Source organism: Ixodes scapularis, unplaced genomic scaffold (genome assembly GCF_016920785.2).
Source record: "Ixodes scapularis isolate PalLabHiFi unplaced genomic scaffold, ASM1692078v2 ptg001708l_1___fragment_2___debris__unscaffolded, whole genome shotgun sequence".
NCBI classification, from domain to species: domain Eukaryota; kingdom Metazoa; phylum Arthropoda; class Arachnida; order Ixodida; family Ixodidae; genus Ixodes; species Ixodes scapularis.
In genome coordinates, this window is record NW_024610187.1 from 1 (window position 1) to 124,999 (window position 124,999).

Below are 124,999 nucleotides of genomic sequence, written 5' to 3' on the forward strand. Positions count from 1 at the left end.
GAGAGGCACAATTCAGGCAATCGCAAGGTTGGACTGTAATGAATGGCCGGCCTTATTTCTCCTGCAGCGAAATTACTATACCGTAGAATGCTGCGCATCCGCCCATTTCGCAATAAGCGCCCATTGCCAAATTTGTATGATTTGAGAAAATATGCACAGTACATTGGTATCTAAAATTATTGACCGGAAAACCGTCCATCCCTCATTTTTCGCGATTATCTCTAAATTTTGAGTGGGTGCTTACCCGGCATTTTACGGTAGTCACTGATGGTGTGAGAACAGCACTGTGTGTCTTTTGAGCGCCCGGCCTTCAGCACATACTCCATGCTTTGGCTGTGACGGAAGCTCTTCCCTGCTGTTCTCACTTTTTCCGGCACTAAATAGTCTATGACAGGCTGAGGTCCCAGTAGAGGGTGTGCCTCAAGCGAGAGCTTTCTGCCTTTAATAACACTTAGTTGCACACAAAGCCAAAGCTTCAAGAAAGGCAACGAGCATGTGCTGAAAGTGGGGCTTCTACTGGGCTCCTAGCTTGTCACCAACTGTAGGTGCAATGAATTACTATGTAAAGGCAACTTCGGGGCCAGATACACTCTTAGCTCACAGGTGCAATTTGCATTATGGAGATGGAGTATGGTAGATTCGTTGCTGTTCAAAGCAATAGCGTTCGAGTGAGCTGATATTGTTCGGTTGTCCTTCTACACTTAGAGTTTATGAACTCTGTGATTGAATGCAGTGAGTTATGCAAATCGGGGTACCTTAGCACTTCATTTAGCGAAGCAGAGTACATTATGAGGCCACATTGAACGTTCAGCAACCAGTCAGAGTGCAAAAGCATGTTTCAGCTAGGAAGTAAAAGTAATGATGGCAACATGGCATCTGTTTTTGTGGCATTGCTCCTTGCACTCTGCGACGCAAAAGAAATGTAACCTTTTGCAGCGAACCTGTTCATGGCTAGGGTTCTGTGGATTTTTCGTGTGCGTCAACAAAAACTCAGAGACGGCTCGCACCGGCCTCTCTTTGTCGTCGTTCCAAGTGCTTGCGTGCCTAGTTTTTTTTCCTTCTGCTGGCTGCCGGTCCCGTTGCACTTGTCTAGTTTCCTCTGGCTCCCCGGGGCGGCGATAGTCCTCGACATGTGTGTGCACACTTTTTGTCACGATGACCACCGATCAAGACAATAAATGTGTTTGTAGCTTTATTCAAAATTGAAAGGTAAATGTTTCGGCAGAAATCTGCCTGGTTAGGTGAGTATTAATAAAAGAAGCTGCAGGTACTTGTTCGAAATTCATAATTGTGCAAAATTCTATGTCACGTCTATGTCGTGTGCTGAACAGCTGTCGTGTGCTGAACAGCTTCGCTGGTCATCCACCTCCGCAGAGTGGAATGGCTCATGATCTTTTTTTAGAGCGCAGCTCTTAGGGGCCCGTTCCCGGCTTGAGCGGCGTCGCCGTCGGCGTCGCCGTCGCCGTCGCCGTCGGCGTCGGCGTAACCGCAACCCTCGTAACCCTCGTGAGGGTTACGAGGGTTACTTACCCTCGTAACCCTCACGAGGGTTACGAGGGTTTTTACCCTCAGAAGGGTTACCTTCACAAGGGTTACCCTCACGAGGGTTACTTACCCTTGTAACCCTCACGAGGGTTACGAGGGTTAGTAACCCTCGTGAGGGTAACCCTCGTGAAGGTAACCCTTTTGAGGGTTACGAGGGTTAGTAACCCTCGTAAGGGTAACCTTCACGAGGGTTACTAACCCTCGTAACCCTCAAAAGGGTTACGAGGGTTAGGTTACCCTCGTGAGGGTAACTCTCATAACCCTCGTGACCCTCACGAGGGTTACTTACCCTCGTAACCCTCACGCGGGTTACGAGGGTTAGTAACCCTCGTGAGGGTAACCTTCACGAGGGTTACCCTCACGAGGGTCACGAGGGTTATGAGAGTTAACCTCACGAGGGTCACGAGAGTTACCCTCACGAGGGTCATGAGAGTTACCCTCACGAGGGTCACGAGAGTTGCCCTCACAAGGGTTACTAGGGTTACCCTCACGAGGGTCACGATGGTTACCCAGGTCAAGTGACCCCCCCTGGGGTCACGTGACCTGGGGATACCCCCCGAGGTCACGTGACCCCCCGTTGACGTCATAGCCACTGATGACGTCATCAGTGACGTCACTGATGACGTCACCGGCATCCGCATCGTCATCGTCACTGATGACGTCATCAGTGACGTCACTAATGACGTCACCGGCATCCGCATCGTCATCATCATCACTGATGGCGTCATCAGTGACGCTACTGATGACGTCATCGGTATCGTCACGTGACCCCCCGACGTCACGTGACGCCCCAAGGTCACGTGACTCCCACAAGGTCACGTGACCCCCAAGGTCACGTGACCCCCCGCCCCCCGAGGTCACTTGACCCCCCCCCCCAGTACCCTTCCCTCCTCCTCCTCAAGAGCTGCGCTCTAATTCGGCGTTACAGGGAGTTGTAAACGGCTTTCATTTTTTTTTTTACAGCGAAGCTGTATACGACTCGTTGGTCGGGTTTTTGTGTCTGTCGACGGAACAGTAGTCGACCGAAAATATAGTTGACAGAAAACCCACGCTCGCGCCTTATCACCGTTCATGGGCGCATTATCTCTTATTGTGTGGTTTTGACACTTGTTTCAATAAGAAAACCCCAAAACAAGTTTCAAAACCATGTGATAGATGATAAGCATGTAGCGCTTCCCGCATGCGTTTCTCGGTAAAGATTATGGTTGCATAAGTTGCCGCACCAAGGGTAGTGTACGAAGTCTTTCATATGTAAAAAAGTTTTGGTTCAGTGCATTTACTTTTTTTTCGTCAATCATTTGGTATATACCCCTTTGCTGTTTACAAATATGAACTGCTGCTTGCATCCCAAGCGACTTCCGGTCGCACTGTATTTGCAAACCTGTTGAGCTTGCTTGTGTCTCCACTGCTAGAAAGCATCAATGCGACACGGACAACAAAGTTGGAGATTTAAGGAAAGCCTTTGGCTGTACAATATTACATCTTGGAGGACGCATGTTTTTTTTTTACTAGAAATATTTTGACAAATCTCACACTCATTCGTTCTTTTGGCGTTTACCTGGAGAATTGGTGGTTAAACGTGTCATCTACATTTCAAGCAGCGGTGTTAAGGTAGCCTCGTTGCTATGGTAACTCGTCGTTCATCCTTTTTTATAAGCCGGAAGTTCTCTGGGACGTCGGAGACTGGAGCACCACCTGGTGGCGTTTGCCGTAAAAAGGGTCTATTGTGCAGTTGGCAATCGTTCCAGGTGATACCACAGCTTTGTTGTGAAGCCACAGCATGGATTGGAGCCTTAATTTTTTTTTGTCAAAATCCTATACAGTCTTGTTTTGTTAACATGGACCCCACCATTATGGATACCCCACTGCAGTGGTTTTCAGCCATTGATGTTTCGCAGACCCTTTGTGGATCAGTGGAGGTGATAAAAGACCCTGTTCGTGGTGAGGTGAAGGAAGACCCGTTCGTGGTGAGGGGAAGGAAAGGTATAGGTTAATTAGGATAATATAAGTGTATATAACTTGGGAGCAGTGTAAAGTAGACTTCTTTCATTGACATACACACAACAAAACTCGCAGGGAAATTGGAGCCTTTCTTTTCAACCTGTAAAAAGACAACTTTTATGGCCGGGTTCAACTGATAAGGCAGGGCTTTGCGAACCCCTAGAATGCCTTTGCGGGACCCCATTTGAGAACCACTGCCCCACTGTATAGAAAAAGGTTTTGGGAACGAACTGGGTAAACACACTCAGTTTTGTCTCTATGAATGACTCACATTGTGGATGATCTTTGGGGGGGGGGGGGGAATGGAGGCATCCACATTAATGAGACATGACCGTTTTTCATTTCTAATCTTTTCCGATTAATTCATATTAGGACATGCACCTCTGCTTTGAATGACCGAGAGTTGATTAGCCTTGGTCTGTGCTGACTGCAGGACCAGCCTGGGGAGTCTGAAGAGCTGAACCTGGGCAGTCTGGCCATGGCCCCCCAGGGGGGAGCCCAGAGGTCCTCCCCTCTAGAAGGCGGCCATTACTCGGACACCACGGCCTCTGCGGGGGCCAGCGACGACGAGGGGAGCACCGCTGCGACCGACGGCTCCACGCTGCGCACGTCGCCCGCCGAACAGGTGGGTACCTCGGGTCAAAATCGTTTCGTGCAGCGTCGCAACCTAAATTTGGTGCGAGTCTCTGGAATGACAGTGCAGTCACCGACCGATTTTTCGGATTTCGTGGGGACCGTAAAAAGCGTCCGAATAATAAAACTGGCCGAAAAATCTGCAGATTCCAAAAATTAGCTTTATTGAGCCTAAGCGGTCTTAAAAGTGTCGCTAAGGTGCGTTGTTTCGTGCTACGCTTGCAGGCGATCACGTCCGTTTGCTTTCGTGCCGGCGTCGTTTCCTCTCCCGACGGTAATGCAAGAAGAGACAGGGCCATGAGGTCCGAAGCACATATCAACGCAGGGAAAAATGATGAATCCATAAGACATTTAGGTGCGAAGTTTAGAAGCTGTTAACAACATACCGTATTTACATAATTGTAAGTTGACTCAATTGTAAATCGACTTTGCACCCCCCCCCCCCCCCCCCCCCCCCCGCCCAAAAAAAAGAAAAAAAATTTCGGGGCGCATTTTACTGCGAATTTGTGAGAACGGCATGGGCGCGGACAAAAGAGTAAAACGTTTCAACCTGTAACTAGTAAAAAAATAGAGGGGAGCTAAAACGAGAATGTGTGACGGTTAGGCTTATATCCTAAATGTCTTCCATTAGCGTGGTGACGGCAAAGTAATGTTTTCGCCCATACTGGAAGTGACGACAATTCAAGATGGCGGCGCCCTTGTGGAAAAGGTCTATACATGCGAGAAATGTGCGAGTTTTGATACACACTTGGGTGGCTTTAGGCGAAGCTTTCTTTCCGGTCACCCAAAGAGGCCAACTCACTTTCGCAGAGTTTTGTCTTCAACATCTGTCTCATTTTTTTTACCAGTTCCAAAACTGCAGGTACAGGTTCAGCACACGTCCATTTCCGAACTAAATTTTTCGGGAAAGAAGACAAAAGTGGGCACAAATGCGACGTGCCCTTCATTTCCGCAGCAGGGGGGCAGCGGAGCCGGGTCGGAGAGCGGGGGCAGCGGGGCAGACTCCATGACCGGAGAGCCGAACGTGAGCGGCCGGAGCAGCGCCTACGGGGACAACGTGCCCGAGGGCGGCCCCGGCGGCCCCCTGGGAGCGCTGCTGCTGGCCCGCTCGGAGACGAGCTCGGTGGGGCTGCCCTCGAACCCCTCGATGCCCCACGAGGCCATAGACCCCGAGGTGGCCTGGGGCCTGCACGCCCTCAGAGGGGCCCTGCTCGACCGCCTGCTCCACTTCTTGCCCCAGCTGCGCACCGTTGGGGGAGTGCGGGCCATTCCCTTTATGCAGGTGAGCTACACCTTCCTCGTGGCCGACAGTTTTGTCTTTGAGAAGCATGTAGACCGTTTTGCAGCGGTAGCTGTTATAGCGACCCCCCAGCCGCATTTGTGTCGGCGTTTTGCTAGGCAGAAAACTTAGCGATGTTGTAGCAACCAACAGGCCCACAGATTTCTCGAGCATTCAGAAATTAAGAAAATGGTCGAGACTCGAGGCACGAGCCTCAGAGAAGACGTGAGAAGAATGAGCAGAGAAGAATGCTCGGAGCCAGAATGGCAACCGGACGTTCAAATTTGGTTTTCTTTGCTCCATTTCTTTGGGTAGGACTGGGCTGTTCCCCACGACGTCGTCAAATTGTGTGATCACGTGCAATCGGAGTGCTGTCGCGCCCTATTATAATGACGCTGGGTAAAACGAAATAGCGGCTATAGCAAAGCGATTACGATTTCCCATTCTCGTTTTCATTTTTTACAGCGAAGCTGTTTATGGCTAGGGCTCCGTGGATTCTTCGTTTGCATAACCAAAATGCTTTACGTTCGCACCGCTGCACGCACCGCAGACACACGCCTTCCCCAAACAAAAGATTTAAGTAAATAACTAAAATGAGGCTTTGACGAACGAGCATGCACGATGTCATTTGTTTTAGGCTTTTGCTTTAGAAGAGTTACTGCTGCAGACGTCGTCGTGAAAACGTGCAACCTAGTGACTTCTGCCGCACTTTGCAGGTGGTCCTGATGTTGAGTTCAGACCTGGACAGCGAAGACGAGCGCGACCGAGCAACCCTGGACAGCCTGCTGAGCAGCATGGTTGGAGAGCTGGACCGCGACGTGGCCAAGGTGGTGGAGCGCAGCCCTGCCTCGGAGGAGCAGCTGATTGTGATGCGGCTGCTCAGCATCATGATGTCACGCATCAAGGGCTGTGGCAAGGGGTCCACTGCTGGGGAGGCCGGCCCGGGACCCAACTACTGCAGTACCTCCGCGGCCGTGGCACTGCACGCCAGCGGCATTGTTGACCACTGCCTTCAGGTACGGAGTCCTGCAACCTTTTATGTCGCTGCGTAGGAAAGATATAGGCTCGGCGTGCAGAAAGCGAGTCCGGTGCTTGTGAATGTTTCCACCTGGAAAGGTGTTTGGGATTGTATGCGCAAGGTATTGCGGTATAGACTGTGTGAGGTTTCTTTGCTATATTCACCTGCATATTGAGTCTTCTAAAACTTTAGCATATTCATTCAAATCTAACACTACCTTTTTATTTATCCAAAAACAATTGTCATTGTTTATGAGGCTCCTGTTTTAGAACCGAGTTCAAGGAGCTCTACATACAAAATTGGCTTCTACACTGAAAAAAGGAGAGGAGTTGAAAAGATCTAGGAATACAGTCATGTGAAAAGGACTGAAGGCCACTAAAGCCACCAAACTCAAAAATAACATAACCAAAAATATCTTCTCAAAGCAGAAAAGAGTCTTAACAAGAAAGGGATTTGTTGTGCAAGTATGGAACCAAGAATATTACATTGTTTGCCAATTCCATCATAGTTGGGCATGTCAATGATGTTTCTTTTCTGTGCCATCAACATGGAGGCAATGCAGAACGCAAGTTTGTCTGCTTCTTTTGCAGGGGTCGTGGTGACGTCAGAATGTCAAGCTCTGACTGGCTCTGATGAAGGATAGTGGGTGGAGCTCAAAGCAACCTGCCTTGAGGTCTACCTGCTATCCTTTGATCAGAGCCAATCAGTGCTCAGCAGTCTGACGTCACCCCAACCCCCGCAAAAGAAGTAGACAAACTTGCACTCTGCATACTTTTTCTCCCATCTCCTTTTTCTTTTGTTAGTGTTAAAAAAAAGGTGAAAACAAAAAATTAGCAGTCCTGTGTTAATCGACAGTACAGTCACAGCGATAGCTATGACACGTCACAACGAAGTCATTGGGCCTCGGCGTCGCGTTCACGCACCGCTGGGCAACGTTACTAGACCAAAGTCAGTTGACAAGCTTCCTAGAACGCTTGGCACCTTTTCGTGGCACGTTTGCTCCGTGGCGCTCGCTACACTATCAGCCCGCCGAATGGACAGAAGTTGCTGAATCGGTGGAACGTTGGATGAAGATTACCTGCAGTGGGAAGCAATTCTATCAGGGTTTTTATGGTTAACATAAAGTTTGTGCAAAAATCGATTCAAAGACTGCGTCATCCGAAAATGGTCCTCCTTGGTTGTCCATGGAGGCGTTAACGCCAATGACGCTAGGAACGTTCCCCGCCTGCACCTGCTCGCGTGGAGGCAACAGAGAAGAACCAATTTCGAACGCTGCTCTTTCGTGGAGCTTATCAACTGATAGATCTGAGTATGTTGCTGTGGGGTGCATGAGCAAAAGCATTCGGAGCAAAATTGACATTTGACCATTTTGTTCCGAACGACTTTGTTTCTCTTTTGTTTCAAAGCGCATAAAAGCGCATCCCTGGCACAATCTCTTGGCATTGACAGTGTTACGGCGGCATTTTGTTATTGGCTATTTCTTTGTATTTTTTTATGGTAAACATGATAAACATGTAAACAAACATGCAGTGGGAATCGCATACCACATCCGCTTTGCACACGGTAGACCCAGGCTCAATTCCCGCGGGCAGCGGGCAGTCTTTTTCAAGGATTTGGCAGCATCGACAATGGACACCCTACGCTCTACTACGCCACCTACAACATTGACAATGACAACATCATCATCATGAACAACTACCACATCATCAACTACATCATCAACCACTACAACATCAACAACGGACTTTATTTCCAGTGATGGGATGAGCCCATAACAGCTTTTGCTGTAAAATAACTTTTTTTTAAAGAGAATAGATCCCCAAGTCACCTCTTTTTAATTTTTACAGCAGTAGCTGTTATGGACTCTCCCAACCTCTGAAAATGATGTCCGTTGTAGTTTTTGATGTAGTAGTTGATGTTGTCTTAGTAGTAAGATGTAGGGTGCCCTATGTTGATTTTCCTTTAAAAAGATCTCCCGCAGCCCGCCATATTTGATTGTGGGTCCGCTGCATGTGAAGTGGGCGCGTTACCACTGAGCCATGCCACATCTTTGACTAGGTGGCCTCAATGTCTTTGTGTTTAGGGTGATGCCATTCTTTGTAGTACCCAATGCCAACTGCATACACTCTCTGAAAAAATACAAGGCAATAGCTGCTACCAAAATACCAAAATACCACCATAGCACAGTCAATGCCAAGGGCCCGTGCCGAAAGGTGCATTTTCACGTGCTCCAGAACAAAATACAAAACAAAAAAAAACTTCCAGCCTTTTTATACTGGTGAAGAAGGAAGACCAGCAAAGCTCTACTACGGTGGGAATGAAGTAATGGCTGACCGCAAGTCGGCAAGCCAGAGTGGAAAGGCTGGAAAGGTTGCCAACGTCGCTTATAGATGGCAGTAGCTGTCCGGAGTGGTGTCGACATTATTTGCTGGTGGGCACTATCCTAGGGAAATTAGCCCTTAGCTGCTCCACTGTAAAAGAGACAGAAGGGGTCAAAACAAAATGGTTAGAAGCCCATTTGGTTCTGAACACTTCTGCATGCATCCCAGGGTGTGTGAACGCGACGCTGGCACCCAATGACTTTGCCGTGACTTGATTGTTGTGACTGTACTTTGGATTAACTCGAGACTGATAATTTCTTTTATGGGCTTCAGACCCAGCTTGTTTATAGCATGTGTGCATATAACAAGACAATGCATTTAAGCGTGATTGCTTTTCTAGACATCAAAATGTAGACCGTATTTACTCGCAGAATGAACGCACTTTTTTTTCCGAAAAATTGATGCAAAGTTAGGGGGGGGCGTTCATTACGCGAAGTAAAATTTTTGCGTCCGTATTTACTCGCATAATGAACCGACCTTTTATCCTGAAAAATCGAAGCAACTTCTTATCTCTTTGCGGGCGGCGCCCGACCCCGTCTTGCCGCCTTTCGCAAGCTGTTTTGTTTGCTTAAGCGCGATCCAAACCAACGCTTCTTTTTGCGCCTGTAGGTCGTGCGGCTGCGGATGTGACGCATTTTCGTGACGTCGCGCCGCTTCTTCGCTCCCTCCGGGCGCGCACGAAGAAGTTGGATGATTTCAACTTCTCTCTGGACGCGCACAAAAACGCGCGGTGACGTAGCAGGGCGCGCCTGTGTCCCTGCCAATCGGTGGAGGGCAAGCTAGTTCCGGCTCCGCGTTTCTCGCCGTCTGCCTGCCCTCTCCTCCCCCCTTTTATTCTCTTCCAACATGACAACGCGATCTCTCTCTCTCTCTCTTTCTCTCGCCGTCTGGCCGGCCAGTCTGTCGCAGTTGCACCTTGCTTGTGCGCTCGTGCCTGCGTGCGCGCGTGCGCGCTCGCCCGAAGTTTCGCCCGTCCAAACCGAAGCGCACGGTTCTGACTCAGAAAGCGCGCCCGGAAACAGCAAAAACGCCACGAAATGCGTCACATCCGCAGCCGCACGACCTACAGGCGCAAAAAGAAGCGTTGGTTTGGATCGCGCTTTAGGCGTTGCTTAGGCGAGGGCTCTCCGCTTATCTTTCTTATCTCCTTGCGCGCGGCGCGCGACGCACGACCCCCCCACCCCCCCCCCCCCCAAACCAAACTGCGCTGTGCAAAAAAAAAAAAAAAGAAAAGAAAAAAAAAACTCCCTTTTCTTTTTTTTCTTTTTCTCAGTTCCGTGTTTTTTTTTTTTTTTTTCTTTCATTTTCGCCTTTCGCAAGCTGTTCCGTTTGCTCAGAGGGCTTCTCCGCTCCTCTTTCTTACATCGCGCGACCCCCGTAACCAAACTGCGCTGTGCAAAAAAAGAAAAAAAAAAAAGCTCCTTTTTGTTTTTGTTTTCTCTTAGTTCCGTTGTTTTTTTTTTTGTTTTGTTTTTTTGCCGCCTTTCGCAAGCTGTTTTGTTCGCTTCTCCGCTTCCCTTTCTTACCTCCTTGCGCGCGAAACCGAATCCAGACTGCGCTGAGCAAAAAAAAAAAAAAAAAAAAAAGCTCCTCTCCGTGTTTTTTTCTTGCTTCCGCTGGAACTTTGCGAATTTTTTAACGCCTTTTGCAAGGTGTTTTGTTTGCTCACGCTGCCCATGCATTCGCGACCTCGTTGCGCAAAGACAAAAAAGTGGGTTCATTTCGCACGCGTGGGGGGAGGGGTCAAAATTTTGACATCGGAGTTGGGGGTGCGTTTATTACTCGAATGAAAAAAAAAAAGTCGAAATTTTGAGAAACCGACTTGGGGGGTGCGTTCATTACGCGAGTGCGTTCATTGTGCGAGTAAATACGGTAATGTAACATTAACTTCTTTTTTTTTAATTTTGATTGTTGATACTTGGGTGGCTATCCTAGGTTCGAGAACACATTGGGTGAACAATTTATTCTGAAATTGGTCAAATACTTTTGACTGTCTCTGACCTTCTTACAACTTTACCTGCATCTTACTGTCATAGTTTCGAATCGCAATGCCTTTCCTCACCCACCACACTCGATTTCTGATGCATCTCTGGGTTGTGTCTAGGTTCTGGGTACCTTGCTGGTCCACTGGAAGTCCGTGCAGAGTACAGACTCGGACGCTTCGTCGAGCGGCACGGGCGGAGCCAGCGGGACCAGTGGCACGCCCCTGCTCAAGCCCCACCCCTCGTCCCCTCCCCCGGACATGTCCCCCTTCTTCCTGCGCCAGTACGTCAAGGGCCACGCCAACGACGTCTTTGAGGCATACCCTCAGCTGCTCACTGAGATGGCTCTGCGCCTGCCTTATCAGGTTGGTGACAGCTTCTGCACATACCGCTTGAGTCAAAGGGATCGTTGGCCACTTGAATGGAGTGCGCAAGTCGTTTTTTTAACGTGTGGAGCCTAAGATTTTGGTAAGAGCTGGCTGGAGGTGGTGTATTTTGTGTAAAAAGATTTAAATGAATGAGCTTACCCGAGTAAGGTGTTAAAAATAAATAGCTTGAATCGGCTTCCTACTGAGGCAATTTTTTAACAAAAGGTCTCTGATTGGCACAATGGCCGACAGATAGAGGTGAATGATCGGCTGAAGCTCCTCGTGAAGTCACTCCTCAAAGTGTATATTCAGCGTGCCTCATGAAGTTGAGCACTCCTTACCATTGCCAGGAAGATAGCAATAAAATCTGTCTTCCATGCAAGGTCACAGTGCAAAGTCGTACTCATAACGCGCCTTGCAAAGCCGAGTGTTCCTTGCTTTGACTACAGGTCACCAATTTTCCGCCTCTGGTGGTGCTCGAACCCACCATGAATGATCGATAGGGAAATCTAACACCAAAGGAGCATCGACACCAGAAAACTAGCGATGAAAATGTGCAAGCTTAAAGTCGAGTGCACTTTGCTCGGAACGCAGGTGAAGAAAGTGGCGATGGCGGTACCCTCCGGCTGCCCCGCGCCCAACTTCGGCCCTGCCTGGTTTTCGCACCTGTGCGAGTACATGATGGTGCAACAGACGCCCTTCATCCGGCGCCAAGTGCGCAAACTGCTCCTCTTCTTGTGCGGCTCCAAGGAGAAATACCGGCAGCTGCGGGACTTCCACGCGCTTGAGTCGCACTTGGCTGGCTCGAGGGCCGTCTGCCACGGCGGGGTGGCCCAGGTGGCGGGACTCTCGTACGACGCCCTCATCGTGATGGTGGAGCACCTCAAGGCATGCACCGAGGTGGCCACCTCCCGCACGGGCAACTGGCAGCGCTTTTGCCAAAAGGACGACACCGTGCTGCCCTTCCTCTTTCGGGTGGGTGGTGTCTCTTTCATCTGGCCCATGTTTATGCTTCAAATAAAGCAGTTGTCAGTGGGAACGACACGGACCGAGCACGGGAAAGGTAAACAGGAACGGCTTGTACGAGGGTCGCGTTTTGCGGGTTTAAGTCGCATTCGATGGAAGAAAGCCCTTGGCTCCCGTGTGAACCGGATCTTGTAGTCTTGCTTGTAGAATCTTATACGGGACGTTTTACTTGAGGACATTTAATGTGGTTTCAAATGCCAGTGTGGTATGGTTTTCAACTTTTTATATAAGTTGGTTGTTTTTTTTTCCACACGGGTGTACATACAATCGAAAATGTATGTTTGGGAACCACGTGTTCCCCGCATCCCCGCCTACTCGGGCAGGCCGTGGGGTGTCGCCACGTTGAGGCGGCGAGGCCCTATGCCCTTGTGGATGGCTTGCAATTCTGCCCGGGGAAAAACCTACTTCCGTTTCTTATAGATAACAGCAACATTTCTTCAAAGGAAGAAGAGCGGGAACAGAACGAGCGGCGATGTGCGCTTAGCGCAAATGGTTCCGCATTCGCCGCGAGGCCACTATCGCTTAAAGTTTCACTGCGTCGAGCGCTTCAGATTCCCTTGCGAACGAAGAGCAGATCGCTCGCCTGGAAAGCCACTGCCAAGAACAGAAGCTACAGCTCCGCTGCTCTTCCTTCTTCCCCAAAGTGGAAAGGCTAAAAGTTTTTTCCTTATCTATTCGGCTCGTTCGTTCGTTCACTGCAAGCACGTTTCCACTCCACAGGTGAGCTTCCTGCTGGACGAAGGAGTAGCCTCCATCATCCTGCAGCTCCTGCAGTCTGCGCTGTGCGGCGCCGCCGCCACCCAGCAGCAGCAGCCACAGCACGGCAGCAGCAAGTCGGCCCCTCATGCAACCAGCTCCCCCTCGAAGCAGCGGAAAGAGCGGGAAGCGCGCGACACCTCGGAAGAGCCGGACGAGCCGGAGAGCTCGGACGAGGCGCAGTGCGCCGCCCTGGCACAGCAGGTCCACCGGTCGGTGGATCAGGCGCTCCTGGGGCAGTTTGTGCGTGCCTTCCTGCTGGAGTGCAACTCGACGGCGGTGCGGTGGCAGGCCCACTCGCTGCTGCACCAGCTGCACCGCCACTCGCAGCCGCCCCACCGCGAGGCTCTTCTGGGGCTCATGTGGCAGCTGTGGCCCCAACTGCCCTCGCATGGACGCAAGGCGGCCCAGTTCGTGGACCTCCTGGGCTACTTCACCCTCAAGGTGCGTCGTCGGGCGTCACGTTCAACGCCGTAAATTACATAATTTTTGCTGGGGCCCGAATTTCGCAAATTTCTCAACTAAAATAGTTTTGTGAAAAGTTAATCGCGCAAACGTGTCGCCCCGCAGTAAAGACTGCGCAGTGTATCAGTCCGAATCGCGAAATTTTGTTTTGCAAAATGTTTTCCAAGCCTACTCTTCAGTGCGAAATTTGCAAAATATTGAGCTAGCAAAAATAAGGCCGCTTACGGCAGTATTCGTTTGCAAAATTTGTTTTACGAACTCGAGCGTGCGAGTCCATTTGAAGTGTTCATTTTCGATCGATAGATTGATTAGTTTCTGTTTTATTGGGCCCCCAAACAGCTGGCAGACTTTAGGGCGGGTGCACATATAAGAGACGAAATAAATATTTGACTGCTGAGTAATCACCGATACTCTTTTCTCAAACTTTTCAAAATTAGTGAAGAGGTCCGTGCGAGAGTTATTTGACTTGTCATACATAACCTGCATGCACGTCGACATTATTAGTTTAGTGCCGATTGGTTGACCGTCTGGGTGTTATATGCGAGGGTCAGCCTCGCCTAAGGTGTTTTCAAGTTGAGGTTACATTTGTGTACCACACGTGCTATAATCTTGTTTAACTTTTCTAAATAAACTAGTACAGCAGAACCCGTTTATAACAAACTTCATTAGACATGCATTTGAGTTCAATGTGTCTCGTAATTCGCTATATCGAAACCGGGCCTGCCGCAAATTTTGAGGCCGGGGCTTCATAATGAACAATTATTTCATTGACACTATGGTAAACACACGTTCATGCATTTTTCAGTGGACCGCAAAAAACATTTATGGCCCGTGAAACTAACGCTCTAGGTGGGCTAACAGCTGGAAGAGAAAGCAGCCTTCAAACTGTTTATTCTGCAAGCACGTTTACAGAATCAAAACACCCAGGCACGCGCGGAAAAAAAAAAAAAAAATCTTTTACCATTTTAGCTGATTGCGAAGCCTTTATGTCTGGGCAAAAAGGCTTTGCAAGGACACAATCCATAGTATGGCAGTCGTGTCCTTGAAAAAAAGTCTGATTTTGCTCCCGTGAAGCCAGAGTACAAATAAAGCCAGCGGAACACTACAGAGATGAAAGAGCCGCGCAGAGCAGCCGAGCCGCAGCGAGAATTGCTGGTTGAATGCGAATGCCGCCGCCTATCCAGCTGCCGATGCCCCATGATTGCTGGCAGAAGTTCAATGATCGCTAAAATCTGTATTTTGCGCCAAGGAATCATTTCTAACCTGTCAAAGAACGACGAAGACGGTGGCCATTTTCTGCGCAAACCCGATGTGGAACGCGGATGTCAAACGAAAAAGAGAGCTAACAAACAAAACATAACAAGCGGTGGTTATGAGGCAGCCGACATGGTGTCCGAAATTTCGCAATCGGAGAGCACTCGGGGAGGAGAAAAACAAACTGAGTGGAGACTGCTCCCAACAGCATGTCCTGACTTTGACTTTTTTTTTTTGTGTGTGTCTATGTGTTTCTTTGCACTTTCTGCGATCACTCTTTTTGTTTTTTCTGTTTGAGAGGCTTTAACTTTATACGAGACAGGGGCACTCGTGAAATTTCAGTTTTCTTTTTTACGAGATGGGTGCTCGTGCACTTTCGAAGTCCGCGTTTTTTCTTAGTTTAATATAGCCAATGGGTTGTACTTTTTTACATGCATTTTTGTTCTAAATATTTGGGTGTTCGTTATGTAATGCCTTTCACAGGCCCTTAAGGTGTAAATAAATGAAATAGACTATAATTAGCTGTAGTCGGGTTTTGCTATAGATAAATATCTGGCCGGCCGGTCTTGGTTTCGCTGGCACGGTGGACACTGGCCAGACAAATAAGTAGAATTCTATCAAATGCCAAAGAAATATTTATTGAAGTGGGTTCTGCAGGTTTTTGTTCAACTTAGATATTCAGTGTTGCTCATTTGATGGGTTTAGGTGTAAGTAGGGTTCCGTTTTTTCCGAGTTTATTTTTCAACAAATTCGGAGGGTGCTTTTTGGAGTTTATTTTTTTGCTGAAGCTTCGGAGTTTATCGGAGTTTGTTTTTGTTTGTTTCCCAATGCTCCGAAATTCCGAGTTTAATTTCACAGTGTTTTTTTTTATTAAAAATAAATAAATAATATCCAAGCGTAAACGTATGCTGGACAAAAAAAATGTGATTGTATCAATTAATATTTTCTTGGGTTGTATTTGGCATTGATTTTATTACTACTGGCAATACTAATTTGTCCGACGTCAAAAGTTGCGCACAAGTGGTGCTTCGTTAAATGTCGATACCTTAAAATCAATAAACTCCTGGAGGTGGTCACTGGGAAGCTTGTATTCATTTCATACCATTCCATCAACCTACCGCGCGGCCGCGCGAGACAGAGTGGTAAAGGATGTAATAGAGAAGTTACAACTGTCCCTCTTCCCCTCTTTATGCAATCTTTGTGGTCCATAGCTTTCAGTGTTGCAAAAACACAACCTCTCCTTCCTCTAAAGCACAAATTGTATGACCTCAACTGGAAACATAAACAGTGACTTTTGTCGTGACCCGAGACTACAATGACCTTTTGTCCTGACCGAAATTAGAAACAAAAATGTGATGGCATTTTCCCAGGACCATTGACACCACACACTGATTAAACCATTAATTGTAAAATACTTTTGTGTGTGTGTGTGGGGGGGGTTGGGATTGGGACATGGAAATTCTGAGTTTATCGAATAAATCCCGCATTGACCAAAATTTTACCGGCGGGTGTTTTTTTTAGTTTTGTGGATTTATCCGAAAACACTGAACCTTAGGTACAAGTCAGCCCACTTGCAGCTGGAAAAGGGAACTGGTCTAAGTTGGATATATCTGGACTGTCTCATTTCTAGCTGGATTGGACCAGTTTCATAGTCTGGCTGCGTGTGAACTGAATTTCACCTAAGTGGGCCTCTCCTGTGACAGTTTTCAACAACTGGTCTCGAGTTTGGTCGGTTGTTACCATTGCGTTTGACCTTAAGGGGAATATTGCCAAAAATAATGCTACCATTAGAAGCAATACAACCTGGCAACCAATGTAGACCAGAACAGATTTTATTATTACATCTATATTTTACGAACTTTCAGAGTTTTACGATTTTTCGTGGGCCAGACGCACCTCTTGCCTATGCACACCATCCATTGGTGTGTGTAGGCAAGACGTGCGTCTGGTCAAGGCGCGAAGCTTCCCAGGAAATCGAGGACATAAACACTTTATGCAGATCAAGTGTCTAGTAGTAACTGCTTTTAGACTCTAATTGCGTCGGAATGTAAGGATCTCGACAGGAATGCAGTCAGTGGCGAAACAACAAGATGCTCTTGACAACTACCTTCGAGTTGGCAAAGCTCCAATTACATTTCCTCTCATGTTCTCAGGCTCCACAGCCCGAAAAAGAGTTCACGGAGAAGGCTCTGGCAGTGCTGCACCAGCAGAACGAACTGCTCTCAAACCACTCCAACTCTAGCCTGTACAACTCACTGCGGGGCCTAGTGGAGCTGGACGGCTACTACCTGGAGAGTGAGCCTTGCCTGGTCTGCAACAACCCGGAGGTGGCCTACGCCAACATCAAGCTGTCCGCCATCAAGGTGGACTCCCGCTTCACCACCTCCACACAGGTGAGCTAGAGCACTTTCCTTGAGGGCACATCATGGCAACTAGAGCCATTTCCGAATTTTACAGCCTCACTAACATTTTGTGCCATTGCACTTTTCAGTGCTGTTCAGGCATGGGCCTCTTGTACCATGTACACTGTGCGCCACTTTTAGCGCAGACGTGCCAACAGCTTTTTACGACAGTGATGCTCGGACTGGACAGTCATGAACACCACATTGTACCATTTCATTTCATGCCTGGAATGGGTTATTCCATCACTCAGTACTTTTGCTCATAGTTTTTCAGTTGTGAGAGCAAATTAGGGAACACTGGCAGTGTATAGTTACTATAAATACTTGTCTGCATGTTAACTCTTATTTCACTGGCAGTGTCCTGTTCAGGCTAGCCCTGTCACACTCCGTACCTATACTTTGTTTCATCTTATTTCCGAGCGTTGCTGATGTTATGAGCCGAAGGGTCAATCAAACAGCGCAAAAAGCGCAACGTCATGGCGTGCTTTCTGCACTTGATAGGACTAGCCGACGGATGAGCACGCGCAGAGAGACGGCGAATACTGGCTGGTCCTATCAACTGCAGAGAGCACGCCATGACGTTGTGCCTCTTTCGCTGTTTGATTGGCCCTTCGGCTTATAACATCGGCCACGCTCGGACCGAAGCTGAAACGAGGTATACCATAAAGTCCCAAGGAAGCGCTTACTCTATATTTGAAGGTGATCATGTAAAACTGGGGGATGGGTGCTTCTTATGTCAACAATTTTCCGAATGTTACAAAATTGAGGGGTGGACGCTTATTGTGGAACTGGCAGATGCTCGGTATTCTGCGGTAGTACCTTGAAATTGCTGCACTGATTGTAAGGGCTAGCTACAACTGCTGGCGCACTGATTGTAAGGTCTAGCTACAACTGCTGGCTTTTTTTTCCCTATTACAGCTAAATGCATCAGATACAAATCATGGAATATGTTTCTTAGTATAATTAAATTGCCTATATGTTCTATTACTAAGTTTGGCTACAATAAGAGTACTAAATGAATTCTATGCCCTCCATTAGACCATCTATACATCATTTTATGAATAGCTGCTGCTAACTTTGTTGCTTCTTGGCAAAATTAGCTAAAGACAAGGAAGAACATAGAGACAGGATAGAGCGCTACTTACATCTTTGCACTAATTTTACCAAGATGTATAGCCAACTAGCCTACCAGATGATTTTAACTTTGTTGCTTGCTGCTTTGTGCTAATTTAATGCTGGCACTTGAGAGTGCCAGGCATTAAATTGCCCATGTTGTATTTTCTACCGACAAAATTATGTCGGCCGATTATCTCTGTAACAAACAGTGCGATGTAACCAACTAACAACTTCACCGACGTCCGCCCAGATCGTGAAGCTGGTCGGCTCGCACACGGTGTCCCGCATCGTGCTGCGCATCGGGGACCTGAAGCGCAGCAAGATGGTGCGAGCCATCAACGTGTACTACAACAACCGGTCGGTCCAGTCGGTGGTGGAGCTGAAGAACCGGCCTGCCATGTGGCATCGGGCGCGACGCTGCTCCCTGGCGGCGGGGCAGACGGAGCTCAAGATGGATTTCCCGCTGCCCATCGTCGCCTGCAATCTGATGATCGAGTACGCCGACTTCTACGAGAACGTGCAGGCGTCCTCAGAGACCCTGCAGTGCCCCCGCTGCAGTGCCTCGGTGCCTGCCAACCCCGGGGTGTGTGCCAACTGCGGCGAGAATGTGTTCCAGTGCCACAAGTGCCGCGCCATCAACTACGACGAGCGGGACCCGTTCCTGTGCAACTCGTGCGGATTCTGCAAGTACGCCAAGTTCGACTACACCCTGACGGCCAAGCCCTGCTGCGCCGTGGACCCCATCGAGGGCGAGGAGGACCGCAAGAAGGCGGTGGGCTCCATCAACGCCCTCCTCGAGAAGGCGGACAAGGTCTACAGGCAGCTCATGGCCCACAAGCCCGCGCTGGAGCTGCTCTTGCTCAAGGTCTGGCATCCTTCGGTGCTTCTCTTTTTCCGAGAACCGTTGTCGCTTGTGAACGCGAGCTGAAGAGCGTCTTCCGTAAAACAGCCGGGTCGAATTGGCAAAAAGTGCAAAAGTGTAAGGCCATATTTTTGTGATTTTCTGGAAGATTTTAAATGCGGCTAGGTAAATGCAAACTGTGCTCTGTGAAGCACGCATTGTTATCTTTTATTCTAGCGTAGTAAAGGAGGGAGATTCTGGGGAGAGAAAGGTGGGAGGAATTAAGACTTACTAGTGCATGGCTCGCAATGGTGTCACGACCGTTACAATCCTGGTGGCCTTGCTGTTAGATGCCTTTCTTTTGCAGCATATGTTTCACACCACCGAGTTTATTTTTCCAGACAAGAACAAGTAGGAATGACAACCGTCACAGTGCAACAACGTTACGTGCAAGCCATGTATTGACTTTTGCTGTGGCCCGTAATGACAATTGGTTTAGAGAATAAAGAGCGTTCTCTTATTCTTAAGACCCCGAGACTAAAGGCCGACTTACCTTTGTACGTCCTTATTGCGTCGTGCAAGATACTCGGAGGGTCTGCAACTCGACGACGACATTTTCGTGGTCTCTCCAATCCCATCTGAAGGTCCAGGAGCAGGGCATGGTAGACAGGGCCCTGGAAGAAGAAGTGGCGGCCGCCGCCGCGGGCACGGCATCCACGGGAGGGACCAGCGCGCCGGCCACCGGGTCATCTGCCGCCTCCTCCAACACGGTCAACAGGGCCATCCAGCAGCTGGCCCAGAAGTACTGCACTGACTGCAAGACCTCCTTCGACGAGCTCAGCAAGATCGTCCAGAAGGTGAGTGGGTCTTGCGCCTTTTGGGAGGGTGTGGCAAGGAGATGTCTTGTCAGCTGACAGGGTGTCCTTTCTCAAAACTCGTTGATCTCGAAGAACATTCAGTTTCCTCGTGTAGCAGCCGACGAACCTGTCCTCTTCAGTAACATTGCAACGGAAATTTTGTTAACAGTGTACATGTTTGCGAGTGCAGCCTCAGGATGCCACCATCCGCCACCGTGACATAACCTGATTACGACGCCTTAGTAAGTCGTCGTAATCGGATTATGGCTTGCCCAAGTGCACCCCAACTGAGCAAGATGGCAGCACCCTGAGGCCATACTTGCAAATGTGTGTAGCAGTGGCGGAACTGTTGCGCCAAACTGTGCCAGAATGAATACCTGCGACATGCCTCTCCAAAGGCTGTATATGTGACCAATTTGTGCCATGTCTGCAGCAAAAAAGCTGTTCTCGAAAAGGAAACTGAAAGTGTCTGGCACGTGGCATTGTTGGCGAGGCCACTAAAATTAAGAAAGCATTGTTTTTGCAGATGCCTAATTACTATGTGCGAAAAGTAGGGTTGCGCAAATATTCAAATTTTCGAATAGTAGTTTCAAAGAATACGCCATTTATAGTACACCATTTGATATTCGCTTCAATACGAACTGCATTATTCATACTTTCTGTAGTGTTGAGTGACTGCAGCGGGTTAGCCCCCTTGAGTGCAGTTCTCCTCAAGCACCGGACCACTATGGAGAAGCAATACCCGCAGAGCTGACACTGCGATTTTGCGACTCGCTTCGCCGCAGCGCAGATGCGCGCGAGGTGAAAAACACCTTTAAAGTGGTGTGGTGCATGCGTGTGCCTAATAAATAAAAAAAATTAAAAAATTAAACGTGATTGTTAATATTTACATTGCACTAAAACCTTCAAAATGTAACTGCTTCTATTATGCAAGAGTATGTGTTAAGCAGCAATGTTCCAACAACCTGTGTTCATTACTTGTGCTTTTAGAGCACAGCTCTTAGGTGCCCGTTCCTGGGTTTTGCGGCGTCGGCGTAATCGTGCTAAATTTAGTGGGAAAATTGATGTCACGTGACCTCAACACCAATTTAATTCCCCTATAAATTGAGTGGGAAAAATAACGTCATATGACTTGGCGTCACGTCACCTATGAACAAATTCAGTTTCTCCGCTAGATTAGCGGGAAAATAGACGTCACGTGGTGTCAATTCTTCAGCTAAATTTAGCGGAGAAACTGTGAGAGGAGGGGAGGGTACGGAGGACGAGGATGGGAGGGTAATAGGAGGAGGGGGGGGGAGGTGGAAAGGAGGGGAGGCATATCTTCCCCTCCTCCTCCTCAAGAGCTGCACTCTAATTTCGCGTTATAGAGGTTTGTAAACATCTTTAATTTTATGCTTTCAAATTCAAAATCAAAGAAAATATTTGCTCATAACAAAAAGATTTATAAATCCCTTCAATTAAGTATGGCTGGGTTCCTTTATGGGTTTACTTATATGTCAACATTGCCGTTTACTTGCCCTCTCAGTGTAGGTATTGGACTTTCTGAGGCCACAATCTATAAATGTAGCTAGATTAAATCTAACAGAGCTCATTTGTGGGCAATTAGAAGCTTGGGAACAACCTTCGCAAGTTCAGCTGAATTTTCATTTAAGCATAATGTAATGGTAGTGAAAGGCGTGAAGAAAGGTGCAGCAACTATGCAATATTCGACCAAAGACACTATTTATTTAGACTTTGCTTTGAACCAGAAATCCATTATTTGCACTTGCCAAACGAAGAGTTATTGTTTTTTGTGCGAATGGTGCTCACATCGATCGCAGTTAACTGCTAGTGCTATTCGTTGTGATCGGTTAGAGTAGCTATGTGTTCTGCTTAGCTGTTCTATGAACGCTAGCTGGTGAAATGCAAACAAGAGCAGCGTGAGAGACATTCAGCCCAAAAGTATCCATTTAATGTCGAACTCGCGACAATTACATCACCGTGATACAAACCCTACAAGGTAGCCAAAAACATATTTTTACGTCAAGTACAGACCGAAGACGCCATCGGTATTTGTAATAGGTTAATTGAGACATCTCTACTTGTCCTGAAAAGACAAGCAGACAGACAAACTCTACTTGTCCTGAGCGGTTTGGGGTGGCTTCACATTGACGAGGTAGGCTCATCCAAAACGGCTAAGAAGCTAAAAAAATGCCTAGGATATTGCAGGAGAGCTCTTGTTTTACTAGGAGCTTAGTTTGAGAACCTATATAGTGAATAAATTGACATGCTGCTGTCCTGCTTGCTTTTAAGTTTTTCTTGCTTTAAAGTGGTGTACAGTATATGTAGGATCAAAATTGGTATTAGTTACCTACCCAAAAATTTGTGGAAATTTGAATCCTGGTCTCTGCTTGCTGAGTGGCGATTTATGTGGAATGCAATGTGTGGGTACACAGGTTCTGGCCTCGAGAAAGGAGCTGGTGGAGTATGAGCACAAGCAGCGGGACCGCAGGAAGTCCCAAGGGACAGCCGTGCAGCCGCTCAGAAGCGAGCAGCATCTGGGCACCCTGGGAGCGCCTGCCACAAACAAGCAATCGTCCGGGAAATGCTATGGATGTGCCAGTGCAGCAGTAGACCACTGCATCACTCTTCTTCGTGCATTGGCCACCAGCGTCCCTTATAGGTAATGTGCACCTGTTGAAAATAACTACTGTCGAGAAGTCATAACGAAGTCAACGGTAATCAGAAATCAGTTGGCTATACGTATCTGCTTCTTCGTTATATCTGGCCTCTATAAAAGTAACATGCAAAGAAAAGATAATACGGGCCATCATGGGCACATGTTTATTGTGCCTACAGAAAGCAATGGAGGCTTCCCTGCACGCACTTTCTGCTAGATAGGAGCTGCTTTTCGCCAACTGCGAGAAGTTCTGATCCTGCGAGCTGTGTACGAACCGTGTTGATAGCTGCGATGGCTGCCGTGGAGGACAGTAGCGGTGGATGGCGTTCCTTACGTTTATGTGCGTTCTTCGTCAAGGATGGCACGCTTTTGTTTCAAGAAGACTGCAGCAGGGAAAACTTTTGCACAGAGAGCGACCATGTTGACCAGCAACGCTGACATGGAACACAAAGCAAACGATAAAACTCGTTTCATTTCGTTGGTGTTGAGAGAATAGATTTAATGGCGCATTCACACTGGAAGCGGATCCGTGTTTGCAAAGCAGTTGCGGATGCAGTTCGCGAGCGACCCCGTTCAGACACACCGAGACGCGGTTGGTGGTTTCTCGGCGATCACGCATGATCTTTTGAGACTTGCGTTTGGCAACCCTGTTTTAAAATCCAGAACCCACTTTAATTCATGATCCAAAGCCAAAATTTTGCTATTTTTAGAATCTCTGAAGATTTTTCTTCGGGATGTTCGCACGCATCACAAGTTGAAGCAGCGAAAAAAGAGGCATGGACGCGCAAAACTTGCTTGTCATTTCCCCGACTTCGCCTACAAGCCAAGCCTAGCGAGGCGCGCGTTGCTGACTCAGAACAGGATGCCCTCAACCTTTTCTTCGAAGTGGACCCTTCCCACGTGAATAGCTGACCTTGTTTTCGGGAAAGAGGGACAGTTTTCTTCCCTAGTTGTTCGCTCTTATCATTTTCAAAGTTGTGAGCGATGGGGTGGACCGTGGTGCGGGGAATGTGTTCGGTGCTAGCCAGTCTTGGCTTCGTTGGTGGTGGACTCTCCTCTTGTCAATCGAGACAGTCGAATCTACTGTTTGTTTTACATTAAGCTCAAATAAACGCCGTATGGATTATTTCTGCATCGTCTGGTACGTACGCTTTATTTCTTGAGTATGTTCCCTTTATTTTCTTTTGTTAGTAATAAACGTTGCAGGTCGGGCTAGCGCAGGTACCCTGCCAGCCCTATGGTAGTGCCTTGACTGCGCAATCAGGCTCACGACGTCTCTATCAGTTTTCTTGGTGGTCATGCACGGTGTCAAAAGCTTCCAGTAGTTAACATGACTGTTTTAGTGGGTACAAAAGCTGACATTTTGGCAGATCAGGGGCAGGTTCCAACGTTCTACGGGCAGAGACTAGCAAAACAGCGAGCTTCGGGCTGTGGCACCCGGAATAATAAAGAAAATTCTTACCCGAACCAAATTATTGGTGCGAAGCCTGTTAAGATTATGAGTCAATTCGTTTCGCGACAGATTCAAGCGACGGTTGTGAACATCCCATTTCTTCGTTGATTTGTCTGTTGTAACGCTAGGACTACAGCGCCTTGGACGCCTCACCAGCGACAGGTGCCAGCTTGTTTAGAAAATCACTGACGTCACGTCAGCGTCGTGTTGTGATTGGTTGCCGCTTTGCAGTTCGTGAAAGCGGTTGGGAGATACGGTCGCCGACCAATTATTCATACTTCACAGGAACCGAAAAAACGTCCAAATAATAGAGCAGTCCGAAAAACCAGCAGATTGAAAAACTTGCCTTTATTACTTCCAAGTGGGCTTAAAAAAGCCGTAAATAGTGCCTTGCTTCAGGTTACACCTCCGTTTGCGTTCGGCACCTTTCTGTTAGCTTCTGAAACGCTGCCTTCTTTACTAGCGTTACAGTCGAGTACTTTCTGCGCTTCTTAACGACACATCGCGGCGGCAGAACAGCGGATGGGGCCGTGATGTCCAAGTCAGCGTTGTTCGAACAAGATGAGAGGTGCAAATCCAGGAGCGCAAAATAGCGACTGGCGATGCTGGCGACGCGAAAGTGGGGCGGAGGCGCGAAGGGATGGAAGAATGGAAGGAAATAAAGCAAAATGATAATGATGATAAACAGCTAAATGAAAAAAAAAAAAAAAAAAGGGTTAGCATAGCGTCACCTAGCGATAGGACTCAGGAGTACTCAAGTAGCGCTGCCAAACTAAGCCAATCCATTTGAAGCCAACATAGAATTCAAAATGGCCACTTCTCGGCAGTGTTTGCTACTGACCGCTCGCGACGATTTTGTCCGACTTTCGGACTTCAAACTGTCCGAAATACTGGTCGTGAATATGCGCTATTTCTATGTGGTAAGTCGCGGTTCCTCCTTTAGGTCCAAAATATCGAACAAGTCCGAATTATCGGAGTCTGAAAAAACGATTGGCGACTGTATCTGTCCCGAAGCGGTTGGCAAAAAGTACTCCAACCGCTCGATCCCAGCCGCTTTGCGGTTGAGAATGCGCGGATCTGCCTTGCGCTTGTGGATCCGCTCCAGTGTGAACGCGCCTTTAGAGAGAGAGCAACTGCTCGGTCGTGGTCACATGGATTGTGGGCCGCGTTTTCATACCGAGCCGCATCCTGCAAGGAGTCGAAAGCTTTCATAGTCTGCAAATGCCTCCTCTCCTCTGCCCGGTTTCCTTGCCACATTGGCCACGCAACAACCCAACGCAGGCACACTTGTGCCAATCTGCCCAGGAGGCGTCTGCCATTAAATTGCAAATGCTTCTCATGATTGGAGTAGCTCCCTCTCTTAAATCTAGGCTTTCTTCGTCGGTATATTCTCGTTAGCACTCTGAGCAGACGGCGATGCAGAGGCCGCTGCCAGCGGCTTTTGCAGCATTGTCTGCTGCATGTGCTGGGTGGCTTTTCGGTTGCAGCAGCGAAGCGCAGTGGTCTGTAACTTTTTGATTATTGTATTTGCACGAATATAACGCGACCCCGAATATAACGCAAAAACAGGTTTTAATATGTTTAAAAAAAAAATACTATTATAATGCGAGTTGAGGCCGCATAAATCTTTCACATTTGGGGCATAGCAGAAGTGAAAAGGCAATGGAAATAGAAGTAATATCAGTTCATGTTTTGACTGCACTCATCCTCACTGCTCAGGTCCTTCTGTTTGCAATCCATTTGGCTGCTTTGCAAATATGCAGCAGCACAGTACCGCTTGTCTGGTAGTTCCTTTTTCTTTCATGGGAGCTCCTCGGCAGCCCACAAGCAAAGCAAGGCACGCAGCAGAAGCACCAACACACAAACACCAAACCACTCTGGAGCAGAAACTAAAAAATGCGCAGATGCCCCCTCACACTTCCACTTCTTTTCCCACCCAATCTCCTGCATTGAGCCGGAGGGATGGTATTCTCTAGACTTGCGCACCTTGTGGCTGAACTCAATTCCGAATATAACACGAGGTGCGTTTTAAAACATGTAATCTTTAAAAAAAAAAAAAAAACTTTTTATATTTTTGCAAGTTAATAATTTTTAAATTATCACAAAATATTTTTTTCACTATATCCTCTCGAGCCGCTCAATTTCCTTCGCTAAAAACAGACACAAATACATTAAAAAAGTGCAAACAGGTTGGTAAAATCGTGATCACTTTATCTTGTTATAGCCGATTTTGTTATAAGTGGGTGCAACAGTACTGCATTAAATCAATGTCTACTGTGTCTGTGCCTCCATCATAGAAATGCTGTAGTTTTGCATTGCTTTTGTTTTGAGGCTGAGAGGTGCATTCCACCAATTTTGTGCCACCAAATTTGTTGTCACTCTTGGCAGTCAATAAGTCACTCTAGCTTGTAAAGTGCAGTTAGGGTTGTGTAATAATTTGTTTTATGTTTTTTAATTTGTGAAAATATTTAAAACTTCGAACATGGTTCTAATATGCAATGTACCATTCAGTAGTGCCATTGAAAGAGACTTGGTTTTTATTCAAATCAGATATGGGATAGCCAGTCTTGAAATTAAGTTTTCCCAAAACGGACTATTCAATTCTTATTTGGTTCTATCCCACCCAGAAGTCAGTCCCCGCTCCTGTCTATAAATTACCGGCTGTCTTTCCCATCCGCAGGCAGCTGCTGTGTGAGGAAGGTCTTATTGGAGAGCTCGTGGAGCACAACCTCCGCCAGGGCTGGGTCCAGGTGGGCCACCTAGTGTGCTTGCTCACCAGGGACAACCTGGTTGCCACAAACCACCTGAACGCCCTGCTGATGGAGCGCATCTCCCTGGCGCTGCTGAGGGGTTCCTCCTCTCGACGCTCACCACGGCAGCAACAGCTTCCCTCCATTGCATCCACGTCAGCCTCCACCTCTTCCACAACCGCCCCGCCAAAGAGGCCCGAGCCACTAGCCATTGTGGGTAGCCCGGACCTACCTTCTGCAGTGCGCCACGAGGTGGCTCTTTTGGCACTGTCCCTTCAGAAAGAGGACTCCTGCTGGGAGCAGCGACTACGGTCAGTACCTGCCACGGGGTTCAAATTGCTTTAGGGCTGATTGCCATGTTGAAGGGTGTAGTTGACAGGTCTGGTAAAGATGTCCACTTGATGGGTCTGGTTGACAGGTGTGGTTGAGTGTGGCTGGGGTGTTCACTTGATGGGTCGATTGATGGATCCAGTTGGAGGGGGTTCACTTGATTGGTCGGGTAGACGAGTCCTTGATGGGTCTGCTTGGCGGGTACAGTTTATGGTCCAGTTCATGGGTACAGTTGGCGGGTTCAGTTGATGGGTTCAGTTGGGGGGTTTAGTTGACAGGTCTGATTGACACCAGTAGGTCAAGTTGAGATGATGGGTTCAGTTGACTGGTCCGGTTGACAGGTCCACTTGGCAGGATAGATGGTGGGTCTAGTGCGGTAAACAACATCTGTATGAAGGAATTTCAGGAGTTGTTGAACGTAACCTTATTTGTTACGTTTGGTGACAGCTCTGGAGGAAAAAATTTAATGAGAGGATAATTTGGGGATGAGGGCAAAGAACAGCATGAGGGCATGTTTGGTGTCTACCAGTTCCTCAAGGTGAATTTTCAGACAGGATTTAGTCTAATATACACTTAATATTTTCACTTCGTATAGGTCATATTTTTTTTTATTGTCTAAAACGATGCATGTTGTAGTCATAGACACGCAAAAACAATCGCATCGCAAAAAGATATTTTCTTGCGTGCGAGCGCCTTTTTATTCTTGGCGCTTTTCTCTCCCGCTTTTCACGTCCTCGCTTCTTTTGATTGGTGATGTCAAAAATCATGAAATTTAGAAGCTTTCTAGGCTATAACTTTTAATAACGGCAATCGTAAAACATGTTTTTTTCGCAATTGCAAACGCACTACAGCCCCTCTTTTTGAAATACCAAAAATCAGTCCAGTGTGATGTTGCTTCCTGGATTTGTACCCTCCCTCGGAAAACTTGGCGGCGCTCGAGCAGAGGATTATCAGTGAGTCGGGGTTCGGATGAAGAAACCGGTTTTTTCCCAGTCCGCCGGCGCTTCAGGTCGCGATGGCAACGGCGCTTTGCTTTGTAGCATGGAGCGGAGGTCCGAGAGAAAGTCAACTCACAGGAGACCGCAAAATTTGACGTCGCTGCACTGGCGCGGATCGTGCGGGAACTTCGAATTCTGCATTTGGACATTGTTTTTTTACTTCACAAATACGGAATTCCCAAGTTTCAAATTTTGAGGGTAATGTCCCGGCATCGTTTTCAATCGTTTTGGATAATAAAAAAAAATATAATTTTGATCTGTCAGTGCCCCTTTAACTCATGAAAGTGAAAAAACTGGCAAACTAACTTATCCGTTTTTTTTTATCTGTTCTTGTCTATTTTTTATGCAAAAGTATTAACTGTCCCATGGAGCGAGCTGACGTCATCAGTTTGAAGCTCGAAAATGGCAGGTAGTGTCCGCGATTTCGCCTTTGATTCCATTGGCTGGCGCGCGTCGACGGGGCTTCCATTGGCCGCTGCGCTTGTCAGTTTCCATGACCGCTCACCCCATGGCGCTGCGTTTCCATCAGGGTATGCATCCAAGGTCACCAGGGGAGCATGCGCGCTGACTGGCGACGAAAAGTATGCAGCAGACGACAAAGGGAGCGGAAGAGTGGCTTGCATGCTTTCACATTCACGACTCATAAGAAGTGCTTAGGTGTACATCGAGCTTTTTATAACGCGGCTCTTAGGCGCCCGTTTCCGGCTTGAGCGGCGTTGGCGTCGCCGTCGGCGTAACCGCACGTAACCCTCGTGAGGGTTACAGGAGTTATGAGGGTTACTCTTACGAGGGTCGCCCTCACGAGGATCGCCCTCGTAACCCTCGTGAGAGTAACCCTGGTAACTTTCGTAACCCTCACGAGGGCTACGAGGGTTAGTTACCCTCAAAAGGTTACTCTCACGAGGGTTTTGAGAGTTACCCTCACGAGGTTTATGAGAGTTGCCTTCATGAGGATAATGAGAGTTACCCTCACAAGGGTTACTAAGGTTATCCTCATGGGGGTTACCCTCACGAAGGTCATGAGGGTTACCCTCACAAGGGCCATGAGGGTTACCCCCTGATGTCACGCGACCACTGATGTCACCTGACCCCCCTCAGGTCACGGGACCCCCTCAGGTCACGTGACCCCCCCCCCCCCGAGGTCACGTGACGTCAGGGAGTCACCTGTCCCTCAATACCCTTCCATCCTCCTCCTCAAGAGCTGCGCTCTAATCCGGCATTACAGGGAGTTGTAAACGGCTTTCATTTTGTTAAGGAACAAACTTTTTTTATCTGTTCCCAGTCTCAGTTTTTTTTTTTTTTCATTATAAACTTAACTCAGCCTGGTTGTGGTTCTAAAACTAAAAGGGTTAGGTTTGAGTAGATTACTAAATGAGGTAGATATAAAAGTAAACTAAATGTGCATGTGATTTCAGAATGCTGCCTTGAAAGCTAGGGAAAGTTATGAGGTTCTGTTTTATATTGTAATGTTTTCAAAATTTTATGGTTAACATCTCTTGGACAGTAATGTCGGCAAGTAACAGATCGATAATTTGGATCGACATGAGGACACTTGGGTATTGGGATCTAGACAGGAGAAAAAGGTTAAGTACAAAACGAGCGTGTTGGTAACTGTAATTAGACATGAGGAAGATACATAGAAAGGGGGGACGGACAACGTCGTTGTCCGTCCCCCCTTTCCATGAGAAAAAGGTATGGAGTATAAACATTAGTTTAACATGACTGCTAATGTGGTAAGAGATTTTCTACATTCATCAAGGTAATGGAACCCATCCAAAACTTCCACACATCTGTTGCAGATGCGTGATGCGGCTCTTCCTGATGGGCGTCACTTCCCAGAGCCCCGTGGTGTTGGAGAGCATCACGCTCCCCTGCCTCAAGATCCTGCAGGCTGTGATCAAACCAGAGTCCCCGGTCACCAAACGCAACAAGGACAAATCCATCGAAGAACTCGCAAGCGTCCGCCCTTCAGGTAATCTCGGATAGCGGAGGCATTGTGTGCCAGTTCCATTCTCGACTTCCCTCGGGAAAACATAGTTCTCCTCAAAGGAAGTGCAATATTCTTTGAACTGCCACCAGGAATGTATGAACCTTTTAAAAATATATGAAGCTTGGGTTCCAGAATATGTCATGGATGTTATCAGTAGGCTACCAGTAGACCATTCACCAATTTACCCAAGCACCAAGGAGCATGCTGGGAATGTAGGTATGTGCACTGCACATGCTTGCTTTCTTTGCTTAAAAGATTCAAAGTAAGTAACCTAAATAAAGCATTACATTAGAAGTGCCGTTTGTTTTAGATTGTTGTTTTCGAACAGTTACTGCTGCAGATGCCAGCATGTGCGGTGCACATAACCACTCGCTGCACACTCTTTGGTGCTCGTGTAATTTAGCAAAAGGTCTAAGTACTTTGACCACGGTGCTAGGATGCTCTGAGTAGTTTCTACAGCAGTGATCAAATGAGACTCGTGCTTTGTTATGGGCATAACATTTTCTACTCGCCATGCAAAAGACGTTTCACACGGTCAATCTCTGGCGTCCTTGCTAGAGATTGGCCGTACGACACACTTTCTTCGAATAATCTGAAAGCCAATGAAGTATTTTGTGCTTCACCGGTTCCCACCACTCTTCGTTCCCTCCCTGTAAGGGATGTCGGTGAGCGTGGACCTGCGCGGCTGGCTGGCGGAAGACGCGAGCCAAAGCTACGCGGCGTGGAAGGGGCGCTGTTTGGGACGCCCCGCTGACACGCTGTCTCTCGGGGGTGGCAAGCGGCTGCGGCGGGAGGACGTGCGAGCCCGCTTCCTGATGGAGAAGTACGGCTTACGCTGGCGGCAGCGGGTGCGGGGCCAGCCCCTGCAGCCCCTGCTGCTGCTGCACGACCAGCAGCAGGCCCCTGGCTGGCTACGGCAGGTGCTCTTCAACCCGTCCTGCAGGCAGGCACGCACCGTCGCCTGCTCCCTCGTCGAGGCCCTCTGCCAGGTGGGTGTTGTCGGTGCCACCTGACGAGCTGCGTTTCAAAGTCACGGCCCTCGGGCCTGGCTCGACGCTTCTTGAAATTGTAGCCGGTCATGGGGGCGGGAAGCTTTTTGAGGCGACATGAGGCCACCGGATGTGAAGCTAGAAGTCTGGAGGGACACGCCCCTAACGATAACCAAAACCAAGAGATGTTATTGGACGAAAAGAAGAGCCGACTTGGTGTCAACAGCTGTTTTGGTCACCCTCGGGCGTGCCTGAGTGTGACCAAAACATTTGAAGGTGCCAAGTGGCCCCGAAACGGTACCCTAAATAGAAGTCTTCTTGAATCATATCCGATGTCCAAGATGTGACTGTCGTCGACACTAGTGCTGTTTATTTGAGATCTTTCTCTAGTAAATCCTTTTCGGATAGTGTTACACCGTGCGGTACATACAATATATTGTTTAAATGTTAACACCCGCTAAATTGTACATCCGAGTCCCGTATATCGGTACACACATTATTTGTGCGTGTGAAATATGCGTGCCTTTCGGCTATCTATTGCGTCAGCTAAGCCAGGGGTGGGATGGGATGGCTGCGCCAATTGTGCCATTTTGATACACACGGAATACTCTGCACCTGGTTGCACCAAAAGTGTTAAATTATTCAAAATTGCGCCAAACTGTGTCAAAATACCTCAAAACCTACTGAAATGCGCAAAACCACCAAATTTAGTGAAAAATAAAAATTTTGTTGGTGACCCTTAATGACTGTTTCGTCTTAGACTAAATGGCGCAAGTTGCCGCCTGTTAAAAAAAAAAGAGAAACACAGCCATTGTTTCTCTTTTTTTCCAATTGCCTCTTGCATGCCCATTCTTCTTGAGCGAATTTCCAGACTTCTGTTCTCTGCAACTACTTTCGGACTGAAGCTATGGATCTTGGCAGTCGTGGCATACTTAAGATGAGCAAACATAAGTCTTTATTTAATCCAGAATGTAAGACTCGTAAAACTGCCGTTAAATACCGCTATTTGCCAAAATGACGGCGCCATTGTTATTGAGAACTTTATTATGAAAATATGCTACAATCTTTCACAGCAAGTGAAGCGTTCGAGTTCACCACAGCATGCATGGGCTGCTCGTAACTTTTTTGCTAATACAATATTTGTTTTCCCAATTCACCCATCCAACGAGTTTTCATAGCACGCGTGTTCTACTTTGGTTTTTGTAGTGACACGTGTTTTTGTCGGGTCTACTACGGTTAATTGAACGCCACCTCATTGAAACACGTTTAAGAGAATGGGCACATGTTAACGAAGTTTTGTTTATAGAAAGCAGAGCCTTAATTTACAGAAAGGACAATTATTGAAAAGGTGACTTGCTGCTTAGAAAAAGGCGACTTGCTGCTTGTATCACCGGGGCGCGCGTTGGCTCACTTGGCCACCCCATTTATGCCACTTCGCGGTGACGGTCTGCGGCGGCTCATTACAAAAATGGTAACCGTGGATGAATTCGCTAAACGCAGGCTCATCGTCATTTCCTCTAAACTGAGCGTCTATATGAGGCAAATCAATAAACTGGAGTGAGAAAAAAAAAAAAAAATGTGTTTGCTAAGTTGAGGTTTTCTAAACCGCACGCCTCCGGTTTTTACCTAGGACTTGTGCTCCAATTTTTTTTTTTCTCTAGGTTGCTTTGAAATGTGAATTTTTCTGCTCGTAAGCTGCTCAAAAATGTGGATTTTCAGCTGGTAAGCTGCTCCAAATCACCAATTTTTCTGTTCCAAGAAATGCTACAGGACCCGTTTTAGCTGTTCCTTTTCTGCTAAGTGCTTTGTCGTTTGACATGCAGCTGAGTGGGTGGCGCCAACAGGGCTTATTGTGAAATAAAACAAACATTCCAGTTGCATTCGTCCTGTCGCGCATACCCAACAAAAATATAGTTTTGTTTGTTTCAAATGTGCTACAATGCTTTCTCAGTGTCTTCGGAAAAATACATAGACAATGAAAGGCAAAAGATGGTGGGATGGGAAAAGACAAGAATTTAGCTGCTAGCAGTGTTTGAAATTGCACCTGAAACCCAGGGTCTGGGCTCGAAAAAGGTTCTCTTGTTTTTGGGGCCGAGTTTTTCTTAAAAAGGTGTATATTTTCTAATTTTCGTACCGAAAACCAGGTTTTTGACCTTCTACCCCCCCTCCTTTTGCCCACTAAGCAAAATGTAGCCATTTTCTGTCTTCTTATCTGAACAAGACCTTTTGTACCTAAAGAGTAGAACCCCATTAACATATCTTTCACAAAACAGCCATAAAAAGAAAAAAAAAAAAAAAAACAGTTATTCGGGAAGGCATTGAAATTGTGTTACAACATGACGTTGAACAAGGACGTCGAAATCGTTGCGTAGATAGTTGAAATTCTACCCTGTCAGAGAATGTACATGAAAGTACAAGAAAAAAGAGTGTTTTTAAGAAGGTGCGCAGCACCCCTACTTTTACTTACGCTGCTCGTTTCGCTTCCTAACAGTGCTGTCCCATGTCGCGTGCAGGTTCCATCGCGCTGCAGGGAAGTGCTCGACCTCCTGACGACGTACCTGGACGACCTAGGCACTGCTGGGGAGAGCGGGGCCAAGTTCCTCTCTCTGTACCAGAGCCTGATCGGTCCCGACCACTGGAAGCACTACCTTGCCCTGAAGGGGCTGCTGCCCCACCTGGGAGAGCTCATCACGGCCGAGATCCAGCAGCTCAGCCTGCTCGAAGAGACCACACTCAATGCAGACCTCTCGCAGGGTAGGCTAGTCTTGTCTCTATAGCCTACTCGTGCTCCCCCTTAGTCGCAACATTGATTGTGCGCTTTTAGAGCGATGGCTGCTATGGGCTTTTCCCACCACTGGAAATGACGTTTGTTGTCGATGTAGTAGTTGTTGTTGATGTTGTAGTTAGCAATGTAGGGCATCCGTCGTCGATGTTGTCAAGTCCCCGAAAAAGATTGCCCGCCGCCCGCGGGAATTGAACCTGGTTCTGCTGCGTGCAAAGTGGAGGCGTTATCACCGAGCTACGCTACGGCCTTAAGAACCCGCTCTATACTTGGGGTTCTTGTGGCACCCGATGCCCACTGCATGCGCTCTCTGGAGAAAAAAAAGAAATAACAAAATGCTGTTGTAGCATTGTCAATGCCAAGAGCTCATGCCGGGAGATACGCTTTTACATGCTTTGGTACAAAAGAGAAAAGCGTTCGGAACAAAATGGTCAGATGTTTATTTTGGTCCGAACGCTTTTTTTCATGCATCCCACAATGCATGAATGCAACGCCAGCGCCTAACAACTTTGCTGTGAATTGTTGCAGCTTTCTTTGTGACTGTAAGATTAACACAGGACTGCTCAATTTTTTTAGTTCTGCCATTCCTCGGTTTTGCGCATTGCTATAGTCCGTTGCAACTCAAGAAGGTGAGGAGGAGGTTTCCCCCTCACCTCTCCAGCGTTCCGTCAGCTTCCTCCTCCCTGGCCTTCCTTTCCCTCGCCCTGCCTTCTTGAGTTGCAACGGACTATATTACTGTTCGGTGTATTACAAGTCTATTTTTTGATTCATCTTCAAACAGGCAGGTGCTCCTTGTTTGCTTTGCACCTTTATCAGTACATTTCTAGTGTTGGGCATGTTTGTTGCTTGCACTTCCATCACAGCCTAGAACACGGGTTTCCCGAGCTGGTCTCATGGGTTCTGCAAGCACCCAAATTGCGGTTCCCCCCCCCCCCCCCCCCCACAACTTAGTTTAACCATCCACAGACTGAGCCATAGATTGAGTTTGTGTTGCGGACAAAGCAGCCTCACCGTTCACACTAATATGTGTATATATTTTACATTGTGCCTCAGGTTAACCCCACTGCCTTCTTATTCTGTCTGTAGTCCTCCATTTTGTCTTATTTTGTCAGTGCAATAAACTCTTGTTCACTATCTAAAAATGGCATTATTGCCTAGTATTATCAGTTGGCAACAAGGGGGAGGGAGGGTTCCTTGGGTCTTTTTGAGGCTTGCTGGGGTTTTCTGGGATGAAAAAGTTTGAGAACCCCTGGCCTAGATGATCACTCACTGTATTTTTATAAGCGTCACAAACAATAATAGCCATGCGCTCCTTTGAGCGCACACTTTGGCCAATGACGGCTGTGCAATTGCGAGGCGAGAAAACGCCGATCGTGCCAAAACTACGCTGTGAGCAGCATTTTGAAGGGCGGCTAAAAGAAGAAAAAGACATTTAAGATGGCGGCCGTCCGCCAGCTTGAACGGGAGTGGCGATGGCTCAAAGTCCGGTTCGAGTTTGCGGCTTGAAACAGATTTAAAAGCCGCCGAGAACTCGTAAATATTTTTCTGTTAATCACAGAGGTGGTTTATGAAATATACAACCCAAAAAGTGTTTTTTTAAAGATTGACTTGTTCACAATTTTTCGGTTTTCAAGGCCTGCATTACCCCTGAACAGCCACATTGATTGTTTCTTGTTCATACTGAAACCTTATATTAATGTGCAAAAGTTTGTGCTGTTTTCTTCCTTTGTACAAGTGGGGTTTTCATTGTGGTGCATTTAGCCATTTGTTATCCTATGCAGGTGCTCAATTGTTTTTTTGATTACGTGTTTCTTTTTTTGTAGAAAGCAAGTAGGTTTCTACGTCAGACCTGGGCTGTCGGGTTTTTCTGTGACGCATCTCTTCCCCGACAGGTTTTGCCCTGAAGATGCTGACCGAACTGCTGGCCTCCTTCATCGAGGTTGACTCAATACGGCAGCACTACAAGTCTCGCCTGGTGGGCTGCGTGCTGAACGGCTACCTGTCTCTGCGCAAGTTGGTTGTGCAGAGGACAAAGCTGGTCGACGAAACACAGGAGAAGCTGCTCAACCTGCTTGAAGAGATGACCACAGGTGAGGTTGCTTGTCTGGTTTTTTAGGTTCATTGTGGGGGCCAGTGAATGCAAGCTGTTCTGAGACCATAAACCTCAAGATATTTTGCAAGCTTTTGGTACGGTGCATGTTTGCCAAAGAGATTGAAAGCCTGAGCTTGGAAGGGCTGAATATTTATTAAGCTGGTATGTAATCGTGTGACATCAAAAGAACAATGATAGGCATGCAGGTCAGTTTAATAGCAGGCCATTTGAACTTGTCAACGAGTCAGATGGATTTTATGAAACAGCATTTGGCCTGGTGATCTTGTAGCACTTCAGAGCAAGCGAGTTATTAAAGGCAGTATTAAATGTTTCTTTATTTAGCTACTAGACATTATCCTTATAGCTCCTAATAATATAGGACATGTGCACATATGTTCTTCTACATGCTAACTGTCACAGAAAGTCAAGGAGAGTTAACTTCCTCAGCTCGTCAGAATGAGCTTTTGACTGTTTTTTAGCTTGCTGATGCCCGGTAATCATTATAGTCACATGTCAATGTCTACAATTTTTACAGAGCGTGATGTGCTCTGGGCATTGTTAGAGTTTGGCAGTTTCTGTCACCACACTGATTGACCATGAACATATGTTTGTTAATGTGCAACTGTTTCTCTTTGCAGGGACGGAATCCGAGACAGAATCTTTTATGGCCGTATGTGTGGAAACGGTGGAGAAGTATGGCCTTGAGGACTTTAGGACACCAGTCTTCATTTTTGAAAGGCTGTGTTCTTTGATCTACCCTGTAAGTGCTCATCTTTCCTGACTGAACATTGATCTCTAGTGTACCTCTTCTGGTCATACACTGCTACACTCTGCTCTCACACTTGCACTGTAATACTTGTCAACTAGAGCATGTAACACTTTTACAAAATTTTATCCTTTCTACTTTAATCAGCTTTGTCAGTAAATTGTACCATCACAACTTTATTATTTTGTACATTATTACTGCAGTTATGTCCTGCTTAGCTGCTTAAAGGACCCCTGAAAAGAAAAAAAAAAGTTTTTTTTTAAACAGTCTGATTGGGGACACACATATTAAAAGGAGACAATGCCCAGAAAAAAAAAAATTTTGCAAAAAATGTTGATTTTGAAAAACGACATACTTACGTCCACCAACATCTAGAGAGTACCCCAAAAAAGTTTAATTAATTTACACTGCATAGTTAATTTTTTATAAATTATTTTCTGTCCACCAAAGCTAAAGAAAAGGTAGGGTTTGGAGTACTTTGAACGCATTTTCCTCCGTTCCACTTTTTGGTATAAATTCCATTTTAGTCAATCTATCGTCTGATAATGGCAAAACAGGGGAGGCTCATTCTTCCCTTTTCCTGACTGAAATTTAATAAGGAATGCGGCTATGGAACTTTTTTGTCACTTTGAGGATTTCTTTTATAAAAGATTTGAACATTTTGTTGAAGACACAGAAGACCAAAAAGTTGACCAATTTCGCAGAAGACAAAAGTTATAGAAATAAATGACTTTTTAGAAAAAACGTTCCATAGCCGCAGCCTTTAGGCATTCTGATACATATCTAGCAAATAAAAATATTAAATATTGTGATAGTTTTTTGACGATAGATTATCTAAACAATGTAGGCATGTTTCTAATACAAGCTACTCTAATTTCCTTCTCATATAACCGACAGACCTGAAATTTTGTTATACAGCCTCTAGCATGACCATCAGCCTTCCCTGTAAATTTCATTGATTCTAAGACAAGGGTTCAAAAGTTGACCCCCCTAGGGAGTGTGTCCCAAAAAAATTTTTTTAGAGCAATATTGACTGCACCTGACTCAATTTAGTCGTTAGTCACCTCCTTTCCACTTGTTTTCTCTCGGCATTTCGGGCGCGTGGTGGAGAGGTACTCCCCACCTCTTCGTAGTGGATTGGCTTGGCTGCTTGGCTGGCTTGGCTGCACTCCATACAAGAGCCATTGCTACTTCCTGGCCGTGTTCCAAAATTTACTCTATCTTACCCCAGGGTAAGGGTTTTGTACCCTTGGCGTTCTAAAACCTCCCCGCGTCCAGCATTTTTCAATCTGTGCTGTCATGTGATACGATCCGCCGGAGTAACTCGGATCCATTTGGGTAAGATTTGGAACACAAACCCCTGTGTCTGCCGGTCGCACGTTGTACCGCGTCGTAAAGTGGTCACCGTGGTGGAACACCATACACACAGTACGTAGTCATCGCGATGGACCCCGACCTGAAGCGTCGGTTGCTTCAACGCTGCCAGCAGCTGGGCCTTCGCCCGTACGTGGACACACCTCGCCAGCCGGAAGGCGTCCGCTCCGATCGCTGCGAGACAACCGCTCGCGAAGAGGCACTGGCGCGGCAGCAAACAAACAAAAGATGGGGTAAATGGGACACAAATCACGCAAAGAAGATCAGAAAAACAAACCTGTCACCTCATGCCACTTCCTAAATACCTATGATTACTAACTAACACAAGCAACAAGCCCTCTTCAGGAGGTCTTCACATATAAACGCGATAAAACTATAAAACCACCCGAGGTACAGAGGTGCGCGAGACGCATTACAAGACGGCGGCCATGACAAAAAAAAAAAAAACAGCGAAGCTTTTGTTTGTTGTGGCATTTGAACGGAAGTTACGATTTTGTGAAACGTTTATAATCATTTACGACGTTCATTCGATGGATTGTTTCTTATACCTAAAATTATGTAATTCAAAAGGCGATTTCAAGAGATCACAAAGATTTTATAACCAACATCTAAGCTGCCACTTATTTTATTGGCCAATGAGAAGCTGATTTGAATGACCATCGTTACCAATGGGAAGCCGAGCTGAATGACATGGAATTTGCGCGCAAAATTTCAAATAAATCTCTCACCGTCAATATTGCTCTAAAAATTCTTTTTTTTCCCCGTAAAACTCATTTCTTGACACACGTGTCCCAACCAGACTGTTTTAAAAAAAATTTTTTTTTTCTTTTCAAGGGCCTTTCAAAGGGCAATTCCGCTCAATTCCGAAAAATTTAGGCTTACATGTGATTTCATTTCACAAAGCACTACTAAACAGCTGTACGTCTTCGGATTTGCGAAATGCGGAATAATATTTGTGTAATCTTAATTTAAAACATCAGCTGATATCGAAACCGAAACTTCGGTTGCGTCAGGCAACATTGGTCTCAAGTCGTCAGAGTCATGGCCACGTCACGTCGAACCACGTGGTCTTGTGACGTTCGTGGGGGCGAGGTACAGGATACGCGATGCGGGATGGCCCGGGGGAGAGGGGGAAGGGAAGAAGACTAAAGAGGAGAGGGGGAGCGGAGAAACAGACCGATACGCGCGCAGGGCAGCGCAAACTAGCTCATCCGCGTTACGGCGATCATGTGGACGCCGTTGAGCCAACAGCGGGAGGAGAAACTCATGACGTCATCGTTCAATCTCGCTCTGAGAAGTAAAAACAAACAAAACGTGAGAATGACGTAGTCATGCCTCTGACGTAATGGTTCAACGTTGGCCGCTCCAACCCCGTCGCATTGACTGCGCTGACGGTTGCACCTCACGTCGCACGCTAGAGTTGGCAGATTTGGGCGACTTGGCTCATTTAAAAGTTTGCTGGCCAGTTTATTAAATATATAGACGGAATTAGATCGTAATATTTGACATGAGGTCTTCCTATATGATACTGAAGAGGGCTGCAAAGTTTTCTAAATATCAAAAATGAAGCATAGTTGCCCTTTAAAATAACTACCAAAATATCCTGAGTCATCGCCCACGTCCCTGCCACCTGAAATTCATAAAAAAAAGGGGGAATGGGCCATGTTTCGGTGCATGAGCACAAAACGTTTTAAAAAGCTGGAAAAAAAAACCGCCCATATTTTAGTGGGTATTTAGCGCGGCTGCAGAAGAGATACATTAAACTCAAAACTCTAATTAGTTATTGTTTTACACAAAAATGCTCATGAGAGGACGTTTTACTATCGCGAAGTCCGTAGCTTGCATACGTGCCTTGAACACCGCCGATCGGCATACAGCGCAAACGTTTCTTCAGTGAAAGCACATTACACTGCTGTGTTTTCTTCTCCTCGTTAGATTAAAAAGAAGAAAAAAAAAATGTACAAGAAAATAGAAAAATTAACCAGGCACAACAAGCAAGCGAGTGAGCGAGCGGACCAAAGAAGCGACGAAGAGCAATGTTGGGAAGGAGCAAAGGCCGGCGATCGCGTTGGCAAATACTTTGGCACTTTGGCGTTGGGCCAAGTAGGGCGCCTTGCCAATCGCAAGCTCTTGCGCAACTTTCTTGTTTGGTGCATAAATGCGTGCGTTTGTGCACGGCGTGCTATAATATGCGGGTTAAGGAGGCGTTGCTACGTAGTGTGGGCGGCACCACGAACACGGAGCTCGAAATCGGACGCTGTACAAACGTCTGTGTACGGCGTTCCAGCAAAGCTTTATTTACTTGTTGGCTTTGTCTTGAACATTGCCAAACCGTCGTCGCGATGTGCCGGGAGAAGAAGCGGGTTTGCGGCGACTTTACTTTGGCGGAGACAGGCTTTGACATTACACTTTGCGGTTACATTCCAGGATATGGAGCGTTCGCTTACTTTGCAATCCCTGAATGGGTTACTTACTGCTTGTATTATCTTTCTGACTTTTTTTTCTTAACTTTATTGTTTTCTTTTTTGCACGGATACACCACGACTTTGAGGTTGCTTGCGGAGGAAATGCGTAAACAAAGAGAAGTGTCTTTCTCTTCTTTGTTTTACTTTGTCACAGACGTCCTCCAACTATGAGGTCCGCGGCCGCGTCATTCAGGTAGGATGAATGTTTGCGGATCACGGAGTCAGCGTTGGGGTATTTAAAGGGGTGGGTGATGACTCGGTTTTTTTTTTTTTTTTGGAAATCCATATTGGCCAAAAAAGTGGGGTGGGCGATTGCTCGGGGATGGGCGAGAACTCGGGATATTATGGTGGTCCTTTTAACGTGAAACATTCTTTGGCTAGTTGCTCTGCATTTCGTGAAGCCTGGTAAGCGTGGCCTCAAAACTCGTTGCTGATTGATTAGCGGGGGAGGTCACGCGACCAGAAAGGCAGGCGAGGAGGTGCTCGGTAGGCAGCGAAGAGCTCCACCACCTGTATGCATTGAGGAAGAGGAGCTGGAGAGTATGGAAGGCTCTGGAAGGATTTACAGGTTTATCAGCGCGATTAGCGTTAGCATTGCTTCATTCTAGGAACAACGATCAAGGCAATTGTGTTGCATATGTAAAACTCGCGTAGTATCGCTAAACGTCTCTGATGCTAGAACGTTTCACGGATGCAACGCAATGGTTTTGCAATTTGCCACGCATTTTCTATCACCAAACTGTCCTGCATTAGAATGAAGGTGCTTATGACACTGAGTGATATTCTATAGCGTTGTCTCAACATTTTAAGCAGGGAACAAATTTGTTTCGATAAACTGGACAGAAGGGCAAGCAAGAGCTTACTGTTGACAATTTGTGCAGTGTCAGTTTGGCAATGCACACATTCTACATGTTTCAGTTTTTTCCTTTCCACATCTTACTACCACTACTTTGTAAGATGGGAGGAAAGAGCTCATTGTCATGAATTGTTCTGTGCTCATGTTGTTGAGGTTAAAATCAGTGTGGAGTCAAGTGACCTGACACTTTCTCGTGGTATCCTGTTGCAGGAGGAGAATGACCTCGGGGAGTTCTTTGTGACCCTGGAGAAGGACCCACAGCAGGAGGATTTCCTGCAGGGTCGGATGCTCGGCAACCCATACAGCTTGCACGAACCCGGCATGGGGCCCCTGATGCGGGACCTCAAGAACAAAGTCTGCCAGGACTGTGAGCTCGTGGCTCTGCTCGAGGACGACAACGGCATGGAGCTGCTTGTCTGCAACAAGATCATGAGCCTAGACCTCCCTGTCAAGGCGAGTGATCTCCTCTCACCTCTCATGAATCGTGGAAATGCAGAACATGAGTTTACGTTGATCACAGTCCAGAGGGGGTCCTCTGAGCATACCTGCTCTATCATATACAGTCGCCGACCGATTTTTCGCGAGCCGATAATCCGGACTTGTTCGATATTTCGGACCTAAAGGAGGAACTGTGACCTACCCAATAGAAATAGTGCATATTCACGACCAATGTTTCGGACAGCTTGAAGTCCGAAAGTTTGATTATTCGCACAAAATTGTCGCGAGCGATCAGTGGGATACACCATCGAGAAGCAGCCGTTTTAGATTCTATGTTAACTGCGCGTGGATTGGCTTGGTTTTGCAGCGCTACTTAAATACTGCTAAGTCCTACTGCTAGGTGACACTGTACGGCTTTTTTTACAACGGAGCTGTTAAGGGCTAGTTTCCCCAGTTTCGTGTCCGTCACCAAATAAATGTTGACACAAAACTCTGGATAGCTACCGCCATCTATGAGCAACGGTGGCAACCAGACAACCAGCTTGCCGGTTGTCTGGTCGCCGCCATTGCTCATAAATGGAAGCAATCTTTCCAGCTTGCCGGTTGTCTGGTCGCCGCCATTGCTCATAAATGGCAGGAATCTTTCCAGCCTTTCCAGTCTGGTTTTCACCAGAGTAGAAATGTTGAATTTCTCCTGGCGTCGTCCTAGAAGACATCCGCGAGGTCGTCCGAGAGGTTGTCCTTGAGGTCATCCTAGAAGTCATCCTTGAGGTCGTCCTAAACGTCGTCCTAGACATCGTCCCTGAGGTCGTCCTAGGCGTCGTCCTTGAGGTCATCCTAGACGTCGTCCCTGAGGTCATCCTAGGCGTCGTCCTCGAGGTCGGCCTAGGAGTCGTCCTTGAAGTCGTCCTAGACGTCGTCCTCTAAGCATCGTCCTTGAGGTCGTCCCACCATAGTACAGCTTCGCTGGTCTTCCTCCCTCACCGGAGTGGAAGGACAAAGTTTTTTTGTCTGCAGCTTCACGTCGTTATCGTGATCATTCTTGTTTCCATTTTGCTTTGTTCATTCGCCACTGCCGTCATGGACTTGCGCCTTTCATCTCGATCTCGTCTCAGTGAATCGTGTTTTTGGACTACACTGGCTTGCACGTCATTACCTCATCTGTTCTTCAGCCGCGGGATGTATCACTAAGAAGCGCAGAGTGTACTTGACCATAACGTTGGCAAAGAAGGTAGCGATTCTATAGCTAACAGAAAGTTGCTGAATCCAATTGGAGGTGTAACTTAAAACAAGGCGCGCAGGCGTAACCTGAAGCAAGGCACTATTTATGACTTTTTTAAGCCTGCTTAGACGTAATAACGGCAAGTTTTTTAATCTGATTTTTCGGACCGCTCTATTATTTGGACAACTTTCGGTCAGCGACTGTAGTCAACGAATTTTGTTTGCGATCAGTAAGTAAAAAAAAAACAAATAGTAGTGGGCACCTTACCTACATTCCTTCTGTTGATGGATCCGATTGATGCGTCGAGTTGGTGGGGTCAGCCTGACGGGTCGGTTGCCAAGTCCAGTTGACAGGCTCAAGTGACTGCTCGATTTGATGAGTCTGGTTATTGGGTATAGTTGATGTGTTCAGGTGATGGGTCTGATTGAGTGTCCAAATGCTCGATCTGGTTTATGGGTTGAGGTGATGGGCCCGATCGATGGGTCTAGTCAGGGGCGGATGCAGGAATTTTCTGAGGGGGGGTCAGGTGTACCATATGTTTAGGAGCCCCCTCCCCCTTCCTCGTTTCACACCCTAAATTTTACACATGCAGAAATCAAGAGGGGGGTCAGGACATCCGGACCCCCCCTCTAAATCCGCCTTTGGGTCTAGTTGATGGATCCAGTTGATGGGCTCGGGTGACGGATCCTTTTGGCGGGTTTAGGTTTGAGTGATGGGTTTGGGTGTGGTTGGTGGATCTGGTCCATGAGTTTATTCGGTAGACTCAGGTGATAGGGAAGTTGACGGGTGCCAGGGTTTTTGTCCAATGAGTTGTGACAGTCCTGTGTCCCATGCAGGATGTCTACCGTAAGGTGTGGTGCCCCGAGAACGGAGAGGCAGAGGCAATGCGGGTGGTGTACCGGATGCGGGGCCTTCTGGGCGATGCCACCGAGGAGTTTGTGGAGTCCCTTGAGGCCAAGGACAGCCAGCAGGTGGACGAGGAGGAGATGTACCGGCTGGCCAACGTCATGGGTTCCTGCGGGGGCCTGGAGGCCATGCTGAGACGCCTGGCCTCCGTCGAAGACCTGGTGCGCGCCAGGCCGTTGCTCGCCGTTCTGCTCAAGCTCTTTGGCCTCTGCGTCAAGGTATGGCGCGTCTGGTTTTGTCTTGGGCTACTATTATGCTCTTAATTTCTGGGAAATTTGGCTTCTCGTTCTGAGTCGTTCATGTAGTCAAATGTTGAGCACATGACAGTATGGTAAACATCTGCAGTTGCCAGTTTAGTGTGATCCTGATGGGAATATTTTTGAAGTGCCTATGTGCAGTCAGGTTGCAGAGGCACCTTTAACAGAGTGCCCCATCTCATTTCTGGGACAAAGCACTAGCAGAAATGGGGGAACCAAGTACAAGACATGCTAATGCGTGCACTGGAGAAAAAGATGGAAAAATTTCTTTCTAGCCTTGTCCAAGGTCACTCTTGCCACTGGCAAGAATCAGCGCAGGGAGGTAAAAAGGTGAAAAAGAGGAATTGCGGGGCAAAAAAGGAAGAGCAGCCTCGGTCGGACAGGTCTCTGAGTCGCGCTGGCTGCCAGTTTTTGGACAGCGGGGAAGGCAAACACGGCAAACGGGAATCGATACATATACCCCTACAAATTTATCAGGACCGGCGTTTTTGAATGGCCGGGAGATTGTGTATGAACAAGATTCTACCGAGTTTCATTTTATCTCGGAGTAGTGGGGGAGCAACAACTGTAAGTACAAGCTTCTCGCTTCGAAACGTGGACTGTGTGAGCCGGCGTTAACTGTCATTGGTGGTATGAAAATGGCAGGAAGGAGTCTCTGACCTGCCTCCGAAGCAAGCTTTCTGCCTTCGATAATATTTCAGCGATTTCGTAAGCCTTGTAGTTATGAGCAGTTTGCTCGTAGCTTTTGTTTCATCGTTTTGCCCGAAACATGGAGCGCAACTCATTTGAGTCACGGCGCACGCTTCCTCAGGTGAAGAGCAACCGTCGGCGCCTGCTGGAGCCCTCGCTGGAAGCCATGGCCTGCCTGCTGGGGGCCTTGCGGCTGACGCTGGAGGCGGAGGAGCCCCTGCTGGCGGAGCAGCTGCTGAGCACGCTGGAGGCGGTGCTGGCAGAGGGGGCGGCCCGCACACCGCCCATTGCCCCCTCGGGGGTCACCCAGGGGGACGTGACCTTCCTGCTGGCCCAGGTTGCCTCCCCCGTGGTCAAGGGCAGTCCCCGGCTGCTCCAGCTGCTCATGCGCGTCGTGCCTTTCCTCACCCTCACCGATGAGGTGGGTGCCCAACGCTCGCTGCATGGCCCCTCGACTCGTGCAGCTAGTTGAATGGTTGGAAAATGGCGCGCACAAACTTGTGCACCGTTTGTTCGCCGTTCCCCCCGTCCCGCGTTCAGTTTTCTTTAGACAGCTCTGACTCGCTGGATGTGGTAAAGTGCCAAGTTGGGCAAGTTGGCAGACATTGAAGACATTGAACAAACGGCCAGGACGAAGAAAGAGTGTGAGAAAAAATAAAGAGAACACTAGGAAAGAGTTTTCTGCCAGGCCAAAAACGATTCTCTAAGTTGGTCTTTAGGCAAGGTGCCTCATGTGGGATTTTTCTTCATCTTCTCCAAGTTGTAGGGAACTGGCTTGACAGCTTGAATGTCCTGATGTCAGCTAATTAGCATCCCTCATTTAGCTTTTTACTGTAAGGTGTGAAGGTGTCATTTTGAGGCCTCAATCACGAGTAGAGAGATAAACTTGAGGAAGTCATGGAGGCTCATATCTTTATCTGTAAGTGAGTTTTGTTCAGCTGCAGCACTAAAATATTTCACTAGGGGTGTGCGAATACCGTATAGTAGTTTTCGAATCGAATACCGAATTGAATCAAGAAAAAAAGCCGAATATTGAATCGAATATCGAATAGTGATTTTGTTTGTACGAATTTTTCAAAGTGTGCTGCGAATGAGATTATTATATGTGCAGAGTATGCGTCTGTTTCAGAATATGCATCTTTTACGGAACAAAAGCTAAAATGTAAAAAAATTCTGGTGAAAAAAAAAGCTAAAAAAACTAAAAGCAGTTGCTGTTGGATGTTGGGCACTAAAGATTCAATTTTATGGCTCAAATATAATCTGTCTACCCTAAACGTCACAAAAAAACCAAAGTTACAGCCACACAAGCCTTTTTTTGTATAAATATTTGTATACCTCAGAAAAGGGGCATTTTGCGATATTTGGTTTCCATTTTAAGGAAGAAAAAGGGCACCCGGGATTTTATTTCGCATAAATAAACAGATAGGTGTTAAATCTGAGTAAACAGGCTTAAACAATATAACCATATAAAGGAAACAAAAACGTGGGTAGGTGGCGCAAGACACCGTCCAACTGCCGCTGTGCATCCATTTTTCCATCTATGTATCCTGTTTCTAGCCTTGATTTAAAAGAGAGAGCAAGCGAAACTGAAACCACGGAGACGGTTCCAGCGCAGATTGGTCGTAAGTGCGCATGTGTTGTGTTGTCGTAGGGAAAAAGGCAAGCAAACAGAAGGGCAACGGCGCCTGCCCTGCCTGCCCGATCCCGATCGACGCTTTCATCTTTTCGTCACCTTCTCGCAGTTCGTAATTCAAACGCGGCTATCGAACGGTTGGAAACCCTCTCAAATCTAGGCACACTATTTTTCCGTTCCGTTTCGTTACGAATCAGAATTTGCGGCTTGCGGTTCCAAAAGAACGGCGACGATATCTTCGGTTTCATCGGTTTCGGTTTCATCGGCGTGGTTATTGTGGTTTTCTTTCTGTGATCTTGCAGTCGCCGATTTCTGTGGGTGCAGCAAGTGTGTTTTACATTGGTGCTTCAATTTGAAACTAGGGGCTTTACTCGTGAAAAGAATTAGGCATGGCGCGGGATTCCGGCCCCCCAACAATTTCTCTCTGGAAGCGGCGCAAACAAGGTGTTTTGGTTGTGATTCAAGGGTAGATTGTGTCACGATCGTGAGTAGATCTGCGTGCTATAAAATTTGTGGCGTTCGTTACTTTTCTTTTTTCTAACCTGTGCGTTAGATTTTTGTGGAATGGTAGGACCAAGAGCTGTTTTTCGCATGGTCTGCCTAACATCACGGCGCTTACATTGGGATAAAAAACAACTTTCTTGTCCGCTCCGCGCCGACCGCGCGTCTTTGGCCGAATAAATCGAATATTCGAGTGACCAAATACTAGGAATTCGATTAGCGAATCGAATTATTCGGGAACTTTCTATTCGATTCGAATTGGTATATTCGAGTATTCGCACACCCCTATATTTCACATAACAACAAAGGATGTTGACAGACACAAAAATATGTTTAGGTCATATTAAACAGAACAGAGCACTAACTACTATCTCAATGTTCGTCATTTCTGTTGAGCTCTGCTTTTTCTGGAGCTTTTTATTTTTAATTCTTCGTTTATCTTGGCACATTCTTTCTGAGGGCTAGGAAGCGTAAGGACACAATGAAAGAATAAGAAGCACTTTAGGGGCAATCTGACTAGGGAAACAAGTATAATAGGGGACAGGTAAGCACGAGGGGGTAGCGGGGTGCAAGAGTGTGTGGTAGGTGGGACATGCACGGAGGTGACTGTTGGAACTGGAACAATAAGGAGAGGAGTTAAGCCTACGACTTTCTTGGGGTGTGTGGGCTTGGGATTGCACGTCAGTGCAGTAGTCTGATGCAGGTCCGGATCAGACCTTGAGGAAAATGACAAGACCGGTAAGAGGGCACGGGTCTTTTTGCACATGTGCAGGCCAAGATGGAGGTCCTGATTGGGCACTTCAAGCGGCAGCTCAACTTTAGCCGCTTTGACCTGGAGCACACGGCGGACGACGACGTGCAGCTGGAGTGCTTCTGTAACCTGAGTGCGGGCATCGAGCGCAATGACAACGGCAACCGGCTCAAACAGCTCTTGGTGTCGCGGGGCATCGTGCAGTCCGCCATCCGCTACCTGCTTGTCTATGCGCCTCCGGCCAAGTGAGACTGCCGCCTTCCCTCTACCGGTGCCGGCCGTTCATGCCATGCTGTTGCCATGGCTATACTTTGCTTCACCGTAACTTGGCAAGGAGCTAGTGCTACGACCCCTTCGAGCCAATCAGTGACGGAGGCGAAGCACGTTACAGCTTTTAAACTTTTTAGCTTTTAAGGGGTGAGACTGTCGCCTATGCAGTTGGAGAAAAGGAACTCCCCTCTTACCCAGACCTTCTTTTGTTTGTTCCAGACATTCTTCTTGTCCCTCTACAGGATTAGCCCCACTCAAAATTTTTACATAAGCGGCTTTCCTCTTTATCTCTCTCTCTTTCTTGCCCGTGATTTTGACAGCAATGCGCACAAATAGGAAGGCAGAGGATAGTCGCTTGCCTCCCTCTGACACACTGGTTGGCTCTCTTGTACTGTAGCCTTTGCCGTGTGTCGAATTACAGTGAGACGGAGTGTAGCAGCTTTACCGCGACGTGGTCAAACTCAGAGTTCAGTTATTTTACTGTCAGATATGTCATATAAATGTCTTATAATTGGTGCAAGGCTTATGTATGTTGGGGCCAATGGACCTACAGACAGCTCAAGCATATTAATAACATTTTGTTTAGTAGGCAATTTGTAATAGATAAGTTTTGCTCTGTATGCCGTGCGTTATAAACAATAAGAACAGAGCACACAAAGGACAATGAAAGAATGAAGTATGGATGCAGCACTGTGTGTGCTTGTTCCTTTCTTTCGTGGTTGCCTTTTGTGCGTGCTTTTCTCTTCGTTTGAAGGCATGTTCCTCAAACTGTGGTCATGTCTTGCTTATATGGACCCCAATAATATGGATACCCTGTAATGTGAACACCACTTTCGAGGACAAACTGGGAAAATTCGTACATTTGTGTCTCATTATCGTGGACAACTCACATTATGGACGATTTTTGGGGAAACGGAGGTGTTCATATCAACGAGACATCACTGTGTACTCTGTTCACCCCTAAGTTGAGACCGCGGTGGTTGCTACATTCCCACCGGACCAATAGCCGCCTCTTTCTCATCACCTGACCCGGCCCTCTGTGCGTGGTTATGGGCAGGAGAGTGATCATCGTGGCTAAAGAGAGACATAGGACTGGTACAACAAGGACACTGCCTCCTCTGCAGTCTCAGCTTAAGGGTGACAGAGTATAGCCCATGCTTGTCTTAAATTTGTGTTTTACATCAGTGTTTTACAAACTGCAATCCATGCCTCTCTTTCTCTCCCATTTGAGGTCACTTATCATCTGGCAAGGTAAACATTGGGAAGGCATCACTCGTTTTGCATACGAGATGATTTGATTGCAAATTCTGCGCAATTTCAACTGTCTGCTAACTGTAGAGGGTGGATTTTTCCGACAGGAGTTCGTTGCTCTCTGCCTCTGAGAACTGGAAGGAGTTCACCTCTAAGCCGGCCCTGAAGTATGTCCTGAGGATCCTGACGGGCCTCAGCAGGGGCCACGAGACCACCCAGCTTCTAGTCAGTGCCGAGTGCATCCCCATCATCCACAGGTGCTGCTGCTGCTCCCACAACTTGTTTTGAGCGCTGTTTTGTTCTGCCCCCGTCAGAGTTCAAAATGATGCACCTTTTGTATTGCACAGTTGCCTAGCTAATAGTGTTTGCGAATATTGAAATCTTCAAATTATAGTTTTGAATAACACGCTATTCGATATTCGCCTCAAGATGAACTGGGATATTAATATTTTTCAATGTGTCGATTGCGGCGGATTAGCCCTTTTGAGCGCTCTTCTTACCGATCACGGGTGCAAGAGCGAGCTCCTCGTGTGTTGCTTTTCCACAGTGCACCGGTGTTTGGTAAGACGCACGCTCAACAGAGCCAATCTGCTGCAAGCAACATTAAAAAAAGTTAAAATATTGCAGTCACATGCATAGAAGAATAGCACTTTTTCAAGGCGGGATGGTGCACGCACGCACCTGGTGTATTTAAAGATAAACGGAAACTGTGTCAATGTTGATACCTGCATTGCAGTAAAATTTGCTAAATAAAACTGTGGCTATTATTGCAAGAGTATATATACGTTAGGCCCAGATGACCAACAATTTGTACTGATCTTTTGAGATTTTTTTTCTTTTATTCCAGATTAAAGAATGGATATTTACATATAGCAAGATTAGGGATAGCGGGGCATCTCTATAGCATTAATTTTATGTCCAATCCATTGTTTCCTTGCCATCACAATCTAGGCATTGGACTTCCCGAGTTCAGATTTGAGCAAATAAACAGGGTTTCCCCAGAAATAATTTACAGGGTTTTTTTTTACCTCAAAAATAAACTATGCATCACTGAATGCTCATTCTCCGCCCAAACAAGACCCTAGTGGTCCAAACCAGATGCCGAAGTTTCATAACTAACCGTTATCTCAGTCAAAAGTTGTAGGGGGTTTGCTGAAATTTTAATGATAAAATGGCCCGTTTTCGCCTGTTTTCGGTAACTGATGTCATTGAGCTGCATGTGTTAAAGGGGCCCAGGGGTGGTCCAGCTGCGCCATTAGCGCCATTTTGATAAATTTCCGCTTGCTGTGCCTTGCTGCACCCGAAGGGAAAGATTGCGCCAAAGCGAACAAATCTGTGGACGAATCAGTTTTAGGGGCGGAGCTCTTTAGGGTCCAGCCTTGTCCGGCGTCTGTGCTCACATCGATTGCCATCCCATCAATCTGTCTTCTTAAAAAAAGAAAAAAAAGGTTTGCGCAGTCGACAGGATTTGAACCTGTGCGGAGAGACCCCAATGCATTTCTAGTCCATCGCCTTAACCACTCGGCCACGACTGCGGGACTAGTTGGGGGCTCTGAGATGTGGTAGTAACTCAAGAGCTGGGGATGTCATGGGTGAAACGTTGCATGTAGCCGCTCATTCTTTATATAGGAGAGGGCGCTACGGTCAATTGTGTATATTTTGTAATCGCGTTAAACTTTGCATGCATTGGCATGCATCTCTCGTTTATAGACGAGAGACATAGAGAGACATAGGACGCTGCAATCAAATGCTCAAATGCGTATATAACCACGTTCCATACCACACATACTCTTTCTGACATGGACCGTTGACTTAAGCGGTGGAGATGCATTTCCACAGCTTCTAGCGGATCCAAGCTGATCCGCTAGAAGAATCACTGGCTCTGCAGCTCACCGACCATAAAGCAATAATAATGAAGTTGAAACGCAACCCGGAACTCAGCACCACCTATAAGCAATAAATAAAAAATCAGCACCATCAGCACTACCTATGAACAAAATCAGTATCATCGGCACCACCAGAGCTTCGCCCCAATCAACATCATTCACCACGTGGAGATGCGGTCATTTTTGGAAGAGTTTTCGTTTTGGTCTGGCAGCTGTGGGAATCCAATGTGGTTCGACCATTACGATTCAATCCAGGTTTCTGGCTCTGTGGCATATTCCGCAGGTTTTGCACAAATTTTACCGACATTCCTAACGCAGCGCAGTTTTAACACTTATACTAGTTGCATTTTGAAGTGCACCACTAGGAAACACAAGCTTTCTTTTTTCTTTTTTTTTTTTTGTGCACATGTTTAAGGGGGGACACTGGCTAGAGGTCGAACTTCTTAACTACTCAAATGGTTGGAATGAAATTTAGAGGGGAGATTTAACGTCAGATGTAGGTGTACTCTGCAAACTTTCAGCTCTCCACGACAACTTTACATACCTGCACAAGATGATGTGTCACTCTTTGTTAAGAAATCTATGATATACAAATGAAGCTATGAAGCACCATTTTGACTGCTAAAATATAAAGTGGGGGATGTGGCACTTCAGGCTATCTAGTTTTTATAACTCAAATGTAAATATTTCAGGAAGAGTTATTACCTCAAAATATGAGATGCAAATCTGTCCTATGTCAATTTCTGAAAACTTAGTTTTTTTATCACTGAGGACTTCAACTTAAAACAAAATAAAGTAGATAGCCCGATTCCCCAGTAAATTTCAGTTCGGAAACATCTTAATTGTGGTATCGGAACACTTTCACCTTTGAACAAAAGATTCCTTCGTATGAAATTTGCAGCAAAAAGTGGAACTGAGAAAAACGCATTCAAACATTGAGCTCCTTTACTTTGTTAGTGCCTCACAATGTGTTGGAAATATTTTATATCAACGTAAATATTTGGCATATGGTTATCAAATTTGGTGTAGGGGTGTATAATTAGTTTCTAAAACTGAAAACGTCAAAATTGAAAAATGAATTTTTTCAAAAAAATAAAAAATTTAGGCCCATGTCCCCCCTTAAGAGCATAACACTGTTTTAGAGGGATGTGCTTGCACAAATTTTGCTCTAGTTAAAATTTTCCTATTTACCATATTTTCCGGTGTATAAGACACCCCCCCCCCCCCCCCCCCCACTTTTTGCAAGTTTCTAAGTAAAAATTAGTATACAGTAAAACCTCGTTATAACAAAATGGGATATAACGAACTAATGGATATAACAAAGTAATCATAATTCCCCTTGCTTGCTAATAGTGGGAAGAAATTGACATTGGCTATAACAAACTAATGGTTATAACGAAATAATTACGACCGCTCCTTCAACTTTGTTATAACGAGGTTTTACTGTATACTGTAAAATACTGGGCAAGCGCCCACTCAAAATTTAGAGATAATCGCAAAAAAATAAGGGATGGGCGCTTGTCCGGTCATCAATTTTACATACTAATGTACTGCGCGTATTTCCTCAGATCTTACCAATTTGGGTGTGGGCGCTTAATGTGGAATGGGCGGATGCGCGGTATTCTACGGTAAGACGCATCTGTGTATAAAACGCACTGCCGAAAATTTTGGAAAAAGGTGTCTTATACATCTGAAAATATGTATTTTCTGGTGTATAAGGCACACCCCCCCCCTTTTTCTAATAAAAATTAGTATATAAGACGCACCGTTAAAAATTTTGGAAAAAAAATTGTGTCGTATACACTGGAAAATATGGTAAATGCTTATTTATAGGGGTGTGCGAATATTCGAAACTTCGAATACTTCGCGAATAATGCTTGCTATTCGATTCGATTCGCTTCGCCCTTTCGCTGTTCGAACTATTCGAGTTCTTTGAATAATTCGAAAACTATGAATAATGCGGAACTCATTGATCCGTGTCAACTTGCAGTCGAGTTCTCTGTTTTGTTTTTACACTGCGCAGTATGGTTTCAAGCTTGGAAAACCTACACAACCAACATAAGTGTTTTTTTTTTTGTTTTTTTTTTTTGTACGAAGGATTGGAAAGTTATTTGCAAGGCGGTAGCGCGATCTGTCCTTTGCTTGCCGTGATGTCCGGATGGCAGAGTTGGCTAAGTGGTTGTGGCGCAAACGCTGCGATAGATAGGATGAAGGACTACGGTTTGCAACGGCACATGCATCGTCGCGACAGACCGCACGACGTTTCGGGCGTCCGCCCGAGACGTCTTGTATATGTTCCTGTCCACATTAATTTTTAATGTAGCAAAACCATATATTCGTGATTTCGTACCTACAGTGACTACAGTAGCCAAGGTGCTATGGATTCGGATATGGATTTATGGCTTACCTCGGCTATCGGTGATATCTGGCTTGTGTTATTTTCCACTTGATTTTCTGGTTCATCAGTTTGCCAGTATTCCTTTTGTTATTTATTTCTACCCGTTTTCACTGGTAAAAGTGAGACTCCCCCCCCCCCCCCCGCCAGAAAAACAACATATTCTTAATTTATTGCATCTTTGTGGCGCCCTCTATGGACAGAACTATTGCACACGGAAAGAGATGGTGCATAGTCAGTGCGGTTGCGCAGCTCGATTGTGCAATCTGAAACTCTGCTGTGGCTTGTCGACCCGCCTCCGCTTGTGTACTTCCGTTTACGTTCACGTGGTTGCGTTCACGATCGTAAAAAGAGATAGCACAAAGAAGAGACGCAATCATCGACTTTGTATTGCGGCTTGCGGACCCGCCACCGCTTGTGTACTTGCGTTTACGCTCAAGTGCCTCCTTTCGTCCGCGATGCGATCTCCGACTGCGTTGTGGCTTGCCGACCCGCCTTCACTTTTGCACTTTCATTTACGTTCTCTAACCTCACTCAAGGAATGGTGTTTTACTGACTGATCTTTTTTTCATCTGTTTTTTTTTAACAGTCACATGTGTGACATTTTTCTTATTGCAATAAAAGTAACCTTTTCATAAACGTTTGTTGAAAAAAAATTCCAGTTGTGTTTTTTATATAGCATTCTTGTTGAATTCACATCAAATAGAAAATATTTGTTTTCAAATATCTCCTTATTTGAAACTAGTATTCGTATTCGAAAATATTTGATTCGATTCGTAACCTTTATTATTCGATTCGATTCGCTTCGAAAGATTTTGATATTCGCACACCTCTACTTATTTAGGCATATTTATTAAGTATTTCCACATTTATGTAATCTTGTCTATTTTCCGGCCCTTGAGACTGTGACAGGTTCCCAATCTGGTCCCTTTGGCAAAACGTTTGGAGATGCGTATACTAGGTGGTTAAATTGGTACTCTATGTCGACTCATCAATGGTTAGTTAGCACGCTTACATCAGTCCAGTTAACCTTTGCCTATTAGCACTAGTGGAAACATAAGATCTTCACAGCAATATGACTATAGTTGGTGACAGGTAAAGACTTCAGTGGAAGCTCCTCCCACCCTTTCCACTTTAGCAGAGCAAACTTTAGAGAGGAGGTCACCTCCTCTTCAGCGCTCGTTCTGCTCAAGCGGAAAGGGGTGGGAGGAGCTTCCGCTGAAGCCTTAACCTGTCACCAACTACAGTACGGTATAATTGCTGACTGAGTTTTTAATGGGCATTCCGCAAGTGATCACACGGATGCATGCCAGCATCACTAATAGGGAACTGCACTGAATTGTTTCAAACTTCCGTGTGTGCTGCTCCAAAGCTACTCCAAAAAGCAATTTTTTCTAATAAAAAAGTGCTTCATAACAAGATTTTCTCTGCTCCAAAAATTGCTCCAAACTCAAAACTGGCTGGACCACCCTGTAAGAGGCCTATCGGCCACCATTTTTCCTTTGAAAATTTCCGAAAATCAGTTATAACTTTTGAGTAAGATGACGGTTAGTCTTGAAACTTTGGCGTCTGGTTCGAACAAGTTAGGGCTACATTTGCACAAAGAAAAAAAAAAAAAAAACTGACACCCTGTAGTGGGATTGGAATTAGCTTAGAAATGGGCAAGTGGAAGCTTGGGAACAACTTTCATGAACTCGGCTGGGTTTTCGTTTAAGCATGATGCAACAGTAATGAAAGGCTCGGAGAAACTAGTCGATATTTGATTCAAAAATATTCGGACAAAACCTCCGTTCACTTCGAATTCGCTTCAATCTTGAAATCCACTATTCTTACATGACAACTCACCAAATAATCTGTGATATTCTGTGGTCCCCAGACAGAGCCACATTTGCGTTCTTTTTTGTGCACTCTGAGTTTGGAAGCAAAGTCGAATGCTCAGAGTGCTGCTGCTAGCTGAGAATGGGTCTCAATCCAGCGCAAAGGCCTTGGCATTTGAAAATCTACTTATGTCCAGCATTGTTCTCTAAGTTATCACATGATGTGGCCTGCCGGAGTAACTCCGACCTGCTCGAGTAAGATTCGAAACGCAGCCAATCAATGATGATCCCCAGTCTATCCGGCTGGTTGTCGCGCATGCAGATTGGGGCGAAAATGCTAGAAGTCACATACTCCGTTTCACTTTAAATAAACCCTAAGTTGTAGGAAGTTTGAAATTGGACAAGTGTGCCAAGTATTCTGTTTCTAGAATCCTTTGTGGCACGGGGGAGCAAAGGGATGCTCTTCGTTGCTCGTTGTGCTGCCTCTAGTTGCTTTGGCGCGCGAGTTGTTGAGATGCGCTTGGTGGCATCTGTTGGGATGCAGGCTGGAGCAGGTGTCGAGCGACGAGCACGTGGGCTCTTTGGCGGAGAACCTGATGGAGGCACTCAAGGAGAACCCCAACGTGGCCCAGAAGATCGAGGAGGTGCGCAAGCAGACCCGGGACGAGAAGAAGCGCCTCGCCATGGCTATGCGGGAGAAGCAGCTCGGCGAACTGGGGATGCGCACCAACGAGAAAGGACAGGTGCTCTTCCCCTCTTCCTTTCGTTCCCTCGGCCTGGCAGCCGCTGTTCTACTCTGCAATTTTGGCGCTCAAATTTGGGGGCTGCGTAAGATCGCAACTGGAAGAAGAGTAAGAGCGCGGGCCAGCCGGTCAAACGGGGTAATGGTTCAGCACTTTTTCTGGGGATACTAAGTCGTTCACATGAAGTCGCGTTGCGTTATCACTCGCCTACTCGAAAGAAATATTTCTGGGGGGATAAAGAGACGAAGGAAGGCGTACATGGCAGTATTCACTGTACAAGCATCACATTCTAAAGCGTGCGGTATCATAGGTGGGTCAACGGTCAAATGGTGCACAGGTTACCATCGTCGCTAACTCAGTCATCTCTGAACACATCCGCCATGAACCCTGGCAAGTTTCTCGGTCTCGTTTTTCACAGTAAGGCAGCTATGCCTTGAATTTTCACCGGGTGAAATGCTCCACTTAAATGCGCATTCGGTGAAAGTTTTATAACCTTTTGTGTGCAGGCGGCGATTTTTTCGGCTAGTGTTGCGGCGTTGGGATCCACTGTAAAAACCCTATAGTGATCCCTCGTTATAACGAAGTGAACGGGACGGCCAAGAAATTCGATATAATGGTAATTTGATAAAAGCAATAGAGCAAAAAAAAAAGAAAACAGTGCCAGCAGCCTTGAAGGTGGACAAGAACATTGTGGAACACTCTGACCGTATATTTAATCAAATTAAATTTTATGCGGGCATAAGTTCTCCTTGAACTTATGCCCGCAAGAACACTGTCACCGCTGCTGCACTCCACTTTGTTTCGAAGCAGCCGTAGGATGTTTTGCGTCTCCACAGTCATCGGCGTTTCCCGAGGTGCCTCTCGCACGTCGCTTCATGTTTACCCTGGCCGCACGCAAGGTCTATGATCGCAGCATCTGTGACCAGAGCAACAACAGGAATGTTCGCATTGACAAGCACGATTGAATCCTCGGTGGCTTTGCCAACATGTTTTCACACACTCCTGTAGAGATTGTTGCAGCTATGGAAATCGTGTGCCGGCTCTACAAGCACGCTCGCGAGAGAAAATCTGGCGTGCACGAAGCAGTAGGTTATCTTTCATCTTCAGGTTGTGGGAGCGCTTTCTCCGGCATGAGAAATTTCTCAACCCCATCCGGTATGCCTTGCTTGTTCTGCAAAGTGGTGGAATGTCGAGCAGTCGATGCCGGATTGTCAAACTTTTTGGCGATTTCGGACTTGGGCCGGCCACTTTTTTCAACCTCGCATATCTACCGTAAAATACTAGGAAAGTGCCCACTCAAACTTTAGAGATACCGTATTTACCCGAAAATAGGTCGACCACGCAAAATAGGTCGACCCCTATTTATTGAGCCCACCGTGAATAAAAAAAAATAATTCAAATATAGGTTGACCTTTCTTTTTTTTTTTTTTTTTAAGGAACAGGCGAAAGTTAGGGCAACAGAAACAAACCTTTATTTACAGCACTCTCAGCTAAATCTAAATCACAGGGCGATGTCAAAAAAGCTTCGTCAGCTTGGTAGACATCCTCGCAAATCGGCAACAATACCTCACTGACACCGTTGTAAAATGGATGACGACAAGAAGAAACGAAAGAAGGTGGAGACGGGCGAGCGACCAAAGATCAAACACAAAGACACGAGCAACGCTGCGAGCCCCGTGAGTAACACGCGACCCCCGGAAGAAAGCAAAATAAAATAGCTCCTTTCTTTTTTTTTTTTTTTTTTGCGGGTTTGCGAGGGAGGGAGGAATGGAGCGCATAGGAGGGCAAAGTACAAAGTGCATGGCGCATCGCGTTCCTCTCCCTCCCCTTCCCCCTTGCCCAGCGAGGGGAACCCTACAGGCTGATGGCGAAACTCGACGCCCGAGAAATGTGCGCGAGGAGGGCTGTCGGCTGCTGCTGTTCGGTTGTTTTTGTGCATCAAAAGCTTTTTGAAACAAGAAGCCGCGAGGCTCTACCGCGACGCGGGCTAGGTGATAGATAGCTCCATACCCTCGGTAGGGTTTCAAATTTTGGTTGCGAATTAGGTCAAAATTCTTTGGTCACGATTATAGGTCGATCCTTAATTTTTAACAACATTTCCGAAAAAAAAAAGGTCGACCTATATTCAAATAAATACGGTAATTGCGAAAAAATGGGGGATGGGTGCTTGTCCGGTCAATCAATTTTACGTATAAATCTACTGTGCATATTCTCTCAGATCTTGCAAATTTGGGTATGGGCGCTCAATGTGGAATGGGCAGATACGCGATATTCTACGGTAAGCAACCTTTGGTAAACACTCCCAGGGGGGATTGGTGGCCGAGTGGGCTAGCGTACACCAGCTCGGAGCTTGGGAGCGAAAGCTCGCGCTGCAGAACTCGGTGATCCTTGGTTCAATCCCCACCCTTGCTCGTTTTGATCTGGATGAGCATCGTATTGGCGCGCGGTTGTGTATCACTACTGCGTGATGCATGTTAAAAACCCCAGGCTAGCGGTTGTACTGTACTAGCTAAATTGCTCATCTACAGCTGGGAGACTCGTTGCCCGTCGAGGCAGACCAAGTTCTAGGCTGTATAAACATAAACCCAACCTAATTTTTTTTTTAACACTCCCAATCTCCCATATGACACACGTGTTCGTGTAGTACGCTGCAGGTGAGCACGTCGGGGGCTCTTAAAGGGATAGTCTCCTCTGTGCTCCATCTCCCCCTTGACCCGATTCTGACAGGAGTCTGGCAGCGTCGGTCGCGGCCACCATAAGTACCTTCAGAACGTTGACACTGTTCCTGGTGCTCCCTGCTTACGTCTCCGCTTCGGTGCATCGGCATCGGAAGCGGTGCTTTGCCAGCTCTGTGTGCTCTGCCCTTCATCATCCATTTACTCCGTTTTCTCAGTTTGCCGTTAGCATTACTGGAGAAGGGGGAGGAAACGTGAGGGTCTGCTTGCTTCCGTGTAGGCTTCCATGCTATCGGCACCGTGGCCTTTGTAACAAGCATGGTCGGCCGCCGATAAACTTAGAATAATCTGGTTAAAAATGCGTCCATTTTGGTCAGGACCACGTTGAACTTCGGTAAAAGCAATAGTTCTAAAAAAGCGGTTTCGTTATAACGGGGGATTACTGTGTACCTTTTTACAGCTGGCTCAAAGAACCACAGAATTGCATTGGGAACACATACGAAAGTGATGTCACCGGTCGTTGCCTGCTACGTCCAGGACGCTTGCACTGACTGCAGGGGCCGCAGTGCAAATGATGTCGTCTCTTGCCCCCCCCTATGCAGGTCACGGCCAAGAGCTCAATCCTTCAGCAGATGGAGGACCTGGGGGAGGAGGCCGGCCTGGTGTGCATCATCTGCCGGGAGGGCTACAAGTTCCAGCCGGCCAAGGTGCTGGGCATATACACCTTCACCAAGCGCTGCCACCTGGACGACTTTGAGGCCAAGCCACGCAAGAGCCCCGGCTACACCACCGTCACGCACTTCAACGTTGTGCACGTAGACTGCCACATGGCTGCCGTCAGGTGAGCGGTCGGACCAGCCGTCTGGCAAAAACAGTAGAACCGACCGACGTTTTACAGCGGAGCCGTTAAAGGAGCTGTGCAACGATATTCAATTGGAATGTTTTTCTCTCTACACGAGCTTACTGGCACACCTGGGACTCAAGGATACTCACACGCAACGCCATTGGCCAAGAAACTCCTTTGTTGCGGTGTAATTTCAAGGACAAAAGCGATCATTTTCATTCAATCTCTCCTTTGCAAAATTTGATGACGTAACTCGGGGATCGCAGTACACCCAAGTGACGATATTTGAATGAGGTTCATAGATTGGACCCGAGCATTGCGTGGGCACTCGACTTGGGCTCGTGACAATTGCTAGCTCGAGAAGCATTCGGGTAGTGACCCGTGTCCAATCGCTGCAGCGACGACAACAGCCGAGCCATAGCAATGTCTGGAACTCAGCGCGTGTCCTGCGCTTTGCCAACCCCAGCGCGTGGCTGTGATCAACACTGGCGGCATATAATCGGCTCCAGATCACGTGGCCGCTTGTTCTGGCTGCGAGTTGAGGGGGTGAACGCTGCTCGTCTTTCTTTAATTTTTTTTCTGGGACTTCTATTGCGTGGGGTGAAAAACGAACGCGTGTTTCATAGGTCATTAACGTTAGGCATCCGTTTTAAGCGGTATTTGTGCACAGTACAAAAATTGTTGCACAGCTCCTTTAAGGTCTACCGAAATATCCCGAGTAATCACCCATTCCCGAGTCATCGCCCACCCCATTTTTTGGGCCAATATTGATTTCCAAAAAGCACAGAGTCATTGCCCACCCCTTAAGTACCCCAACGGGGACTCCGCGATCCTGAACACTCATCCTACCCAAATGACGTGCCCACAGACCTTACAGTTGGAGGACGTCCGTAACAAAGTAAAATGAAGGAGGGAAAGACACTTCTTCGTGTTTACGCATTTCCTCCGTGAGCGACCCCGAAGTGGTAGTGTATCCATGCGAAAAGAAAACGATGGAGATAACAAAATAAAAGTTTGTTTTGCGTGCAAAAAAACTGACCCGACAAAACAAAAATTAAAAAAAAAAATCTGAAAGATAACACAAGCAGTAACAGAGTCAGGGATCACGTGGTAAGCAAACGCCCCACATCCTGGCGTGGAGTGTAAGGTCAAAGTCTCTCTCTGCCGAAGTAAGATCGCTGCGAACCCTCTCCTCCTCGCTCATCGCGACCGTGGTAGTGCAATGTTTTAGACAATGCCAACGGGCAAATAGAGCTTTGCTGGAATGCCCTAGCTCTACACAGACGTTTGTAGAGCATCCCAAACCCCCATTGATAGCACGCCGTGCACGGATGCATGCATGTACGCACCAAACAAGAAAGTTGCTCAAGAGCTTGCGATTGACAAGGCGCCTGACTTGGCCCGATGCCAAAGTATTCGCCAACGCGGTCGCCGACTTTTCTGCTTTCCCAGGATCGCTCTTCGTCACTTCTTCGGTCCGCTCGCTCGTTGCGCTTGTTTGGTTTTTCTATTTTCTTGTGGACTTTTCTTTGAGCAGTGTGCTTTGATGGGCTAGTTGGTTCATGACTAAATGGAACAGCACGGAACATAGGACGGAAGGAACAGGACAACACGAGCGCTGACTTACAGCTGACTGTTTAATGAGAAGCGAAGGAAGAAGAAGAAAAAGAAGCGAAGGAAGAAGAAGAAATAAACTGAAAATAAGGATTTCCCTCATCTTTTAGTTATTTCCTTTGCAAGTATTTTGTATTAATCCTTATTTTCAGTTTATTTCTTCTTCCTTCGCTTCTTATTTCTTCTTCTTTCTTCGCTTCTCATTAAACAGTCAGTTGTAAGTCAGCGCTCGTGTTGTCCTGTTCCTTCTGTCCTATGTTCCGCGCTGTTCCATTTAGACTTTTCTTTCTTTTTTTTTTTTTTTACTAACTCGGAGAACATAGGGGTGACATGCTTTCACGGAAAAAACGTTTGCGCTGTGTGCAGATTGGCACTGTTCCTAGCGCGTATGCAAGCAACGAACTTCGCGATAGTAAAGTATACTTTCGTGAGCATTTTTTCTATATAACAATAAAACTGAATTGAGTTTTGAGTTTAATGTATCTCTTGTGCAGCAGCGCTAGATACGCAGAGAAAAATGGGCAGTTTTTTCTGCTTTTTTCAACTTGCTGTACTCACTCGCCGTGACATGGCCCACCCCACTTTTTTTTATGGATTTCAGGCGGTGGGGGGGGGCGGGCGATGACTCGGAATATTATGGTAGTTTCCCTAGGATCATGTCCGCCAGCAAACAAATGTCGCCACAATACTCTGGGCAGCTACCACCATCTATAGAAGACGGCGGCAACCAGACAATTGGCTTGCCGGTTGTCTGGTTGCCGCCATCGCTCATAGATGGCGGCAACCTTTCCAGCCTTTCCACTCCGGTTTTCACCAGAGTGGAAAGGCTGAATTTCTCTTGGCGACAATCAAGAAGTCTTTTTAGACGTCGTCCTTGAGGTCATCCTAGACGTCGTGCTTGAGGTCGTCTGAGAGATTGTCCTCAAGGTCATCCTAAAAGTCATCCTGTAGGTTGTCCTAGACGTCGTCTTCGAGGTTGTCCTCAAGGTCGTCCTAGAAGTTGTCCTTGAGGTCGTCCTAGACGTTGTACTTGAGGTTGCCCTCGAGGTTGTTTTAGATGTCGTCCTTGAGGTTCTTCTTGATGTCCTCTAGACATCGTCCTCTAGGCATCGTCCTTGAGGTCGTCCGAGAAGTCGTCCTTGAGATTGTCCTAAACGTCGTCCTCTAGGAATCGTCCTAGACGTCGTCAAGATAACAGCTTCGCTAGTCTTCCTTTTTCACCAAAAAGGAAAGGCTGAAAGTTGTTTTTTTTTTTTTTTGAGTCCTAGATGGAAACGGAACTCAAGGTCTATTCCTGCTGCAACTGCTGTCGAGATTCCTTGTGGTACTGCCGGGACTCGGTTATGGTTAATGGTGCAGAAATTGTGAGGACTACCAAGAGACGAGGGGCACCGACGGGCAGCACAGTCCATCTGTTGGTGACTTCCGTACCGATGGTTATGCTTGTGGCATATTTGGGTGGTGGCGTATTTCCTCTGACCTTGATTCTGTAGAACGCTTCCTCCTCGCCCCGAGATATCGTTATAACGAGAGATTACTGTACCACACTACGGCAGAGGCACACAGTGCTCTCTCTCCCCCTGTCGTTTCTCACACATACACGTCAATTGTGGCAAGGCTCTTTTTTGCTCTTCACCCCCTGTAGGCATAGGTGGCCGCTGTTCCCAGAAACCCACATGATCACAGGGAAAGCGCTATCTACCTCCCCACTGTTCATGCTACACTCATGTACCCTCAACGCTCCCCCTTCCTCTCTCCCTCCCCCCCCCCCTGCCCCTCTGGCGAAATATCCACATGGCCGCGTTCTCCTGTGCTCTCCGGTCCTCTATCGAGCAGCTCGCCTACATATTTTCGCTTTTTCCACTGCAGCCGCGGTAAGGGGGCCCCTCGCTCACTTTCTAACACAGATCGCCAAACCACACAAGCGCCACACTGCGTCCAAGAGACAGGCATGGCGGGCGCGCCGCGTTGAACGCAATAGACAAAGGTCTGCAACAACACGAGACATACAAAGAACGCTGGACCCCGACTTCCACGCTTGATATGGCCTTTTTACAATGCAGCTGCGACCGAATAATATCAAGCGAAGAGCAAGCTGCGCCACTGGCACCTTACTGAGCCAACAAGTTGTTGCTTCCTTCCCTTCTCTCCTAGGCATGCCAGGGGTCGTGACGAGTGGGAGAGTGCGGCCCTGCAGAACGCCAACACCAAGTGCAATGGTCTGCTGCCTCTGTGGGGGCCACAGGTGCCAGAGTCTGCCTTCGCCAGCTGTCTGGCCAGGTGAGTGATGAGTGCGATACCCACAAAACTGGAATTCCGCACTGCGAGCATGAGGGGTGTTCATGCAGTCTTGTAAACGGGGTTGCAGACATGCATTTTGGAGAGAGGATTACACGTACCATTTTAACTGTCGTCCTGTTAAGCGAGGGAATAGCCTGGTCACCCAAAAAAAAGTATACTGGAAGCCTCAAACAGGTGACTGGCATTTCACTGAGACTTCCCTTGGCAAGCTAAAGGTGACACAGAGTGGATGACAGCGACCATAGATGTGATGTTTATAACAAACTGCTATCAGGGGTGGTCCAGCTGCGCCAATTGCGCCATTTTGATAAATTCTCCTTTACCTGCGCCTTGCTGCGCCTAAAGACAGAAATTGCGCCAAACTGCGCCAAACTGCGCCAAACCTCGCCAAACTGCGCCAAAAAGGGCCAGTCGGTCCGTGAACGAATCCTTTTTTTGGAAGAATGGCGTTTTCGGCTGGCAACCCGGGGGAGTTTTATTTTCTAGGCTAGGTGGTGCTAGAGCACTATAGAGCTATATAGTGCTCTAGGTGGTGCAAGCAGGTGCAAGCTGCCGCCCGATATAAAGGTAGAGCCGTTACCATAGCCATTACAATCCAATTCAGGTTTCCGGCCCAGTGGCATTATTGCGCATTATTGTTTTGTTGCGACCGTTTTGATATGCGGCGTTGTGGCTGTTCATTTCTGCATCGCCACTACTAATCCTCTTAAAGAGGAGCCAACGTGAGTAGTTTTTTTTTTTTCTGCATGCGCGTTTTAAGTTACAGACCCCATAGTAGAAATTTGCTTGGACGCTCGTTCACCGGCAGACCAGCGGCATCAATACCGAACGTGGTACTCTTTTCGATCGCGTGGTCGTTGCTTGATTTCCTTGTTGCGAATTGTTGCGTGTTCCTTTTCATGTCAAATGCCGTAAACGATTGGTCACCCCTTGGTTGTCATACTGTCGCACTGCGTGCGAACTCAGAATAGAGCTTACAAACATGTTTAATAAATCGCTATAGTTTCGGACTTTCGGCAGCCGTAATATATATATATAATATTAAAGACATGGCACAGAACTGCTCTATGTTCATGCTGCTCCAAAATGTTTAGTTTTCCTGATACCAAGGTGCTCCAAAACGAGCTTTTCCCTGCTCCAAAAGGGGAGTTTATGTGATACGAATTGCTCCAAAATTGGGTTTTTCTTGCTCCAGAAATTGCTCCAAAACCTAAAATGGCTGGACCACCACTGTGCTATGTATCTGAAATTGTCGAATTTCAAGTAACAGTTACCATGAATTAAACTCGTTTACTTCCATCAGAAGCTGGTGAAGCTGGAATTAAGATACACATCTTAATTACTGCGCTGTGCTTGCATCAATGGTTTTAATTGCAATTACAACAAATACTGCAGTATGTTTCAACATAGATGCCAGCAAAGCACAAATGCAAGCTCTGCATCTTGTGCATGTCTACAGTACAAGAATCGTTGACTCAAATCACACTTGCACTGGGTGTGTGCTTAGTGGAAATGTCATTTAAGCTAATGATTCTTATATTGAACAGTGAAATAGGTTTCTTAAAAGCATGTTCCTAAGAACACATCTCCTCTTCTTTTTAATTAGCTTTTTTTTTTCTGGTTTCTTTGATTTGTGTGGAAGTGGTGGCCTTCCTTTCATTGTGATGTTTTCAACCCCCCGTTTCAGGCACAACACGTACATCCAGGACTGCACGGGTCATCTGGATGTGGGCTATGTTTCCACCCTGCACGACCTGAAGCTGCTGATCTCCCGCTTTGCTCAGGAGCGCTCCTTTAGCGAAGACAGCGGGGGAGGAGGCCCCCAGAGCAACATGCACCTCATCCCTTACATCCTTCACATGGTCGTCTACGTCATCAACACGTAAGTGCTCGGCCCCTTTTTTCTCTGTGCGGTGGCCGCCAGACAGACTGGTGCAACAGCTAGGATAGCACCTCTACCCACCACCTTGGTTATTGGTAAAATATTGAAACGTCCACTTAACTATTTTAATCAGTTGCTAATAAAAGCTGCCTGACAAAATTCAAGCGTTGTTATGATGCAGCTTTTCCCCTCCGGGAAAGTAAAGAAAGACCTAGAAGGTAGTGTTGTGCGAATATTCGAATTTTCGAATAGTAGTTTCGGATAGTACTCTATTCGATATTCGCTTTGAGAGCAGTTGTAATATTCGTGCTTTTCGAAGTGTTCGCAAAGTCGCGGTCGTTAGTTTTTTTACTGTCTAAAGACCAGAAAAAAACGATATCTAAGATCAAGAATATACTCACACGTTCGGCAAAACGGTATAAATACTATGGTGGGAACTTTGAAATATATTCATCGTAATTATTTCATCAACTTTTTTAATAACGGGCAAAAGAAACCGAGCAACGAACTCCAGAGACGCCGGCGCCGTCTTCGCCAATCTTGGCGCCCTCGTCTTTCTCTCACCACCGCCACGTCCAGATATAAATTTAGAAAAACAAGTTTAGGATAAAAATAAACACCTTGAGAAATTTCTCATAGCATGCATAATTGCTCAGAAACTTTTATTTCCGATAAAACTCATAAACACGGTTTCAAAACATTTAAATTATAATATTTCGAAGCAATATTATATTATTACAGCAACAAGGTGAGTGGATGACATCGACATCGTCAAAATGATGGCAGCTAAGTCGGTTGGCAAGATGGACTAACGACAGCGTGAGAAGTCCAGTTTGGAAGTATTTCTGTAAACTTCCTTCTAAAAATGGCAAGGTTTCTTGAACGGTAAGTATTCGATATTCGATTCGAAAATATTCGACCAAAATCACTATTCGCTTCGAATTCGATTCAAACTCAAAATCCACTATTCGCACAACCCTACTAGAAAGATTAGAAAACCGTGGACAACTGGCGAACTGTGTAAAAGAATCGGGGGAAAAATCTGCAAGTATCATGCTTTTGAGTTCACAAAATTTAGAAACAAATTGAACTCTGACTTGAAAAAAAGCGAAGTGTGAATATTATCAAAATAAATTTTTGCATATTCATAACAACCACAAAAAAGTATTGGACATGATTAACTATCTAACGAGCAGCGTGAATGAAATCTTAATAAATAACATGCCTTATTTACTTGCATAGTGAAGACCCTTTTTTTCCCGAAAAATTTACACATATTTGGAGGCAAGGTACTGTGGCACGTCTCCACCGATGGAGGCGCCCCACGGCTGGGTGGGTGCGCGCCACAGTGACCATGTTTTGAAAATTGCGAATCTTTTTAGGGCGTTCCTTTTGCCAAAGGAAAAGCACCCTATGAAGCTCACTCAGCACGGAGAGCAACGCAACCATTCTTAGGCCTAACCACTTTTACGATTTTACTGCCGGAAAGCGGACCACAGACGACGGCGTGCCATACTTTATAAACTGCATTTGTTTCTTTTCGGATCTAAAGTACTGAACAAAAACTACTTTTATAAATAATTGAAACTGTTTGCACCACTTATATTTTGTATTTCGACTAAAAAGAAGCTTCTAGGGGCTCTGACCAGTAGTAAGCCCGGGACCTAAGATGTCACATATCGCATGCTTTCAGCACCGCGGGTCGCCCCCGTAGGTAGAGGAGGTTTCCACGTCGTCCGGTAAAAATATGATGCACTGATATTTAGTTACTCTCTCCGTGCCCGCTGGCTTGCCCAAACCTAAATCTATTGTTACCCTGCAAGTTATGTTTCCAAAGCTGTATACTCGCACCGGTTCCTCTCGCAACACCAACCTCATCGCAACTTCGTGAATAAATTGTCTGTCCATGGGAGGAAGTCAAGAACTGTTTCTGACTTTTCAGGACAAGATGTGTGGCCAGGGAAGAGAAAAACCTGTCCAACTTTCTCGAGATGTCACCGGAGCGGCAAATTGAAAACTGCTTCGAGGTAAGGCCATCTCTGGATCCTCCATCCGAGACACGAGCAAGGTATAGCACTGCTTCGTTTGTGAGACAAATATGGAGAAGATTAGGGCAGAGCAGAGAGTTTTCACTTACCCATACAGGTGTGGTCAGGATGGTTTTAACTCCAAAAAGGTGAACTGACTGAACTGAGAGGTTCTACTGCACTAAGGATATTATTGAACACTTGAAGAATATAAGCATGTCTTGATCATATCTTATAAACTCGGAGACACACAGAATATGTTGCAAATGTGCCTGGCACGCACTATTTCTGTGTTGTAACATGGTGTCATAACGTCACACCCGAACCTGATGTCAAGTTACATAATGTCTGGGTGTCATGATGTCTGGGTGTAAGATCATGTGTAGGTACACATGATCATGTAAGATCATGTGTAGGTTGAGTGTAACGTGCCGCTTTTCCCATGAAACCCAGCCCTACAACAGATTCTGCGTTAAAAGCTCGTTGGCTCGTTTGAATAATCAGTTTGTCTGATTGTAGAGCGAGGGCCCCTGCTACTGGGCCACCATGGCACTGGCAGTGTGGTCCCCTGCCAAGTGGCGCTCCCGGCGGGTGTCCCTGGTGCGCCGCATGCTGGTGCTGGCGCATGCACGGCACCTGAGCCCCCAGGGCTGCTCCGCCCTGGCCGACCAGGAGCCCAAGGAGTTTGCAGTGTACAAGCCCTACCTCCTGTACCTGGCCATGGTGGACGGCCTGTACACCATCATGTTCAAGGCAGGTGGCACCGGGTATCCGGTGATACCGAAAGTGCCGGATATTCCGACTAACCCAAGTATCGCCCTTGATTGATCATGCCGCGAGTGCTTCTACTGGTTGCCGGCAAGGCCTCGCTATTTCTGGCTCATGGTGCGTCCGAAATGGACGCACCATGAGCGCACTGCAAGTGATGCATCACTGTTTGCGAAAGCACACCTATTGATCTGTTGTGGCCACTGGCAGCACTAAGGCACTCTGTCATTTTCGGCTTGAGCGTCATGCACCACCTTGACGGTACTTGTATAGCTACCATATAGAATTTCATCCAGCACTTTAATGACGCCTGCTATTGAACGGCCAGAATTCCTTTGACAGCAGTTTCCTTCAACTGTGCCTTCACTGTTCGCTCTTCCAATGATTTTCTTTTAATGTCGAAATTTTGTTGCAATCAAACAAGAATGAAAAAAGACGTTCACAATCTCCCGTAATGCCGTATTAGAGCGTAGCTTTTGAGGAAGAAGAGGAGGGAAGGGTACTGAGGGGAGAAGGTGGAAAGTCCCCCACTACTGACATGGATGTGGATCAACGTGTGCTTAACATAAGTCACAGCAAATGCGCATCTTTGGTGAGAGCATCGCGTGTAAATTTGACGGGAATTTAGCAGGGCAATTTTTTCCCCTAACCTTAGCGGGGAACTTTTTCCGCTAAATGTAGCGGGGAATTTTTTCCGCTAGATTTAGCGGGGAATTTTCCACTAGTGACGTCACTGATCACATCATCAGTGACGTCACATGTGACGTCACCAGTGATGTCACCAGTGGCGTTACGCGTCCCATAATGCACTGCGCGGTTACGCCGACGGCGACACCGCTCAAGCCAGACACGGGCGCCTGAGAGCTGCGCTCTAAAACGATAAACTAGTGTTCCTTGAAGAAAGGAAGGTTTCTGGATTCTTGAGCACTCATTTTATAGAAACTATTTTGTGTTTCCTAAGAAACAGAACTTCAAAAAACTAAACATTCTTAAAAAAAAAAAAAAAAAAACACTGGATGAGGTTTTTTTTTTCTTTTTGATAAACTAAAGTAAAATTGTATCGCCTCATATTTTTAGCTTTTAAAATTTTTTAGAGAATGTGTGAGCACCTTTAGCACTTCCTTTAGTAATTTCTTTAAGAAAAAAAACCCGTGAGCTGTCATTCTTTCGTGTGGTTAATAGTAACACGAAGGATACCACAGTTGGGCAGTTTTGTTGACGCCAGGCGAATCTTTGTTTGCAGAAGGTGTCGTGCACGAACGAGGACGGCTGGTCTGTTGCCCTGGCCGAGTACATCCGCCACAGCGATCAGCCCATGCTGGAGTTGGGAGACAAGCTGCTCAGGAACTTCGAGGAGCAACTGCTGCCGTGCCAGTCGTTCGCAGAGTATTGCGATGTCATGGGTGGGTGTCTTGATCTTTTTGTGGACAATCGCTTGTTCGGATGGATGCATGGTATTAGCTGCACCCGCTGTAATGGGTAGTAGTTTGTGCCACCTAGCCTAAAAGCTTTGCTTTCACAGGTGATAATTGTTTCTATAATTTGTTGAGGACACATTGGGACGGTGACACGCTGCAAAATGTAAAAATTTATCTTTGAGAATTTGTAGTTTCTTTGCAAGATTTTTTTGTGCGAAAAGATTTTCTTCATGGCCAAATTCTGAAGTGCAGCTCTTATAGCAAAGGACAGTAAACTACAGACTACTTCGTAAACTACTATTGTTGCATACGTGGCAGGTTTTCGAGTGCAGCTCTTAGGTGCCCGTTCCCAGGTTTGTCGCCATCGGCGTAATTACGCTACATTCAGCGTAAGCCTCAACTCAAATTCAATTCCCTACTAAATCTAGTGGGGAATTGAATTGGTGTTGAGGTCACGTGGCATAACTTTTTCAGCTAAATTTAGCGGGGAAACTGTGGGGGAGGGGAAGGTGAGGAGGAGGAGGAGGGGGGGCATACTTTCCCCTCCTCCTCCTCCTCAAGAACTGCACTTTAATTTTGCATTACAGAGATTTGTAAACGTCTAATTTTTTAATGGTTGTTTTAATTGGTATTTAGACTGTATTGCAATTCTAAATCTTGTTGAAGGCAACTTTTTTTCTTTATTTACTGAAGTTATGATTACTCCGGTACATGCTTTTAGTAGTGCAGAAAGTTTTGCAGTGTAGAACCTTTGTTTCAAAACGTTGCGTAAAATGTGACAAGTGTTTTTTCTCACTTTCAGGTCTGCTTTGTGAAATTTCGAACCCAGATGCCTTCCTGTCAGAGTCTCTTCAGCTAAGGGTTTAATCTTAATTTTAATATTGAAGGTTTATTTAATAAACACATTGTTTGAACTTTTCTTGACATCTGTGTGTGTGTGCCATTTCATTCTGCAAGCATGAAGTGTCCCGACATATTTGAGATTTTTTGTAGCTCTCTGTTTTTTTGTTTTTGTTTAGCGTGCCTTTTGTTCCTTTTTTGATTAGCGTGCCTCCACGACTGCATGCCTCATGCAGTGAAGCCAAGCTAGTATTGAAGGGAACTTCCGCGCAAAAACTTAGAAGTTGCAAATCATGATAAAGACACAATACTAACACAGTATGTTAAAGAGCTGGGATGCTGAAGGACAGCGAGCGTTACACATACCGCCTTGAAAAGCTGTCAGTTCCTACTCGAAATCAACCAGAATTCATGCCAATCCCTTTCGTTTTACATCCTACGCACAGATTGCTCGAATTCTTTGATCAACGGCGTCTGTCAGAGTGGTCGGGAACAGAAAGTAGCATCGGCTGGAACTCCGAGTTTTACACATACCGGTCTTATTTACGTTGCCTGTCATAGAAGGGAAAATCCACCGTAATTGGTAGTATGTGTTATTTGGGCATTCGAATAAAGTGATTTTGGCAAGCACTACAATATTAGGTCTTCATACAGTCGAGTTCGGTTATATCACACCCGGGTATTTCAAATTATTGTTTATATCGAACAGTCCAAACAACCCCTTGAAAATCACATGTAATTAGCATTGTTTTTCTGTACCGAACTCCAATGGCGGTGACACTCGACATAGCGATCAAAGCACAGTGCCCAAACCAGCATATGCGCATGGGGGTACGCAGCAAAAGAGCAGTTGTTAAAAAAAAGAGCAACCGTAGAAAAAAAAAAAAAAAATGGAGGATGGCAAAAGCAAGGGGAAGGGCATGCACCCTGCACGTAGGGACGGAGGGAGTGGCCGCTCTTGGAATGGTAGTGTGCGCTCTTTCCCCGAACTCGCACTGTCGCTGCGCGACCCCTTAGCCCCACAATAAAAGTAAGCGGAAAAACGAAAAAAAAAAGTCTTGTCAAGTTGAGTGCGTCGACAACGGTTGAGCAATAGCACTTTGAACGCCTTATATATTTGTTTACTTTTTTCTCTAACCGTTTTTGCTTCAAGAGTTTTTTTTTTTTTTTTTTTTTTGCTGCTTGAATTTAGTAAGGCTTTTTTTTCGTTACTTGCTTAACTGTATTCTATGGATCAGTTCTTTTATGCGGCCTGCTTTTTCTGTTTTGTTGTTAATTATTTTTGTGTTTTGTTGTCGGCACTGTGTGGAGGTTGTAGCCAGGCGTAAACGATTGCAAACACAGTCGTGTGTAAACGCCACAGTGTTTGTGATCTTCACCAACTAAGCTCTAGTACTGTATTTAGCGGCTCTTAGAGGCTCTATTTGGTAAGGTCCCGTTTGTCGCAACCTTCGGTATTGGCAGACACGCGCGGAAATTTCAACTGGAGCTCAAGTTAACATATTTTTGTTTATCAAATTATCAATATATCGAACCCTTTGAATTCGATATATCCGGGTTCAACTGTATACGCAAGCATCGGGTTCGACTGTGTACGTAAACATTAATTTATCCATTCTAGCCCCTTCTGCCAGTACCAGGGTCGACTTGAGGTCACGATGAACGAGCTTCCAGAGTGGTTGAGATAGTTTTTTTTTTTTCAGATTTTGCACTGCACAAAAACTATTTTCCTACAGTGGCTAACCGTCACTTAAAGACAGCAAATGAAAGACAAATATTAAATCCTCTTTAATCGACTCAATTAAACACCCAAATAAAATGTCTTTAGTAAACACCGAGTTATATTTGAGTTTTTAAGGAGATAGCTTTAAGGGCGACACTTTGCGGAGATATCAAGGCTGTAGTCACCCCTATGGGAATACCCTTCTTTCCCCTCTTGGCACAAGGCCAGGAAAATCTGGTCTTCCTGTGGGCCGTGCCGCACTAAGAGAAAAGAGGAGCCCCGGTATCTCTCCAGTAAATGCACAATGAAGGGAGAGCATTCTTGTTTTCTGCTTTAAACAGTTGTTTTCAAACAGTACTCACATTATACCAAGCCACACTATGGCAGTATCCAGTTGTTATGGGTAATGTTAAATGGTTTTCAAAACTTCCACCGCCGTTTGATTTCACTAACATCTCTACTTCTCAAACCAAACTCGAAACGTAAAACTGTTCTGCTAGAACCCGTCACCTTACAGCTGCCGTTCCCGCAGAGATTCGCCTAGTTTTTCTCTGCTTGTGTTCCCCACTCACCTCTGAACTTCAACATTACCCACTTACACCTCCCTTCACCGCTCAGCATCACAGGGAAAACATACGCCTTCTCCAACATCGCCACAGCTGCATACTCTTCCTAATGGTGCTGGCAGTTCGAGGCTTTCGTTCGCCAAGCGAGTGCTAATCCGTCCCAGTTCACGGCAGCCACCGCCACGAGTTGGCACGTGCATGCAGTGCCTCGCCTCACCCCATTACTTTACGGATCACCGAGCACTCGTGGCGATCGTCAGTGGCATCCATGACGCCAACCACAATGACAACGAGTAGGTTGTTAAAATCTGAAGAAAGCCCAAAAGAGAGGAATAAGCTTAGCGCAGTCGGCAGGATATGGAACACGTGAGTACAATTTTTTGTTGCTTGGGGCCTTGACCAAGTAGTTTCCAACCGCTACCCAAGTTCAAAATGAATCTACCATGGAGCTACCAGGGCATGTCACATCTCCGGAGCTCATCGAAGTAGTCCTCCAGAAAGGTAACGTTCCATCGGAGCTGATGGAAAAGGGGCTTGTAAAGGATGAATATACAGATGGCTGTATTTTACATACAAGCTTGTGTTGCAGCGAGTTTACGGCTATGACCTGGGAGTTGGGGCTCCATCTTCCGACGTTGCGGTCACACTCTAAGCGATTGATGTACAACAGCCAGCAACTTTCGCCACAAAACAAATATATTCAAGCCTTGATGTCCATGCTTGTTGAAAACAAAAGGCCCAGATTTGAGATAAAAAATCATGAGCCATTTCACTCTGTGGAGCTGGAAGACCAGCGAAGCTGTTTAGCACACAACACAGATGTGACAGAACTTTGAACAAAGGTACAAACACATTTATTGTCTTGATCGGTGGTCATCATGACGAAAGGTACGCACACACGTCTTGATCGGTGGTCATTATTTCGTGTGGCCAACTATTGCTGCCCAGAGGAGCCGGAGGAAACTAGACGTGCGACGAGAGCACCACCCCAGGAGAGCAGAAGGAAAGGAAACTATAGGCACACAAGCGTTTGGACCGACGACAAAGAGAGGGTGGTGCGAGCTTAGACATGGCCGGCTTGGGTCGTACAGCAGCAGATCTTTGAGAAACCCTTAATATCGACCCCAAGCATGAATGGTGATCCATGTGCCGGCATCTGCAGCATTAACTGTTCTGAAGCAAAAGCCTAAAACAAATGGTATTAGACACGCGCATTTGTCAACGCTTTACTTTGGTTATTTACTTCGAATCTTTTATACGGGGAAGGCGTGCGCGTGTAGCAGTGTGAGCGTAGAGTTCTTGTTGACGCACATGAAAAATTCACGGAGGCCTAGCCATGAACAGCTTCGCTGTAATAAAGCCAGGCATCTTTGAGGTACAATGAACTAATCCAAAAGTTGGGATTGCTTTCTACAAGTACACCTACTAGAAAAACGCCTGGACCTCCGACTGAGATCATGGACCAAACGTGCACCTTTTTTCTTGGAGGTGCAGCAAATCAATGATACGAGTTACAGTTAGCTGACAATGTGGACGAATCCTGAACGAAGTGGAAATCAACCTTTTGAATGTTCCAACGAAATACCGTAGAAATGTAGGATCAAGCCGTCCACTTCTGCTTCATGTTTGGTACAGCCCTGGAGCATATTTTTTTGAAGAGAATATCGCAACTTGTTGAGCCTAAATTACCACGATCCGCTACCATCACACTCATCACCCATGGGTTAATAGGAGAATTGCAAGAACAAGTGAAAATTAGAGCACCCAAGACTATCAAGGACTTTCTGCAGGCCTTGCAAGATTTTTCTACCCATTTTGATGACAGAACAGCAGCAAAGCCTAAATTACTACGATCCGCTACCATTGCACTCATTACCCATGGGTTAATAAAAGAATTGCAAGAACAAGTGAAAATTAGAGCACCCAAGACTACCATGGACTTGCTGCAGGCCTTGCAAGGTTTTTCTACCCATTTTGATGACAGAACAGCAGCAAAACCAGGTAGGGAAGATGCTAAAAGTGTAATCTCTTTGCTTAGTAGAGATATGTATAGAAATGTCAAGGTTGCCATTTTGTAGCTGCAAACTGAAAGGTGCAGAAGACCATGGATAACCCCCCTCGATTCACATCACCATAGCATCCTTCTGCAAATGGCCGAGCAGAGTGTGCCATTCGAGGCAAACAATATATGAGCATGTGCTCCAACTTCCCAGGTGGCAGGAAATGTCCACTCGAGGCTGTTGTAGCACATCATAATCGGTCCTACACAGCAGGGTTAGGATGCAGCCTGTCCTTTCTTCATGATCTTGGGAAAAGCTATGTTGCTGAAGGCTGACAGCCCGCTCGAGATTGCGGGACAGGTGCAGGACTGAAGCTTAACAAGAGAAACATTTAATGAAAAAGCATTTTGACATGCCACACTGAGCTTCCAATGCTACGATGAGTGGGCGACTTCGTCTTGGTATGAAGAGGCCTGCCAAGATCTGCGCAAAACGGCTGTGCAACAAGGGCTTTTCAAAACTGTAGGGTACAATGGACCCCACAAATCAGTAGAAGCGACACCCACTGGTGACACCCATCACCAACGTCTAAATATCATTCCAGTAGGAATGAATATGCAAATGAAAGTAAGTAAAAATACCGGCGACTAGAGAAAACTTCGGCGCGCACTTTATTGGATGAAATTTGGTGACGTCACGACCAATAGGAGCACGGAAACAGACGCGGTCTCCTCAACGCCCGGAGAAACGTCGGAAACATCGTGCCTGACGAACCGTCGTCGAACGAAAGGTGAGTGGTTTGAGTTTTCCTGTGATGTGATCTCTATGTGTGTTCGTTCCACGCGTCCGAGCTGTTTCTTCGTTTCAGATCTATTTGGCGCCGCTGCCTACATTGTTTCGAGCCTGCGTTCACGATTAAAACAACCATCGCAGAAAGCTGAAAGCCCGCCGAAGAACGGCTGACTTGCGAGCTAAACCTAATTCAACAAAACCATTTGATCCGACAGAATAATGTGCTTGATCTTACATTTCATGTCAACAAAGAACTGCGCTGTCTGTCTTCGTCCCTACATGTTTTATTCTTTCGTGTTTTTCAAATCTTTACCAACCCGCGTCCAATCGAATGCCCCGATCACAACAAATAGTTGGTCGTGCTCCGGTGGCCCTTATCATCAGCCGGTAAGGCAGTTACGTTTATCGTTTCTATATTTTGACCCAAGTAACGTCATATTCTCAAACTGTGAAATTCGATCACCACCTCTAGTTTCACATTCTGGTGCACCGTGCACTTGCAGCTTCCTGCACCCCTGCGAGGTTTCCTGCGATCGTACCCTGTATATTATGGATTTCTCGCCGCACGCGAGTGCTCTCGAAGGCGTGCTATACACTCTGTAACATAGGTTGTGTGCAGAAAAGGCACAGGCCCGAGCACAAAAGCGCCCTTTTTGCACGAGCAGCCGTGCAAAAAGAACATTCTGCGGAGCTACGCCCTCGCACCCGTGCCTCTGCTGCACACAACTTATTAATAACCGAGCCGTTCTCGTTTTTGTTTTGCATATTACTGTGGAAGAAGTGTCATTGTTGTTTTCTTCTCAAACAAAACTCACACGCTAGACAAAAGCAAACAGATAGGAGTCTGCACATTTACACCCTTTTCTCCCTTGTGCGGCAGGTTATAGCTGGTCGCGACTCAACACCGTTTCTTTTGAAGCTGATGGGCACCACAAGGCGTGAAAGAGGTGACTTGCAGCTTTGCCAAGGCAGCAGCAAGACACTACAAGCCTTCGCATTAACTGGCTAGCCAGTGGCGCTCTGTTCTGAACAGCACTGCGTGCCATGCAGAGGGTTTGTGCAAGCTCGCTGGGTGGCGACGCTAGCCACGGTAAGTGCATCCTATGCAGCTTTCTTTTAGGGATATATGTGGCTTGCAGGCCATGTCGTGCATGTGCCACCCGAGGGACAGCAGTGCCAGTGGCAAGGCTGTGCTGATGGTAATCACCACTGCACTGTGTTTTCATTCAATAACTACTGAAAAGGAACCAAGTACTTCCGAGAGATTCTCGGTTGTGCTTTGATGAACTCCAGCTCGCTTACGGACTTGATGTCTGTGTTAACAATGCAACGAGACTTCTTTTTAGTTTGGGGCGTTGTTTCTGCTGCGGATGACTAGCGTTGCAGTAGAGAAATATGCAAAATAGTGTAATGCTTGCATTAGTTACCTAAATTAATGGCGGGAATAACTGACCTACATTTCCACCAACTGCCTTTCTCAAGAGGAATAGCCTAGACTAGATAGCTCGCTGCACTATGTCCTTCCTCCTTAGCCTATACAACTCGGCGTCTTTTCCTGATTGTCTTATGTGGCTGCTTCTGTGTTTGCCTAGGCACTCGGTTGAAATAGTGAAAGCTGTCTGCATCGCACATAACTGCCATGAAAGCCAGTGTGGACGTAGCTGGGGTAGCCCCCAATATGGCTTTTCTAGCTCGACACAAGTAATGTTCCTACCACTGTCGTGTATGATGCCAATCCAAGATTGAAATATACTTGTGCTTTTCATTGCCGTGACGTCACGCAGGAACATAGCCAGGATTTTGTTTTGGGGGCGGGGGGCGGCAGCGGCGGGGCGGGCTGGGCCGGGCCGGGCTCCATGAACCCCCTCTAGTTACGTGCTTGCGTCGCGGGATGACAGGCTCACGGTTGGAGCGGCTGTGTAGAAATGAACTATGCCGAGCATTTGTTTCGTGCTGCTGGGTGGGATTTGGGGCGACCTTCCAAAGCATTCTTTTGACTAGGGATGTCGCGAACCACCCTAAGTTCGATTTCGAAAGGTTTCGATATTTGCGAAGCGAACTGAGGTTCGATTTCGAAAAATTTCAATATTTTCGTACCGACCGAGGTTCGATTTCGAAAAATTCGCAACTTTCGACCACAGCGGAGTTTCGAATTCGAAAATTTCGAAGCTTTCACGGTTTCTAAAATTTCGAATTCGAACATTTCGAATATTTTTTTACTTAAGGTTCGATAAATTCGAAGATTTCGAAATTCTTTGGAAAAAAAATTCGAAAACTTCGAACGCTTCGAATTTTTATAGACATGAAGTTCGAACAATTCGAAGATTTCGAATTTCTTTCTGCATAAAGTTCGAAAAGTTCGAAGGTTTCGATTCTCTTTTAACGCTAAATTAAAAAAAAAAAAAAAAAAAAACTTTTGAAGATTTTGAATTTCTTTTTAATCCAAGTTTTCAAAGTTCGAAGTCCGATTTTCAAGTTTTTCCACAGTTTCAGTTTCAAAGAACGTTTTCACGACTCGCTGGTTTTCACAAAATCAAGTTTAGAAAAGTTAGGGTGTGATATCTAGATTCTGCGAAGTTGGTCAGGCAATTAAATGAGACGACGAGTGTCCCGGACGTGCTAGAATATTTGCCAGTGCAGAATTGTGACCGCCAGCCCCCCGGGGGGGGGTCTTTAACCTGCATTACGCAGTAGTGATTGCACGAACACACTGTTTTACGAGACTCATCCAGTTCGAAACAGTCAGGGGCGAGCAGGAGGTTGAGGCTCAGAAAAACCTTGAAGCGACCTGGCAAACTACCTCCTTACCCCTTGCACCCTGGTAGTAATCCGATCTGGTGAAGTTTATAATTGTCCTGGAGGTTTATTTTCTGGGACGGAGGAATCGCCTCGCAAAAAGCACAAAAGCCGACACAACTCGAGGTCGAGGAGCGTTCTACCATACAAGTGGCGTCGGAAGAGGAAAAACGGGGGGAAAGAGGATAGCGGGGGGGGGGGGGGGGGGAGGGGGCTTCAGCCTCCTTCTCCCCCTTGCAGGTATTTCGGACTGTTAAAGAAAACAATACGGGGAAAGAGGGCGTGGTCGAGCTTATTTTAATCTGAAATTATTTATGCATATGTATAGCTACTGTCGCTCTTCACTGCATAAAAGATTGCGTAGATGGTCATTGTAGTGGTTCCGAAGTTCAAAGCTGTTTTTTCCACCTAAACACCTGTGCCGATAGTAACAAAAAAAAAAAAAAAAAAAGAATAAATGCGGGAATAAAAAGCAGGAGAAAAAAAAAAACTATCAAGAATTCGTCGGAAGTGTTCTATTCTTGCATATTCAGAAGTTCAGAACTTCGAAACAAGTATATTTTACCAAAATGTGTACAGGCTAAAAGAAACACGTCCCAGGAACGTGAAGCGAAAAAAAAAAAGAAGTTTTCTTTTAATGACGTGCTGAACTTGAACACTATTAGAAATCTCCCATGAGTTAATTTATTCCTTAACGTGAAAAAACAATAAATATATTATTTTGTTTTCTGCAGATGGCAATGATATGTACTGTCTGTGGTGTTAATTTAAATGCGATACCTCAAACAACTTAGACAAAAATAAATATCAAGTTTAGGTCATAATTGCATGCAGATACATGTTTGGACATTTCTTCGAAACTCACGTTGAATAACAATAATCACATCTTAAGACGGCACTTACCTAGGCTATACATAGATCATTCTTAAAAAAAGTATAACATATCTACCATAAATAGCTCCGGCTGCAGCGTGCTTCAAATCTGGCACAAGCGATAATCGTCGAAAACCCGTCGTCCTTCCTCGCCCCTTCGAGGATCTATTTCTTTAAACCTAAGCATGCCAGAACATTGAAATGAACGACATTGCCTTTCGTAAGGAACGCAGCACCGCGTGTAAAAGTTCGAGAAAAAAAAATTACGAATGTACCCCACTTCTTGAAATCAAATGAAACCGTCCGCCGGCCTTTCGAAGTTCGACGAACGTCGAACTTTTACCCTAAAAGTTCGAAGTTCGTCGAACTTCTGACTTTTCAGAATTCGAAAGTTCGAAACTTTTCGAATTCTCTTGATAAATAAATTCGAAAGTTCGAAATTCATCGAATTTTTTGGTCAGTCAAGTTCGAAAGTTCGACAAGCATCGAACCTTGCAGCGCAATAAGTTCGAAAGTTCGAAAAAGATCGAATTTTTTTGCGTAATAAGTTCGACGGTTCGAAAAGCGTCGAACTTCTTAGCTTAACAAGTTCGAAAATTCGACCTCCGTCGAATTTTACGATCTAGACAATTCGAAAAATCGAAATCTTTCGAATTTTTCGAACCGCTTGATTCGATCATCGAAACTTCGATTCGAAAAAAGTTCGCGGCATCCCTACTTTTGACACAATGAAACTGTTTGTGATCAGTTGTGAACAAAGTCTACAGCCCTAAGAGTGAACCTTTGCCTTCCCATGACGACTCAATTTCAATGTTGCCAGTAGACCTTTTCACTTTGAAAAACACAATGATGACCAAAATTGTAAATTCTGTAACTTTGCGAAAAAAAGCTATTTCGGCCAGATATTTCGGTTACTATTTCAGCGATGTTTGTTGATGTGCTTAGCAAGTTTTTAGGCAAATCGGGGACAATGAAGAAAATGCCGGAGTACCCCTTTAAAACATGAAGTGCACGTAGTACACGATGGAGAAGTTGCTCGCCAATCATTCTCTTAGAAGTGTGAGTTGAGCCCCTTCGAGGCAGTTTACTGCCGCAACGTGCACTTTAATCCGCCCGAGAAGAGAAAACGAGATGAATGACGAGTAGGATATCTTTGTTCCAAGGCTTGTAGAGACAGGAAAGGCTAGGGAACCAGTATTGTTGCTTCTTACTACCCGGTACGAGACTCAAACCCGACATGCAAGGAAGTCGAAAGGCCTCTTCATGTGCCCTCTTTCTGCTTCCTTGTGCCTTGAGTTTTAGCTGTGTCTACAATTCACGCTCGCCTGCATGCCTACTCTTTTGGTCTCTTTTTTGTTCACTGTGTTACTGAAGTTTTCTGTCGTTGCTGTCCCAGAAATGCTTTGTGGATGCACAGAAATACAAGGTGCTCGACGCCTGCGGCTAATTGGTATCGCTTTTCCCGGTACCACGGCATGAAGGAGGTGGCCTACTACAAGCACTGGGTTACAACTGCAGCTAGCCCATGGGTACTGTTCTGCATCCTGCACTGAATGTAGTTCCGAGAGCCATGTGAAAAGGCAGGTGTGACCTTTTTAGGCACTGTCACTTTGTTTTGTGCATTTTCTGCCACTTTTTCGGGGCAACTTCTTTTTAAGATTCAAATATTAGAAAACGGACTCAAGTGAGAGAGGGGGTTTTCTGAGAAGACTGGCTTCTTTGCTAAACCATTGGGACTGGTATTATATCTATAGAGTTCATGTACACCTTACGTTATGTACTTTTTCTTTAGTTTTATTTTACTTGGTACTTATACTTCGATGTTACACGACAGCCACTAAAAATGAAGAAAAAACAAAAAAATGTAGACTTGTCGGTTTTTTTGTTTTGTTTCTTTTGCAATATGTTGGAAGAGTCAATGATCTGGTCGGTCATTCATATTATTTTTCCTACACGCATGTCCAGCCTATGTTTACATAAAACCCCAATTGCCCCTTAGCAACGGAAATAATCTGTGCGACAGACTAGGTGGCAGCATTGTGGACGGAAACTGGCCTGATTATATCTGCCATGTTTAGAAACTACATTTGATGTCAGGTTAATTCAGTGGCAAATTCCCCCCAAAAGAATCTACATCACTCTGCCAGCCAATCGCTGCCGTCAGTTGTCGTGACGTCACGTCCAGCAAAGAAACTGCAAACTAGTATTTTTTTTTTTTAATGGCAGGCCTCTGCTGTTGATGCGACATAGCACGTCAACACTCAAGCAATTCTTCCGCTCTTGACCTCTCCGGTTTCACCTTACGAAGTCGTGACGGTGTCTGCTTTTGTTTGCGGTATTTCCCATGTGTCGACGTGAGAAGGCAGCGGTTGTATCGCCAAGTAGCAATTAATCTGTGCATTTGCTCCAGCGGCACAGTGTTACAAACAGGACTCTTTCACCAAGGGCAAAGTCTAACGACTGGCCCTACAGTTGCCAGCATCGTGCAGCCGTGAATGCGTAACTTGTCCGAACGCTTTTATGCTTTCGTCTGTGTACAGTGACAAAATGACTCGCTGAATGCGAAATGCCGTACAGCAAACTACAGTAGAGTCTCATTAATTCAAACTCCAGGAAGTCACAGATTTTAGTTTGAATTATCAGAAATTCATCTAAATATGATACTGGACAGCATTATGATTTGTTACATGGATAGCTACTCATACAAAGCAGATTTTTGCCAGTTTCCTCTACATAGGCCTAATTATAAGCAAGTACAGGCATAACACATTAGTGAAAGAGCTGTGACATTGAGTTTATTCATCCGGCAAAAAATTTGTCGATTGTGGACTGTTTAGTCAGCACATACAATCTCAAAATAAAATTTTCAATACCAGCCAATGCAAGTAGCTCTTTACGGGACTCTTCCTTTGCAGACAGAAACTTCCGGAGCTGAGCGATGTGCTCAAAGCTATGGCTGTGACAGTTGGTAGCAAGTCATCCCTTTCTTCATCGTCATCTTCACTCTCACTGCTGCACTGTGCTGGCATTACTTTCTGTACTATGTCCTCTAACGAGTCATCACGACAAACACACACATCATCGTCAAGACTAGCATATTCCGCCTGCTCGGCGTTCACATTATGTGCTTCAAGGCCAGAAGGCATGATGCCAGTGAGCTGGTCCTCATCCTCGATGTCGTCTTGGTCATCATTGCTAGTCTTGAAGCACATAATGTGAACGCTGTTTTCCGCTAATGTGTGCCCGCTTGAGCCCCGTTGAGTGTGCTTCTTTATGAGCACCGGTGCACTGCGGAGAAAGAACACTCATGAAAGCACGCTCCGCAGGTATTGCTTCTCTGCGGTGCACCGGTGCTCGGAGAGAAGCATACTCAACAGGGCTGCGAGTACAAAAGTATGAATTAAAGGAGTCATGAAACGCTTTTCCAACTTTTTCCTGTTTAGCTTTCCTCTTCAACTCATAAATCGCGCATTCTACCAAACAGTTCAAGAAGATGGAAACGGGGCAGTCCCCTCTTGCTCGGACTCTCGTTTGAGCACCGGGACACAGCCATTGTCCCCCTAAAAGATTAGCCCATCGCTCAAAATTTAGACAACAGTTGCTTTCCCCACCTCAATCACCCCGAAGCTGACAGTGCTGCGGAAGCTACGTGCTCGTTGGGCCAGCCACATTTTTGCCACGTGATCACGCTCTCTCGCGCATACCCACGCGCAGAGAATGAGGTCAGGTGATGAAAGGGAGGCGGCTGATTGTCCGGCAAGCACGTAGCTTCCACCACAATGTCAGCTTAGGGGTGAAGGGATTAAGTGAGGTCCGGTGCCGTGTGACATGCGTTTGGACCTGGTGACGCGCTGGGGGGGGCTTTGCAACGCGCTACGGGGACTGCGGATGTATCACAGTGAAAAGGCAGAGAGATTATGAAGGAAAGGAGTTACGAAATAGTCCCTTGTGTTTTCGAATTTCGTACCGAAAGTCAGGCTTTTGACTTTCTACCTTTTTTTTTTTAGGCCCACTGAACGATGTGTTATTAGTAAAATCCCAATATAAATTGATTTATTCCAGCCAAATTTTGTCTCATGGGCCCTTTAAGCGAAAACGCCGTTTGAATTAAGTGGCTTATAAATACATTAAAAACATAGCGGGACAACCAAAATTTTCAAGTCTGTTTGAATGAACCGGAAGTACGAAATATCAGTTTGAATTATCACAAACCTATTGTATCAATTACTCTCTGCAGCAACTTTGCACTTAAAATTGCAATAAAGTGATTTTTAGGCTAAATTCATTTTTCTGGACTGCTCGATTATTCTGAGCTTTGTGCGACCCCTTCATGTTCCGAAATATTGGTCAGTGATTGTAAAACTTAAACACGATGGTTACACACCACAGGTCCTGAGGACCATGACATCAATGAGCTGGCTTTCACCTTGTTCAAGGCAGCAACGGAACACTATGGGCGGGACCCTGGGTCGACGCACCGGCCGGCTCATGGATGCCGTCCTGTACCCTGCACGGCACTGTGTGTGGCTTAACTGGCCAAGCAGAGGGTCATCGCATGGCTTTTATGAGGCGTCGCTAGCCATTGTAAGTATATTTTTTGACACTCATGTCTGGTGATGTACTTTGGTGCTGTACAACGGAACACATTTGGTGGCAGTTCAGTCTTGCCAATTAGGCCATTTTGAAACGGAACACATTTTGTGGTGGCTCGGTTTAGGTTTCCTGGCTCGCTTGCAGCAGTGTCTAGACTCGGCACAAACCTTTTTTTACTTGGCATTGACTGCGCTGATGATTGCGCCTCCCGCCGCATGCTAGAGTTGGCAGATTTCGGCCACTTGGCTCACTTGAAGGTTTGCTGGCCAGTTTAATAAATATATAGACGGAATTAGATCGTAATATTTGACATGGGGTCTTCCTATATGATACTGAAGAGGGCTACATAGTTTTCTAAATATCGAAAATGAAGCGGAGTTGCCCTTTAACACACGCACTAATACACATTACTCCGAAACCTTCACAGAACCCCCAACGATCGACGATTTGGAAGAATACGAAACTACATCGACAACACCTTACACTTAAAACGGATAACCTAGTCTGTGAAATACATGTCCGCTACCCGGACAAAAAGTTCCGCCTCGTATGGACGCCTGGCCACCAAGGCGTGGAGGGTAATGAGACAGCCCATCGTCTCACCCTCGAGAACTCCCCGGGTCCCGTCTCGTCATGGCCAGCTATCTACTCAGTAGGCGCAACAAGGAACGCTCGCAGAGCCCTGCGGAAGTCGAGGTTAAAAGAACAACGTGAAGAGCGGACCATTTACCCTCACCCTCCAAAGACCATGTCTAGGCAACAATCCTCCCTCGTCAGGCAAGCCCAGACCAACTCTCTTCCATCGCACTACATCTTCCACCACATCTACAAACGACCCGACTCCCCCACCTGCCCAAAATGCAGAGAATACCCTTCCATCCCTGATACCTACTGGTCTCGTAACCCACCCACCCTTCCCCCAACCCTCTCACACATCATTTCTTGGGAGGAATGGCTGGCTCTACACATGCGCACCGACATACCCACCGCACTAGAAGCACTAATTAATCACTCCAGTCCCCTTGCGGAATCCATCCGCGAGACGTGCGCCGGACGGACCGTCCGGACCAGGACGTAGGCCCTTACACTAAGTAAAGTTTTGCTTGCTTGCTTGCGGTGCAAAATAAGTGGATTCGGTGACACTTCAGTTACGACGAATAACGTATTTAAATAAGCTCACCTGTCACAATGCCTTTACGCTGTTACAGATACAGTACGCCGCCAATGACAAACGACTTGGCGGATGGGCGGGATGGCTGCAACGGCTGCTGGCAGTAGCTGCCGGGACGTGGGCAGTCGCAAAGGTGCAACGAGAAAGCGCGTGATCTGTACCGAGGGTTCCCGAAATTCCCTGCCGTCGTGGCGCTGTACGTTTTGCAAGGGGTCTATTCTTCTGCTCTTGGCCTCTCCGGTTTTACCTTGCAAAGTCGTGACAGTGTCTGCTTAATTTTTTTGCTGTATTTCCCGTGTGCCGAAATATTTTTTAAACTGACGTTCGCTCAAGTGAAAGTTTACTGTATACTCGACTACTGTGCGTTGCCCCAGAGCCTTAAATGTAGAGAGTTTGGCCATTCCTTGGGAAGTATAGGACACAAATGAGGAGGCGCCATTGGCCGAAAGCGGACTGGGTGTGTTCCAGGGCGTCTTCAGAAATTGGAATGTGACCAACCAGAACCCGGAAATAATACCCTGGCGGTGGTCGCGAGAAACAAACCTGATAACTGCATTGGAGTAACTCTCAATGGCTGAAAATATGGTACACGTGATGTTTCAATCACGTTAATCCAAAAAGATGGTGTAAGAGTGCGACTAGCGGAACGATCGACATAATCTTTACGCCAAGCACCCAGGGCCGAGAATCTGCCGTCCGAACGGTCACACTCTGTCCGCGCAAAACAGAGTTTCGCGGCGCATTCGTTTCTTACATCTTTCTGCATGATCATGATCAAAACAACACGTGCACCCTATTTTCAACCACGAAGAGTTACTACACTTCACTCTTACGCGCTTATTAAAACCATATACTGTCACAAGTGGTGACCAAAAAACAGGAAATAAAAAGGAAGAAATAAACGTTTAATGTGGCGAACTTGTGCCAAAAATAAAAGGGTACAAAAAAAAACAGCAGAGCGTCGCGGGCGTCGATGTCGGCGAAACCGCAGGATCGAGCGCTGGGGCGAGACTGACTGCGCTCGCCTGGCGGGATCCCTTATGTACCCTCGTGGGTTTCTGGATCGTTCGGCGTAGAAGGCTCGGCGCGTAGAACATTCTAACCGCGAATCAACAAGACGGTTCTCGAATTCACCAGAACATCAAATTACACTCTCAACAAAAATGTGTAGCCGCTGCCAGGAATCGATCCCTGGCCTTCTGCGTGAGAAACAAGCGCGATAACCGTTAGGCCACGCGCGCGCTGCCTACTTGGCCAGCTGCGCGCGCGGCAATACGAACATAGACTTTTGATCATAACTGTTTGCCGCTACCACCGCTAGGGGATGCTTTTCGGCTTCTGGTTGGTCAAGAGAGCATGCCAAGCCCTCTTTCCGACTCTGCCGCACGCCCTGACCCTGCCAGCGCCTCCCATTGACCAAACTCTCTACATACACGGCTTTGCGTTGCCCTACATGTTCGGATAACATACTGTTTCTGTTCACCTGGTAGGCACTTTCATTCTCTACATACACCGTAGGTTGAAAATGCCCTGAATCATAGATCAAGCCTTGCAAGATGGAACTTCTCTTTAGGCCCAGTGCCTGGATCAAGTCTTGTCCCCCATCCCCTCAGGTCTTTCTGTCATATAAATTGTTGGTATTTCTTAAGACAGTGCGCATCGCCTGCCGACCACATCTTACAGTCGAATCTTGTTAGTTTGAACCCGAGGGGGACCAAAACATTGTACGAGTTTAAATTACCGGAAGTTTCCTTTCTAGAAACATATAGGATGGGACCTGCATGTTAGCTTGAATTATTTGCGAGTTTGAATTAAGAGGGCTTGAACTAGTGAGATTCCACTGTACAAAGAGTGTGGTTAATCCAAGGTTCAGATTACTCTGAAATATGTCGGGTGATTACTGAAAGGTTAAGATACAAAAATTTTGGTAGAAAGGAAATGAATCTCCTCAGTTTTTAATTTTTCTCGCCACTTTAACTGCTAGGCATGCTATGTCTGAAGTTTTTCTGAAGATCATGGCATCGGTCTTCACCCATTTACACTTGGAAAGAAATGCTACCGGCAATAAGGGCTACGAAGTTTTCTTTGTGTTTGAAGTTATGTACGCTAGTGTGTATCACTTGTTTCTCTTGTGCTACCTTTGCACAAGCTTGCCGGCGTGCTTGCCCGGCAAGTGAGTAAGAGCTAAACTCAACTGGACGTGGTGTGCTATCTTTTACACAAACTCGGTATTCCTACAGACCTTTTCATCTCGGCAGTTACCTGACTGGTGGACACGGGGCATTGACACACATGGTGCCATAGAATGGCTTTAGTTTGGTTGGATTTTGGTTTCAGCGGGCTCGCGGGTGTGTTATGTGCGATAAGAGACAAACCCGCCAATCGAAGTCTTGTCTTCTAGTATATAATTTGTGAAATAAAATTAAATCGTGCAAGAGAATTGGGCCTCCAGCAAGCTTGGCTCAGTCAAATGCCAGGTACCCCTTCATGGATTTGTGTAGACAGATGTTATTCGTTTGAACATGTAGTAATGATTCAAAACTATCAATAAATTGACTATCAATACTATTGATAGTTTTGCACCACTAGAGCGAACACAGATGCCGCACCGCCGCTCACCTCCCTTCCTCCTCTCCGCCCAAACTCCCGTCTTCATCATCACTGAAAGTTGAACCAAGTTGGGATGGTAAGTGCTTGGGCTAGTTGGTGTCCCATTTGAAAAAATAAAGTGAGAAAAAGAAGACAGCAACGCAAACTACTAGTGTCGCAAGACTATCGATAGTAAACCGTTGACAGTACTATCGATAGGTTTACGATAGTCGACTATCGATAGTACTATCCATAGCTTTTCGACAGTCGACTATTGATAGTAGTGTCTAGTTTTTCGATATTCAACTATCGATAGTTTTTTTGCTATCGTGTCAAATTTCTGGCTACTTTCGCTACTATTGATAGTTTTGCATAACTAACAGGTACGCTCTTTCAGCGGCGTCGAGGGTAAATCCGGCATCGACATCGCTGCACCCGAGCGATTTCCTTGATGATGGTATCTTTTCAGCGTCGTGCATTATGTGCCTCGGGCACTTTTGCCAGGCACTCAAGTTTTCTTCGACACGTTTTTCACCCCGGGAGGCAACCCTGTGTGTCTAAATAAATTATTTGTAGTTTATTTAAATTCATAAATAGATCAAACAAATGTTTCTACTACAATCATGATTCCCCCATATAAGCAAAAGTAACTTTTGGATTCGTTATGAAGGCAGAGCACGATGCTTTCAAGAAACAGGGACTACTTGCATTGTTTATATTTGCAGTCTTCTTTAAGATCGTAAATGTGTAAATATACCTTGTGCTTCTTATTGCACAACTAACACTTAAGCAAATTTCCAGTGTCATAAATAATTGGCCTCTCAACCCTTGTCTGACTTGGGGACCTCTCCATACTCTATGTGCGCCAGTGCTAACGCTGATTCCTTTCCCCGACGGTGCATATATAAAATAATGTGCAGAAGTTGCACGCATAATGATGGCATGCAGTTAGGTAGTAAATATAAGTATCAGACAACACTTCACAAAGCAAGACAAAATAAAAAAATTGGGGCTCCTATTCACACTGTAAAGACAGTTAGTTGGCCAGCGAAGCTGTGGTATCACCTGCAACGACTGCCCACTGCACTATACCAAAACGTTTTTTGTAAAGACCCTTTTCTTTGCAAATGCCACCAGGCGGTGCTCCAGTTTGTTGTCCCAGCGAACTTCCGATTCACAGAAAGAATGAACAAAACCCACCTTGACACAGCTGCCTGAAATGTCGATGAAATGTTTAACCACCAATTCTTCAGGTGAACGCCAAAAAAAAACAACGAAGAAATGGGAGATGCTGTAAACAACTTATTTTTTGCGGGCTCCATATTTCGCAATTCACGTTAAAGCTGAAGTTTTGGAATAATTCGCGGGTTCTAATTTCGCGATGCGGTGGAATCTCAATATAGATTCCAATGTATTTACGTTTTACCAGAATCGTTCGCGTGACCTATTTTTTACGAAATGTAGGCGGTTTGCAAAATTTAAGTCCTTTACAGTATGTGAACAAGTTTCGAATATTTTGTAAACAAACTTTCCTCCTCCAAGACACAGAGATTGTACAGCCGAATGCCCTCATTAAATCTCCAACCTTGTTGTCCGTGTAGCATTTATCCTTTCTAGCATGGGTGACATAAGCAAGCTCGACAGACTTGCAAAGACTGTGCGATCAGAAGTCGCTTGGAACGCAAGCAGCAATTCATGTTCGTAAACAGCGAAAGGGCCTATGTGAAAGACTGTATGGTGCCGTTACCACGGCAACTTATGAAACCGCAATTTTTGCATTGTGCACGCTTAATCTATCATGTGGTTCCGACACTTGTGGTTTTCTTATTGAAAACTACAAGTGTCAAAACTACACGATAGAAGACAAGGAGCGCACAATGCTTTTCTGTCCACTACTGTTCTGTTGACAGACACAAAAGAAAACATACCAACGTGTCAGATACAGCCTCGCTGTAAAATTGCGGTAAACTCAACGAAAAAACGAATGCAACGTGTTCGGGAAGGGGAGGGAGGAGCGACGATTTGAAGCCACCTTATGGCGGCTATGTGACATGATTTTAAGATGGCAGCACCCATGTGACGGGGTGAAAAAATATAGAATTTTAGAAATAAATTGAAGGGATGCCATAAAACCACTTGCAGGGGGGATTGAATAGCTTGGGAGCCCAAGCTACTGTTGCATTGGTAGGAGACTACATTTGGAAGATGGAGTGGCGGTAGCTGGCTTCAATCGCTGTGTTGGCATGTGCATCTGTTGACATTTGGTGACCATAGCAAGCAGAATTTATTGTCCAGGAGGAGACTGGTGTGGCGAGATCAGGTACATGCTTGCGCTCTTTTGCAGTGCTTTTCAATAAGGCCGCAGGACATGAACATAGAGTAGAGTTCTCAATAAGGACAATATGCTGATATTTTCCAGCACCTAATATTTTGACAAGCCTTGCATGAAAAACATTTTTTTTTTCTTACCTGGAACACGGTGCTGAAGTATCAAACTGCCTCTGATGTTGCGAATGAAAAAAGATGCCACCAGAACATCTCTGTGCTAATAGTCGCCGACAAGATGAGAAACGCAGGGCATCTCTTAGCGCCCAGCCTCCAGCAAGCACTTGTCGCCTTTTCTCATGCTCTGTCTGCATGTGCGTTCTGGAGGCTCGCAAGATGCCAAAGCATTGTTGAGTGTAGGAGGCTCCTCCCTGCAATTCTTGTTGTCCTACATTTAGTCCTCCAGGTCAGTACAAAAACATACAAGTCTATTCAACACCCGAACACGATTTGGGCGATATGTTAGATATAGTCCTTATCGGAATGAGAACGTCTGGGCATGTCTTACAAATGCCCGGGCTTGAAGCATTGCCAAAAGCAGGAAGCTTCTCCCTACCGTCCTCATCTTGCGAGTTGCTAGAGTTATTAAACCATTTTAAATGTGGCAATGCTACACCATACAATAACGGTTTTTACAAAAGCAATTTCTGGTTGATCTTATCAAAAGCTTGCTATAAATCAAAATAAATATCGACTTGCTTCCAAGAAAGAAGAAATGGCACTGTGTATTCAAGTGTGCAGAAACTAATTTCTAAATCTGGGGATATGCATGCTTCAACGATGGGGCAAACGAAATCAGTGCTGTTCTTAACAATAAAAGAAGATAAATCTGGACCCAAAAACAGCCTAGCTTTAATTTCTTTATTGCTTTCAACATTTCGGAGTCAACTTCCTTGATTGCTGAAATGTTAGTCAATATTACTGAAAAAAAAAGATGTGCTTTTATTGACCAACGTGTGAACATTGTAAAAACATTTTTAGCAAACAGCAGATCTCCAACAATATCTGGACCCGCTTGGCAATGGTAGAAATGTGTGTACATATGTTCTTAGATCTAGGTCAGTTGACAAGCTTCGAAAAACGCCCGACGCCTCTTTGCGGCGCATCCGCTTAATGGCACCTGCTACACGATCGGCCCGTCATACGGACAGATCCGGTGAAACGTTGGATGCACATTACCTGCGGCGGAAAGTGACTTTATTACAATAACACAATACCTTACAATAAACAAGGTCTTCACAATACTTAATGCAAAAAGAGCGTCGTTCAAAAAATGTTTTCTGTTGACCATGGAGGCATTGACGCTGTGGCGCTAGGAATGTTATCTACCTATACCTGCTTGCGTGCCAGCAACAGAGAACTGTTTTCGAACGCTGCTTTTCTGTGGAGCTTGTCAACTGATAGATCTAAGAATATTGGCATGTAGGGCCTGAGTGGAGGCACCTATTTTCTCAAGCACCAGTTTAGAAACCCCCATTTTATTGAATCCTTTCAAAAAGACACACAGTTTAGAGAAAATGGCAACAAACTTGCTTTTCGCAAATTCAGGAAAACGCAATTCAGCAAACTCGACTGCTTGCTCTGCCTTGGCCGACGGTAAAGCCGAGCCAGTCAGCGAATCGCTCGCTTGGGCGGCCAGCACATTCAGAGTATGATAGACATGTTTTGTGCATGTCACAACTCTGCCGTTTTTGCAATTACATTCTGCCTTGTTTACAGCCTAAGAGAGAAGACTGAGTGCTCGAAGCATAGGCAAACACGCCTCAGTGATTCGTGCTAGCATTTAGGGGCTTCCAGATTTGCTTATGCCAATTGAATAGATTCACTAAATGGCTATCCCTTTTCAATAACTGATGTTGCTCTAAACTGAGCTTCGATAAAATGGTCCCGTTCTCGAAAACATGCTTCTATGGAATTGTGTTCGGTCAACTGTCGTAGACCTCTGCACGAGTGAAACTGAGCAGTAGATGTAGGTGCAGCACATTCTGTGAGCATAAAATAAAGGCACACAGCCAAACAAAGCACCTCAGTGATGCCTAGCAGACCACCAAACAAATAAATATTTAACACTGGGTACTATTCTGTTTCACATCTCCAACATTACCGTCCCGCTTCGGCTCGTCACTATACTTCGTTTCAGCTTCGGTCCAGACGAAGCCAAAGCTACAAGCGCGAGCTCCGGGCTTTCAGCATCCCTGCCAAGCACGCGCGCTCGTGCAGTGCAAGCACTGTTCTGGGCCACATGCTCGCGCTTGTATCGGCTGCGTCTGGACCGAAGCTGAAACGAAGTATAGATTGTTGACAGTTGCCCCGCAAGGATGCTTTCCGGACATGCGGAAACATCTCAACACAAGCGCTATCCACCCCTGCTTAACCACATGTTCTTTACGAACATAACTCGGCTTCCTAGCGATATTTTAGAACGCCATACGTTAAATAATATTTTCAAAACAGTAAAAGCCTATCTTGCAATTGCGCAACATAAACAGAACGGTGCAGCTAGAGCTGCATGGGCACTTTCTCCTTGTCCGGTTTCATACAAAATATGATTGTCGTTAGCAAACTTTTAGGTAATGAAAACAGGAAAATGAACAAGAGTGTGTGATGGGTTTGGAAGGGAAAGAAACGTGGACAAAAGGCAAACACAAGCAAATTAGAACAGACGAGACGACCCACCGTGCTAATGCTCTGTACGAACAATCTCAACCTTAAATACTACTTTCTGTACAAATACAAGATACCCACAATATTACGAGATAAATAGCCACCAAAATTAACGTACCGATTGGGCAGTGCTGTTCGTAAATCAAGTAAATCGCCGAAGTCACAAACGTTCACGTAACAAAACGGCCATCTTGGAAAAATAAAAATAGTGATGGTGATAGCGATGTGTGTTCTGTAAAAACTCCGAGGACAAATGTAGTCAATGTTTTTGCTTTAAATTTATGTATGGCACCTGCAAACGCTCTGGAAAACATACTTCACCTAGCAAAACTTCATTAAAATCATGGTGACAAAATAGTCTAAAGTTTAGGCATTTAGACGTGTTGAAATACACTTGGCAATGTCTATGTGGAGTGCAAGTTCGTCCGTTTCTTTTGCAGGGGTTGTGGTGATGTCACGATGCAGAGCTCCGATTGAAGGATAGTGGGTAGACCTGAAGGCAGCTAGCATTGTGTACCCACCATCCTTCAATCAGAGCTTGGCACTTCGACGTCACTACAACCCCTGCAAAAAAAAGCAGAAGAGCCTGCACTCCGCATAAACCTTTTCTCAGTAATTAAATGCAAACAGAACAGACCTGGGAACCCTTCTTGCTGATAGCCTTTCCTTGAAAGTGTGAATGGTCAAAAGTCAATGCCATGATAAGCTGAAATACTTCGGACATAGCATGCTAAGGTGGCAAGAAAAATTAAACGGGGATAGCTATCTTCTTTTCATCAAACTTTTCGGAGCTTCATCTTTTGTATAATTACTGTCGTATAAAGAAGACAAAGTCTGGCGGCATGTGAGACGGTGAGCTGGCTGGGCCACGCATGAGGGTCCGAGATGTGCATGACTGGCAGATACACTTAAGGTTCGATAAAGGACTCACGGGTATTGGTTTGCGGCCCCGGGCTTTGACCTTTCTCTCGCCTCGGAACACGACATGGTGGCAGCAGTGGGATACTGAACAATCCTCCATCGTTTCTCGGGACCTGAGAAGCCGCACCAAACTCTGCAGTTAGACCGAACGGCCAGCAAAGAAGATTCGAGTCGCTGCTAGATCTACGCCATGACTAGCAACGCAGACGCTTCGGGGGCTTCAATCTCCCAAGCCAGCGGAGGACCTTCCTTCTTCAACCCCTTTGCGGTCGAGCTACCGGAGAAGCTCGATTTCAGGAATCCGAGCGACTGGAAGCGATGGATCATTCAGTGGAACCGCTACCGGATTATCACGGGGCTTCATCTCTGTGATGCTTCGACTCGGGTGAAAACCTTCATCTAAGCGATGGGCAGAGGATGTCCTTTCTTCGCTCGAGATGACACAAGAGGAGCTGAACGACTACGACATAGTCAAAGCTAAGTTCGACAGGCACTTCATTCCACGGGTGGACTTCATCTTTGAGAGAGCGAAGTTAAATTCTAGAAAGCAAGAGCTGGACGAGCCTGTGGAGGTCTTTATCACGGCATTGCACAGATTGGCGGATACCTGCGACTACGGCCCTTTACGGGACGAGCTCATATAGGATTGCATTGTCGTCGGACTCCTGGACAGGAAACTGAGCGAGAAACTCCAGCTTGATGCTAAGCTTACACTGCAGCGCGCGACTACGGCAGCTTGATCATCAGGCGGTAAAGCGCCAACAGACTGAGCTACGCAGCACAAAGACAGATGGCGACGTTCTTGAAGAACTCAGAAGACAGCCGAAAACAAAAAGCGAGAACAAGGACTTTCGACGTCCGAACATGTTGCCTCTCCAAGCCCTGTCTAATAATTCGCCATGGACGTGCCGATGGTGTGGCGGTTCACGGAAACACGCCAAGTCTCAATGTGCCGCAAAAGACAAGAAGTGCAATGCCTGCAAAAAGCTAGGCCACTTTGAGAGCGTCTGTTTTTCCAAACACACGCGAGAAAATTTCAGTATACAAGAGCACAGACAAGGACTGAATGAAGTCTTCCTCGGCGAGTTGGTACACTCAAGCAACGGGCAATGTACCAGGGGAAGCCTGGTACATTACAGCCAAAGTAAACAACCAAGACATCACATTCAAGGTGGACACGGGGGCGGACGTCACAGCTATCCCTCCCAATATGTGCGACGCGACAACGTTTGCAACTTTGCAGACAACAGGGACGGATCTTTATGGAGCAGGCCACACTCCGCTGAACACGCTAGGCAAGTTCACGGCGACGGTAACCTGGAATGGGCGCACTACTAGAGAAATCATCTATGTGTCCGACCAGCTAAAACACCCACTGCTGGGGCGGCCTGCAATTGAAGCCCTTCAGGTGCTACCTAGCTCGAACGAAGTCAAAGCCGAAAGCAAGCCGGAGTATGACCACCTCCGTAAAAAGTACCCCTTGCTTTTCCAAGGACTGGGGAAAATGAATGTGGAGTACAAGATCGCGCTTCACCCTGATGCGAGACCATTCGCAATCACATACCCGAGACGGGTACCTCTACCTCTGCTACCCAGCACTCAACAGGAATTGCAACGGATGCAAGACATGGACGTTATTGAAAGAGTCGACCATGCCACAGCATGGTGCGCACCCATGGTGGTGGCTAAAAAGCAAGACAGTTCTCTTCGTATCTGCGTGGACTATACACAGCTAAACCCGCAACTGGTGCCAGAGCGGATCATCATGCCAACCGTAGAGGAGAGCTTGGCAAGACTCGCCGGGGCGACAGTATTCAGCAAATTAGATGCCAATGCCGACTACTGGCAAGCACCACTAGCCCCAGAGTCAAAGGAACTGACGACTTTTATCACACCAGTGGGACGGTTTCAATTCAAAAGACTCCCGTTTGGCATTGCGACAGCGCCCGAAGCCTTTCAGCGGGAGATGCTAAGGATCCTAGAGGGACTCCCAGGACAAGTATGTCATATGGATGACATCTTAGTTTTCAGTCGTGACAAAAGGGAACACAACAAAAATCTTGAGTTGGTACTCCGCCGCCTCCACTACTCCGGAGTGACCCTGAACACCGTTCTCACAGCGCCTTGTTCGGATCTTCGTTCGGCAGCATGTTTTTGAAGACAATCGGAAATAGCAACGCTAGCTTGTTGCTCATTTTAGTGTTCGCATTTGTGGTAAGCCGTTCTCCAGAAAGAGCATCACGTTTCTGGGCAACCTTCTGGACAGCAGGGGCATTGCGGCACACCCCAAGAAAACGGAAGCGATCGTCCAGATGTCGGCACCTGGAGGCTTGGCAGACCTGCGATCATTCTTGGGGATGGTCAACCACCTTGGGAAATTTCTTCCCGACATAGCCAAGAAAACTAAGCCACTGCGAGATCTGCTACACGAGGATGCTAGCTGGCTCTGGAGCGAGCCTCAGGAAGAAGCATTCCTTAACATCAAAGATCTCCTATGCAAGACTCCTGTGCTCACACTCTATAAACCGGATGCACAACTTACATTGTCGGCGGATGCGTCTTCGTTTGCGTCGGGGGCGGTTCTGCTCCAAGAGGAAAACGGCAAAAGACGCCCAGTGGTATACGCATCGAGAGCCACGACACAAATGGAGCAGAGATACGCCCAAGTTGAAAAGGAGGCTTTGGCCATCGTATGGGCCTGTGAACATTTCCGGACCCACTTGGTAGGAAAGGTATTCCACATCGAAACAGACCACAAGCCTCTGGTGCCACTGTTCACAACGAAACGTCTTGACGAAATGACACCAAGGCTACAGCGTCTGAGGATGCGCATCTTTGAGTATGACTTTGCGATATCCCACGTACCGGGCAAAGAGATGTTCACCGCGGATGTCTTCTCCAGGAAACCCCTACTGACCACACGCCAGTCTACAGACTCAAGGCACACCGTGAAGATCAGTGAAACGTTGGTTCACGAGTATGAAATGCTAACAGTGGAGCTCCTTCCAGCCTCTACCTCATTTTTGTCCAGACTGAAGGCAGAGCTTTCCAAAGACCCAACCACATCAAGGGTTATGGAATACTGTGAAAAACAATGGCTGGCAAGGAACAAACTTCCTCCGAACTTAAGCAAATTCGCGAGTCTCGCCGCAGACCTTTCGGTTGTGCAGGGATTACTAATGCGTAACGACCGGCTGGTGATCCCGCCTAGTCTGTAAGGAGAAGTCTTGGAGCGATTGCACAGCGGCCATCAGGGTGTTGTCCGATGCTGGGCTAGAGCCAGACTTTGTCTGGTGACCTGGCTTAAGCACGAAAATACATGACTATGTGAGTCGCCGTCCTACCTGTCAGCAATATAGACGACCACATACAGAACCCCTTCTTCAGACTCCACTACCCGATCATCTCTGGCAGGAAATTGGAATGGACCTTTTCCAGTTCAGGAAGAAGTATACAGTCATCGTTGACTACTACTCGAAGTCCTTCAAACTTGAAGAAATACCTCGAACAACCACAGAGGACATTATCAAGGTTTTCTGCCAGAACTTCGCTAGACACAGTTGCCCAGAAGTCATCCGCTCCGACAACGGTCCCCAGTTTGGCTCAACCAAGTTCCGGTGATTCGCCAGAGAGTGGGGAGTCGAACTGGTTACTTCAAGCCCGTATTATCCCCAGAGTAACGGAGAAGCGGAGAGAGCGGTGCAGACTGCGAAGAAAACATTGAATTCAGCACAAGCTCTTCTGGCCCACCGAACCATCCCTGGGCCCAAAGGGTTTTCCCCTGCCGAACTTTTGATGGGGCAGAAGTTACGCTCCACTCTTCCAACGGCACTTAGTACCTCTCTGGCAACACTCCAGGAGGTATCGGCAATGATACAGGAAACGGAAGACAAGAGAGGCGTCTAACTATAATAGGCGCCACCGTACAAGAAATGGCAGGGAGCTACACCCACACGCAGCAGTGTGGATTCACGCGGGAGCGGCCGGACCATTTTAGTCTTACCTTGTAGAAACCGACCAAGGAACGATACGACGCACACGGCACCATCTCCAGCCTATGATTCCCGACAGCGACAGCCAGCCAGCCGGCCGGTTAACGGGAGGACGATCCTCAAGCAACCATAACACGAAGTGGGAGAATTTCACGACCACAGGAACTCTATGGACAATGAGGCTGAAAGGGGGAGGTGTCGTATAAAGAAGACGAAGTCTGGCGGCATGTGAGACGGTGAGCTGGCTGGGCCACGCGTAAGGGTCCGAGATGCGCGTGACTGGCAGATACGCTTAAGGTTCGATAAAGGACTCACGGGTATTGGTTTGCGGCTCCTGGGCCTTGACCTTCCTCTCGCCTCGGAACACGACAATTACCTTCTCGCATGTTTCACAGTAATCTGTGGCATGGATTTACCACACTCTTTTTGTGACGTGTACCAGTAGGTGTGCACTGTCATGAGAAAAAAATACAATTTATTTAATTACGACAGGGAGCCACGAGAGGGGAAGATGGCAAGTCCCGATCCACCAAAAAGGACAGGGCATAAGAGTGAAGTCTTGCAAGGCTTGGTCCATGATTCAGGACGGTTTGAAACCTATGATGAATGAAGAGAACAAAGGAGTCCATCAGGTCAACAGGAACATATCTGACCGAAACATGCAGGGCAATGAAGAGCAGGGGCGAATTTATAGGTCAGGCTGGGTGGGGTGGAGAGGGGAGAAGGGGGAGTTTGCAAGGAGATACTTATTTCACGGGCAAAATGCAGCCCAGATGTGTTTTGTTGACCTAATATTTGTTATGTCACCAAAAACTAATAATCTCTTCCTAAGAAAAGCTGGGGTATGATGATTTTTCATTAAGAAAAAGTTAACCTGAAAAAGAAACAACTCCCCCTCCTTTAAAAAAAAAAAAAATCTGCTAATGATGCAGAGCATTTGAGTATGCACCAAAACACTGAGGGAGAGGGGGAGACGAAAATGTGTGTGGACATCAGAACACAGAGCTCTGGTTGGAATGACTAGTGGGTAGACCTAAAGGTAGTATACGGCTAGCAGTTCAAGAGGAGGAAAAGAAAGGACTCCCCTCTTGCTCACAGTGCTTAGACCCTTATTTTTGTACCCGCACATCACCATTCATCCCTTGGACAATTAGCCCCTTGATGCTCTTCGCTCAACATTCGAACAAAAATTGACAATCCCCCTTCACTCCGGCCTGTAGCTTCTACAGTACTACGCACAAATATCCTCCGTGCACCCCTAAACTAACAGTGCTGTGGAAACTATGTGCTCTTTGGGCCAGTCGCGCTTGAGAATCTTTTGCCACATGATCACGCTCCCTCGCTTATAGCCACATTCACAGAATGGGGTCAGGTGACGGACAGGGGAGCGGGCAAGGTTTGTCAACTAACGTCCCAACTTTTCACCCTTGCACGGATTGCGACAGATCTCGCGGTAGCTGACATTTGTTCTGAACCTATCTTTATCCGCTGATGTAATTCAACGTCTGTCTGGCAACAAAATGACTAAAAACTTGCAAATGAAGCACAGGTTATCGATTGCTTGCTTTACAGAATGAATAGCAGAGCTCGCATCTGATTTTGTTGCCCGTGGGACGTGCTTCCTTTTTTTTTTTCAGTTCTCCCGTCTCTTATGGCGGAAAAACCCCAGTTGTCTGCTCTCGTTCCTCTCCTGAGTGCTGCATGACGGGAGTGCTTTGTGGTGCACACTTGACTCTCAAGGTGCAGCGAGTGCATGGACGCGTGGAGTGGCAATGCCGAAATGAACTCGTGAAGTACACTAGGCACAAGCATGTGGCTTTGTCTTGCATCTTGTTCGCATGCAGAAGTTGCTTCGACAGTATTGCAGAAATTACACTATCCCTGACAATGAAGTACAAAAAGGTTTGTGTTGAGTCTAGACACTGCTGCAAGCGAGCCAGGAAACCTAAACTGAGTCACCACTAAATGTGTTCCGTTTCAAAATGGCCTAGTTGGCAAGACTGAACTGCCACCAAATGTGTTCCGTTGTACAGCACCAAAGTACATCACCAGACATGAGTGTCAAAAAATATACTTACAATGGCTTGCGACGCCTCATAAAAGCCATGCGATGACCCTCTGCTTGGCCAGTTAAGCCACACACAGTGCCGTGCAGGGTACGGGACGGCATCCATGAGCCGGCCGGTGCGTCGACCCAGGGTCCCGCCCATAGTGTTCCGTTGCTGCCTTGAACAAGGTGAAAGCCAGCTCATTGATGTCATGGTCCTCAGGACCTGTGGTATGTAACCATCGTGTTTAAGTTTTACAGTCACTGACCAATATTTCGGAACATGAAGGGGTCGCACAAAGCTCAGAATAATCGAGCAGTCCAGAAAAATGAATTTAGCCTAAAAATCACTTTATTGCAATTTTAAGCGCAAAGTTGCTGCAGAAAGTAATTGATACAATAGGTTTGTGATAATTCAAACTGATATTTCGTACTTCCGGTTCATTCAAACAGACTTGAAAATTTTGGTTGTCCCGCTATGTTTTTAATGTATTTATAAGCCACTTAATTCAAACGGCGTTTTCGCTTAAAGGGCTTATGAGACAAATTTTGGCTGGAATAAATCAATTTATATTGGGATTTTACTAATAACACATCGTTCAGTGGGCCTAAAGAAAAAAGGTAGAAAGTCAAAAGCCTGACTTTCGGTACGAAAATTCGAAAACACAAGGGACTATTTCGTAACTCCTTTCCTTCATAATCTCTCTGCCTTTTCACTGTGATACATCCGCAGTCCCCGCAGCGCGTTGCAAAGCCCCCCCCAGCGCGTCACCAGGTCCAAACGCACGTCACACGGCACCGGACCTCACTTAATCCCTTCACCCCTAAGCTGACATTGTGGTGGAAGCTACGTGCTTGCCGGACAATCAGCCGCCTCCCTTTCATCACCTGACCTCATTCTCTGCGCGTGGGTATGCGCGAGAGAGCGTGATCACGTGGCAAAAATGTGGCTGGCCCAACGAGCACGTAGCTTCCGCAGCACTGTCAGCTTCGGGGTGATTGAGGTGGGGAAAGCAACTGTTGTCTAAATTTTGAGCGATGGGCTAATCTTTTAGGGGGACAATGGCTGTGTCCCGGTGCTCAAACGAGAGTCCGAGCAAGAGGGGACTGCCCCGTTTCCATCTTCTTGAACTGTTTGGTAGAATGCGCGATTTATGAGTTGAAGAGGAAAGCTAAACAGGAAAAAGTTGGAAAAGCGTTTCATGACTCCTTTAATTCATACTTTTGTACTCGCAGCCCTGTTGAGTATGCTTCTCTCCGAGCACCGGTGCACCGCAGAGAAGCAATACCTGCGGAGCGTGCTTTCATGAGTGTTCTTTCTCCGCAGTGCACCGGTGCTCATAAAGAAGCACACTCAACGGGGCTCAAGCGGGCACACATTAGCGGAAAACAGCGTTCACATTATGTGCTTCAAGACTAGCAATGATGACCAAGACGACATCGAGGATGAGGACCAGCTCACTGGCATCATGCCTTCTGGCCTTGAAGCACATAATGTGAACGCCGAGCAGGCGGAATATGCTAGTCTTGACGATGATGTGTGTGTTTGTCGTGATGACTCATTAGAGGACATAGTACAGGAAGTAATGCCAGCACAGTGCAGCAGTGAGAGTGAAGATGACGATGAAGAAAGGGATGACTTGCTACCAACTGTCACAGCCATAGCTTTGAGCACATCGCTCAGCTCCGGAAGTTTCTGTCTGCAAAGGAAGAGTCCTGTAAAGAGCTACTTGCATTGGCTGGTATTGAAAATTTTATTTTGAGATTGTATGTGCTGACTAAACAGTCCACAATCGACAAATTTTTTGCCGGATGAATAAACTCAATGTCACAGCTCTTTCACTAATGTGTTATGCCTGTACTTGCTTATAATTAGGCCTATGTAGAGGAAACTGGCAAAAATCTGCTTTGTATGAGTAGCTATCCATGTAACAAATCATAATGCTGTCCAGTATCATATTTAGATGAATTTCTGATAATTCAAACTAAAATCTGTGACTTCCTGGAGTTTGAATTAATGAGACTCTACTGTAGTTTGCTGTACGGCATTTCACATTCAGCGAGTCATTTTGTCACTGTACACAGACGAAAGCATAAAAGCGTTCGGACAAGTTACGCATTCACGGCTGCACGATGCTGGCAACTGTAGGGCCAGTCGTTAAACTTTGCCCTTGGTGAAAGAGTCCTGTTTGTAACACTGTGCCGCTGGAGCAAATGCACAGATTGATTGCTACTTGGCGATACAACCGCTGCCTTCTCACGTCCACACATGGGAAATACCGCAAACAAAAGCAGACACCGTCACGACTTCGTAAGGTGAAACCAGAGAGGTCAAGAGCGGAAGAACTGCTTGAGTGTTGACGTGCTATGTCGCATCAACAGCAGAGGCCTGCCATTAAAAAAAAAAAATACTAGTTTGCAGTTTCTTTGCTGGACGTGACGTCACGACAACTGACGGCAGCGATTGGCTGGCAGAGTGATGTAGATTCTTTTGAAGGGAATTTGCCACTGAATTAACCTGACATCAAATGTAGTTTCTAAACATGGCAGATATAATCAGGCCAGTTTCCGTCCACAATGCTGCCACCTAGTCTGTCGCACAGATTATTTCCGTTGCTAAGGGGCAATTGGGGCTTTATGTAAACATAGGCTGGACATGCGTGTAGGAAAAATCATATGAATGACCGACTAGATCATTGACTCTTCCAACATATTGCAAAAAAAACAAAACAAAAAAACCGACAAGTCAACATTTTTTTGTTTTTTCTTCATTTTTAGTGGCTGTCGTGTAACATCAAAGTATAAGTACCAAGTAAAATAAAACTAAAGAAAAAGTACATAACGTAAGGTGTACATGAACTCTATAGATATAATACCAGTCCCAATGGTTTAGCAAAGAAGCCAGTCTTCTCAGAAAACCCCCTCTCTCACTTGAGTCCGTTTTCTAATATTTGAATCTTAAAAAGAAGTTGCCCCGAAAAAGTGGCAGAAAATGCACAAAACAAAGTGACAGTGCCTAAAAAGGTCACACCTGCCTTTTCACATGGCTCTCGGAACTACATTCAGTGCAGGATGCAGAACAGTACCCATGGGCTAGCTGCAGTTGTAACCCAGTGCTTGTAGTAGGCCACCTCCTTCATGCCGTGGTACCGAGAAAAGCGATACCAATTAGCCGCAGGCGTCGAGCACCTTGTATTTCTGTGCATCCACAAAGCATTTCTGGGACAGAATCGACAGAAAACTTCAGTAACACAGTGAACAAAAAAGAGACCAAAAGAGTAGGCATGCAGGCGAGCGTGAATTGTAGACACAGCTAAAACTCAAGGCACAAGGAAGCAGAAAGAGGGCACATGAAGAGGCCTTTCGACTTCCTTGCATGTCGGGTTTGAGTCTCGTACCGGGTAGTAAGAAGCAACAATACTGGTTCCCTAGCCTTTCCTGTCTCTACAAGCCTTGGAACAAAGATATCCTACTCGTCATTCATCTCGTTTTCTCTTCTCGGGCGGATTAAAGTGCACGTTGCGGCAGTAAACTGCCTCGAAGGGGCTCAACTCACACTTCTAAGAGAATGATTGGCGAGCAACTTCTCCATCGTGTACTACGTGCACTTCATGTTTTAAAGGGGTACTCCGGCATTTTCTTCATTGTCCCCGATTTGCCTAAAAACTTGCTAAGCACATCAACAAACATCGCTGAAATAGTAACCGAAATATCTGGCCGAAATAGCTTTTTTTCGCAAAGTTACAGAATTTACAATTTTGGTCATCATTGTGTTTTTCAAAGTGAAAAGGTCTACTGGCAACATTGAAATTGAGTCGTCATGGGAAGGCAAAGGTTCACTCTTAGGGCTGTAGACTTTGTTCACAACTGATCACAAACAGTTTCATTGTGTCAAAAGAATGCTTTGGAAGGTCGCCCCAAATCCCACCCAGCAGCACGAAACAAATGCTCGGCATAGTTCATTTCTACACAGCCGCTCCAACCGTGAGCCTGTCATCCCGCGACGCAAGCACGTAACTAGAGGGGGTTCATGGAGCCCGGCCCGGCCCGGCCCGCCCCGCCGCTGCCGCCCCCCGCCCCCAAAACAAAATCCTGGCTATGTTCCTGCGTGACGTCATGGCAATGAAAAGCACAAGTATATTTCAATCTTGGATTGGCATCATACACGACAGTGGTAGGAACATTACTTGTGTCGAGCTAGAAAAGCCATATTGGGGGCTACCCCAGCTACGTCCACACTGGCTTTCATGGCAGTTATGTGCGATGCAGACAGCTTTCACTATTTCAACCGAGTGCCTAGGCAAACACAGAAGCAGCCACATAAGACAATCAGGAAAAGACGCCGAGTTGTACAGGCTAAGGAGGAAGGACATAGTGCAGCGAGCTATCTAGTCTAGGCTATTCCTCTTGAGAAAGGCAGTTGGTGGAAATGTAGGTCAGTTATTCCCGCCATTAATTTAGGTAACTAATGCAAGCATTACACTATTTTGCATATTTCTCTACTGCAACGCTAGTCATCCGCAGCAGAAACAACGCCCCAAACTAAAAAGAAGTCTCGTTGCATTGTTAACACAGACATCAAGTCCGTAAGCGAGCTGGAGTTCATCAAAGCACAACCGAGAATCTCTCGGAAGTACTTGGTTCCTTTTCAGTAGTTATTGAATGAAAACACAGTGCAGTGGTGATTACCATCAGCACAGCCTTGCCACTGGCACTGCTGTCCCTCGGGTGGCACATGCACGACATGGCCTGCAAGCCACATATATCCCTAAAGAAAGCTGCATAGGATGCACTTACCGTGGCTAGCGTCGCCACCCAGCGAGCTTGCACAAACCCTCTGCATGGCACGCAGTGCTGTTCAGAACAGAGCGCCACTGGCTAGCCAGTTAATGCGAAGGCTTGTAGTGTCTTGCTGCTGCCTTGGCAAAGCTGCAAGTCACCTCTTTCACGCCTTGTGGTGCCCATCAGCTTCAAAAGAAACGGTGTTGAGTCGCGACCAGCTATAACCTGCCGCACAAGGGAGAAAAGGGTGTAAATGTGCAGACTCCTATCTGTTTGCTTTTGTCTAGCGTGTGAGTTTTGTTTGAGAAGAAAACAACAATGACACTTCTTCCACAGTAATATGCAAAACAAAAACGAGAACGGCTCGGTTATTAATAAGTTGTGTGCAGCAGAGGCACGGGTGCGAGGGCGTAGCTCCGCAGAATGTTCTTTTTGCACGGCTGCTCGTGCAAAAAGGGCGCTTTTGTGCTCGGGCCTGTGCCTTTTCTGCACACAACCTATGTTACAGAGTGTATAGCACGCCTTCGAGAGCACTCGCGTGCGGCGAGAAATCCATAATATACAGGGTACGATCGCAGGAAACCTCGCAGGGGTGCAGGAAGCTGCAAGTGCACGGTGCACCAGAATGTGAAACTAGAGGTGGTGATCGAATTTCACAGTTTGAGAATATGACGTCACTTGGGTCAAAATATAGAAACGATAAACGTAACTGCCTTACCGGCTGATGATAAGGGCCACCGGAGCACGACCAACTATTTGTTGTGATCGGGGCATTCGATTGGACGCGGGTTGGTAAAGATTTGAAAAACACGAAAGAATAAAACATGTAGGGACGAAGACAGACAGCGCAGTTCTTTGTTGACATGAAATGTAAGATCAAGCACATTATTCTGTCGGATCAAATGGTTTTGTTGAATTAGGTTTAGCTCGCAAGTCAGCCGTTCTTCGGCGGGCTTTCAGCTTTCTGCGATGGTTGTTTTAATCGTGAACGCAGGCTCGAAACAATGTAGGCAGCGGCGCCAAATAGATCTGAAACGAAGAAACAGCTCGGACGCGTGGAACGAACACACATAGAGATCACATCACAGGAAAACTCAAACCACTCACCTTTCGTTCGACGACGGTTCGTCAGGCACGATGTTTCCGACGTTTCGACGTTTCTCCGGGCGTTGAGGAGACCGCGTCTGTTTCCGTGCTCCTATTCGTCGTGACGTCACCAAATTTCATCCAATAAAGTGCGCGCCGAAGTTTTCTCTAGTCGCCGGTGTAAAACCGTAAAAATATACCCGAGAACAAACAAAAATAAATGAAGTAGCATGAAACCTAGAAAGCATAAAGGAGATTAAAATGGCAAGACTCATTTTGACTTTTTTGGAATGTTACAAAATTTACAACCAGTTTTGAAAATTGACACCAGTTTCTGCAACAATTGGCAGTGTAACAGCATTTAGTAAAAGTGTGTTCAAAAGGTACTATAGGTAATTTACCCTTTGTCAAAATATTGCTGCAAATTCCACACATTTTAGTCTACAGCATTGTGAAAGAGTACTATGGTGGGGAGTGGCCCTATCTAATGGTTCACTATTGCCTTTGGTAGAAGTCTGAAGACTTAAAAAAAATAACTGCAACTGGGTGACTAGCTACGTTTTGTCAGTATCCTTTACTTTGTTGTCTTCACTGTTTTTTATTAGGTCTGTATACTAACTAACCCAAACTTTTATGTTACTCAACTTCGAAAAAGTTGGTCAAAGTAGTAAAGACCCTTAAACTTGAAGGTAACGAAGGCAAGGTTTATCTGACATTGAACAAAGTGCTACAGTCGATATCACACCCGTGTTTATAATTATTGTTCATATCAACCAGTCCAAACATCCCCTTGAAAATCGCATATAATTGTTTAGGAGCATTGTTTTTCTGTATCAAACTCCCATGGCAGGGACGCTCAACATAGAGAACGAAGCACAGCCTCCCGTTGCTTCTCCCAGAATTTGATTGCACCCGCTGCGAACGTATAGCTCACGTTGCAGGGCTGGCAGACTGCCAAGTCAGCATATGTGCACGGGGGGGAATATATCACATGAGCGAACGTTTTTAGCGAACATACATATAAATTTTTTTTAAATTTGTGTTTTGTCACTAATGTGTGGAGGTCGTGCGCGTGGAAACGATCGCAAACACAGTCTCGTAAATACGGCAATGTTTGCGATCTTCACAACTAAGCAAAACTATTTAGCAGCTCCATTTGGTAAGGTCCCATTTGTCGCGGCTTTCGGTATTAGCAGAGACGCGCGGAAATTTCAACTGGAGCTTAAGTTAACACATTTTAGTATATCAAATTATTGATATATAGAAATATTTTATGATCTCCTAATTCAATATATCCGGGTTTGACTGTAATCTACAGGTTTACCCCCAGAAATCAAGTAAACTGGGCGATGCTGCAATGGCAGCAGACTAGGAAATGCTTGGCCTACATGTTGGCAGTTGCTGTCAGTTTCGAGATCCTGTGAGAGTACCGTAATACCCCTGGCCCAGACAACTGTCTTAATGGTTGGAAGTTACAGTGTCAGCATACAGAGCCCTAGGAAGCAACACCTGCTAGTTCCACAAGCTGGGTGCATCACAAACAGAAAGAGGAGATGATGCATTGTTTATTAAATGCCATGAAAACAGAGAAACGAAAGTAAAATCTTAACTTCGGTCACACAAAATGTGGGGGAAAAACATCTACACATCTATGCTGACAGTGTCAGTAGGCTAAACAGTTTTATCAAGGTCATAATATCTTGGGATAGTCTTTCCGGACAGAATATTGTCACGGGTGGTGAGTCGTGACCAATAAACAAGAAATAAACAGAAATAAATAAACGTTTAATGTGGCGAACTTGTGCCAAAAATAAAGAAGGAAACAGAAGAAAGCAGAGCGTCGCGGGCGTCGAAGTCGGCGTGTCAGCAGAATCGAGCGCTGGGGCGAGACTGACTCGACAAGGTCGCGGGCGGCCTCTTATCTAGAGTGAGTCACTGTCTCGAAGATTCGGCGGGGAAGGTTCGAGCGTAGCGCGCTCGGGGCGAGAATGAACACGCACTTTCTAGAACAAAAGCAGGGATAAACGATAGAACTTATGTTCGCAGCAAGAATTAACGAGAACCTTCTGCAAGTATGCGCGCGGCATTATCCCCCCCTTTAAAAGCGCATCGTCCCGATGCAGCACAAACCGAAAACAAAGCAAACAGAAATAACGGTAAAGAGTCATTTGGAACACATAAGGTCCACAGTACTATCGAGCGTAGTACGGCTTTATGCGCACGACGTGGACGACTTCTGGTCGTGGAGGGCGGCGTGATGAAGTCCGTGTTCCATCGGGCATCACCTCGTAGTTCAGATCCCCGAGTCGACGAAGCACTTTGTAGGGTCCAAAGTAGCGCTTCAGTAGTTTCTCGCTGAGACCACGGCGGCGGATCGGTGTCCACACCCACACCCGGTCTCCGGGTTGAAAGTGGACGTCCCGGCGACGAAAGTTATACCGGCATGCGTCGACTCGCTGTTGCTCTTGAATCTTGATTCTTGCCAGTTGACGAGCTTCCTCCGCGCGTTGAGAAATCAGTTGGGCGTCGTCGTTGCCATCATCGGTTGGCACGTGAGGCAGCATGGCGTCCAGCATCGTGGTAACCGTCCGGCCGTGTACCAGTTGGAACGGCGTCATTCCTGTGGTTTCTTGTACCGCTGTGTTGTAGGCAAATGTAACGTACGGCAACACCTCGTCCCACGTCTTGTGCTCCACGTCGACGTACATGGAGACCATGTCGGCGATGGTCTTGTTCAGCCGCTCTGTTAGCCCGTTGGTCTGCGGGTGATAAGCGGTGGTTCGTCGATGGCTGGTGTGACTGAGCCGAAGTACCTCTTGAGTCAGCTGTGCCAGGAAAGATGACCCTCGATCTGTGATCAGCACTTCAGGTGCGCCGTGTCGAAGGAGAATAGACTCGACGAAGAACTTGGCGACTTCCACCGCTGTTCCCGATGGAAGGGCTTTCGTCTCGGCGTATCGTGTAAGGTAATCGGTCGCGACAATAATCCACCGGTTTCCTTGCGTCGATGTTGGAAACGGCCCAAGCAAGTCCATTCCGACCTGCTGGAAGGGCGTAGTCGGTGTGGGTATCGGCTGCAGGAGTCCTGCTGGCTTCGTCGGGGGCCTCTTACGTCGTTGGCACTCATGGCACGATCGTGTGTACAGATGGACTGTTTTCGGGAGTCTCGGCCAGTAGTACTTGTCACGAATCCGGGCGAGCGTCCTGCTGTAGCCGAGGTGTCCAGCCGTCGGGTCGTCGTGGCATGCTTGAAAGATTTCTTCTCGCAGGCTGGCCGGAACAACCAGCAGCCAGGCAGGGTTGCTCGTTCCGAAGTTCTTCTTGAAGAGTACGCCTCGACGCAGAATGAAGCTTGACAAGTCTCGGGCCAAGACTCGCGGAACTGAACTTCCTTGACCTTCGAGGTGTTCGATCACGGCGCGAAGTTCCGGGTCGTCTCGTTGAAGTGCTCCCATGTCGGCATCTGTCACTGCGCCGAGAAAACGGGCGTCATCATCGTCGTCAGTGCTTTCGGTAGGAGATTCGACTGGGGCTCTAGACAAACAGTCGGCGTCGTTGTGCTTGCGGCCAGACTTATGCACAATTGTTACGTCGTATTCTTGCAGTCGAAGGCTCCAGCGAGCGAGGCGTCCTGACGGGTCCTTGAGGTTGGCGAGCCAACAGAGAGCGTGGTGGTCCGTGACAACGCGGAACGGGACCCCGTACAGGTACGGGCGGAACTTGGTTAACGCCCAGATGACAGCGAGACATTCCTTGTCAGTCGTTGAGTAATTTTTCTCTGTCTTGGACAGTGCCCTGCTTGCGTAAGCGATCACCCTCTCTGCTCCGTCTTGCCTCTGGACGAGTACCGCGCCGAGTCCGTCGTTGCTGGCGTCAGTGTGAACTTATGTTTCCGCTGATGGATCGAAGTGTCCGAGGATAGGGGGTGACTGGAGTCTTTCCTTCAGTTCGTTGAACGCTTGTTCTTGCTCCTCCCCCCACTGGAAGTTCACGTCGTCCTTCGTCAGATGCGTGAGCGGTGCAGAAATCTGGGCAAAATCGTGAACGAAACGTCCGTAGTAAGCGCACAGCCCAAGAAATCTTCTGACGGCTTTCTTGTCTGATGGCTTCGGAAATTTAGCAACAGCGGATGTCTTTGCAGGATCAGGGCTTACACCCTGAGCACTCACGACATGACCCAGAAATTTGAGCTCGCCGTAAGCGAACCGACATTTTGACGGCTTTAGTGTCAGTCCAGCATCCTGGATAGCCTGTAGCACGACTCGCAAACGTCTCAGGTGCTCGTCGAAGTCGCTTGCGAACACCACGACGTCGTCGAGATAGACGAGGCAGCTTTTCCATTTCAGGCCGGAAAGAACGGTGTCCATTACGCGCTGGACTGTCCGGCGTGACGAAGGCAGTCGTCACGCCGGACAGTCCGTCCGGCGTGACGAAGGCAGTCTTTTCACGATCCCGTTCGTCGACCTCGATCTGCCAGTACCCACTCTTCAGGTCCATCGACGAAAAGAATCGGGTGTGGCGCAGCCGGTCCAGGGTGTCGTCGATGCGTGGCAGCGGGTAGACGTCCTTTTTTGTTACGGCGTTTAGTCGACGATAGTCCACGCAGAACCGAAGAGTCCCGTCTTCCTTTTTCACGAGGACTACCGGTGAAGCCCACGGACTGTTTGAGGGCTGGACGATGTCGTCGTCGAGCATTTCTTGAACCTGCTTCTGGATGACTTCTCTCTCTTTCACAGAGACACGATACGGTGACCGATGAGCAGGAAGTGCGTCGTCATCAGTAATAATTCGATGTTTCGCAACCGTCGTTTGGCGCACCTTTGACGACGTGGAGAAGCACCCACTGAACTCGGCGAGAAGGTCACTGAGTTGTCGTCGTTGTGGGGTAGGCAGGACTGGATCGATGTCAAACTGCGAATGCGGTGTTGTCTCGTGTGACCCCGAAGAGATGTCTTCTGCTATTCCGGCGATTGTGGCTGAGTCCACGAGCTCCTCGGCGTGACCCACGGCGGTGCCTTTCGTGAGGTGCTGAGCCTCCTGTCGAAAGTTTGTTACGAGTGCAACAGTGCGTCCGTCTTGGAGCTCCGCGATGCCTCTTGCGACGCCGATCCCTCTTCCCAGAAGCAACTGGAGGCTTCCCTCGAGCAGAACGTCGCCGCAGAAAGGCCCGGCGATCCCGATGGGTACGAAAACACTGGACCGCGGCGGTAAGTTCACGTGATTTGCGAGGACTCGGACTGCGGATGACGTCGCTTTGGTTTCCTCCAGCGCTGGAGCAGGTTTTCGTAGCGTCAACCGGTTTTCTCCGAGGGCGATGACGGCGCCATACTCGCAAAGAAAATCCATTCCTAGAATAACGTCTCTCGAGCAGTCTTGCAGAACGACGAACTTGACAGGGCACGTCTCACCGTGGATCTCGACGCGAGCAGTGCAAATCCCGACTGGTGTGATGAGGTGCCCGCCGGCGGTACGTATTTGTGGGCCATCCCACGGCGTCGTCACTTTCCGAAGGCGTTGGGAGAGCCTCCCACTCAGGACGGAGTAGTCTGCTCCGGTGTCGACGAGGGCCGACGCGTCATGGCCGTCGATAACGACGTTTAGGTTATTCTTCACCGTTGCAGGAGCGTCGCTTTGGTCTCTGGTGGTGTTTGAGTGGGGGCCCTCCGACGTTCGTGGAGGATCTTGGCGTCGGTCGTCTTCGGCAACTCCACCTCCAGGGGTTGCCACGCCTAGTTTCCCCGGCGAGGAGCGAGGGGTGACAGGCTTTCACGTCGGGGTCGGTGCATCGGCGAAGCTGGACGTCGCGGCGACGGCGATCGGAACTCTCGGCGGGACGCAGGCTCGGGGGACTGAGGTCGTTGCAGGTACTCGTCGATCTCCCGAGGGCGTTCACCATACCGGGGGCGCGGGTCGTTTGGGTGGAATCCGCGCAGCCCGAGTTGTCGGTATGGGCATCGGCGGTAGGTGTGGTCCGCTTCCCCGCAATGGAAGCACAGAGGGCGTCGGTCGGGCGTTCGCCACAGGTCGGTCTTGCGGGGTGCGCGAGGCTCCGGGCAGGCGTACTGGACCTGGTCGTCGTGGCGTCTGTCGTGCTGCGGCGCAGGAGACTGACGTCGGGGCGGCGTGACATAGGTGCGGCGAGGAGGCGGTGGCCGTCGGGCCACTGCGGCGTAGGTCAGGGCGGGCTCTTCGGGTGGTGCTATGCAGGCAGGAGCCTCCGGTTGAATTGCCCGCTGGACTTCTTCGCGCACCACTTCGGCGATCGACAGCTCAGCCGGCTGGTTGGCAGCAGGCAGCAGCTTCCGGAGCTCCTCCCGGACGATGTCGCGGACGATTTCCCGAAGGCCGTCGACACCGGTGGCGTTCAGGTCTAGTCGGCAAGATGCGGCGGTTCGAGGAGCAGGCACGCCGGCGAGTCGATGGTAATGGCTTGCTCGGGCCGACAGCGCTCGCTCGATGTTAGTGGCTTCAGCCACAAAACCGTCGACGGTTGTCGGGGGATGGCGGACAAGGCCCCCAAAAATTTCAGCCTTCACGCCACGCATGAGGACGCGGAGCTTCTTCTCATCGGCTGCCTCCGGATCGGCTCGGGCACATAGGCGCATGACATCCTCTACGAAGCTGGTCACGCTTTCGTTGGGGCCCTGCACCCTTGTTTGGAGAAGGTCCTCCGCTCGCTGCCGACGGTGGTGGTTGAGGAACGTTCGCTTCAACTCCGCGGCGCAGGACTCCCACGTAGTGAAGGACGCTTCGTGGTTTTCAAACCAATGCCTCGCAGTTCCTTCAAGCGCGAAGTAGAGATTGTGGAGGTATTGTTCAGTCGTCCATCCGTTGTGGCGGGCTACACGTTCGTAGTGTTGCAGCCAGTCTTCAACGTCCTCGTGGACGTCTCCGTGGAAAGGCGTTGGAGTCCTGGGTGCGATCGGCAGGTACACAACGGCAGAAGCGGCCGGGGTCTGCGCCTGGTTGGCCATCGTCGTCTTCGGCTTGGTCGTGGGTGGCAGAAGTCCGTGTTCCGGGGGCAGACCTCGGATGCGGCGACTTGACCGGGTCTCGATCTGGTCTTCGTCGGGTCCTCCGGAGCTGGGGTTTGGACTTGTACTGCGGGAACTCTGAGGGCTGCGCTGCACGAACATGCGGTACCCCGCACCTCCACCAGAATGTCACGGGTGGTGAGTCGTGACCAATAAACAAGAAATAAACAGAAATAAATAAACGTTTAATGTGGCGAACTTGTGCCAAAAATAAAGAAGGAAACAGAAGAAAGCAGAGCGTCGCGGGCGTCGAAGTCGGCGTGTCAGCAGAATCGAGCGCTGGGGCGAGACTGACTCGACAAGGTCGCGGGCGGCCTCTTATCTAGAGTGAGTCACTGTCTCGAAGATTCGGCGGGGAAGGTTCGAGCGTAGCGCGCTCGGGGCGAGAATGAACACGCACTTTCTAGAACAACAAAAGCAGGGACAAACGATAGAACTTATGTTCGCAGCAAGAATAAACGAGAACCTTCTGCAAGTATGCGCGCGGCAATATCCCATGGCAATGCAGCAAGCGATTCTGCAGATGTCTACAGGTCTCACTAAACAAAAAGCACTGCCGTCTGTCCAACATGGATGTGTCTGAAAGAACAGATCTAGTAGACACATCCATCTTGAAGTGTCTGCCCAACCTTGCAAAAATGAGAATCTCAGGAAGTCAAATAAAATCGGTACTTCATAAAATCGCGACACAATGAGTATGTACATGAGGTTACAGTACGTAACACTTCATAAAATCCATAAAAATATACTATACATAAAAACTGCCAGTATGTACATGCACTAGACTAAAAAAAGATTGAAACGCTAGTTAAAAGATGATCCATTGGGCATTACCCGGCTGTTTACAAAAATAGATAAAAAGATGAAATGGCAGCAGGCCATTAATAATGGGATGAGGCCTGCATAGTCCGATGTGCTGTCCCGATGTCGCACTGGTTCACCTACAAACAGAAGAGGAAGACTAAGAACACATGGAACAATCTTCTACAAGGCTTGCAGATTTACCCATTTTTACTTTCCAGTACCCCAGCTATAATAAACACCGATGCCTACATCTTTCAAGCTGTAGGCATAAACCTTAAACACTGGTGCCTAAACTCTTCAAGGTGTAGAGGCTAACTAATGCCATACACATTTAATAAAATATGCCATGTCATAGCTATGGACATGAAAGATTAGGAGGGCAAGGGGTACAAAGAATAGAGAACATTTTTCAATCTGTGCAGCACAATCAAGCACGTGTGGCTTTAAGGGCGAAGACTGAATGATCCATTGCAATGTGACACATCTTGCTTGAAAATCTTTAAAAGGGCTAGGACACGAAAATTAAATGGATAGATTATTCTTCAAATGCTTATTGGTTACTTATTATATACACCAAGTTTTCTGATTTTCAGAGGTTTAGTAACTGCAATAATCAATTTACAAATTTTTATAATTTTCATCTGGCGACCAGGCAACACTGCCCAAGTTAGTCACCATACTGCCCACAGACCCAAGATTAAAAACGCTCATTGCTTAAGCTCGCCTCGCCGCGATAAGATACGATCAAAACCGCTTGCGCTCTTCTGCTACCCCAACGATACTCTCGCTCTTGCCCCCGGCCTATGACCTTCCCCAATCCACCCTGCATGATCCTGCGAGATTTTCACGGACGACACCGACCACGGCGAGCTCGTCCGCGACTCGCAGTCGCCAGCGGGTCATAGTCAAATGAGCAGCTTCCAACATCGCTTTCATCGCTGCTGCGGTCAGTGTCGAAAACTTTGACGAAGCGAGCGATGCTGTGGACAATTGTCGCAGACCACAAGCTCAAAACGCGGACGGTAAATTAGGAAACAAGCTTGAAACGCCAAGTGAGTTAAGCCTGCGAATGCACGCAAAAAAACGCCGTGCAGTTGGCTGGCGACGTCACCAGCCCACCAGTCACGGCGGCCTTTTCAAATGGGGCGGATAGCTATACTGCTTTATTATCCACGAAACTATTTCACCATTTTCAAAACAAATTTAGCAGGATTACTGGAGCTTGCAATAAGTCTGAGCAGTACCAATTTTATTTTTGGCATGTCTTGGCCCCTGACTAGGACCTGTTTTGCCACTTTTTAGCTTGGCACAACCATGGCACCTGCATCTTGAAGGACATGGCACACAACACGCCATGCCTTTACGAAACCATAGAGCAGTGGTTCTCAACCATTGATGTTTCGCGGACCCCCGTGGATCGGCAGGAATGATGGAGGACCCCATTCGTGGTGAGGAGTAGGGAAAGGTATATGTTAATTACGATAATGATTTTATAAATGGATATAACTAAGGACTAATGTGAAGTATACTTCTCTCACTGATATACACATTAGAAAACTTACCCAAAAATTGGAATGTCTCTTCTCAACCTGATAAAAAACTTATTGCCAGGCTTTACTGATAAGGCAGGGTTTCGTGGCCCCTAGAATGCTTCGCAGACCCCCGTTTGAGAACCACTGCCCTAGAGGGACGTAACCGCAAAGAAGTATGTACCGTTGTGGCAAAGCGCAGCGAGTTGATCGTCTCTGCCAGGTTCTTCTCACGGGGAGAGACGTTGAGCAGCATGAGGGTCTTGCTGTTCCCTCCCAGGCTGTCCATCAGGAGGAAGGTCAACTTGGAGTTGCGGTATGGCACATGTTCCGCCTGTAGTTGCCAAAGAAGAGGAATGACCATTGCTCAAAACAATGATTCTACCACCACTTACATTCCAGTTCAATTGAAAGAATACAGGGGTGGAACTCATGAAATGTACTTGGGAGCAGCCACGGGAGCAGCTGAAACAGCTGTTTTAGAGCAGGTTGGGAGCAGCTAAAACTACATTCTGGAGCAGGCTAGGAGCAGCTCAGATCAGTTTGCATTGCACTTCAGCTTGTGTCTTAGACAAGCACGGGAGCAATTTCAATTGTGCTTAGGAGCAGAGATGAACATCAGTGGTTAGGGACCCATGTAGATGGGATAACAGTGTAATAGATGCGAAAACTTGAAACTTTGCGAGCCTTAATGGGAATCAAAAAGCAAGTACTCTATGTTTCTGAAGATAGCGTCCTTGATATTTTCTGAGTGGCTTTCAGATGCTCAAGATGCAAACCAGCACTGCTTATCGCACAACCCACCCGTGATTGACATAGTAATTATATGTGCGAACCACGTGACGTGCGTAAACAACGGACGTCCAGTTGCACGGAGGAGCAGGGCAACAAATTTTGAGTTTATCCTATTGTGCAACTCGATATCGAAGCAGCAGGCTACGATTAACGAAGTTATCGTATTTGAAGCGAGAAGCAGGAGCAAGGTTAAAGTACGCCGAGCAGATAAGTAGAGCTGCTGGCCGGCAAGGTAAGAGCTGCTGGCCGGCAAGGTTTCGGATCGGACCGCGTTTCAGTTCTATCAAATCACGATTTATCTGCGAGAATGCGGTTCCAACTCCTAAGGATGAAGTACTAAAAGGAATCTTTCGCTCATTTGCTTTCGACTGGATGACGTCCGGATCCCGGGCCGCAAAGCCTCATGCAATCTGATGCTTAACGACTCGACCTCACCTCGGCCGACTTGCCCTACCGCTTATGGTTGAAGAATAACAATCCAGTCGCAGGTGGTGTAGCGCTTAGAATCCGAGTTTTTTTTTTTTTTTTTTCGCGCGCTTCCGACTTGGGATAGACAGGGGGAATAAACACAACAAAGGATCGCAAGGCCGACCAGGCTAAACGCTCTCATTGTTGCCAATCAAGTCGATAAAAACCGAAACTAAGACAAAATAAAAAGTTTTTTGGCGCACGTTTTGCGATTTGGCGCATAATGGCGCGAGGTATTGGCTGTGGCGCAGTTTCTGCAACATGGCGCAGGATGGCGCCATGTTGCAGAAACACGTTGCATGTTGCACGCGTCTGGCGCAAAATGGCGCAAATGTCGCAGCCGTTCCACCCCTGAGAATAAGTTACAGTCCGGAGCAACCCGTCACTAAGTGAGAGTCCATGCCCCGGAGTGCACAAGCTTTGCGCTTTAGTCACTAAACGGACAGGAACATCTAGAAGGCTGCTCCTCAACTACACTCCAAGCACCCACGTCTACTTAAAGAATTTGCTTCCCCCTGGTGCTCCCCCGATGCCACTTCCATTTCAATTTAGTAATAGTTTGTTTCACAATACAGTAACCAAATGAAAGTAGTCTTTCCACATTAGCAGAGCGAATGCCGAGATGAGAAAACTGCCAATCCTGGGGAAGAGCCTGGCGGGAGAGGCTCCCGTTAACCTTACATTGCAACAGACTAACCTATAGTAGCATGTTCCTATGTGCGATGTTCGCATCCCAACTGCACTGAGAGCACAGGAAAACCCTTGAGAAGCAGACTGAATGTGCCCATTTTCTTGTAGATATTTTCTCGAAGGCGTTGCCTTTCTGCAGCCAACTCATATTCGGAAAGGAGGTTGCTTATAGAAGACAAATTGCAGACCTTCTGGGAGAGTGCCAGGATGACGTTGCCCAGGTTCGAGAGGGAGCGGTTGATGTGCTGAGTCTCCCGGAGCCTGGCACCCTCTGCCTTGGACTCGTCTAGCCGATCGCTGCCACACAGGTCCACCAGGTTCAGCAGGCCTGCAAATACACATACCAGCATTGGAGATTATTGCTATGTGGCAGCGGACATCAGCAGGCCCCAAACTTCAGCAACTATTTCACCTAATATGTGGCACTTTATTGGAAAACAATTGAATTGCAGTGCAAGGAAGTATACTGCACAATGAAAAAGAGGTCGTCAGGAACTGGTTAGATGGGTGCCACAAACAGGACGGACGTGTACAGTGGGCAAAGAGAATAAAAGTCTCAAGAAGCAGTAATGGTTGCAAGATGGAGATTGTATAATAGAAAGGAAACTTAAACTCTGTTTAACAGTTTATTTCTAGGGCAGTTTGAACTTTGTTTAACTGCCTTAAAAGAAATTCTGCTCTGCCAAGAATGAATTACTTCTGTATTCCAGTAAACTAATGAACTTCGTGCAACCTTGTAGAAAACATGTGTTACTGTCTCGTGCATTAGGCAAACCAGTCAGCTAACCAGGAGCGAAGCTGCAGCAAAAAATACTGAACAGTGTCCACACTGGGGACCACCCACCTCGGCTGCCCACACCGGTACGGCGGTTAGTCCCCGTGATGCGGAGCTGGAAGACCGAGTGCGAGCGGGAGGAGTGCTCGTTGCACTGGGTGGACCCGACAGCCCGATGCTTGCGAGCCCGCCGGAGCAGCTCGTAGATCTACGCAGACATTGCACAAGCTCAATCAAACAATCGGCCATAGCAGAGTTCATACAGTAAATCTCTTGCACCTTTGAACACTATGCTTAACAAGGAATTGACATGTATGGAACTACCCGCTTACCTCTCTTGTAAAGCAGTAAGCACAACTTTTGAAGCCTAGGTGAGCTATGCATGACTAAGCCAAACACTTCCAGTCGTCTCCCTTGTTTGTGGAACTGCTTCATGCCAAGAGACGTTGTCAAGCCGCAGCCGCATTGCTAATACATTGTATGAAATACTGTCTGCAGACACGTTGAAGCATACATACGTACGAGAAACGTGCTTTGAACATGCTTGAGGCATGTCTGCACGATAATAATTCTGTCATTGTGTCTGCAGTGATCACAGTCTTTTGCATGGTGCATGAGCAGCGCAACTTTGACTAAGCTTCACAGGAAATAAAGCTAGAGCCTATATCGAAATTAAATTCGCAAAGTTTCCCTCAAGACCACCAAGAAATTGAGCAGTCCCGCGTTAATCCAAAGTACAGTCACAGTGACAGGCGAGACACGTCACGGCAAAGTCAGTGGGCATCGGCATCGCGTTCAAACAAAAGCATTCGAAACGGAATAGAAGTGACCATTTTGTTCCGTTTTGTTCAGGAGCATGAGAAACCCCATCTCCCGGCACAAGCTTTTGGCGCTGACAGTGATACGACATTCTGTTATAGGCCATTTCTTCGCATTTTTTCCAGAGAGCGCGAGCAGTGGACATTGGGTAACATAACAGCTCTGGGGTTATCCTTGTTGGGTTTTGGTGGAGCCAAGTGCCGACCAGGGCATCGGGCAGAAGGAGCTTCCAAGCAGGGCCGCTTTTGACAACAGGTTTACATTTGTAGAGGACAGAAATACAGAATCTGAAGACGAAAAGTCCCGAAGAAATCCGCTTCTTTTAACGGGACTCTTCCCTACATTCCGCACAGAGGAATTCTGGGTAGCTAAGTTGGCTCCTCCCCCACACACGCCACCAACCCCATGCAGACCAGCCGTCTCAAGGACGTCTCTCCTTGTACCCCGAGGGGTCGGTGCGAAGCCCACAACACTAGTGCCACTGCCTCCTCTTCCGACGGGAAGGTAATTGGGTGCGGGGCACTCGGCATGAGGGGGTCAGCCTGGGAAGTACGGGAAAAGGTATGTCGACCACCTCCGATGTCTGTTGGCTTCGAGGGAAGCCACTTGTTTGTTCTTTCGTCTCGCCGCAGACTGTCGTCCATCGGCACCTTGGAGCCCTATGGGTTTCAATGTCGAAATACCTGGACATCTTCCCACGTCTGCTTGCTTTTTGGAAGGTCGCTCATTAGCCCCTTCGTTCTGCCGCGGATGCTTGTCTATGGGCTTGGACACCTGAGGGTCTCCAGGACGGCCGTTCATTACAGTACAACATAAACCACAAGTATAAAGCGGGTTGTTAATGCTATGACGTAGCTCAATGGTAATGCCCAAGCTTTGCACACAGCGAACCTAGGTTCGATTCCTGCATGCGGCGGGCAACCTCTTTTAAGAATTTGGCAGGATCGACGGACACCCTACTACGCCAACTACTACATTAACTACAACGTAACAGATGTCATTCCCAGTGGCGGGAAGAGTCCATAACAGCTATCGCTGTCAAACCCAAATTTCATCGGTGACCTTGGTCAAACAAGGGCCACACTTGCCTGCTCGGGAGAAGTGACAGTTGTTTTGGTGGCGTTGGTCACCATCATCGAGCCGTCCTTCTCCTGCTTGATCTGGCAGGCGGTCTGCTTGCTCCGGGGGCGCGTCGACAGGAGGTCTCGCACATTCTCGTTGTAGATCTCCAGGTATGACACCACCATTGTGAACTAGAAGACACACGCGAGGAACCCTTGTCAGATTTGATGCTCAGAACAGTGCCGCTGATTGCGGACAGTATGGATGTAAAGAGTAGATGGTTGTTTGGCTGTGCTTTGATTTTCAGTGGAGAGTTACACTCACTGCCCTAGGTTTAAGATGCTTAATTATGGCACATGGGCTTTACCACACTTTGATCGGCGGTTATTGGATCCAAGTGCACTACTGCCCCATCAAAGCTTCTCTTGGGACTCTTGATAGCTACAGCAACACTGTCAGACACCAGCTGTTACGAACACCGTGACGTCAACGTAGAGGTTACGTGCCACGGACACGAAAACCCCGAAAAGCTGGCCCTACAAATGCTACGCACGTAGAAGTACCCACCTCCCACTGATGGGTGTTTTGGAGCTCCTGTGCCGACATGAACACCTGCTGGAGGGCCCTGGGGATCAGCCCCAGCTGCGAGTCGTTTGGGCAGCCCAGGTCCAGGTCTGGCGGACCCTCCATAGTGAAGGTCTTCCCGGATCCCGTCTGGCCGTAGGCGAAGATGCACACGTTGTAGCCGTCCAGCGCAGACTGTACGACGTGTGCCACCTCCTCGTAGACCTCCGCTTGGGTCGCGGAGCCCGGGAAGACCCGGTCGAAGGGGAACGCCATCACCTTCTGCTTATAGAAAGGAACGCAACTGGTCGGTCACGCAAATAGGATACTTTGCGATTTTATGAAAAAACTGGCTTCGTTTAATCAGAGACAGCACGGAAGAAAGACAACAAGGTGCAGGAGTTCTACATCGAGATGCAACTCAGGTTGAGTTGGAAAAAAAATTTGTAAAAGTTTTAAACGAAACAAGGGAGTCATTGTCAGCAGCAGACACTGCCACTATTTCGTGTATTTGTGCCATGATCTCAATGCAAGATTAGGGCACAACTTTTCTTTATCTAGTTAACATGATAGCATAAAAATTTTGCATCTTACAACTGGTAGACTGTCCACATTAATAATTGTGTATTCTAAAGACTGCCAGTGGTGCACTCACCTCCGTGTCTGGCTTAACCAGCTCCACAGTCTTCTCGTCTGGGAACGAGATGTGGCTCGGACGCTCGCCCTCCCTTTCCTCCGAGGGAAGCATTGGCCGCACCCGGCAGAACACGCGGATGTTTCCCTGAGGGGAAACGCAAGACTCCAATATGAAACAATGGTCGGTGTATGCCATGACGAATGCCAGTGATCTGGCAGTTTGTTTAATGTTTCCAGGATTATTCAATCTTTTTTATTTGTTTGTTGTGTGCGTATATTACCCACCCGTTTTGTACTTTTGCATGAAGTAGCACTTTTTTTTTTCCTGCACCTCTGCTGTTGTGCCTATGTACGGGTTCGAGTGTCTTGTCAAGCTGTATTTCACAGCTTTTCCCCTCGAGCTCCACCGTCAACGTAGATGGAAATAAACAAATTATTAGACATATTGCTAATTCTTAGATTGTGCACAAGGCTATGCTTCTCCCTTTTACAAGAAACAGCCCTGGCACGCAAACTGCGCAACAGGTTAGCAGACCGACATTCACGAGACAGCAGCTTTCAGTTTTCAAAAACAAAGATTCAGCAGTTCTCGAGCAACTTGCAATAGTGAACACTCTTCATCAAAGTTACCTGAAAGCATAATCTGTGGCGAGGCACGAACGTTTCCTAGCAGAGAACCACCCAATTAAGGAAGTCACTTCTTCGGTAAACTTTCACTACATCAGCACCTCAAATGACAATACCAGTATAAGCATCACCCAAGAGAAAAAGAACCTATTTTTAAGAGCCCAAGAACCCCTTTTATGTATAAGGTCGGTTTCTGAAAACCTTGGACATAAAATAGGGCGTGTTTCATTTTGCATCCATGAATGGCTCAGAATTTCTGATATAGCGCTGAAACTATACTTGTGGCCAAGGAAATTTTGGAACCTGTGAAACCCTGGGCTCCTAGAAACCCAGTGTGAGAATCCTCGCTATAGTGGTTTCATCCTATCCAGTTTGCTTGCCTCATCGATGTGCACCCACTGTTCTTAGGAAGGCACGTCATAGTGGATGCAAAATTTATGGTACTTAATGCAGTGGATCCGTTGTGATAATCAACATCTGCACAATCGAGCACGAACCAGGAAGCTTCGTCTCGGCAAAAAACCCTAACTGCATAGCGCAGGAAGTTATCGAGCCGTAGTGCAACCCACCTTCAACTCTTGAAGCGTGTTATGCAGGTCACGACGCATCATCTCTGCGTCCTGCAGCTGCTGGTCCTTTTCTGCCTCCCGTTCCTGGCTCTGGCGGAGAGACTCTGCAAGCCGCAAACACTTCTCTTGCTCGTTTTGAAGCAGCAGCTGCAAGCAGATGAATCTCATCAGCACAGAAGCTGCACCACCGCAAAGCCACAGCACGCACAGAAGGAATTAAACAAATCTATAGCACCCGTGGAGGTAGCTAACGTAGAAAAGCATCAACAAAAGCGTCCCGAGGGCATCAAAAGCATCCAATCCTTGATTGCGACAATGTTATGAGGGCCTTGCAAATTAAACAGAGGCTACTTAAAACAGCGTAAACGAAAAGTATTGCAAGTGAGTCCGATGGCAATGTTATGTACGTTGCACCTAAAGGTGCACCTTTGGTGTCCCTTTTTCACGAAGAAAAAATCTTTTGTACATCTTTAATGTGCAGCAAAGTCAAGGCAAAACCGAAGCTCTATACTTCGTTTCAGCTTCTGTCCGAGCGCAGCCAAAGGCTGAGGGACGGTTCGCAACTTCGAGAAGAGCATTCCTACGCACCACAAAGTAGTTCACAAAAGTAATTTCTTTTAAAATAACTGCTTTGTGCGTAAAAACTGCACAATGTTCCAGATGTGTACTGCTGAGAATGATTTGCAACTAAAGGAATCAAATCTTTGAAGTTTATATGTCTATTAATATATGTAAATGCATGTGGTTTGGTGAAAACATGTATATCCGCTGGCAACACGGCTGCAGCGCTCGGTTTTTCTGTGTGATTTCGTTCCCGTAATCGCCGAATCATGTGCTTCGCTGCTTTCCTCACCGAGTCGCTTCAAAACGTCCTTTCGCAAAGGCACCTTTGGGCATCAGGCGCGAGAAGTCGTGATGAATGTCTACTTTCAAATTCGGCAGGAGACTCCGGCCGCGTCGTACCGATGCGTTGTAAACAAGCAAAACGTCCGGGCCACTGCAATTCAGATACGCGGCAAAATCAGGGCACCCCTTTACCTGCCGATCACATTGAACGCCGAGAAGCTGGTGGAAAGGACTGCGCCTCGAGCCCTGGTATATCCAAACAATACAAGGAAACATCAACAGCCGGGTCATCGGGGACCTTGCAACGTGTACTTACAACTCGAAACTATGCCGAACAGGTGGAAAGCTCCGACACAGATGCCAGCAGCCAGCCTACGTACTGACATCCCCTGTGACTAAGTTTCAGAACGTTAAAGGACACTTTTTAAAGCTGTAGCAGACGATATCGTTGATACACCCGTAGCAGACGAAATACTCGGCGAGCGCGGGCCGCGCGGCCGACCGGCGGCGCAGCGGAGTGATACAAAAGTGCAGGCGAGATCGCATGACCTATTGCCGGCATGTGATTGGTTCCGGCCGCACGTAGCTTTGGCTGCGCTCGGACGGAAGCTGAAACGAAGTATAGTCACATAATTAACATTTGCCCTAGACAAGGAATGAGATTCATTGCAAGATTCAGATAACACACACCTTGGAGATGTCCTAGAACAGGAGATTCGAAAACCTATCCTATTGAGGGAGCTCCAAATGATTTGGAGTAACATAAGCTAGCAGCACAGATCCTATACACATCCACAGGACATCCCTGTAAGGGACAACCTGAGGACGATGTGTGATGCTTGGGTACACACAAATAAATGTACTCTCTTACCTTAATATTCTTACAATTACAATTCAGAACCTCGCAAATATTGGTTAATGAAAAAAAAATCCACTAGGAAGACGACAGCTCAGTCATGCTAAATTAATTGCCCTTAAAAATTAACACTGGCCTTGGAGCTTTCATCCTTTTTGTTTGATGGAACTGAATGAAAGTGCACAAGCTTGTTCAGGTTTTCTTGTCGATTGCAGACATCTGGTCAGTTTCTCGGTCAGCAGTACAGTCCACAAATAAAACTCTCGTTTGCTTTCAGAAACAGAAAAACATTCACTGAAGAAAAAATTATGTTTAATGCAAGGCTAGACACTACAAAGTATAAAGAATACAATGTTAGAATTACTTTAGAGATTTAACCATTATTAGTAATTTTTAAACATATTGAAGGTCAGTGTTCAGTGTGTTGCAACTAAGAAATAAAACAATGAGTTGAAAAATTTCCTAGGCTTGTAGTAATAAATCTGCTCTCAACATTGTATGCCTCACGTACTTAGCAACATATTGCAAAAATATATTTTATTTCTATCTGTCCTAGATGCTGAGATATACCTCCCGCAAATCTGCAAAGAGCCCAAAATTTGTGCTTTGAGAAAATGGCATATTAGCATAAACTTCAATGCAAATTCAGCCTGCATAGATGTTAAAAATTATTATAACACTAATATTGATCCACAAAAATAGAAACTTGCTAAAACTGCAGTAAACTTTAAAAACACCATTTACAAAAAACAATTTTTAAGGAATTTGCCATTCAATTTGACCCATGTCCCCCCTTAGCTAGAATCGGTGAAGCAAAGAAGGGCATTTGGGTGCGTGATGAATCCCCTTTGTCGAGTAGGCTATTGCAGAAATGAAACCTCCAGGGGCATTTCTCTGCATTAGTACATTTCCGAGGCAGAACGCCTCTGGCACCCTGCAACAAAACCAACAGGCAGAAAATGGAGATCTCAAACCTGCATCGCCGAGTGTTCCGCTCGTAGCCCTGCATAGTTCCCGGTGAGTTGAGACACCGTCTCCTGTAGGGACTGCTTCTCTCTCTGGCAGCACCCGAGCTTGGTCATGGTGCTATCAAGTTCGGCTGTCACCTTTGCCACCTCGTTGGTCTTGTGCCTGTTAGGATAAAAAGGACAGACACATGGGACATTGTACAACATAACCATAGTGTTGCACATCCCTTCACAATATGCGTATGAAGGTTACATTATATATTAATTGCACTAGTGCACCAAGTTATTTTTGAAAATGTCACCGGCTCGGAGGCAGAGAACCAGGATAAGGTGAAAGCTGACACATTAGCTTACAACTTTATTCTTAGCATGCCTTCAGCAGTGATGTGATTGGCCTAAACCATTTTGGAGCACCTTTCGGAGCAGCCAAAACAGTGTTTTGTAGCAGCAAAAGTGGCTTTTGGAGCAGATATTCTTAGA

The 124,999-nt window shown here is 46.8% G+C and overlaps 2 protein-coding genes across 3 annotated transcripts; one reads left to right on the forward strand and one right to left on the reverse strand.

Annotated features, from left to right (window-relative positions):
• Positions 1-3,971: 3,971 nt before the first annotated feature.
• Positions 3,972-70,641, forward strand: LOC121834581 (E3 ubiquitin-protein ligase UBR4-like). 2 transcript variants are annotated; one of them, XM_042288308.1, is made up of 29 exons: positions 3,972-4,171; positions 5,135-5,461; positions 6,175-6,474; positions 10,962-11,204; positions 11,802-12,182; positions 12,954-13,433; positions 16,862-17,101; positions 18,477-19,091; positions 19,712-19,924; positions 22,360-22,586; positions 26,717-27,097; positions 29,914-30,086; positions 30,762-31,093; positions 33,607-33,847; positions 35,768-35,965; positions 36,606-36,727; positions 41,639-41,881; positions 43,925-44,212; positions 45,063-45,362; positions 47,848-48,071; positions 49,455-49,604; positions 55,990-56,188; positions 59,466-59,704; positions 63,476-63,601; positions 65,310-65,504; positions 67,447-67,531; positions 68,051-68,284; positions 69,543-69,702; positions 70,520-70,641. In XM_042288308.1, the coding sequence occupies exons 1-29, from the start codon at positions 4,025-4,027 to the stop codon at positions 70,582-70,584; spliced, it is 7,128 nt and encodes a 2,375-aa protein (XP_042144242.1). In that variant the 5' UTR covers positions 3,972-4,024; the 3' UTR covers positions 70,585-70,641. The 2 variants fall into 2 exon arrangements, with proteins under 2 accessions (XP_042144242.1, XP_042144243.1); XM_042288309.1 differs by having other exon boundaries at positions 5,138-5,461.
• A 42,437-nt stretch (positions 70,642-113,078) lies between these two features.
• LOC115310514 (carboxy-terminal kinesin 2) lies at positions 113,079-124,678 on the reverse strand. Its single transcript, XM_042288307.1, has 9 exons — positions 124,526-124,678; positions 121,850-121,996; positions 120,673-120,798; positions 120,021-120,299; positions 119,480-119,644; positions 117,642-117,780; positions 116,986-117,125; positions 115,029-115,178; positions 113,079-113,452 (listed from the first exon to the last, which is right to left on the reverse strand). The coding sequence occupies exons 1-9, from the start codon at positions 124,631-124,633 to the stop codon at positions 113,393-113,395; spliced, it is 1,314 nt and encodes a 437-aa protein (XP_042144241.1). The 5' UTR covers positions 124,634-124,678; the 3' UTR covers positions 113,079-113,392.
• Positions 124,679-124,999: the final 321 nt, after the last annotated feature.

Bases quoted from the DNA above. Each gene is read 5' to 3' on its own strand.
- LOC121834581 (XM_042288308.1), top strand. From the start codon at position 4,025: ATGGCCCCCCAGGGGGGAGCCCAGAGGTCCTCCCCTCTAGAAGGCGGC. The intron at 5,462-6,174 runs GTGAGCTACACC...CGCACTTTGCAG, and splicing joins GGGCCATTCCCTTTATGCAG to GTGGTCCTGATGTTGAGTTC. The intron at 48,072-49,454 runs GTGAGACTGCCG...TTTTTCCGACAG, and splicing joins GTCTATGCGCCTCCGGCCAA to GAGTTCGTTGCTCTCTGCCT.
- LOC115310514 (XM_042288307.1), bottom strand. From the start codon at position 124,633: ATGACCAAGCTCGGGTGCTGCCAGAGAGAGAAGCAGTCCCTACAGGAG. The intron at 117,781-119,479 runs GCAAGTGTGGCC...ATGTCTGCGTAG, and splicing joins CTGTCACTTCTCCCGAGCAG to ATCTACGAGCTGCTCCGGCG. The intron at 115,179-116,985 runs GTCTGCAATTTG...TGGCAACTACAG, and splicing joins TCCTGGCACTCTCCCAGAAG to GCGGAACATGTGCCATACCG.